Below are 144,179 nucleotides of genomic sequence, written 5' to 3'. Positions count from 1 at the left end.
CCACAGCAGTACTGGATGCTGTCCTCGAGTCCAAGCAAGACCCTATAAGACTAACGACATTGCACCTCTTCATGTGGTTGCTACAGGGTGTATACTGGGTGATAATCCTACTAGTCCATTCCTAAATTGTTTGGTATTGTTAAATACAAATTCATGTTCCTTCAAAAAATTACTAGTGTAATTTTTAGAAACAGAAGACTATTGTACTGTGCAGGAAGTTTTGAACCTGGATGATACCATTTATTGGCTAACTTAAAAGGAAAAGAGTAGGCTTTCGGCTAATAAGCTTTCTTCAGACTCTTGAGCCTACAGGAAGAGCCTGAAAAAGAGTCTGAAGAAGGCTTATAGGCTGAAAGCTTACTCCTTTTGGACCCATTAACAATTAAAGCACAAAACTGTAGCGCTCAACACTACAGTTTTGCGCAGGTGATTTTACCGTGATTAGCGCAGTAAAATCACTGTACACTTCTGCGATTCCCAATTATGATAAGCGCTTGTTTAACTTCTTGCCCATCGCTCCACGCCGATTGGTGTGAACACGGCGGCAGCTCCAGGACCATTCCACTGCAATTGGCCTGGAATGAGAATTGCAGGGAAGCGCGTGCGCCAATGCGCGTGCATCCCCGCTCTTAAGACTTAGCTTTGCTCCGCCTTCTGCCTCCCAGTGGCGATCGTCTAATAAGTCTGTACAGCGCTGCGATCTAAGGCCCCTGAGGGACACAGAAGCGATCCGCGGTGATGGGCTGAAGCATATCATAGCCGATTGCTGTGATAGGCACGGGGGGTGTCACGGAAGAGCCGTGAGACCAGAAAACGCAATCGGTTTCCTGAATCGATTGTCGTTGCATTGCCAGATCAAGATTTGATATCTAGGGGGTCTTCTTTTGGAAATCTAGCTTTCATAGCTGCTAGAGGAAGCCTTTTCATGAAGCCTGTTGTATGTGACTGTCCCAAGGTTTTGTTTAATTAGCAAGGAACAAAGGATTTCCTGTCACAGCTAAGTGTGAGCTTGCCATTTGGAAAGGATACCATTTGGTGAGCCCCCAGCAAAGTGAGCTTCCCTCACAGCAGGGGCTCAGACTTACCGGAGCCATATAGACAGCTTAGAAATACATGAGTTTATGATTTTTAGCCGGTTTAAAGAATACCGTTCATATGAGAGGTATGAAAGTTATCTCATTCTGCTGGTCTGGATCTGGTGAATATTTTAATATTAAATTGATGCCCCTGACATACCCAAAACCCAAGGTATTCCGCTACTTCGTAACAGGGCACGCGAAAGCACCCAAGTTTGATGTCATATGAACTGGCATATTCTGGGGAATATGAATCTGTAACTGTTATGTGTGTGCAGGAAGCGTAAGCCGAGATATGAACACTGTCATATTTGGTGGGCACCAGAAACCCACCCAGGAGGATAACCACCCCCTGTCCAGCCCCTGGGCTGAACCTAAGACTCCACCCAAAATTGTGGTTTATTCAAAAGTGTTTGCCAGGGCCTCCTCCTTCATTCCTCCAATTCCATCTCCATGGGAGCCTGCTGCTGCCTTGAGGACGGGCAGCAGCCATCTTGTCTGAACTTTGGCTCCTGAACTGAAACCAAGAACTGCATGTGTTTTCCCAGGAAGGACATATTTCCACGAACTTACGTATTTTCTCTCTTTTTATTCTCTCTCTTTTCATTTTTATACTGTCTCCAAAATTGTTGATTTTAAAGGGAACCTTAACTGGACGGGGGGTAAAGAGTTTCACTTACCTGGGGCTATTACCAGCCCCCTGCAGCACTCCTGTGCCCTCGGAGCCGCTCTGGAATCCTCCGGTCCCTCGCTGTCACTTAGTTTCGTTTTTGACGACTCGCCAGTCGGCCACCCGCCATGCGTATTATTGGACGCATTCCCGACTGCAATTAGCACTGTTGCGGATCACAACGCGTACAAAAATACGCGTTGCCACATTCCGCACGCGTAGATATGCGGTCCGCAACAGCGCTAATTGCAGTAGGGGATGCGTCCAATAATACGCATGGCGGCCGGCCGACTGGTGAGTCGTCAAAAACGAAACTAAGTGACAGCGGGGGACCGGAGGATTCCAGAGCGGCTCCGAGGGCACAGGACTGCTGCAGGAGGCTGGTAATGGCCCCAGGTAAATGAAACTCTTTACCCCCCGTTCAGTTAAGGTTCCCTTTAATGATTTTCTATATATATTATTTATATTGCATTAATAATAAATGACTAAAAAGTTGTTTTATTTGTTCAGCTGCACCTGCTATTCAGCCACACAGAAAGAATTCTAGCTTCTGAAGAGTTTCTACTATTGTTGATAGCTAGATAAACTAGAGTGTGTTTAACCGTTTTTATTTGCAGATATTAGTCTCAGTATAGTTAGGACTCCTACCCTTCTGTAGCATGGTGGCAGATCTACCCTGAAATAGTGTGTAATTTGTATTACCGTAACTCACAAGCTCCCTTCTAGTCCGTCTGCTGCCAAAATCCCAGCGGTTTCTGCGCACCGATTGCGACCACAGATTGCATGGTCTGTGTGCTGAAACCGATTGGGAGGCATTGTGCGGTCCGGCCACTAGGGGGCTTGTGACAGGGGGAAGGGGTATTAAAATGTTTAAAAAAATAGGGAAATTTTAATAGAAAATAAATAACATAAACACACCTGGTGGCGATCTGACCCCACCAACAGAAAACTCTGTTGGGGAGAAAAGGGGATGGAATCACTTGTGCGCGAAGTTTTGCGGCCCTGCAGCGAGGCCTTAAAGCTGCAGTGACCTATTTCTGTAAAAATGGCCTGGTCACTAGGGGGATTTAACACCGCTGTCCTAAAGTGGTTAAGCACTGTATCGTGATTGCTTGAGAATCGCAGCAAAATGCTGCAGGCAACACATTTCGCAATTGCCATTGAAGGGCATATCACTGCCATTCAGTTATAATTGCGCTGGCGCTTCTACGATTAGCAAGAATCGCCCGCTAATCGCTGTAGTGAGAACGGGGCCTCACTTTTTTAAGTTAAATAGCATCATCCTGATTAAAAAAATCCTGTTGTAATTTTAGGACTGTACTGATACCTGTGCAGAAAGGTATTTTGTTTTTTTTCATTTGTGTTTGTTTTTGGGGTTTTTCTTTCTTGCAGCATCTTTACAGGGATGTTAAAGGACACAAAATCATATATAACAAAACCAGTGGCGTCCCTACCATGGGGCGGCCAGGAGCGCTCCGCTCCGGGTGTCAGCTCCAGGGGGGTGTCATCAAGGCCTCCCCAGAAGCCTTGATGACACAGGAGGGGAAGCAGCGCTGAAGGAGGGGTGGCAGCGTCGGCGGGGAGGGGGGAAATACCCCCCCACATCTCCCTCACCTGGGTCCCCTCCTTCGGCGCTTCCCCTCCACGGGCGCCGGCAACGGGCACTGACAGGGCGGCTGATAGCCGCCCTCAGTTTACCCGAGCAGGGCTACGGGAAGATGGCCGCCGAAGCCCGCACTGGAGACAAAAATAGACGGCAAGATGGCCGCCGACGCCATCTTGCCGTCTATTTTTGTCTCCAGTGTGGGCTTCGGCGGCCATCTTCCCGTAGCCCTGCACTGATGACGCAGCAGGAGACGGCGCGGGACATTCAAGAGGAGCTGCGGAGGCTGCCTGGGACTCGGAAGAGAGGTTTCATCTGCAGGTAAGGTTTTTTTCTTTTACAGGTGCACCGGCCCGGCCACCCACCGCTGCTGCCCACCTACCCACCACTGCTGCCCACCACCTACCCACCACTGCTGCCCACCTACCCACCAGGCTACCCACCACTGCTGCCCACCTACCCACCGCTGCTGCCCACCTACCCACCACTGCTGCCCACCACCTACCCACCACTGCTGCCCACCTACCCACCAGGCTACCCACCACTGCTGCCCACCTACCCACCGCTGCTGCCCACCTACCCACCACTGCTGCCCACCACCTACCCACCACTGCTGCCCGCCTACCCACCAGGCTACCCACCACTACTGCCCACCTACCCACCACTGCTGCCCACCTACCCACCGCTGCTGCCCACCTACCCACCACTGCTGCCCACCTACCCACCACTGCTGCCCACCTACCCACCACTGCTACCCACCACTGCTGCCCACCTACCCACCACTGCTGCCCACCTACCCACCACTGCTGCCCACCTACCCACCGCTGCTGCCCACCTACCCACCAGGCTACCCAGCAGGCTACCCACCGCTGCTGCCCACCTGCCCACCGCTGCTGCCCACCTACCCACCACTGCTAGCAGGCTACCCACCGCTGCTGCCCACCTACCCACCGCTGCTGCCCACCTACCCACCACTGCTGCCCACCTACCCAGCAGGCTACCCACCACTGCTGCCCACCTACCCACCACTGCTGCCCACCTACCCACCAGGCTACCCAGCAGGCTGCCCACCTACCCACCACTGCTGCCTACCTACCCACCAGGCTACCCAGCAGGCTACCCACCACTGCTGCCCACCTACCCACCACTGCTGCCCACCTACCCACCGCTGCTGCCCACCTACCCACCGCTGCTGCCCACCTACCCACCGCTGCTGCCCACCTACCCACCAGGCTACCCACCACTGCTGCCCACCTACCCACCACTGCTGCCCACCTACCCAGCAGGCTGCCCACCTACCCACCAGGCTACCCACCACTGCTGCCCACCTACCCACCACTGCTGCCCACCTACCCACCACTGCTACCCAGCAGGCTGCCCACCTACCCACCAGGCTACCCAGCAGGCTGCCCACCTACCCACCACTGCTGCCCACCTACCCACCACTGCTACCCAGCAGGCTGCCCACCTACCCACCAGGCTACCCAGCAGGCTGGCCACCTACCCACCACTGCTGCCCCCCTACCCACCATGCTACCCACCTACCCACCACTGCTGCCCACCTACCCACCAGGCTACCCAGCAGGCTACCCACCACTGCTGCCCTCCTACCCACCACTGCTACCCAGCAGGCTGCCCACCTACCCACTAAGCAATCAGGCTGCTCACCCTTCACCACCTACCCACCAGGCTATCAGCTTGCCAACACTCAAATCTGCTACCGATATTGTGTATTTTGTGGTCAGATCTGCTACCGACATTGTGTATTTTGTGGTCAGTTTAACTACCGTCATTATGTATTTTGTGGTCAGTTTAACTACCGTCGTGTATTTTGTGGTCAGTTTAACTACCGTCATTGTGTATTTTGTGGTCAGTTTAACTACTGATATTGTGTATTTTGTGGTGAAATCTGGTGCTGACATTGTGTATGTTCTGGTCAAATCTACCGCAAGATTGAATGATTTTTTTCTGGTCAAATCTGCCGACATGATTGAATGTATTTTCTTGTGAAATCTGCTCACATAACGTGTAATGTCTGGTGAAATGTTCTCGCATTACGTGTATTTTATGTTGAAAGCTTCTGACATTTTGTGTATTTTCTGGAGAAAAGCTGCGCAATGATGTGAATTTTCTGGAGAAAGGTTGACTAAAACTTGGGTGCACTTTTAAATTAGCTCCGCCCCATCCGGTCATAGCCACGCCCATTTTTTCGCCGCAGCGCAGGTGGTGTACCGTGGGGGGGGGGGGGGGTGTCTTTCAATACCTAGCACCGGGTGTCAAATGCCCTAGGTACGCCACTGAACAAAACTATATAGCAATTATTCGTACTTGCCAAAAACATGCAGATAAGTTAATTGGCTTCTACCTAAGTTGGCCCTGGACTACGATGCACATACCGTATTATTATTGCAGGGATTAGGTTGTGGGCCCCTCCAAGGGAACAGTTAAGTGACATGACTATATACTCTATACAGTACTGTGGAAGATGTTGGTGCAATATATGTTAAAAAATACACCTGGTAACAGCAGTAATTTTAAGGTTACCTGGTTACAGTTGTATTTTATGTTTTGTCGAAGTTGATTTAGCATTATTTTAATCTTATGTTTATAATCTAGAGGGGTGACTTTTTTTTTTTTTAGATTTGTGCACTTCCTTCCCTCTTTATCTTCCATGTCTTAAGTTACTCACTCCCTTGTGAAACCTCAGTAATTCTGATTTCCACCCAGGACTGCACAATAAATCATTTTAAAATTGAAATTGCGATGTGGAGCACGACAATTACGTAATCGTGAAAGCGACAATTTTTAACGCGTATATTTTTCCGCAACCCGCTGCGTTCCAGGCATATAATTATAGCGCAACTCGCCTTCCGGGATCCCCCGCAGCCTCTTTGTACTTCCTCTGCCAGGTGTCAGTCGCGTTGGTAACATTGCCCCCTGTGATGACATAACCACATGTCATCACACAGGCCGTTGGTACCAACATGATGGACGGCTGGGAGAGGAAGATAGAAGCTGCCGGTGTCATCCCGGAAGGTAAGTTGTTACTATGATATGCCCACTCTCCCCCACCGCTACACCTCTGCTGCCTGGCTACCTATACTGGATACACCTACCTAGCTAACCTATACTGGGGGCAACTATACTGGCTGTGGCTACCTACACTGGAGGCACCTACCTGGCTAACCTATACTGGGGCATTGTAAATTTAGTGCCACCGCTTATTTTTAAGAAAATCGTGAGTAAAATCGAAATTGCAATTTCATTTTTTTCCTAAAATCATGCAGCCCCATTTCCACCAGTTGGAAAGCAGTGCGCACTTTTATAGTACAGTGACAGTCTGGCAATTTGTTTGACGGTTTTGCAGTCGATTGTTTGTCCTAATATTATTCAAAAGGACCTCAGTAATTTTTTTAGCTATGTACACTTGTTGGATCAAACTTGGCCAGGGCGACCGATAAAGACCACTTTGGGCAAGTATCTGACATGTGCATGGGAGCCCCCTAACGTCGCGAAAGATCCGGCATGTACATCTAATGCCCAAGTGACCACATGCAGTTTTTCCACTCGCCCCACCGAACGGGAGCCACTCTGTCATACTAATTTACAGTTTTACAGCATGTATTAACCACTGACTGAAATGGAGGTTTCAGCCGTCATTTTTGATAAGGACTAGAGTGGTGACAGGTCTAGACAATGAGCAGCTTGCTAGCATGCTAGCAGTAAACTTGTAATAGATGATAGACTGTTCTTTCTGCAGGCAAATTGTTCTTGTTCAAAGTTCTACTTTAATAGGTGGCTAAAAATTGCCAGGAAACTAGAACATTTTGATAGGCGCCGCTAGACTGAGAAACACTACAACTGTTTGTTGTTTTTTTGTTTTGTTGTTTTTTATGTCTGTCTTAATATTATGGATTCAAAAAGCACAGATTTGAATTATCTCTATACTATGTGATGTGGAACACTATGTATATGATTGCCGCGCACCACAATAAGGAGCTTGGCCAAAAATGTTGGCTGCAAGGAGAAAAATGGATCTGTACCCCAATCCACTCAAATTAAACAAAAAATAAAATTACTATGTAATGTGTCCTTAGACTGCTGAGTTCTGTATGTTGTTTGCCTTTCTTTAGAGACTTATAGCTGACAAGCATGTGAAGCTGATAGCCTTCTATGTCAGCCACCTGCCCCAGGAGCTGGCTATCTCTCAGTATGCAGCTTTTCTGGAGAATGTAACAGAGCCAGAGCAGCGTCATCAGTGCCTGGAGCTTGCCAAAGAAGCAGGTAAAGCACCTACGTTTCTATTTCAAAGTTTTTATTGAAGATTTTCATAATAAATTGTACAACACCAGCAAGGGATCAACGTTCACCCTGAACTGGACCGCATGACAATAAGGGCATAAAAAGCATGACATTTACACAAAGGCTAATGTTGTCATGAAGGACAGTTTCACCAACATTCGGAAACGCTGAGGGTAAAGCACCTACGTTTTACTTACTACCATGCATTGTAGAAATACAGGTAGTCCCCGACTTACGAGCGCCGACTTACAAACGACCCTCCGATACGAACGGCATGGATCCTGTGTTTCCATGGGACCCCATAATTATGGTGCTACCCTATAACAGTCATCTTTATTACACTACCCCTTATTATGATGTCACTCATTCTACTGCCTCTCTATTCTAATGATTTTTAATAATGTGCTCATTCTTATCCTGACCTCCAGTTTAATGCTTCTTTATACAGTACCCCTATTATAGTCTGCTCTATTATACCCCACCCCCACCGCATTCGGGGATAGAATACAATGTTGGAAGAGGATAAAGAGGAGCCAAAGGGGTATCTTGAAACTTTCTCAGCCCGCCGTTATCATGGGAGGGGAAAATGCTAGGGAACCCCTGCAAAGACCTCAAAGGAATCCTGGCTGAGAAAGCCTTCTCTAGTGTGAATGCCAGTGGTCCTCAAACTATGGCCCGCGGGCCGAATGTGGCCCCCACGGGGCATTTTCACTGGCTCCCAAACACTAAATGTATAACTTATAGATGTGGCCCGCATATAGAATAGCAGTGCTGGCACCACCCACCCACATACTATAGAAGCCAGTGAGCAGTCATTCGCTGGCTTCAATCCAATTCTGCATCCAACTGGACGGCAGGTTGTTACCTGGGTATGCTTCACTGTCTGGTGCACAAAGACGTTCTTCTGGCGCCGCATGACTGAATGGCTGCTGCTGGGAGTTCTCCTCCGGGCATGATTGGGGGGAATCAATACCTAGATTCAATGTAATGTTTTTCATTATTTTATGTATGTTCTGGCCCCCCAGCAGTCTGAAGTATGTTACCCTGGCCCTTGACCGAAAAAGTTTGGGGACCCCTGGTGTATGCACTAGTCTGTGTGTATGATCATCTGCCTATAGCTGCGTGTAGGCTGTATGCGGCTAATGATATATTGCTACCTATAGTCTCTATAGGAAAGCTTAATGCATACTGTGGTTCATAAACCATAAATACTGCATGGTTTATACACATTTCCACCTTCATATATGCATACAGTTTCCCAGCTGTTCTTATGGAAACCATTCTCACCACAATCTCTGAGCCATTTTTAGACCATTTTAACAACTATTCAGTAGAGTAAGGTTATGCCAGACTAAATATATATTTGAAATAGATTGTGGGCCATCCTGCTACATGCATAATGAATAAGATGAAGAAAGGATCCGCAAACCAGAATTGGCTTAGTGAAGAATGTCCGTTCTTTATTAGAAAAATCCACATGACAGAGAATGTGCAATAAAATCATAGGATCGACTGACGCGTGTCGGGCTTACTATCTGCCCTTAGTCATAGTCAAAGTGAACCTGTCGAGGAAGCAGCTTATAAATGGCTGAGAGGGATGACTCCACCCCTCACAAGCCAACAGCCAGGTCCTTGAAGGGAAACATTACAAACAGGTAATAAAAGCAGACTTGCAATGTATAAAATATTACAAAAAGGTATAAAAACGTTTCAAAAGTCAGCAGTCTCCAAACATTTTGAAACTGTGCATAATGGTAATCTAAGATCATTCAGTTTCCAGGGAGTTGAACGAGTCACCTGTCCCATCAGAGGAGGTGATTTACAAAGATTCTTGCTAAAACGAGAGGCATATTGGATTTACAGGTTAGGTACTCGTACACCTTCTGGTTTGAATAAACGTTGGGATCTGAACTTAGTATATGATTATTGATGGGTACAGCACCCCTCTGTCCCTGTATTTGCCCTCTCTTCTTTCTGCATTTTCTTGTAGAAATATTGTAGTTCCAGTGGTTATCTTTCTTTCTTACATTACTCTTATCTTTTTATACCTTTTTGTAATATTTTATACATTGCAAGTCTGCTTTTATTACCTGTTTGTAATGTTTCCCTTCAAGGACCTGGCTGTTGGCTTGTGATGGGTGGAGTCATCCCTCTCAGTCATTTATAAGCTGCTTCCTTGACAGGTTCACTTTGACTATGACTAAGGGCAGATTGTAAGCCCGACACGCGTCAGTCAATCCTGTGATTTTATTGCACATTCTCTTTCATGTGGATTTTTCTAATAAAGAACGGACATTCTTCACTAAGCCAATTCTGGTTTGCGGATCCTTTCTTCATGGTATTTGCTAAAGGACTGGCTCTCTAGATCCTGCACCGACTGGTATGTGTTATCATGGGGGTAGAGCGTTTGTGAACTTGTTCTCATAATGAATAAGATTGCTTGATCAGATTGAGGAAAGGGAGGCGTGGTGTGTGGTCAGTATAATGCGGGGCATATATTTAGTAGATGCAGTAAACAATCGATATCTGCCTCATGTCAATCACTTATCCCCTTGCCACACATCATATTTTAAATTCACCATCACTGGTCAGTCCCCTTATGACCCACACAAGTTTCTTAAACCTGTATAGGTTGCATTTTAATTTACTGGCTTCAGGACTCCCATACCAAATATTCATGCGAAAGTTAAGTACTGTATTCTGAATCTAGGTAGGTGCTTTATTACGTCACAACACGGCAGTTGTATTATCTGACTGGATCAAGTTACAGCCTTGTGTAAGGTTCTCTGCAGATGCTGAAATTGATTGAGGATCGGCCTGCGGAGTATGGGCAGCCAACAGATCTCTCTCTGATCAGATTAGATCAGAGAGAGATCTGTCTCTTGGTTGATCTGCCCATACATCGCTAGATGTATGGCTACCTTGAGTGTTTCCTTTTTTTCTTTGACAGTGCTGAAAAGATATTTTATAGTTAAGATGAAAAATAAGTAAATAGAAAAATGAATGAGTGGTTTTTGTGAATCAGCCCTCATGTTACCAGATATGTGTTATGCAATAAACCACTTATGGGCCACACAGCAGATACTGAAGGGCTGTGGTTTGAGCACTGTGAATCTGATGACTGGCCTTAGTTTTTTTCTGCAGGATTTTCTTTGTGATAAATGTATGTCTCTTTAAAGGTTTGGATGTTGCAACAATAACTAAGAGAGTGGTTGAAAACACACGAAAAAAGGATGGTGGAGAATTTGCCCATCATGACTTGGCACCAGCTATGGATTCTGCCACAAGTGAGGTATGCATCTGCTAATAAGTAACTGGATCTAGAACTTTCATTTTTATTTTTTTGCCTTTGGTGATTATAGTTGTATTATTATTTTTTTGCCTTTGGTGATTATAAGACCTTTTATGCATAGCTACAATTTCCCTTTTTACAACAAACTTTTTACTCTGAAGGATACCAAATTCTCCCACTTTCTAGCCATCTTGGACCAGTTTCACATAAGCCGCCGCTCTGGGGTGCCAGGCGCTAGTACAGGCTGTTGGGAGGTTACTGTGATTGTGTCCGCTGCCAAACTCTGATGTGACATTGCCCCCATATGTAAAACACTGACATGAGTTTACAAATGTTGCAGCTGGAATGTGTTCAGTGGCCAGCTATTTGGCTGTTACACTGATTCTGCAGTTCAGCCATCTGCGTGAAACCGCCCTTAGAAGTGTTACACATAGTAAGTGTAACACTATATGAGCTTATAGGAGTATCTGAAATCTATCCATAGATTCTGTTTGCACCAATGGTGAGTCAATGCAGGTGTGTCAAACTCAAATACAAAGTGGACTGAAATTAAAAACTGGGACAAAGTTGCAGGCCAACCTCAATCTCCAGTGGTCTCCATTATAAATGTTCTGCCAAGGACAACCACAGCGTCAGAGGTGCAAGAAGGGCATGGGGAGCAGCTTGTTAATGAATATTATCATTCAAAGCATCTATAGAAGTGATTATTACAAGCACAGGACCAGTAAAGAGCTAATACTGCAGTTGAGAGAGGGCCTTACGGGGCCCCTCTGGCCCAAGGGCCCCGATGCGGTGGCTACCTCTGCAACCCCTATTGCTACGCCACTGGCTAGGCTGATGGCAAACCCAGAACAGAATAAGTAGATATAATAAGAATTTAAGCAAACATTGAACGAATACAAAAAGGACAAACGAGTGTCAAGGCTGTATTGTGGCATAGCATCTAACCCCTTTATGTAATTGAAGCGAAGCTGTTTCTGTCATCACTGACCCTATCCTCCCATTTGACAGGAGGACCGTGCAAAGATTGATGTGATAGATTGGCTGGTGTTTGATCCTTCACAGAGAGCTGAGGCGCTGAAGCAGAGCAATGCCATCATGAGGAAATTTCTGGGTACTGAATATTATATGGTGTTTTCTGACTTTGATGTGGCAGCTAGACCTATTAGCATTGCATGATTGATTGCATGTTGGCTGGAAAATTTACCTTCAGACTGTATCTAGTAAACCGTACAAAGCTTGGTGATCGCAAACGTGTTACATTTATTTTTATAATTCATATAACATTGAGCTGTATTCCATTAGAGTTTATTCTGAAACACACACTTCTGCAATACGTGTAGCTAATATTCTTGTCTTGGTCTGAATTAACGTTACTATAGTGCTGTATTAAATCCTATTTCAACAACATAACTATGTTTATCTTCTAATTTGTATGTTTGTAGCATCAAAGAAACATGAAGCTGCCAAAGAAATATTTGCCAAAATCCCCTCAGACTCTATAGCCGAGGTCTACAGCCAATGGGAGGAGCAAGGGATGGACGGCATTCTGCCGGCAGAGGATGACAATGCCATACGGGAACACTTGTGTATAAGAGCTTACCTGGTGAGCTGTGATCATTGTAACTTCAGATGGTCAATAAGATTAAAATAATTCCAGCTTCTGTGATTTTTATGGCAGATTTACTGCCAGATTGATTATTTACAACATGTCCGATCTGATTTCCAATCGATTTTCCAAAGAAGTGAACAGAAAATCATTTGGAAAATCGATCGGAAATTTGATTGGACATAGTTGGCAATAATCGATCTGGCAGTAGATCTGCTTGGAAATCTCATCATGTGTACCCCGGCCTAAATCTTATGCAAATTGTACGCAGCTTGGACCTGCTCCAATCAGAATTAAGAATAAACAGGAAGTTCTCTTGACTGGCTCAGTTTGCAGTGCAACAATAAAGATGGCACCTCAGGATGTCAGTTATGTCACTAATCACATCTAATTTTTTGCATATTTTGATTACTCTACTTCAATGTTGTAAGTGCCTTTTTTTCTAGGCAGCTTTTACTTGCTAGTAGTTTTGCCATTTTCCAGTTTTCGTGCTGATGTATTTGCATACTCTGTATATTTACTATCAATATATTTTCAGAAATGTACGGTATTGATCTATTTATTAAAAAAAACAAAAATACTGGAATGTCTTATGCCTTAACCCTAGTAGTTGACTAACTGTTGTCTATTCTTAATTCACTTTCTGTTAAGCTAATAAACAAGTATGCATCTCCCTCATAGGAAGCGCATGAAGTGTTCAATGAGTGGTTCAAGCACATGAGTTCTCCCCCTCAGAAACCAACACTGGTTGAGACTGCTTCCTTCACAGAGAAAGTGGCTTATGAGCATAAAGAAAAGAAATATGAGGTGAGTGCTCTATTCTTTGATATTTTAATGTCATAAACCCAGATACTGTAGCTAGACTCTTGAAGGTCACACCCTTCCCTTCCACACATGCACAGCCTTTACCACCACCAAAAAGAACCTGCTGGTGGGGCTCCAGCAGTGATGTGGCCTGGTGATTTCTGAGGAGTCCTTTAAGGGCAGGGCACTGCATTATCACAGGAGCCGGGCAGCCTGTGCTGCCAAGGAGGCATTGGGAGAGTGTTGGCAACAGCTTGTTGCTTAATTTCCCTACAGTGATGAGCTATGGAGGAGGGCCATTGTCTTGGCAAGGCTCACCAGCTGTGGTTCGCTGCACACATAATTACTTACCAACGTGGAATTATCAGCTGAGCTTCATGAAATACAGCATCAAGCAATATTTGTTTTATTCCCAAAACATACTTGCTATGCATGTTCTCTTTGTTTACTAAATCCAAGGCAACTCTCCCCTTCTGAAGTGAAACTAAATGTCTAGGTGAGGGGAAGGTATTGGCGATAATCCCCCACGGAGTGATTTTTTTTTTTCTGCATCTTTGAAACTCCTTTTAAGCTTCAAGCCAGCGATTGGTCTAAAGGGGCTCATACACTTGTCGATTTCAGCGATCGATTCTATAGAATCAATCGATTCTATCAAATCGATCGATGTGCAGCTGATTTTGGTGGATTTGATCTATCTGACAGGATGGAAAATCGAAGTCAATCTACTGCTGGTAGCAGATCCATGGCCCATAGAGTTGCATTGCATCTAATGGTGCAATAATGCATTTAGATAGATTTCCAATAGATTTCATTCTAAAATCCAGGGCTGTGGAGTCGGAGTCGTGGAGTCGGGCAATTTTGGGTGCCTGGAGTCGGGAAAAAATGCACCGACTCCGACTCCTAATGAATTTGTAACTGTAATTAAAATAGAAAATATGATAAAATGTTCTATTTCTCAGATAATAGTCATTAAAAATAATGTATATATACAGTAATAGCTGTGCTTAGTCCACAAAAATGAAATAAACCAATCAAAATTAGTTACTTGTGCTGCTTCAATAAAGCAGTCCCCGTATTTTTAAGGTCAGATATACACATCTGATTGTGACTGTATATATGATGTGTACACAGGAATCTCTTATATATACTAAATAACATCTATGCTGTAAGACTAAAGCCTGATGTGTAGCTGTGTCACTAATAGAGATGGTCAACGAGATGGAAATAATTCTGCATTGATGCTGATTTATGCAAATGTATGCACTCCCTTTGCTGATGAAATCAAATAATTTGATATGTTATTAAAATTTGGTTTGTTGACTACAAATTAAAGGGTAACTGAGACGGATGAAAAGTAAAGTTTTATACATACCTGGGGCTTCCTCCAGCCCCCTTCAAGCTAATCAGTCCCTCGCTGTCCTCTACCACCCGGATCTTCTGCTATGAGTCCTGGTAATTCAGCCAGTCAGCGCTGTTCGGCCGCATGCCGCTCCCACAGCCAGGAACATTCTGCACCTGCGCAATAGTGCTGCACAGGTGTAGTATGCTCCTGGCGGCGGAGTGTGTGCATGCGCACTACGCCTGACTGACTCAAGTACCTGGACTCATAGCAGAAGATCCAGGTGGTGGAGGAGGACAACGAGGGACTGATTATCCTGAAGGCGGCTGGAGGAAGCCCCAGGTATGTATAAAACTTTAATTTCATCTGTCTCAGGTTTACTTTGTTACACAGTAGTACTATACTCTACATATGCACTCCCCACAGAGCTGCAGGGAATCCACTGAGAATGCTGTGCACATTGAACACAGAGGTGTTGTCTGTTTACAATCTCCTCATTCCCCTGCAGAGTACCTGCACATCATTCTTACATGTACCCACACTTACATTGCCTAGGGCCTGATAGATGTTCTTTGTTCTGGTCTGTACCTTTTACAAGTACTCTTACCAAGGATTAGTTTTAGTCTAAAGGGAATAAATATAGTAGTCTACATATCCTTCTCACTTCAGTTGTCTTGTAAAATTCCTAAGCGGTGGCAGTTAAGAGACGAATTTCATGTTACATACTTTTAATCAACAAAATTGTAATATGCAAATTAGAGGAGTCGGAGTCGGTGGAATCCTAAACTGAGGAGTCGGAGTCGGTGGATTTTTGGACCGACTCCACAGCCCTGCTAAAATCTATTGGAAATCTGTTCCTAGTGTGTGGCACACATCAGATAAATTCCTGTCAGATTCAACTTGACAGGCATCTGCCAGAAATCTATCTAATTGTCGAATCTGCTGCAAATCTATAAGTGTATGGCCACCTTTAGTCTTGAGGTCCACATATAATTAGTTATGAGTCAATAACTAGGATAAGGCACTTAATGATAGCACTGCTCCTGCCATTATCTGGCTCTGAAGCTCTTTGCCCATGGTAGTACTTGTGAATGCACAGTATGTGTTTCCCTTGGTCTCCTTTGGATCCTATTACTGGAATATTATGCTTAAATCTATCTTGCATGTGGTTCTTGAACAGGTGCATCACTGTGGCATGTAGCTGTAGCTGGTGTTTGGCAGTAATGTTAATTACAAGCTTTTCTGTGGTTATGTTTTAGGCGGATTATGGCACGTGGAAGGATCAGCTGGATACATTAACTGAAGAAGTAAAAGAGAAAATTTACAATGTGTTACTGTTTGTTGATGGAGGCTGGATGGTGGATGTTAGAGATGTAAGTAACCTTTCTTTTTTACCTAGGCTGCTTATTAATAAAAACATTATAAATGAGCTTGTACTACACTAGAGCATGGCCTGCTGCCAGTATATGTAGCTCTAGTGATGTCCCTCTGTGCAGCTTTCTAAGTGGGTCAGCGGTACAGATTTTTATTTCAAGATGCAGTCACGTTTTGATGATCATTTAGGGCAGCACGATGGTGTAGCAGTTGGCGCTCTCGCCTTGCACCACTGGTCCCCGGTTCATATCCCAGCCAAGGCAGTATCTGCATGGAGTTTGTATGTTCTCCCCGTGTCTGTGTGGGTTTCCTCCCACATCCCAAAAACATACAGATAAGTTAATTGGCTTCCCACAAAATTGGCCCCAGACTACGATACATACACTACATACATAGATCTATGACTATGGTAGGGATTAGATTGTGAGCTCCTCTGAGGAGTCTGAGAGAATTCTCCACCGGGAGACTTGGGCGCAGGATACAGTCGGTATATGGCTTATCATGCTGCTGCACAAGTTCCTGGTGGTGTTAAATACTATTCCCTCTCTAGGTCCACGTGGATAGTGGGGAATGATGTAATTCAGCTTCCAGCTATTGCTGGAGGCCGAATTACAGGGTTTTAAAAGTAACTTTAGCTCCGTCTTCTGAAGGCGCCGACGTTACTCACTGAGCGCCGCTATAGCCGTAATTCCTATTACAGTCTATAGTGGTGCCAGTTGCACCCAAGTCTCCAGTGCTGCATTTGCAGTATTTGCCTTTGAGGGAAAGTTAACCTTTTGCCGACCGCTTCACGCCGATGGGCGTGGCCGCGGCGGCAGCCCCAGGACCGCCTAACGCCAATTGGCGTAAAGTCCTGGGGCTCTGTTTTGAATGAGATTGCGCGCATCTCATTCTCGGAGGGCGGACCTCCGCCCCCTCTGCAGTCTCCGAGCGGCTATTGCCGCTCGGGAGACTGTTAGACGGCGTAATCGCTGTCTAATTACCCGTACAGCGCTGCGATCAGCAACAGCGCTGTACTGGGGACAGCTGTGAGACACGGCTGTCCCCTCCTGAGCCACGGAGGTGATCGGCTGTCATAGGCTGAAGCCTATGACAGCTGATCACAGGGATTGGCCGGCGGGGGGAAGGAGGGAGGGGGGTATACAACAGGGGGGAAAAAAACACAGTTTTTATTTTTTTTTTAAAAACACAAAAAAACAAACACACTGGGGGGAGGGGGGCAGGCAATCAGACCCCACCAACAGAGCGCTCTGTTGGTGGGGAGAAAAGGGGGGGGGGGGGCAATCACTTGTGTGCTGTGTTTTGCGGTCCTGCAGCTTGGCCTTAAAGCTGCAGTGGCCAATTTAATGAAAATGTGCCTGGTCTTTAGGGAGTTTAACACAGCAGTCCTCAAGAGGTTAAATGACATGTCTATGTACTCTGTACAGCGCTGCTGAAGATGTCGGCGCTTTATAAATACTAAATAATAATGACTTTATAAAATCCAAAGTGCTCATTAGTACATTCTGCTAGCAAAAAGCTCTGTTCCAACTAAAAATAATACAATTATATTATGCATGTACATAATACATTAATATAAGTTTAACTAGTAGTTGGATCTAAATACTGCAGAATAAGCTTGGATTACGAACATATGAAGCACTACCCTTCATGAAAGGGTAAAGAAATCTCTATGTCAAGCAGTTAGGCCTGGTGCACACCAAAAACCGCTAGCAGATCCGCAAAATGCTAGCAGATTTTGAAACGCTTTTTCTTATTTTTCTGCAGCGTTTCAGCTAGCGTTTTGCGGTTTTGTGTAGCGTTTTTGGTGTAGTAGATTTCATGTATTGTTACAGTAAAGCTGTTACTGAACAGCTACTGTAACAAAAAACGCCTGGCAAACCGCTCTGAAGTGCCGTTTTTCAGAGCGGTTTGCGTTTTTCCTATACTTAACATTGAGGCAGAAACGCATCCGCAATCCAAAATCTGCTGCAGCCCGGGAGTATGCGTTTCTGCAAAACGCCTCCCGCTCTGGTGTGCACCACCCCATTGAAATGCATTACCCTAGCAGATCCGCACCCGCAAGCAGATCGCAAACCGCAGCGGAAACGCTCCGGTGTGCACTAGGCCTTAGAAATGATTTCCTTACTAGCCAGACCATGGCAAGCTGAAACAGTCAGCGCGGGCTATGGCACTCTGAACTGTATAATACCTACAAACTCAGTCGGACCATTTTGGATGGAAGCAAAGAGGAGCTGCTAGACTAGTCCATACAAACCAATACTAGGACTTCAATTCATAAACAGGTGTTTTTGTTGTTGTTGTTTTTTTGAGCATTTTGTAAAATTTATCAAGGCTATTACTGCATGGCAAGAAGAAATTACAGAGCAGTGAGATAAATACCTTTAATAAATGTCAGCAAACGTCAATTCATGAAGGTTAGAGCATGCGGTAAAGCCCAGTAACCTGTTCAATGATTACCAGCAGCTTTGAAGTGTCGAAAACCAGCTTCAGGATACAATAAGACATGACTGACAGGAGCAGAGAGCCAATAGCATAAGCCTCTGTCTCCTGCCAGTCCCTCTGATAGAATGCAATAGCTTCTCAGGAGGAACAACCGTCTCTACCCTCCAGGCAGCAGAGCAGAGAACCCATACAACAGACGTTTCCCCTGCAGCCCTTCACATGTTTAACCCTTTAGGTTCAGGTTTGAAGATGCCATGGAGCAAGTGGGGAAATCACCTAAGCATGGCATGATTGTTTCTTGAAAGTTCACCTAAACTGTGGCAATAAAATAAAATGTTAGACTAATGGACAGATTTAGAGGGAGCAGAGGCAGTATAACAAACGTACATTCTAAAGGGATGTCTGGGATGTCTTTTACTATTGTAATGCTGTCACTGCACGAGACAGCATGTAACAAAACAGAGACTACTCCACACTCTTCTGCTGTTACCGAACAGATTTTTGTGAATTGAAGCCCAATTTTTGGTAAATTACGAACTTCTACTGCACCTGTGAAAATTTTGATGAATTAGCAAAAAAAAAAATAAAAAAAAAATGAAAAACCGGATGCGGTATTTTACCGACTTGTTTTTTTTAAAATTGAACAGCCTTTGATGTATTGAAGCCTTTGCCTCGCTCACATCATGAAGCGCAGATGGCCGTGTGATTGGAACGCAACGTGTACTGCTGCGCAGCGCCTATGATGTGAACGGCAGAAGGGCTGTCTATGCCGTTCTTGCATGTCGCACTTCTTACGCGCTTCCTCAGTTTTCATATGCAGAAAACGCACAGAAAAATGTACAAAGTGTGGATCCAGCTTTACTCCCCACTGTATGTTCTGGCGTTCAGCATGTCTCTCACATGTTCCTGTTCAATCCTTCAACCTAAAATGTGCTCTATAGTATAACTGTGGCTACAGATTGCCAGTAGTGTCATTGAGATATAGTCTGTGAGCACTTTTAGGGACAGATGTGAATGGCTGTACATACTCTGTAAAGCACTCTTTAGGTGCTGCTGGACATTGGCATTCCCTCTAGCCGGCGCTGGATGTCTGGCACTTCCTGGACCACTGCTGAAATTGATGGCTGCCTACCCAAATTACTCACCAACAGAACAGGCACTTTAAATGTATATTCCATGATAATTTGTCTACCTTTACCTGTTTTTGTGCATTTGATTTTTCTGTTCTAATAATGTTATTTCTCTTACAGGATGCAGAGGATGATTCAGAACGCAAAAGCCAGATGAATTTGCTGAGGAGCCTGTGCTTGCCAATGATGACCTTCCTGCTGCACACTGTGCTACACAACACAAAGCACTACCAGGAGTGTGTGCGCCTGGCTGATGTTATTGCAGCAGAGAATCACCAGCTGTATAAAGTAGGTGCCTCTTTCATAGAAATAGTTGTGTATGTGGAAAAGAACTATAGTTTCAGACACAGCAGATGTTAGCTGCTACTTCTGTGTTGGCTGTCGGTAGTTTTGGTGCATTCAGCATATATTCAAATTAGAAACCTTGTTCTGAATTCTGCTGATCCGAACCTGAATCTTGGTACATGCCACCTTGATGGGGGGTTTTAACTCTCCCATGTAACCGCCTCTGTGTGCTCTCTTCTATGTCGTGTTTCAGCAGTGCACATAGGCGGCAATAAGGGTGAGTCAACACCCCCTACAGTGGTGTGCATGCAGGAAGCTTCAGGTTTGAATCGGCAAAACAAGGTTCTAAACGTGGAATGCACCAACACTAGCTGTCGAGGATATACTCTTGTATGGTATCCTATCCTAGATCACTACCACAAAAAGAAAATTCCAGCCCTCGTGGAGCCACAAATGCTCTTCAACAGTCCTCAGCTTACCCCTCCAAATATCTGGTGACACACCTGCTATACAGTGTTTGAACTTCTAGCTTAGGGAATCTTAACCACTTGAGGACCCACCCTTTACCCCCCCTTAAGGACCAGCGCTGGTTGTTGTGATCTGTGCTGGGTGGGCTCTGCAGCCCCCAGCACAGATCAGGGTGCACGCAGAGCGATCAGATCGACCCCCTTTTCTCCCCCCTATGGGGATGATGTGCAGGGGGGGTCTGATCGCTCCTGCGTGCAGGCTAGTTGCGGGGGGGCACCTCAAAGCCCCCCTCCGCGGCGACATTCACCCCCCTCCCTCTCCTACCTCTCCCCCCGGTGATCCGGGCTGCACAGGACGCTATCCGTCCTGTGCAGCCAGTGACAGGACGCCGATCTGCCTTACGGCGCTGCTGCGCAGTAGCGCCGTACAATGTAAACAAAGCGGATTATTTCTGCTTGTGTTTACATTTAGCCTGCGAGCCGCCATCGGCGGCCCGCAGGCTATTCACGGAGCCCCCCGCCGTGAATTGACAGGAAGCAGCCCCTGATTAATCAGCCTGCAGCTGGCGACGCAGTACTGCGTCGCTGGTCCTGCAGCTGCCACTTTGCCGACGCACGGTATAAGCGTGCGGTCGGCAAGTGGTTAAAGGGAACCTGAGGTGAGAGGGCTATAGAGACCTGAAATATTTTTCAGTTGTGGCTGTCTAAGCCTGATGCGGCGTAGGATTTATGCCATCATTTTCGCTCCCTACGCAATCGAGAGGAGAGATTAAGCTGATCTCTCCCCTCAGTGATCAGGAGCCATCGCGATTGTCTCCTGATCACTACGATCGCCGGCGGCTCATAGTGATCACTATTAGAGCTGTGTGGGGGGGGGGGGGGGGAGAAGAGGATCCACTCGCCTTCCTGATGTTCCCTCGGCGATCGTGGCTCCTCTCCGGTCTGGCCGGCATCCCTGCTCGCTCTGACATTAAGTGTCGGGTCCCAGCCTGATGATGACCCAGAACTTTAACGGCAGTTCTAACGGGGACGCTGGCCAGAGGGGAGGGGTCTACAGCTGTTCATCACTGGAGCCTGGGAAGTGAGTAAAGGCTGCTGGCTACAGGGGGGACACCATGCCCAGCTAGCTAGACTGGGGATCTGGCTGCCTGACTTCCCCAAATGCGCCGCCCTGCATGTAAAATGGCCTGGTCCTTAAGGGGGGGGGGTTAGGCAGCCGGTCCCCAAAGGGTTAAAGAAAAATAAGTACGACAGTCACTCCCTGGGGTCTGTGAATTCTTATGGAAAGATACTGTAATTGGGGCCACTATAATTAGAGCATGTATGATGCGATGCAATGGGAATGAGAAAAAAAATATTCTTCCAATTCCCTTGAAAACAGCCTGCCCCTCCCGGTATATTTCCATCTCTTCTTCCACTGTTTGCTGATCCTTGTGTCCTGCCCAGAAGAAACTTGGTCTTAAGTAGCAGCTGCTCTGCAGAGCATGGGAAGATATTTAGAGGTACAGGGTGTTATGTAAGCAGGCCCAAGATATGTGTACACATTATCCATTTATTCCGAAAACCTACTCCTGTGTTCTAATGTCAAGAATTATACTTCAGATTGCTTTATACTCCCATGTGCTGAGAGCTATGATCAATTCTAGAAGTTCACTTAACCGCTTGCCGACCGCGTCACGCCAAAGGGCGTGTCTGCGGCGGCAGCCCCAGGACCAGCTAATGCCGATTGGCGCAAAGTCCTGGGGCAGCAGTTTGCAGGAGATCGCGCGCACATCTCCTGCTTGGTGGGCGGAGCGGAGCCTTCAGTCCCTGAGCGGCAATAGCCGCTCGGAAGACTGTTACAACAGCGCTGCGATCCGACCCCAGAAAAGGGGGGGGGGGATCACTTGTGTGCAGAGTTTTATGGCCCTGCAGCTTGGCCTTAAAGCTGCAGTGGCCAATTGAGCACAAATTAGCCTGGTCACTAGGGGGGTTGAACACCATGGTCCTCAAGAGGTTAATAGCTGCAGATGTATGTTCTCCAGGTAGAGTATTTATGCATTGGTACATACCCAGGATCTTTGCCTGCCTGTGCCCAAAACTATACATTTATAAATCTGAATCGATAAGAATTTGTAATATCACAACTGTATTTTTGTGAGGAACTACAGAGCAGAACCTCTTTTTGTGCTTCTCAGTGGTTAAATGAAACATGGGCAGAAATATGTAGAGAAGTAGGTTATAAATACATTTGACATTTCATTAAAGGGATTCTGTGGACCTTTTAAAAAAAAAAAAAAAACTGACTTACCTGGGGGCTTCTATCGGCCCCCTGCAGCTGTAATGTCCCGTGCCATCCTCCGATGCGCCGTTCCCTGCCGCCAACACCGGTTTAATTATTTGTCTAGCTAGACAAATAGAAGTGCGGCTGCGTGGCCGTGCTCGCTCCCGCACGCGTCAGCAGGAGCTTACTGCATGGGCGCAGTACGATGTTTTCCTGTACTGCGCCTGCGCAGTAAGCTCCCGCTGACGCGCGCGGGAGCATAGATGCCCCAGGTAAGTGTCAGTTTTTATTTTTTAAAAGGTTAACAGAACCCCTTTAAAGAGACACTGAAGCGAAAAAAAAAATTTATGAATTGGTTGTGAAGTACGAATAATTACTAGAACATTAGTAGCAAAGAAAATATTCTAATTTTTTTTATTTTCAGTTATATAGTTTTTTTTTTTGTTTTTTTTATAACACTGCATCATTCTCTAATATTTGCAGTTTACACACTACTCAGCATTCTAAATTATTTTACAGAGCAGGCCAGTGAACTTTTGATCTGTCTTCTGCAGAAAAGCAAACAATACAGTACCAGACACTTGAGAGAACAAAGCTTCAGAAGATAGAGCTCTCTGACTTTGCAAAAGAGCCATTAAGCTCCGCGACTTTCATAGATAAATGGAGTTTCTTAACTCTTCCTGTGCTGGAAACAATTAGACTGTCTCTGCTCCTTATGCTGGGCATATACTGCATCGAGGGGAGGATTATCAATCGAGCCTGATGGCTTGATTGATAATATCTGTCGTGTCCGATTACCGCGGGGATCGATTTCGCGCTTGATCCCCGCAGGCGGACAATAGCGGCGAATCATGCGAGTGATAAGCGCCGGCGGGGATGAGCGGGAATCGATCCGCGTGGACGTGGCGGGGGTCAATCCGGCGGCTAATCGGCCGCCGGATCGACCCGTGTATGCCCAGCATTATGTTTTATTTCCTAGCTGTACTACACATACAAATCATTATATCATAATTTTTTTTCTTTTGCTTCAGTGTCTCTTTAACCTTTTGCCGACTGCGTCACGCCGATGGGCGTGGCGGCAGCCCCAGGACCGCCTAACGCCAATTGGTGTAAAGTCCTGGGGCTCTGTTTTACAGGAGATCACGCACAGGCTGCGCGCGAATCTCCTGCTTGGGGGGCGGAGATCGGATCGCCGTCTATTTACATGGTGCTGCGATCAGCAGCAGCGCTGCACTGGGGACAGCCGTATGACACGGCTGTCCCCCTGGGGGACAAGAGAGCGATCGGCTCTCATAGGCAGAAGCCTATGACAGCCGGTCGCCATAATTGGCTGGCTGTGGGGAGGGAGGGAGGGTTGATATTTAAAGAAACAAGGTTTTTTTTTTTATAAAAAAAGAAACCACAACAATATTAAAAAAAAAAAATAAACATGTGGGGAGCGATCAGACCCCACCAACAGAGAGCTCTGTTGGTGGGGAGAAGGGGGGGGGGAAGAATTACTTGTGTGCTGTGTTGTGCGGCCCTGCAGCTTAACAGTAAAGCTGCAGTGGCCCATTTTCCTAAAAACTGCCTGGTCACTAGGGGGGTTTAGCACTGCAGTCCTCAAGAGGTTAACTACTTTATGACCGCTTCACGCCAATTGGCGTGAGCGCGGCGGCAGCCCTAGGACCGCCTAACGTAGATTGGCGTAAGGTCCTTAGGGCAGAGTTTGAGAGGGATCGTGCGCACATCCCCGCTCTGACGGCGGAGTTTTGGTCCTTCAGTCTCCCAGCGGTGATCGCTGCTAGGCGACTGTTAGACGGTGAAACTGCTCGGTTACTCGGTACAGCGCTGCGATCTAAGGCAGCGCTGTACAGGGGACAGCCATGTCACTCGGCTGTCCCCTCTGGTAACACAAAAGTGATCCGTTATGATAGGCTGAAGCCTATCACAGCCGACCATGCTGATTGGCTGGCGGGGCGAGGGAGGGCTGGGGAAATAATTAATAAAAAATAGGGGAATTTGAGAAAAAAAAAATGTATAAAAGAATAAACCATGCTGGGGGTGATCAGACACCACCAACAGAAAGCTCTGTTGGTGGGGAGTTGCTGAGTTGTGCGGCTCTGCAGCGACGCCTTAAAGCTGCAGTGGCCCATTTGTTGAAAAATGGCCTGGTCTTTAGGGTGGTCCTGAAGTGGTTAAGTATTCTTTAGGGTCATAAATTCTACTGTAGTTTAGTGCTTCCTCTTGTAAAACATACTAGGTAGTGTGTGCATTGCATTTGCAGCATGAACGCAAGTTTGTGACATGTTGTTGGAATCTTTTCTGTGTACTCAGGTGTTTTCAAAGTCTGAACTGAAGAAGCTGCTGCAGAAAGTGAGGGAATCTTCTCTGATGCTGCTGGATATGCAGCTCGATCCTTTAGGATATGAAATCCAGCCCTAATGTTGCTGTCCTGTGAGGTGGCAAGACTATTTTTTTTTTTTTTTTTATGAAGTTACTGCCAGATAATTTTTTTTATATTTAAATAATAAACCTTCTCAATAAAACATGCTTCGCTGTATTTACTAACTAAAATGTGACTTTCTTCCACTTTAGCAATAGCTTCCACTCTTCCTTAGAATGCACAGAACTCCGCATGAGTTTTACAGGTGTAAAAAACACAGTAAAATGCTTTCACAAATAAAGCATCTGGTGCTGAGCTTGCCATTATAGATGTGATCTCTGTGATCTCTTGCATCCCCTTTTTGTATTTGTAGCAAATGTATCCTGCTTTCCTAATTTATATGGAGAAAGGAGGCACATCTATAGCTATTACTTAAAGAGGAAAATTTTTTCATTTTTTTACAATAATTATGTATAATAATTTAGTCAGTGTTTGCCTATTGCAAAATATTTTAAATCCCTGATTTATATTCTGACATTTATCACATGTTGACATTTTTACTGCTGGCAGGTGATGGAGCTGCTGCTTGCTGTTTTGGCAGTTGGAAACAGCTATTTCCCACAATGCAGCAAGGTTCACAGACAGGAAACTGCCAAGAGTACGTACTCAGAATTTTTGTGGGAGGGGTTTCACCACAATATCAGTCATACAGCGCCCCCTGATGGTCTGTTTGTGAAAAGGAATAGATTTCTCATGTAAAAGGGGGTATCAGCTACTGATTGGGATAAAGTTCAATTCTTGGTTGGAGTTTCTCTGTAAGCTTCCTTCAGGTTTTAACAAATTTTTTTTTTTTTGGGTTTATGGACAGTTGCTGTGCGGCTCTCTAAGGTGCAGTTGTATGCTTATGGGTTTATTATTATTATTTATTGTATTTATAAAGCGCCAACATATTACGCAGCGCTGGACAATAAATATATACAACGATACAAGGATGACAGACATAACAAGGTTATAGAACAAAGTTATACATGGGCTGGTTAGGTAGGCCCAGTAATACAAGTACAGGTTGTCATAGGACAGGAGCACATGATCCTGTAGATTACACTAGGGAATGGAGGACACTGCCAGAGGCTTACAATCTAAAGGGTGGGGTGGAAACACTAGGTGGGGCTGTTAAATATTCAGTAGAGAGTTACTGTGTGGTAGGAGGTGGGTAGGCCATCATAAAGAGGAGGGTTTTGAGGGCTTGCTTGAATGTGTTGAAAGAGGGAGCAAGTCTAATGGGTGGTGGAAGGGCATTCCAGAGGGTAGGGGCAGCTCTTGAGAAATCCTGCAGGCGGGCATGGGAGTGTGAAATGCGTGGGATGGTGAGGCGAAGGTCGTTGGAGGATCGGAGGGGGCGACCTGGTGTATACCTGTGAACAAGCTCCGAGATGTAGGTAGGGCAGGTTTTGTGCACAGATTTATACGCTAGGCATAGAATCTTGAAATTTATCCTGAAACTGTGAATCCCTGCACTGGCTCCCTATCAAAGGGGAGATGTGGATGCGGAGCGGTGTGAAGAATGGTCTTGCAGCCGTGTTCATCACTGATTGAAGGGGGGCAGTGCGTTTCAAGGGGAGGCCAGAAAGGAGGGAGTTACAGTAATCAAGGCGGGAGATGATGAGGGCATGGATGAGCAGTTTGGTCGTGTCCGGGGTTAAGAAGGGGCGGATCTTGGAGATATTACGGAGGTGGAAATTGCAGGCTCTGGTGATGTTTTGGATGTGTGGGATGGAGAGGTCAGAGTCCAAGGTAACACCCAGACAGCGGGCCTGGGAGGTAGAGTGAATGGTTGTGGTGTTGATTGTGAGGTGGAAATCTGGGAGGGGTGCAGCAGCATGGGGTGGGAAGATCAGGAGCTCAGTTTTGTCTTGGTTAAGCTTCAGGAACCTAGCAGACATCCAGGAGGAAATTGCTGAGAGACACGAGGAGACCTTGTTTATGGTGGTGGATGAGAGATTGGGGGTATGGAGGTAAATCTGAGTGTCATCTGCATAAAGGTGGTATTTGAAGCCCAGGGAGGAGATAAGCTTGCCAATTGAGGAAGTGTATATGGAGAAAAGAAGGGGGCCTAGAACAGAGCCCTGGGGGACCCCAGCTGAGAGGGGGGCAGGGGTTGAGGAGGAGCCATTGAAGGAAGTGGTGAAGGAGCGATTGGATAGGTAGGAGATCCAGGCCAAGGCAAGACCATGGATGCCCATGGACTAGTGATTGGAGGAGGAGGGGGTGGTCAACAGTGTCAAATGCTGCGGAGAGGTCGAGGAGGAGCAGGATGGAATAACTGCCTTTGGCCCTGGCAAGGTCGTTGTCCACCTTGGCGAGGGCTGTTTCAGTTGAGTGTGCAGGTCGGAATCCAGACTGTAGGGGATCAAGTAGGGTATTGGTGTTGATGTATTGGGTAATGCGTTGGTGGACTAGGCGTTCGAGTTTAGAAGCATAGGGAAGGAGGGAGATTGGGCGGTAGTTTGAGGGTAGGGATTGGTCGAGTGAGGGTTTTTTCAGCAGGGGAAGTACAGTGGCCTGTTTGAATGCTTTGGGGAAGGTTTACCAGGCTGCTACACTTATGAGCTGGTTTACATGTGATCTATTGCCTTTTACCAGCAGGGTCTGGCCTGTGTTGATTCCTACCTGATGTTGCTCTTGTGCAGTCACAAACTTTCCAGGCAGGGATGGCTGTAGACTCAAGTGCTCTAATTGCTGATATATCCAGGAGCTAGAAAGTAGGGATGGTCAATACAACGCAAAGAGGAGAGTTGATGCAAACTTTGTATGCATATTGATCAATCTTATTTATCCTTGGTGGGTGTTTTGGGATGTTTTCAAGTTGCGTACATTTGAATAATTCTGTCACCTTGGATTTGAATTTCATTGACCATCTTACTGCACACATCAGTATAATGTGGTTTAGTCTATCTCTGGGTAAGCTGTGACACAGCATTTACTTTTGACCGACTCCTTCTGAAGCAAGTGTGTGGAATGTGAGTCACACAGGATAAAAGTGCTATACAAATATTAAGCAGATATGTAGTCTAAAGCTAAGTACACATGTAAGAATTGTTGCCCATGGAGTACTGGAAAACAATCCCTCAGGTGACTTGAGTCTAGTAATATGTTCTGTTATGGAGGGAGGCAGAGGGACAACGATGGATAGACCATGGAGCTGCTTCAAGCAGTTGGCAGGGGTTTAAAAAAATAAAAAAATAAAAAAAAAAAAAGCATTGTGCTCATATCTCAGGGTAATCTATCCTTTTGGCATCTTAATTAACCACTTGATGACCCACCCTTTACCCCCCCTTAAGGACCAGCGCTGTTTTGAGTGATCTGTGCTGGGTGGGCTGTGCAGCCTCCAGCACAGATCAGGGTGCAGGCAGAGAGATCAGATCGCCCCCCCCTTTTTCCCCCCTATGGGGATGATGTGCAGGGGGGGTCTGATCTCTCCTGCCTGCCTGGGTGTTGCTGGGGGGGCACCTCAAAGCCCCCCTCCGCGGCGAAATCCTCCCCCTCCCTCTCCTACCTGGCCCCCCCCCCCCCCCCCCGGCGATCGAGGCTGCACAGGACACTATCCGTCCTGTGCAGCCAGTGACGGGACGTCCCCTGTCACATGGCGGCGATCCCCGGCCGCTGATTGGCCGGGGATCGCCGATCTGCCTTACGGCGCTGTAAAATGTAAACAAAGCGGATTATTTCCGCTTGTGTTTACATTTAGCCTGCGAGCCGCCATCGGCGGCCCGCAGGCTATTCGCACGAGCGGCTGCTTCCTAATTAATCAGCCTGCAGCTGGCGACGCAGTACTGCGTCGCTGGTCCTGCAGCTGCCACTTTGCCGACGCACGGTATAAGCGTGCGGTCGGCCAGTGGGTAACCACTTGAGGACCTAGGGCTTTCTACCCCTTAAGGACCGGCCACTTTTTTTCCATTCAGACCACTGCAGCTTTCACGGTTTATTGCTCGCTCATACAACCTACCACGTAAATGAATTTTGGCTCCTTTTCTTGTCACTAATAAAGCTTTCTTTTGGTGCTATTTGATTGCTTCTGCGATTTTTACTTTTTATTATATTCATCAAAATAGACATGAATTTTGGCAAAAAAAGATTTTTTTTAACTTTCTGTGCTGACATTTTTCAAATAAAGTAAAATTTCTGTATACATGCAGCGCGAAAAATGTGGACAAACATGTTTTTGATGAAAAAAAACCCATTCAGTGTATATTTATTGGTTTGGGTAAAAGTTATAGCATTTACAAACTATGGTGCAAAAAGTGAATTTTCCCATTTTCAAGCATCTCTGACTTTTCTGACCCCCTGTCATGTTTCATGAGGGGCTAGAATTCCAGGATAGTATAAATACCCCCCAAATGACCCCATTTTGGAAAGAAGACATCCCAAAGTATTCACTGAGAGGCATAGTGAGTTCATTGAAGATATTATTTTTTGTCACAAGTAAGCGGAAAATGACACTTTGTGAGGAAAAAAAAAAAAAAAAAAGTTTCCATTTCTTCTAACTTGCGACAAAAAAAATGAAATCTGCCACGGACTCACCATGCCCCTCTCTGAATACCTTGAAGGGTCTACTTTCCAAATTGGGATCATTTGTGGGGTGTGTTTACTGTCCTGACATTTTGGGGGGTGCTAAATTGTAAGCACCCCTGTAAAGCCTAAAGGTGCTCATTGGACTTTGGACCCCTTAGCGCAGTTAGGCTGCAAAAAAGTGCCACACATGTGGTATTGCCGTACTCAGGAGAAGTAGTATAATGTGTTTTGGGGTGTATTTTTACACATACCCATGCTGGGTGGGAGAAATATCTCTGTAAATGACAATTTGTTAATTTTTGTTTACACACAATTGTCCAGTTAATTTTTGTTTACACACAATTGTCCATTTACAGAGATCTTTCTCCCACTCAGCATGGGTATGTGTAAAAATACACCACAAAACACATTATACTACTTCTCCTGAGTACGGTGATACCACATGTGTGGCACTTTTTTGCACCCTAACTGCGCTAAGGGCCCTTTTCCACCTGCAATCGCTAGCGTTCACGCTGAACGCTAGCGATTGCTGAATCGCAAAACCGGCGATTCCCCCGACGTTTGCGGCCGCGATTTTGCTATGCTATGCACTGCATAGCAAAATCGCGGCAATTATCGCTCCGCCGCGCGTTCGCGTTCCCCGCAAAAACGAATCGCGGTAGTGGAAATGACCTACCGCGATTCCCATGTTAAAAAGCAAACCGTAGCGATTGTAAAATCGCTAGCGGTTTGCGTTTTTGCGATTCAGCATCGCAAACGCCGCTAGTGGAAAAGGGCCCTAAAGGGTCCAAAGTCCAATGAGTACCTTCAGGATTTCACAGGTCATTTTGAGAAATTTCGTTTCAAGACTACTCCTCACGGTTTAGGGCCCCTAAAATGCCAGGGCAGTATAGGAACCCCACAAATGACCCTATTTTAGAAAGAAGACACCCCAAGGTATTCCATTAGGAGTATGGTGAGTTCATAGAAGATTTTATTTTTTGTCAAAAGTTAGCGGAAAGTGACACTTTGTGTGAAAAAAACCAATAAAAATCAATTTCCGCTAACTTTTGACAAAAAATAAAATCTTCTATGAACTCACCATACTCCTAACGGAATACCTTGGGGTGTCTTCTTTCTAAAATGGGGTCATTTGTGGGGTTCCTATACTGCTCGGGCATTTTAGGGGCCCTAAACCGTGAGGAGTAGTCTTGAAACGAAATTTCTCAAAATGACCTGTGAAATCCTAAAGGTACTCATTGGACTTTGGGCCCTTTAGCGCAGTTAGGGTGCAAAAAAGTGCCACACATGTGGTATTGCCATACTCGGGAGAAGTAGTACAATGTGTTTTGGTGTGTATTTTTACACATACCCATGCTGGGTGGGAGAAATACCTCTGTAAATGGACAATTGTGCGTAAAAAAATCAAAAGATTGTCATTTACAGAGGTATTTCTCCCACCCAGCATGGGTATGTGTAAAAATACACCCCAAAACACATTGTACTACTTCTCCCGAGTACGGCGATACCACATGTGTGGCACTTTTTTGCACCCTAACTGCACTAAGGGGCCCAAAGTCCAATGAGTACCTTTAGGATTTCACAGGTCATTTTTGTTTCAAGACTACTCCTCGCGGTTTAGGGCCCCTAAAATGCCAGGGCAGTATAGGAACCCCACTAATGACCCCATTTTAGAAAGAAGACACCCCAAGGTATTCCGTTAGGAGTATGGTGAGTTCATAGAAGTTTTTATTTTTTTGTCACAAGTTAGCGGAAATTGATTTTAATAGTTTTTTTTCACAAAGTGTCATTTTCCGCTAACTTGTGACAAAAAATAAAATCTTCTATGAACTCACCATACTCCTAATGGAATACCTTGGGGTGTCTTCTTTCTAAAATAGGGTCATTTGTGGGGTTCCTATACTGCCCTGGCATTTTAGGGGCCCTAAACCGTGAGGAGTAGTCTTGAAACCAAATGTCGCAAAATGACCTGTGAAATCCTAAAGGTACTCATTGGACTTTGGGCCCCTTAGCGTACTTAAGGTGTAAAAAAGTGCCACACGTGGTACCGCCGTACTCAAGAGAAGTAGTATAATGCGTTTTGGGGTGTATTTTTACACATACCCATGCTAAGTGGGAGAAATATCTCTGTAAATGACAATTGTTTGATTTTTTTTACACACAATTGTCCATTTACATAGAAATTTCTCCCACCCAGCATGGGTATGTGTAAAAATACACCCCAAAACACATACTACTCCTCCTGAGTACGGCGGTACCACATGTGTGACACTTTTTTGCAGCCTAGGTGCGCTAAGGGGCCCAACGTCCTATTCACAGGTCATTTTGAGGCATTTGTTTTCTAGACTACTCCTCGCGGTTTAGGGCCCCTAAAATGCCAGGGCAGTATAGGAACCCCACAAGTGACCCCATTTTAGAAAGAAGACACCCCAAGGTATTCTGTTAGGTGTATGACGAGTTCATAGAAGATTTTATTTTTTGTCAAAAGTTAGCGGAAAGTGACACTTTGTGGGAAAAAAACCAATAAAAATCAATTTCCGCTAACTTTTGACAAAAAATAAAATCTTCTATGAACTCGTCATACACCTAACAGAATACCTTGGGGTGTCTTTTTTTCTAAAATGGGGACACTTGTGGGGTTCCTATACCGCCCTGGCATTTTACGGGCCCAAAACCGTGGGTAGTCTGGAAACCAAATGTCTCAAAATGACTGTTCAGGGGTATAAGCATCTGCAAATTTTGATGACAGGTGGTCTATGAGGGGGCGAATTTTGTGGAACCGGTCATAAGCAGGGTGGCCTTTTAGATGACAGGTTGTATTGGGCCTGATCTGATGGATAGGAGTGCTAGGGGGGTGACAGGAGGTGATTGATGGGTGTCTCAGGGGGTGGTTAGAGGGGAAAATAGATGCAATCAATGCACTGGGGAGGTGATCGGAAGGGGGTCTGAGGGGGATCTGAGGGTTTGGCCGAGTGATCAGGAGCCCACACGGGGCAAATTAGGGCCTGATCTGATGGGTAGGTGTGCTAGGGGGTGACAGGAGGTGATTGATGGGTGTCTCAAGATGTGATTAGAGGGGGGAATAGATGCAAGCAATGCACTGGCGAGGTGATCAGGGCTGGGGTCTGAGGGCATTCTGAGGTGTGGGCGGGTGATTGGGTGCCCTAGGGGCAGATTAGGGTCTAATCTGATGGGTAACAGTGACAGGTGGTGATAGGGGGTGATTAGTGGGTGTTTAGAGGAGAGAACAGATGTAAACACTGCACTTGGGAGGTGATCGGACGTCGGATCTGCGAGCGATCTATTGGTGTGGGTGGGTGATCAGATTGCCCGCAAGAGGCAGGTTAGGGGCTGATTGATGGGTGGCAGTGACAGCGGGTGAATGATGGGTGGCAGTGACAGGGGGTGATTGATGGGTGATTGATAGGTAATTGACAGGTAATCAGTGGGTTATTACAGGGGAGAACAGATGTAAATATTGCACTGGTGAATTGATAAGGGGGGGGTCTGAGGGTAATCTGAGCGTGTAGGCGGGTGATTGGGTGCCCGCAAGGGGCAGATTAGGGTCTGATCTGATGGGTAACAGTGACAGGTGGTGATAGGGGGTGATTGATGGGTAATTAGTGGGTGTTTAGAGGAGAGTAAACGCTGCGCTTGGGTGGTGATCTGATGTCGGATCTGCGGGCGATCTATTGGTGTGGGTGGGTAATCAGTTTGCCCGCAAGGGGCAGGTTAGGGGCTGATTGTTGGGTGGCAGTGACAGGGGGTGATTGATGGGTGATAGGTGATTGGCAGGTGATTGACAGGTGATCAGTGGGTTATTACAGGGAAGAACAGATGTAATGAATGCACTTGTGAATTGATAAGGGGGGGTCTGAGGGCAATCTGAGCGTGTGGGCGGGCGATTGGGGCAGATTAGGGTCTGATCTGATAGGTAAAAGTGACAGGTGGTGATAGGGGGTGATTGATGGGTAATTAGTGGGTGTTTAGAGGAGAGAATAGATGTAAACAATGGATTTGGGAGGTGATCTGATGTCGGATCTGCGGGCGATTTATTGGTGTGGGGGGGTGATCTGATTGCCCGCAAGGGGCAGGTTAGGGGCTGATTGATGGGTGGCAGTGACAGGGGGTGATTGACAGGTGATCAGGGGGGATAGATGCATACAGTACATGGGGGGGGGGGGGTCTGGGGAGAATCTGGGGGGGGGGGGTGATCAGGAGGGGGCAGGGGGGGGGGGTATAAAAAAAAATAGCGTTGACAGATAGTGACAGGGAGTGATTGATGGGTGATTAGGGGGGTGATTGGGTGCAAACAGGGGTCTGGGCAGGGGGGGGTCTGATGGGTGCTGTGGGCGATCTGGGGCGGGGGGGGGGGGGGAGAAAATCAGTGTGCTTGGTGCAGACTAGGGTGGCTGCAGCCTGCCCTGGTGGTCCCCTTGGACACTGGGACCACCAGGGCAGGAGGCAGCCTGTATAATACACTTTGTAAACATTACAAAGTGTATTATACACTTTGTATGCGGCGATCGTCGGGTTAACATCCCGCTGGCGCTTCCGTATGGCCGGCGGGATGTTGCGGCGAGTGAGCGGCGACAGGCGGAGGCGGAGGATCGCGTCACGGATGACGCGATCGCTCCGCCCATGCCCAAACAAGGACCGCCGCATTTTGTCAATACGGCGGTCCTTGCGGCGTCTGCTTCCCGGCCGCCATTTGTCTACGGCGGTCGGGAAGTAGTTAATGATGCCTCAAGCAAGATGGATCACTGGCTGAAACTGTCACTAACCAACAGTTTCGGGCTGATGGTTATCACATATCTACACTTGATTAGTTAATTTCATTATTCCAAATCTCTTACCTCTCATACTACCTGGAAGTGGTAAAATTTAACAGGTAAAAGCCCCATCTACACGATATGATTATATTTACGATCCGATTAAATCCGACATGTCCTATCAGGATTCGATTTGCCATTGCAAATCAATGGTGAATCGAATCCCGATCGGATATATCGGATCGTAAATAGAATAGTAATCAAATCGTGTAGATGGGGCTTTACACTAAGGAGATAATGGAATGCATAGCAAGTTCTGAGACCAAGACCAGCATATTTCAGGTCCTAAGAAGGCTACTCCACTAGGCCTAAAAAGGACATTTGAAGTGAAAGATTAAAAGCTAACATTTTATTTCCTTTTAATGCAAATTGTCTGTCTTGCTGATTCTCTAATACTTAAAAGTGAACCTTAAAAGGAAAGTTAGATACTTCTAGCAGAGGGAAGCCTCTAGATAGCACCGGATTAAGGCTGATAGGAAGCCTCAGAACAGACTATCCAATCAAATCTGACTAGAGCTAGTTGGATTTGCTATTGCTGCCAGGCTTTTCTCCATGTAAGAGGAGAGAAAGGGAGATCAGCCGAACACTAAGAATACAGCGCAGGAGATTTGGGCACAGCTGGCGCCACCATAGCCCATAATAGGAATTACAGCTATAGCAGTGCACAGAGTGGAACTTCGGCGCCGTCAGAAGACTGAGCTGAAGTTACATTTAAAACAGTAATTCGGCCTCCAGCAACAGCTAAAGCCAAATTACATAATTCCCCACTATCCATGGCAGCCTGGAGGGGGAATAGTAATTAATTGTGAGTTCTGTTAATTCTGCACACAAACTCTAAATGATGAAAGAAACTCAATTTCCACCAAAAAAAATCAGTACAGGACTATACAAGCTAATTTGTGATTTCATTATTTAATTTCTTATTCACAGTACAGTCAGCTGTGATCTTCACTTTGAAGCAAATAGCTTGGGTTTTGTATTTCAGCTTGAATGTCAAGCATTCAGTGTTTCACCACATTATCCAAAGCAAACCATTCTGTGCAAGTTAAATGCTCACATTCAGCAGCACATTATCCTTCACACTGAAATTGCAATATATACTTTGCACACAAATGTGGTATGTCATGTAACGGTGGTACAAAAGTTATGTAAAAATCGTTTCCAGTTTATTTTGCAGCCTGCTGTATAGGTTTTAAGGGGCCTGGATACAGATACAGAATTTGATATAAATCTGTACTGTGTACTAGTTATCTAGTTATGTTTTTTAAACATAATTAAACTCCTGCATGGGGCATGATTCACAAATCTTTTTCACCTATGTCCTGCCTTGTTTTGACCTCATATGGTTCATTTTTAAGCCTCCAAAGAGCAACAATACAAGGTAAGAAAAGCAATATTGAAATGAAGTTAATCAGGAACAAACTATTACTTTGCTTGTAAATGTGCTGAAAGGTTTTTGTTTTTTTTTAGTTAGGTGATGAACAAGTAATTTGAGAAGTTTTGTGAAGAGCCCAAACTCTCCTCTTTCTGCAGGGGTAATGAGCCTTTAGATTAGGGGTGTTACAATTTGAGAAACATTGACTGAACTATTCAGAAAACACACACCCAGTCTTTAGGCCTGGGGATCACTGCTGTGCTTTGAAATGACCAAGCGCTTTGTGCAGCAATCCCCAGAAGTATTGCCATTACAATTCCCAGCATTGTACAGTGCTTGTGATTTGCTGTGGGAATAAATGTACTTGCTGAGTGTCCTGATGTCCAGCTTTGAGGTCACAGGTGCTTCTGTAGCGCCAATTAGAGGAGCACCAGTGACCTTGTGGTAGGGGCTACAGGCAATTTTTTTTTCGTAAGTGTTCTAATAAATCAATCCCCAAATCACTGCAAAATTTTGCGCTCCAGTACAAAATAAGAGCACTTCAAATGCTCCCAGAATACTACAGGACCCGGAATTGAAATTTTGCTTTAATCAAAATTACTTGATCCAAAAACTGCTCTTCTGAGCACTTTAAAAAGCGATTGGCTAATGTATTAGAATGTGATGTATTGCACCAGAGCAATGCGATTTCCCCACCCCCCGCAAACGCAGGTCCTGCAGCGTTGCTGATTTGAGGCGATTCAGCCTCAATGTTAAAGGGAACCTTAACTGAGAGGGATATGGATGTTTCCTTTTAAACAATACCAGTTGCCTGGTAGTCCTGCTGATCTCTTTGGCAGCAGTAGTGTATGAATCACAAACCTGAAACAAGCATGCAGCTAATCCAGTCTGACTTCAGTCAGAGCACCTGATCTGCATACTTGTTGAGGGGCTGTGGCTGAAAATATTAGAGACACAGGATCAGCAGGAGAGTCGGGCAACTGGTACTATTTTAAAAGGAAAAATCCATATCCTTAGTTTAGGTTCCCTTTAAGTATAAGAGTGGAAAATTGCTCTGAAAAGCACTAGAACAGAGTGATTTTCCAAGCGGCTGTCACAAAACCAGCACACCAGCAGTTGTACTGTACAAAAAGAAAACTCAAACGCTCCAAAAATCACTAGAATAGAATCGCCTTGAAAACTCACTTCAAAAAGGGCTGAGGCTAAACTCACAAGGTCATCCTCTACTGCGCCACTGTCAATCAAGTCCACGTTGTCTGGAAAACTACCTGCACAGTACACTCCAGACAACATGGGCTTCATTGACAGCGGCGCTTGCACAGGTGAGGACAACCTCCATGAGGTCTGCCTCTGCACCAGCAGCTTTCTGTTGGTGAGCTCTGATTGCTGTTGTGTTTATTTGCTTTTTTTTTTTTTTTTTTTTTTAAATAACATTCCCTATTTTTTTCCCCCGCTCCTTCTCCCACCAGCCAATGATGGCGATCTGCTGTCATAGGCATCAGCCTATGACAGCCAATCACTCTTAAGCCTCCCCAGGGGACAGCCAAGTGACACGGCTGTTCCCAGTACAGCGCTGCTATAGATTGTGGTGCTATACAATGCAAATAGACTAAGGTTTCACTGTCTAATGCTGGGCATACACGGTAGGATTATTCCTTATCAATCGAGCCGCTGATGGCTCAATTGATAATATCCGACAGGTCCGATGACCCGCCAGATCGATTCCCCGCTCATTCCTGCGGGCAGACAATAGCGTGGAATCGAGCAGAAGCTAAGGAGCGCCCGTGAGGACGCGGCGGGAGTCAATCCGGTGGTTAGTCGAGCCGCCGGGTCGACTCGTTTATGCCCAGCATTAGTCTCCTAGCGGCGATCATTACTGGGAGACTGATGACTGAGCTCAACTCCGTCATTCAAGCAGAGATGCAGGGCTGTGGAGTCGGAACAAAAATCCACTGACTCACTCTTCATTTTAGGATTCCTCCGACTCCTAATTTGCATATTGCAATCTTGTTAATTGAAAGTATGTAACATGAAATTCGTCTGTTAACTGCCAACGCTTAGGAATTATAAAAGACAACTGCAGTGAGAAGGATATGTAGACTGCCATATTTATTCCCTTTAGTCATAGACTAAAACTAGTCCTTAAAGTACTTGAAAAAAAGTACAGATCGGAACAAAGAACGTCTATCAGGCCCTAAGCAATGTAAGTGTGGGTACATGTAAGAGTGATGGGCAGGTACTCTGCAGGGGAATAAGGGTATTCTTCCTCTATTACACATTCTTCGTGCACAATCTGAACCAGGCTTACGGGTGATAAACACCTCTACATTCAATGTACACACCATTCTCAGTGGATTACCTGCAGCTCTGTGGGGAGTGCATATGTAGAGTATAGTACTACTGTGTAACAAAGTAAACCTGAGACTGATGAAATTAAAGTTTTATACATACTTGGGGCTTCCTCCAGCCCCCTTCAGGCTAATCAGACCCTCACTGTCCTCCTCCGCCACCTGGATCCTTCTGCTATGAGTCCAGGTACTTGAGCCAGTCTGGCATAGCGCACATGCACACACTCCGCCGCTGGGATTGTACTACACCTGCGCAGCACTATTGCGCAGGTGCAGAATGCTCCTGGCTGTAGGAGCGGCACGTCTCCGGACTGCGCTGACTGGCTGAATTACTGGCACTCCTAGCAGAACATCCAGGTGGTGGAGAAGGACAGCGAGGGAGGCAGGAGGAAGCCCCAGGTATTTATAAAACTTTTATTTCCATCTGCCTCGGGTAGCCTTTAATTCGTAGTCACCAAACTGTAACAACATAGCAAATTATTTGATTTCATCAGCAAAGAGTGCATACATTTGCATAAATCCGCATCCACGCAGAATTATTTCCATCTCATTGACCATCTCTATTAGTGACACGGCTACATATCAGGCCTTATTCTTACAGCATAGATGTTAGAATATATATATATTCTATTAGATTTCTGTGTGCACATCATATATACTGTACAGTCACAATCAGATATGTAGATCTGACTTTAAAAATACGGGGACTGCTTTATTGAAGCAGCACAAGTAACTAACTTTAATTGGTTTATTTCATTTTTGTGGACTAAGCAGAGCTATTTCTGTATATATAAATTTATGACGACTAATATCTGAGAAATAAGGTTAGAGAAACAGAGCCCAATATAGTGGAATCTGTCCAGCATAAAATTAGTAAAGATAATTAGTGAGAAGAGTATACTCAAATGCGGGTTACCACAAAGGCAACAATGTATAGGCAGGTGAGGAGATTAGACTTATCCTCACTCAGGATTAAGAAGTCGCTCTCTGTAGATCAGAAAAGGGGTAGATCACCCCTCCACCAGGGGTGGACACGGTACAGCAAACTGGGTACAGAGGCGCCAGCAGGGTAAAAGTGGATAAAACCTTTAAAATTTGCTTGGAGGAAACGGTGGACTTACCTCCATAAAGCAGACCCGAAAGACTGTCTGTATAATGGTAATCACATTTATTATATAGTACCCCTAAAGTGCAACGCGGGTGTGGCCTGCGAAACGCATTGCACTTTTGGGGTACTATATAATAAATGTGATTATTATATAGACAGTCTTTCGTTTCTGCTTTATGGAGGCAAGTCCACCGCTTCCTCCAAGCAAATTTTAAAGGTTTTAGCCACTTTTACCCTGCTGGCGCCTCTCTTCCCCGGTTGCCATTATCTGAGAAATAGAAAATTTGATCATATTTTCCTATTTTAATTACAGTTTAAGTTCATTAGGAGTCGGTGCATTTTTTCCCAACTCCGGACACCCAAAATTGCTCCAACTCCACAGCCCTGCAGAGATGCACTGGTGATCTCCTGCAAGACCCCACCCCAGGACTTGATGCCAATTGGCGATGTGGTCCTGGGGCTACCACCCTCCTGATGCCAATTGGCATTAGGATGGGGTTAAAGGGACTCAGAGCACCTCTCATGGGTGTGCCTTTAAGACTCCGACCAGTATTGCAAAGTACTTAAAGATGCATACCTTCCTGTAGCTTGTGCTCTACTCTTTCATTTGATGTCTGAATTGCCGTTCTACACCAAACAGTTTTCATTCAATTTTAAAATCCCGGCTGCCATCTTGGCTATGTTATAACTTCCGGGTCACCCCTGTCTTCTCAGTTAGAGAAATGCATCACTAAATGAAGCAGGAAGAGGAAGTGACACGCATGGCCATTGCAAGAGGCTCCTCCAGAGGGATCATAGCATGACTTTGTTGGAAGTCATCTGGCTTAAAGGCATGCCCATGAGAGGCGCTCTGAGTCCCTTTAAATATAAAACACTGTGGTAGAACTAAAGTCATTTTTCGAAGGAGGAGAGATACAATTGTTTATTTTCACCTCAGATGTCATTTATGGTCCTTTTACATAAGACACATTGTACATTACTAGTGTGATGTAAAGCATAAAGTACACTGACGTATGCTTCACTGCTACTGTAAACATTCATATTGGGTTCTGTGCAGCACAGCAATGGACAATGTACCATAGAAATATCACTGCATTGGGATGTGATCGCACCTGTTGCATTCCAATGCAACAATCTAGTGTCAAAGGACTTAAGCGTTGCAGAGGTAAAAAACCAGTAACTGAACTAAAAGAAAAAAACCAAAAAACACAAGACCTAAATATACAAACATTGATTGTTCTTTGCCAAAAATCAAGCATGTGTGCTGCTGTTCTTACCCTGCTGCATGCTTGTTCAGGGTCTATGGCTAAAAGTATTAAACGCAGAGGATCAGCAGGATAGCCAGGCAACTGGTATTGCTTAAAGAGAAATTAGCATGGCAGCCTCCATCTCCCTCTCTCTTCAGTTGTCCTTTAAGGCTAAGTTCACAGTGGGACGTTGCGACTAACGTTGCATTACAACGCAAAATTACAAAACAAAAAAAAAGCACACTTTTCATTGCCTGTATGCTTCACTGCATCTGTTAACATATGCGTTCAGAGGCAATGCACTGCAGCCGTGCATTACCATAATGCAACATTCACGTTGCATGGCCTTAAAATTGCAGTGCAGTAAATGGAGTTCTATGACTTTATAGCATGGGAGTAGAATGTCCCTCTGTGAACCTAGCCTAAGTTTATACAGGTGCATCATCTAAAAACACATCAGATTTAATGCTGTGTAAAATATGGAGATATTTAATTTGGCAAGATAAAAACAAAACCAGGTATATCACAGGGGTAAACTAGAACTTTACAAGTATACCCCAATTGTTGAGGTCATAGACAAGCATGAAATATTTACAACCTAATATTACAACTGTACAGCATATAATACACCCCACTCACACCCTTGTTCGGTTTTGCTATATATCTTTAGACTGATCGTCTTCTTCCAGTTTCTTGATCTCATTTTTCAAACAGTTTATAGTTTCCCGACTGGCTTTCAGTCTCTCTTTTAATTCGGATATTTCAAAGCTTGTTTTCTTCTTAGCAGCATCCATCTTCTCTTTTGTCTTTGCTTCCAATTCTGTAACTAATCGAGAGAAGAAAAAGTGGATATACATCCAGTTGTCATAGATCTACACTCCTATCTTTACCACAAGTACTCAAAGCTCAGCAAACACATTGCAGACTCAGCCTAACTAACCTAGAATAGCTACAGCTGAAAACTTTAGACAAATCCAGCCAAACTCTTAGGGCTGGAACCCACTAAAGCGATTTGAGCATTTGGGGAGCGATTTGAATCGCTAGCGCTTTCCCTAAACGCTCTGCTAATGTAAATGTAACAAATTCCACAGTAGCGATTAGCAAAATCGCAATCGCAGTACATGCAGCATTTTGAAAGCGTTTGCGCTTCAATGTAATGTACTGAAGCACTGGCAAATCGCTACACATAGCGATTGCAAACTGTAAATAAAATTATGATACATTGGAAGGACCAATCAGAATTAAAATCGCTAATCGCTACACAATCGCTGGCAAAAAGTTTACACTTTTTAAAATCGATCCCAAAAGCGCCAGAAAACGCTCATGAAATCGCTTACAAATCTCTTATTAAAAACGCTAGCGATTGTACTAGCGATTTGTAGTGGGTTCCAGGCCTGAGGCTAGGTTCAGTGGTCAGTCGCATAAGGTACGCGTTAAAATGACTGAACTGCAATGTAGACTGGACATAGACTTTAATGCAAAGCCTGCATGCAGTGAGTTAGAATAACGTAATCCGTTACAGCCCCATAGAATTATATGGGCAGTGAGTTGAGATGCATAACTATTCTGCAATGCAACTGAGCACTGAACTAGCACTGCAGCTAGTTTAACACTGGGGTAAAGCCTCGTTCACATTAGGCAATGCATATGGCTGTGCGTTTGGGATGCAAGTGCACCCGATCGCACGCCATCTGCATTATGCTCGCAGTGTTCTCCCCAGAATTTTTTTTTTCAGCCGGGTGGCATGAAAAGGTAGCCGGGTGGGGTGATATGAGAGAATGCAGGGTTGGTGCTTCTGTGAGCAACTATGCTTACAGCAGAGGAGGAGGTGAGCTGATGACAGCCGGGTGCTCACCAAAACTAGCCGAGTGGAGCACCCGGCTAAACGAGCCTGGGGAGAACACTGCTCTGTTGATCCCATTCAATAGAAAAAAAGGATCAGCAATGTGCTTTGCCAAAAATGTGTGCAGCAGTGTGATAGCACATCGCACTGCTGCGCAACATGCATAGTCAAAAGCACTGTGTATGCACTTCTGATGTTCTTGCCGATTGCACACCATACGTGCTGCCGAAATGCACATGGCAGCGCGTATAGTGTGAACGAGGCCTAATGCATAGCCTGTAAAACAGCCGCATTGTGTATATAATGTGACACACAATACATAAAAGTATGCTTCATCACAACTGTTCAGGTCCTTCCACGGACGGACACCTCTCTCTCCTGCTTCAAGTGCAGTAGGCAGCAGTTTTAGTATACACACGCAGCAGTGCATCCATGCAATTCATATTACAAATAATCCACTCACTAGTTGCCTGATGAATAGATAAACTCTGCTTAATTGCAAAATTGCAAATACAAACATATACTGATCTGTTTAACTACTTCACCTCCAAGAGTTTTTCTCCCAGAGCAATTTTAACCTGTTAGCGCTCCTCCCATTCATTTGCCTATAACTTTATTACTACTTATCACAATGAAACAATCTATATCTTGTTTTTTTCACCACCAATTACCGGTAGGCTTTCTTTCGGGGGGTAAATTTTGCTAAAAATTTTATTCTGAATGTGTTTTAACAGGAAAAAAAAAAAAAAAAAAATGGAGAATGTCATTATTTCCCAGTTTTCAGCCACTATGGTTTTAACCACTTCCCGACCGCCGTATTGACAAATGGCGGCCGGGAACTGGACCCCGCAAGGACCGCCGTATTGACAAAATGCGGCGGTCCTTGTATGGGCATGGGCGGAGCGATCGCGTCATCCGTGACGCGATCCTCCGCCTCCACCTGGCGCCGCTCACCCGCCGCAACATCCCGCCGGTGTTTTTTTACACATACCCATGCTGGGTGGGAGAAATACCTCTGTAAATGACAATCTTTTGATTTTTTTTACACACAATTGTCCATTTACAGAGTTATTTCTCCCACCCAGCATGGGTATGTGTAAAAATACACCCCAAAACACATTGTACTACTTCTCCCGAGTACGGCGATACCACATGTGTGGCACTTTTTTGCACCCTAACTGCGCTAAGGGGCCCAAAGTCCAATGAGTACCTTTAGGATTTCACAGGTCATTTTGAGAAATTTTGTTTCAATACTACTCCTCACGGTTTAGGGCCCCTAAAATGCCAGGACAGTATAGGAACCCCACAAATGACCCCATTTTAGAAAGAAGACACCCCAAGGTATTCCGTTAGGAGTATGGTGAGTTCATAGAAGTTATTATTTTTTTGTCACAAGTTAGCAGAAATTGATTTTAATTGTTTTTTTTTCACAAAGTGTCATTTTCCGCTAACTTGTGACAAAAAATAAAATCTTCTATGAACTCACCGTACAACTAACGGAATACCTTGGGGTGTCTTCTTTCTAAAATGGGGTCATTTGTGGGGTTCCTATACTGTCCTGGCATGTTAGGGGCCCTAAACCGTGAGGAGTAGTCTTGAAAACAAATGTCTGAAAATGACCTGTGAAATCCTAAAGGTACTCATTGGACTTTAGGCCCCTTAGCGCAGTTAGGGTGCAAAAAAGTGCCACACGTGGTATCGCCGTACTCAAGAGAAGTAGTATAATGTGTTTTGTGGTGTATTTTTACACATACCCATGCTGAGTGGGAGAAAGATCTCTGTAAATGGACAATTGTGTGTAAAAAATATTAAAAAATTGTCATTTACAGAGATATTTCTCCCACCCAGCATCGGTATGTGTAAAAATACACCCCAAAACACATTATACTACTTCTCCCGAGTACGGCAATACCACATGTGTGGCACTTTTTTGCAGCCTAACTGCGCTAAGGGGCCCAAAGTCCAATGAGCACCTTTAGGCTTTACAGGGGTGCTTACAAATTAGCACCCCCCAAAATGTGAGGACAGTAAACACCCCACAAATGACCTAATTTTGGAAAGTAGACACTTCAAGGTATTCAGAGAGGGGCATGGTGAGTCCATGGCAGATTTCATTTTTTTTTTATGCAAGTTAGAAGAAATGGAAACTTTTTTTGAGGGGGGTCACAAAGTGTCATTTTCCGCTTACTTGTGACAAAAAATAATATCTTCTATGAACTCACTATGCCTCTCAGTGAATACTTTGGGATGTCTTCTTTCCAAAATGGGGTCATTTGGGGGGTATTTATACTATCCTGGAATTCTAGCCCCTCATGAAACATGACAGGGGGTCTGAAAAGTCAGAGATGCTTGAAAATGGGAAAATTCACTTTTTGCACCATAGTTTGTAAACGCTATAACTTTTACCCAAACCAATATACGCTGAAATTTTTTTTTTTTTTTTATCAAAAACATGTTTGTCCACATTTTTCGCGCTGCATGTATACAGAAATTTTACTTTATTTGAAAAATGTCAGCACAGAAAGTTAAAAAAAATCATTTTTTTGCCAAAATTCATGTCTTTTTTGATGAATATAATAAAAAGTAAAAATCGCAGGAGCAATCAAATAGCACCAAAAGACAAAACTTACGGTAAGGTCTTTTCCAGGAGTCGGAAGGACAGCAACCCTGAGACTTGTCTCCCTCCATTTCCAACTGGACAGGATACTAGTTAAAAGAATTAACATAATTGATTAGGCAGGCACCCTACATAAGGCAGCATTCCCTTACCCTCATCAGTAATAAAAAAGACCACACAGAATGATGCTTCAAATAATTTTTATTAACAATACATCAGGGTGGGTAGTAAGGGTGCTGTCCTTCCGACTCCTGGAAAAGACCTTACCGTAAGTAAGTTTTGTCTTTCCAGGACGTCTCAGGACAGCAACCCTGAGATGATAAACAAGACATAATTAGGGGGGGATTACAGCCTGCAAAACTCTTCTACCAAAACATAAGTCAGAGTTAGAGGTTAAATCAAGTCTATAATGCTTAACAAAGGTATTGTGGCTTGACCAGGTTGCAGCTTCACAGATTTATTAATAGTAGCCCCTGCTCTCTCTGCCCAGGAAGTAGAAACCGCTCTGGTTGAATGACCTTTCGCTAGTCCTGATAACTGCTTGCCCTGGTGCAAGTAAGATAAAGCAATAGCTTGTCTGATCCATCTTGCAATAGGTTTCTTTAGATGGCTGCTTTCCGGCAAAGAGAACCAACAAAGCATTGGACTTCCTCCAATTCTTGGATCTCTGAAGATATTCATTCAATTAGACACCTTCTTAACACCTAGACAGTGCAACCTTTCTTCCTTTCAATTTGATGAATTACTGCAAAAAGATGGTAAAAAGATCTCTTGAGATCTATGGAATTTAGATACAATCTTAGGTCAGATAAACGTTTGTACATTTGATCAATAGTAATAGGTCTTCTTGTTCCTTGGTAATGCCCATAGCCCTATGCATAGCTTCAAATAACTCATTCATAAATTCTGTGGAAAAACAAATTTCTGAGACTTAACGCCTTTACCCTCAGATGCGTCTACTTCGCCCTGTGGTAACTCTTCCAATAATAGATATCCACTCTCCCTTTAGACATCAAATTTATCTGAATCAACCTTGACTCGCTACCTCTTGAGGAGGTCTGTTAGGAGCATTTAGAAGGACCAGCAATAAGTGCATCAGAAGTAGAGGGGGTAAATGTCGGTGTAACATCTGAATTAGAAAGTATGAAAGCAGATTCTTCAATTTCTTTAATAGCAAAGGACATCTCTGATCTCAACCATCCCATCAAATCTTTAATTATGTAGGGGATTCATCTTTCACTACCTTTTCAGTGCATAATTGACACAGGTGTTCTGTAGAATCAGGCATACGGTCACTGCACATTTCCTAGATTTAGACACCGCTTCAGAAGACGCTGCATGCTTATCAGGTTTGACAGCTTAGTCTTATCCAACTTGCCATTCTTGGAATCTGTTTTAACAGCTTCCTAACAGTTTCTCCTTTAAAGAGAAACCGTGACCAAGAATTAAACTTCATCCCAATCAGTAGCTGATACCCACTTTTACATGAGAAATCTATTCCTTTTCACAAATGGATCCTCATCAGGGGGCTCTGTATGTCTAATATTGTGGTGAAGCCCCTCCCACAGGAGACTGAGGACTATTTTCCTGGCAGTTTCCGGTCTGTGAACCTCGTTGCATTGTGGGAAATAGTGGTTTACAGCTGTTTCCAACTGCCAGAACAAGCAGCATGCATTTCCAGCTACATCACCTGCCAACAGTAAAAACGTCACCATCTGATAAATGTCAGAATGTAAATAAAAGAGAGGGAAGCTTTTAAAAAATGGGCAAAAGCTGACTACATTTATACATAATTATTGTAAAAAATGAAGAATTTTCACTGGGAGTTCCTCTTTAAGTGGAAGACAACACCCACCGCTATGATAGCTCTAGGCTAGGATCACAGTGGATAAGCTTATAATGCATGCATAGTAACGCAACATTATGAGTGTGAACTGCAATGGAGACCAGACATGGCCTTTTTACAAATCTGCATGCCGCTTTTTAGAATAATGCGATCAGGTACAACCCCGCACTGTGCCCAGACCCATAGATTTATATGGGCAGTGAATTTCCCTGCTGAATAAATCTGCCACACGACTGAGCACTGCCCTTTGTGCAGATTCAACAATTACTTATAATACTGGAAAAATCTACTGTCCACATTGCTTAAGATTCCAGAATCTTGAAACCCTCTGCTTTACATTCACCTTTGCCAGAATATAGATAGGGGATAAAACATACAGGGGAAATTACACTCTAAATACTAAGTGTATCTCACTGAAAAATTGTCAATCTCTACAGCCAGTAAAGGTTTAAGTGCAGGCTTGACAAATCAAACAAAATTCAAAACAAATGCAATGCAGATCTGAAACCAATGCAATGCAGATCAGAAACCAATGCAATGCAGATCAGAAACCAATGCAATGCAGATCAGAAACCAATGCAATGCAGATCAGAAACAAATGCAATACAGAACTGAAACAAATGCAATACAGATCTGAACCAAAGTAATGCAGATCAGAAACAAAAACAATGCAGATCAGAAACAAAAGCAATGCAGATCTGAAACAAAAGCAATGCAGATCTGAAAGAAAAGCAATGCAGATCTGAAACAAAAGCAATGCAGATCTGAAACAAATGCAATATAGATCAGAAACAAATGCAATGCAGATCAGAAACAAATGCAATATAGATCAGAAACAAATGCAATGCAGATCAGAAACAAAAGCAATGCAGATCTGAAACAAATGCAATATAGATCAGAAACAAATGCAATGCAGATCAGAAACAAAAGCAATGCAGATCTGAAACAAATGCAATATAGATCAAAAACAAATGCAATGCAGCTCTGAAACAAATGCAATGCAGCTCTGAAACAAATGCAATGCAGCTCTGAAACAAATGCAATGCAGCTCTGAAACAAATGCAATGCAGCTCTGAAACAAATGCAATGCATCTCTGAAACAAATGCAATGCAGCTCTGAAACAAATGCAATGCAGCTCTGAAACAAATGCAATGCAGCTCTGAAACAAATGCAATGCAGCTCTGAAACAAATGCAATGCAGCTCTGAAACAAATGCACAATAGATCTGAACAAGTTTGAAACAAGGAACTCCTTGAAACTACCCAGAGATTCACTTCCTGAAAATTTCCATAGATGGTCAATCCCCATCGCTGCAGTTCAGGGTTGACAAATCATCTTATTATAACCCTGGGGAAGCCTATTGCTGCAATGGCAACAATTCACCTTCACCTCCTGCTTTGCACCCACTGCTAGATTGCATGGACACAGAGGACAAGAGAAAGTATAAACTTATACCAAGGAAACATCACTCTAAAATCAACCATGTGAGTGTACATCCTTTCAACGATTGTCGGTCTCTACAGCTAGCATAGGTTTACTGCAGGCCTGACCAATCAAATGGGAAGCAAATGACTCCTGGCAACTATCATTGCCCTGCAAGTTTCCATTAGCTCACTAGATTATAGAGGAAACAAGAGAGAGGGTAAAACACACAGGGGGAAAATCACACTCTAATGTGAACTATATGAGTGAATATCCCTGCTGCTGGTACAAGCTTGGAAGCTCTTGTCTGTGATCCCATCTTTCCAGCATAGGGGAGAACGTCAGGAACAGTACCATTTCTTATGCTGTCTAGTTCTCCTATATTGGACTCCCCCACCAGCACCAGTCTCCCGACCATGGCTTGTGGCCCAGGGATTTCATGCATGAGCAGTGCTGCCAAGAGGACATCCATCCGGCCAAATAAACAGCATCTATTCCTCTTGGGTGTTTCCAGGATGGAAACCAAGTTAAAACTGAGGAACCAGGGGAGGGTGCTTGATAACCCTCAAATAATAGCCGGTATAAAGGCCTTATAACAGAAGACACATACCGGAGAGGGAGTGGAGCTTGACTCCTCAGAACTATGGGAGCAAGAGCCTGCGGACGCTTCCATGGTCAGCATACACAAGAGTGACCAGGATGCACAACCCTTGAATAGGTCACCTGAAGGTTTCCGCTCAAACATAATGAAAAGGTTTGCTTTACCTTAGAAATCCACCGCATTACCGAGCAGACTAGCTCAATCAGCGGCTAAATGCGGCGAGATGTCCGCTGGGATGCACGCCGAGCCATGGAAAGCATTCTACTTCCTCCTTGGTCACGTAATGCGGAAGTCACATGTCCCCCTGCGCGCGTCCTTCAGCGGAAGCCGCTCCGGCGTGTAACACAGACTGGGGGAGAAGCCGATGCAGACATCAAGCACCCGCGCTGGCTCGCCTGACCAGCGCTGACATAGGGGACACTTGTATGCCGCGGCTCCTGAAATCTATCATGGTTGGCCAGCTCTCCCCACACAACCAGCATCCTGCTGGACAGGAAAACAACTGATGAGGGTAAGGGAATGCTGCCTTATGTAGGGTGCCTGCCTAATCAATTATGTTAATTCTTTTAACTAGTATCCTGTCCAGTTGGAAATGGAGGGAGACAAGTCTCAGGGTTGCTGTCCTGAGACGTCCTGGAAAGAAAGCTTTATTAGTGACAAGAAAAGGAGCCAAAATTCATTTAGGTGGTAGGTTGTATGAGCGAGCAATAAACCGTGAAAGCTGCAGTGGTCTGAATGGAAAAAAAGTGGCCAGTCCTTAAGGGGTGTAAAGCCCTAGGTCCTCAAGTGGTTAAAATAATAAATGCTACCATAATTAAAACCCACACATTTCATTTGCCCAGATAATTTCAGGGTTTTTTTTTACAAAAAATATAATAATAATAATAGTAACAACTGGTGAGTGTGGGAGGTAAGTGGTTAAAGAGAACCAGAGATGAAGCACCCTCATGTATTTTATTACATTTATCAGAGGGAACATGACAGTAAACACCTACCCTGCTTTTAGTTTCATTGTTATCTGCTTAATTAGTCTTTTAGCAACTGTGATAAGAATCCACCGACTATTCAGTCGAGGTTTGACCTGGAATCATTATAGCTGAGTCACTCTTCTGTGGAGTCCTTTCAAGCCCAAGCCTTCCCCCTCCTGGCTTAGATCTTCTGCTTTGCATACTGAGAGCTGTGATGACTGGGAGGGGCTGCTCTGCTGAGAGAGAAGCTCTGTGGCTGTAATATGATCTCTGTGTGCACTAGATTCTCATAGGAATGAAACTGCAGTTATTATCAGTGACACTTCCTACAGGCAGATCATACCAATATGAAAGCAAATAGCTGAAAGGCTGCATTTAGCCTAGATAGCAGCCTAGTCTCATATAGCCTAGACAGCACATCCAGAACAACTCGTATAACCCGGAAGGAGAAGGGATATGAGCCGGCGGCCATATTTGATTTTTCCTGGCGCAATAATGGATAAAAACACTAAAAAAGGCACACCAGAGCGGCAAAATTATCAGGTAGAGCATTTATTCTTTACAAGCCATCAACTGATATGTTTATTTTGTGTGAAACGTTCATCTCTGGTACCCTTTAAGGTTTTAGATGTAGTTTTACTATTTGGCCACAAGGTGTCCTTTCGTATAACTTCCCTATGCGTAGTATTATTACGCAATCAGGAAGTTATGGGTGGAGGTCAAGCTACACTAAAAACTGATCTTAAAATAAATTATGTAAACAGTTAAAATCCAGTTGAAAACTATAGCACATGATCCTTGGCTGTGGATTTCTGTAGAAATAGCTCTGTGCATAGGCACCGAGATCTGGATTTCCCCAGTGAAGAGAGATCATGCCATCCAACTTTGCAAATAAATAAATGGTTATATTCCGCTCTTTAAAGAGAATCTGTACTCTAATATTCTTACAATAAAAAGCATACCATTCTATTCATTATTTTCTCCTGTGCCCCTCTGTGCTGTTTCTGCCACTCTCTGCTGCAATCCTGGCTTGTAATTAACAGTTTTAGGCAGTGTTTACAAACAAACTAACCAGCTTCTAATAGGCTCAGCTAAGCATAGTGTGCGAGTCATTCAGAGTGTGCAGGGGGCCTGCAGCGGGTGTGTATCGCTTCTACCAATCACAAGCAGCCCTGCACATTCCACACAATCAAGCCTTAGCCCGACAAACAGGACAGAGGAAAGATACATTGATTTATTACAGAGACAGTGCAGTTAGGAAAGACTGCAGTAAGCCAGAGCAGATTAGAACAGGCATAGGAACTTATAGGATAGAAGAACTAAGGCTGAAAAATGTGTTACAGAGTCTCTTTAATGTCACCTTGTGTTTCAAGATAGCTAGATGCGAGCAGGCAGCAATCATTCTATGAGACGCTCACCACTGACAGACTGGATTGTTTTTCATTAACCTGCCTGCACTGGGGTTTTGCAATTTACACCCAAGAGCTTCTTTATTGTGGCTCTGCCCTGTGAAGTTTTCTCCATCTGACCTCTGCTGTTATGCAACTGTAAGCAAAGCACATTCACTGAAGCAATATCAAGGATTGCAAGAGCAGGATACCATCTCCTTATTGCACAACTTTCTACACCACTAACTCAAGAGGTCATGGTTTTCAAATCCAGCCTTGCTTCACACACCATTTCCCATTTTATCCAAAAGCCACACAAAGTCCCAGGCAACTTTATCCTTGACCATTAAGAACAAGAATCTTGCTCAAATATCTAGATTTAAGGTAGCCATACACTGGTCGATTTGCCATCAGATTCGACCAACAGGTAGATCCCTCTCTAATCGAATCTGATCAGAGAGGGATCGTATGGCTGCCTTTACTGCAAACAGATTGTGAACAGATTTCAGCCTGAAACCGTTCACAATCTGTGGTGGTGCTACCGCCGCTCCCCCCGCCCGCATACATAACCTGTTCCGGCCGGCGCGACTCCAGTCCCCAGGTCTGTCTGTCGCTGTCTTCTCCGCTCTGGTCTGGTCTCCGGGTCCGACATGCTTCACTTCTTCCTGCCCGGCAGGAAGTTTAAACAGTAGAGCGCCCTCTACTGTTTAAACTTCCTGCCGGGCTAGAAGAAGTGAAGCATGCCGCACCCGGAGACCAGAGCAGAGCGGAGACGGAGCAGCGGTGACCGGGGTGAGTCGCGCCGGCGGAGAAGGTAATGTATTGCCACTCTATTGCGTCGGTTGTCGGGCACTCGAACGCCGCTAGCGACGCGCTCCCTACCCGCGGGCGATCGACTAATTTCCCGCACGGAGCGATCGATCTATTTTGGGACGAAATAGATAGAAATTTAGCGTGTAGCGTGACCGATGTGACAGCAGATTCGATCCCTGTGATCGAATCTGCTGTCGATCGGCGGGGAATCGGCCTAGTGTATGGCCAGCTTTACTGTAGAAATAAACAAGGCCTAGTAAATCAAGGTTTTAAAGGGATTATCAGGCACCCATTTTTTTAATGCACATGAATTTGCATTACTGTATTTTTTGGACGATCAGACGCTCCAGACCTTTTTAGAGGACAAAAACCAGGAAAAAAAATAAAATATCGCATCCATGGTGCAGGTGCTTTTCCTCCCAAGCTGTCTCTAATCTCCCCCTTACAGTAGCCCCGCCATTACAGTAATCCCTCCCTTACAGTAAAACCCCATCTACTTACACTGAGCAAACAAACAAGAGTCCAGCACTGTTGTACCTCAGGATTCCGTGCTAGCATGGGCTGTTGCAGGCTGAGACAGGGCCGCTTACAGCAAGCTGTATGTTGGCATGCTGAGAGGGGGATAGAGAGGTGCTACAAACTGAATGAAACTGGGAGACATGCACTGCACTTACCAGCATACAGCTTGTTGCGTTCAGCACTGATGCATGCTCTGATATTCCAAGTCTGTGACCAGGGCGTCGGGGAACAGCGGTGAACAGTCATGAACTCTGCACACTAAGGAAGTGAAAGCAGGCGGGGAGTGGCCAGTGAGTGGAGACAGAAAGAGGTAGCCAGGAGGTCTGTAATGTGCACGGTGAGCAGGAAGTGGAAGCGAGCGGCCAGTGAGCGGAGACAGAAGGAGGTAGCCGGGAGGTCTGCATAGTGTATGGTGAGCAGGAAGTGGAAACGGCGCGAGTGGCCAGTGAACGAAAACAGGAGGTAGTCAGAAGGTCTGCAATGTGCACAGTGAGCAGGGTAGAGGAAGCGGATGGCGAGCGGGCAGTGAGTGGAGACAGAAGGAGGTAGTCAGAAGGTCTGCAATGTGCACAGTGAGCAGGGTAGAGGAAGCGGATGGCGAGTGGGCAGTGAGTGGAGACAGAAGGAGGTAGTCAGAAGGTCTGCAATGTGCACAGTGAGCAGGGTAGAGGAAGCGGATGGCGAGTGGGCAGTGAGTGGAGACAGAAGGAGGTAGCCGGGAGGTCTGCAATGTGCACAGTGAGCAGGGTAGAGGAAGCGGATGGCGAGTGGGCAGTGAGTGGTGACAGAAGGAGGTAGCCGGGAGGTCTGCAATGTGCACAGTGAGCAGGGTAGAGGAAGCGGATGGCGAGCGGGCAGTGAGTGGAGACAGAAGGAGGTAGTCGGGAGGTCTGCAATGTGCACGGTGAGAAGGAAGTGGAAGCAGGCAGCGAGTGGCCAGTGAGTAGAGACAGAAGGAAGTAGCCGGAAGGTCTGCAATGTGCACAGTGAGCAGGGTAGAGGAAGCGGATGGCGAGTGGGCAGTGAGTGGTGACAGAAGGAGGTAGCCGGGAGGTCTGCAATGTGCACAGTGAGCAGGGTAGAGGAAGCGGATGGCGAGCGGGCAGTGAGTGAAGACAGAAGGAGGTAGTCGGGAGGTCTGCAATGTGCACAGTGAGCAGGGTAGAGGAAGCGGATGGCGAGCGGGCAGTGAATGGAGACAGAAGAAGGTAGCCAGGAGGTCTGCAATGTGCACGGTGAGAAGGAAGTGGAAGCAGGCAGCGAGTGGCCAGTGAGTGGAGACAGAAGGAGGTAGCCGGAAGGTCTGCAATGTGCACAGTGAGCAGGGTAGAGGAAGCGGATGGCGAGCGGGCAGTGAGTGGAGACAGAAGGAGGTAGTCGGGAGGTCTGCAATGTGCACAGTGAGCAGGGTAGAGGAAGCGGATGGCGAGTGGGCAGTGAGTGGAGACAGAAGGAGGTAGTCAGAAGGTCTGCAATGTGCACAGTGAGCAGGGTAGAGGAAGCGGATGGCGAGTGGGCAGTGAGTGGAGACAGAAGGAGGTAGCCGGGAGGTCTGCAATGTGCACAGTGAGCAGGGTAGAGGAAGCGGATGGCGAGTGGGCAGTGAGTGGAGACAGAAGGAGGTAGCCGGGAGGTCTGCAATGTGCACAGTGAGCAGGGTAGAAGAAGCGGATGGCGAGCGGGCAGTGAGTGGAGACAGAAGGAGGTAGTCAGAAGGTCTGCAATGTGCACAGTGAGCAGGGTAGAGGAAGCGGATGGCGAGTGGGCAGTGAGTGGAGACAGAAGGAGGTAGCCGGGAGGTCTGCAATGTGCACAGTGAGCAGGGTAGAGGAAGCGGATGGCGAGTGGGCAGTGAGTGGAGACAGAAGGAGGAAGCCGGGAGGTCTGCAATGTGCACAGTGAGCAGGGTAGAGGAAGCGGATGGCGAGCGGGCAGTGAGTGGAGACAGAAGGAGGTAGTCAGAAGGTCTGCAATGTGCACAGTGAGCAGGGTAGAGGAAGCGGATGGCGAGTGGGCAGTGAGTGGAGACAGAAGGAGGTAGCCGGGAGGTCTGCAATGTGCACAGTGAGCAGGGTAGAGGAAGCGGATGGCGAGTGGGCAGTGAGTGGAGACAGAAGGAGGAAGCCGGGAGGTCTGCAATGTGCACAGTGAGCAGGGTAGAGGAAGCGGATGGCGAGCGGGCAGTGAGTGGAGACAGAAGGAGGTAGCTGGGAGGTCTGCAATGTGCACAGTGAGCAGGGTAGAGGAAGCGGATGGCGAGCGGGCAGTGAGTGGAGACAGAAGGAGGAAGCCGGGAGGTCTGCAATGTGCACAGTGAGCAGGGTAGAGGAAGCGGATGGCGAGCGGGCAGTGAGTGGAGACAGAAGGAGGTAGTCGGGAGGTCTGCAATGTGCACAGTGAGCAGGGTAGAGGAAGCGGATGGCGAGTGGGCAGTGAGTGGAGACAGAAGGAGGTAGCCGGGAGGTCTGCAATGTGCACAGTGAGCAGGGTAGAGGAAGCGGATGGCGAGCGGGCAGTGAGTGGAGACAGAAGGAGGTAGCCGGGAGGTCTGCAATGTGCACAGTGAGCAGGGTAGAGGAAGCGGATGGCGAGCGGGCAGTGAGTGGAGACAGAAGGAGGTAGTCGGGAGGTCTGCAATGTGCACAGTGAGCAGGGTAGAGGAAGCGGATGGCGAGCGGGCAGTGAGTGGAGACAGAAGGAGGTAGTCAGAAGGTCTGCAATGTGCACAGTGAGCAGGGTAGAGGAAGCGGATGGCGAGTGGGCAGTGAGTGGAGACAGAAGGAGGTAGTCGGGAGGTCTGCAATGTGCACAGTGAGCAGGGTAGAGGAAGCGGATGGCGAGCGGGCAGTGAGTGGAGACAGAAGGAGGTAGTCAGAAGGTCTGCAATGTGCACAGTGAGCAGGGTAGAGGAAGCGGATGGCGAGTGGGCAGTGAGTGGAGACAGAAGGAGGTAGCCGGGAGGTCTGCAATGTGCACAGTGAGCAGGGCAGAGGAAGCGGATGGCGAGTGGGCAGTGAGTGGAGACAGAAGGAGGTAGTCGGGAGGTCTGCAATGTGCACAGTGAGCAGGGTAGAGGAAGCGGATGGCGAGCGGGCAGTGAGTGGAGACAGAAGGAGGTAGTCAGAAGGTCTGCAATGTGCACAGTGAGCAGGGTAGAGGAAGCGGATGGCGAGTGGGCAGTGAGTGGAGACAGAAGGAGGTAGCCGGGAGGTCTGCAATGTGCACAGTGAGCAGGGTAGAGGAAGCGGATGGCGAGTGGGCAGTGAGTGGTGACAGAAGGAGGTAGCCGGGAGGTCTGCAATGTGCACAGTGAGCAGGGTAGAGGAAGCGGATGGCGAGCGGGCAGTGAGTGGAGACAGAAGGAGGTAGTCGGGAGGTCTGCAATGTGCACGGTGAGAAGGAAGTGGAAGCAGGCAGCGAGTGGCCAGTGAGTGGAGACAGAAGGAAGTAGCCGGAAGGTCTGCAATGTGCACAGTGAGCAGGGTAGAGGAAGCGGATGGCGAGTGGGCAGTGAGTGGTGACAGAAGGAGGTAGCCGGGAGGTCTGCAATGTGCACAGTGAGCAGGGTAGAGGAAGCGGATGGCGAGCGGGCAGTGAGTGAAGACAGAAGGAGGTAGTCGGGAGGTCTGCAATGTGCACAGTGAGCAGGGTAGAGGAAGCGGATGGCGAGCGGGCAGTGAATGGAGACAGAAGAAGGTAGCCAGGAGGTCTGCAATGTGCACGGTGAGAAGGAAGTGGAAGCAGGCAGCGAGTGGCCAGTGAGTGGAGACAGAAGGAGGTAGCCGGAAGGTCTGCAATGTGCACAGTGAGCAGGGTAGAGGAAGCGGATGGCGAGCGGGCAGTGAGTGGAGACAGAAGGAGGTAGTCGGGAGGTCTGCAATGTGCACAGTGAGCAGGGTAGAGGAAGCGGATGGCGAGTGGGCAGTGAGTGGAGACAGAAGGAGGTAGTCAGAAGGTCTGCAATGTGCACAGTGAGCAGGGTAGAGGAAGCGGATGGCGAGTGGGCAGTGAGTGGAGACAGAAGGAGGTAGCCGGGAGGTCTGCAATGTGCACAGTGAGCAGGGTAGAGGAAGCGGATGGCGAGTGGGCAGTGAGTGGAGACAGAATGAGGTAGCCGGGAGGTCTGCAATGTGCACAGTGAGCAGGGTAGAAGAAGCGGATGGCGAGCGGGCAGTGAGTGGAGACAGAAGGAGGTAGTCAGAAGGTCTGCAATGTGCACAGTGAGCAGGGTAGAGGAAGCGGATGGCGAGTGGGCAGTGAGTGGAGACAGGAGGTAGCCGGGAGGTCTGCAATGTGCACAGTGAGCAGGGTAGAGGAAGCGGATGGAGAGTGGGCAGTGAGTGGAGACAGAAGGAGGTAGCCGGGAGGTCTGCAATGTGCACAGTGAGCAGGGTAGAAGAAGCGGATGGCGAGCGGGCAGTGAGTGGAGACAGAAGGAGGTAGTCAGAAGGTCTGCAATGTGCACAGTGAGCAGGGTAGAGGAAGCGGATGGCGAGTGGGCAGTGAGTGGAGACAGAAGGAGGTAGCCGGGAGGTCTGCAATGTGCACAGTGAGCAGGGTAGAGGAAGCGGATGGCGAGTGGGCAGTGAGTGGAGACAGAAGGAGGAAGCCGGGAGGTCTGCAATGTGCACAGTGAGCAGGGTAGAGGAAGCGGATGGCGAGCGGGCAGTGAGTGGAGACAGAAGGAGGTAGCTGGGAGGTCTGCAATGTGCACAGTGAGCAGGGTAGAGGAAGCGGATGGCGAGCGGGCAGTGAGTGGAGACAGAAGGAGGAAGCCGGGAGGTCTGCAATGTGCACAGTGAGCAGGGTAGAGGAAGCGGATGGCGAGCGGGCAGTGAGTGGAGACAGAAGGAGGTAGTCGGGAGGTCTGCAATGTGCACAGTGAGCAGGGTAGAGGAAGCGGATGGCGAGTGGGCAGTGAGTGGAGACAGAAGGAGGTAGCCGGGAGGTCTGCAATGTGCACAGTGAGCAGGGTAGAGGAAGCGGATGGCGAGCGGGCAGTGAGTGGAGACAGAAGGAGGTAGTCGGGAGGTCTGCAATGTGCACAGTGAGCAGGGTAGAGGAAGCGGATGGCGAGCGGGCAGTGAGTGGAGACAGAAGGAGGTAGTCAGAAGGTCTGCAATGTGCACAGTGAGCAGGGTAGAGGAAGCGGATGGCGAGTGGGCAGTGAGTGGAGACAGAAGGAGGTAGTCGGGAGGTCTGCAATGTGCACAGTGAGCAGGGTAGAGGAAGCGGATGGCGAGCGGGCAGTGAGTGGAGACGCCGGGAGGTCTGCAATGTGCACAGTGAGCAGGGTAGAGGAAGCGGATGGCGAGTGGGCAGTGAGTGGAGACAGAAGGAGGTAGCCGGGAGGTCTGCAATGTGCACAGTGAGCAGGGTAGAGGAAGCGGATCGCGAGTGGGCAGTGAGTGGAGACAGAAGGAGGTAGTCGGGAGGTCTGCAATGTGCACAGTGAGCAGGGTAGAGGAAGCGGATGGCGAGTGGGCAGTGAGTGGAGACAGAAGGAGGTAGCCGGAAGGTCTGCAATGTGCACAGTGAGCAGGGTAGAGGAAGCGGATGGCGAGTGGGCAGTGAGTGGAGACAGAAGGAGGTAGTCGGGAGGTCTGCAATGTGCACAGTGAGCAGGGTAGAGAAGGCGGATGGCGAGTGGGCAGTGAGTGGAGACAGAAGGAGGTAGTCAGAAGGTCTGCAATGTGCACAGTGAGCAGGGTAGAGGAAGCGGATGGCGAGTGGGCAGTGAGTGGAGACAGAAGGAGGTAGCCGGGAGGTCTGCAATGTGCACAGTGAGCAGGGTCGAGGAAGCGGATGGCGAGTGGGCAGTGAGTGGAGACAGAAGGAGGTAGCCGGGAGGTCTGCAATGTGCACAGTGAGCAGGGTCGAGGAAGCGGATGGCGAGTGGGCAATGAGTGGAGACAGAAGGAGGTAGCCGGGAGGTCTGCAATGTGCACAGTGAGCAGGGTAGAGGAAGCGGATGGCGAGCGGGCAGTGAGTGGAGACAGAAGGAGGTAGCCAGGAGGTCTGCAATGTGCACGGTGAGAAGGAAGTGGAAGCAGGCAGCGAGTGGCCAGTGAGTGGAGACAGGAGGTAGCCGGGAGCTCTGCAATGTGCACGGTGAGCAGGGCAGTCGAAGCGGATGGCAAGCAGGCAGTGAGCGGAGACAGGAGGTCTGCATGGTGAGAGGTGGAAGCTGGCGATGAGCAGACAGTGAGCTGAGACAGCTGGGAGATCAGCATTCAGACCATCCCCTCCTGCACAAACACACTTTTGGCGGAGAAAAAGTGCTTTTTATGGTAAAAAAACAAAACACAAATACGGTAATTAGAAATGCACGTTTTCACCTTCTCCTGCCCCATCAGCCACACATGGAGTCAGAGGAGTTGGGATGGAACAACAGCCTGTTCCTTCCTGTGAGCACAGATCCCTGAATGACCCCCCCCCCCCCCCAGCAAAATCAACTCTTTGTGGCCAGCACTGCAGCTCCAACAGTCTCTCAGAAGCTGGACAGGGATAGCTACTCTCTAGCTGGGAATAACCGCTCTGCTGCTCAGTGCTTGTCGGAGAGGTCTCTGGTCACACGATTGACTTTTCCCAAACAACATTTTTCTGGAACAGCTGCAGCAAAGAAAAATTCTGCAGGTATTGGCATAGTTTCCCCTTTAGTTTTACTAATACTAAAACATCTTGGAGGGTGAAAAATTGTATCATCTTTTCTCTGTTTATATACCAGTATTTGATGCATTATTCCTAACGTGATGTGATTGACATGTACATTTTAAACCAATGGCAGATTATTGATCCAAGTTAACATCTCTTCTCATTTTAGGATCAAGAGAGATTATCTTTCAGTGATCCTAACCTCCTTTTTCATGCAAAAATGTAGATTCATTTCAATATTAAAAAGATAGTAGATAGCAATGATTTTACTTAATGTAATCTGCTGTAAATTAAAATTGTAATCACTAATTTGAAAGCAAGTCTAAAGCCAATTTACAAAAACTTAAAGTACCTAAAGGAAAGGTAAGACTCTGGGTCCTGAGCCTTCCCGTTCCTCTCACGATCCCCGTGTTCCAGCACTGGCTCCCCTGTTAAAATCTCCCGCCGTGGAAGGCTTCGGGAGCCCGAACGCTTCCAAAGACAGGCGGCTCTGTACTAAGTCTTCAGCAGCACTCAGGCCCCTGAAGACTTCTGAAGCCTTGGGCAGTGGCAGAGAGCATGCTAACGGGGGCGCAAGTGCAGGAACGACGGGACCAAGAAAGGAACGGGAAGGCTCTATGGCACCCAGAGCCTTCCCTCTCCTTAGGTGTGTTTTCTTTTTGTCTTTTTATATATAAATTGCTTCAGACTCCCTTTACGCCACATCAGGAGCACTAAACTACTACTAAACTGCTCTTCCAAATAGAAAAAAGCATCTTTTTATCATTTTCACAGTATGAGGCTGCATCTAGACAACTGCCTACTCACAGCAGGCAAAACAGATCACTGCCTTACTAAACCAGGTTCAAAATCCATGCCCATCACAGCAAATAAACGTTCTGCCTTCCCCTACATTGCACCCATCCCTTTAAAATGTTCCATAATTGTAGAAGTGTGCAATGGTCACACAAGCAGGTTTTGCTCTCAAACGATGATTGTCTGTAGAGTGAAGACTCAATTACTGACAGTTTTTACAAGACTTACATTCTGTTTCATGTTTATATGCTCCAAGAGTTAACTGTCTGGATGTGGTCAGGAGCTGTTGCATCATTGCTGTTGGGTCTTGGAAGATCTAGAAATACAAAAGCAAGCAAGTTACTGTTGGGCCACTTCCTAATAATTTTGGGGAATGGTATAAAAAGCAAAACAAAAAAAAAACTGCTTAACAGATATTAATGTAACTGGATCAGAATCTGTATTTCACATGCAGACAGAATGCTCCCTTCCCCATCTCAATGAAAGGAATGGTTCTCACCATCTCATCGTAGAACTCAGAAACCACAGTCTTCTTTCCTAGCATGGCGTTCGTGTCAGACTGAAAGAGCTTCAATAAATGGTACAAAGTGACCTGAACCAATAAGGAAACAATACAGAAAGCACAAAGTCAAACAGGCCACCCACATTTGGACTATTAAATAATCTTAAAGGGAAACTTTAGTGACATGATGAGATAGACTTGTGTATGTACAGCGCCAAGCACACAAATATGCAATGTTGCTTTCCTTCTTTCTCTGCTTCAAAGGGTTGATATTTAGCTATGTAACTGACAGTTTTCTCCAGTCAGGAACCAGCTAGACTATAGTGTCCCTCACTGATAAAGGAGTTACAGCCATAAAACACTTTCTTGGCAGATAATTGATCATTCTCAATCCCCTGCTCTCAGATGACCAATAGTTAATTTATTTCAGCTTTCCTGAGACAGGAAAGACAGAGTTGAGACAAAACAAATCTACTTGAAAAAAGGGAACCCGGGGTGAGAGGGATATGGAGGCTGCCATATTTATTTCCCTGTAAACCATGCCAGTTGCCTGGCAGCCCTGGTAATCTTCTGGCATAAGTAGGGCGACTCAAAACCCTAGAACAAGCATATGGCTAATCTAGTAAAAGCTGAGTCAGAGTGCCCGATCTGCTGCATGCTTGTTCAGGCTCCATGGCTAAAAGTATTAGACACTTGAATCAGCAGGATAGCCAGGCAACTGGTATTGTTTAAAAGGAAATAAATATGGCAGTCTCCATATCCCTCTCACCTCCCTCCCTTTAAGTTTTTAAATACAACAAAACTGTGGGATATCTAAAAGTCATTTTTAGGAGTAGGAGGATAGATACAGTTGTTAAATGGTAAGTGCTGAAGTGATATTAGCATAGCTCCCAACTGTCCCTTTTTCGGAGGGACAGTCCCTTTTTGGGAGCCATGTCCCTCTTACCCTCATTTGTCCCTCTTTCTATGTAAATATATGTATTTCTATACTAAAAATGTGTTTGACTCTAAACTTCATTCCCAACCTTTAAATTGATATATTACTAATTTTAAAATGTGACTATGAAGGAAAATGAACCAGGATAGAAAGGACCAATGTGGTTTGAATTTTAACAACATATTTTTCTTATGAAATCTTTATGGTATGCGTGACTAGAGGTGTGGTGAGGGTGTGGCCAGGGGTGTGGCAGGGGCGTGGCTTAAGTGTCCCTTTTTCTCATCTCAAAAAGTCGGAATGTATGATATTAGTGTTTACTCAAGAACATATCTACAATTAACTTTCAAGCAATTTAAAACCGAATAACCAACAACTCCATTCAAGGTCATCACAATTTTCTAATTTTTTTATGTATTGGATCTAGAACATATCATGCCTGTAAATAATGGAAACATTCTCATTTTCATCTCCCCCTTCCATATAAGAAAAGTATTTGTAAAATGTGGTGGCTGACTCCCAGTGATGGCAGCAATCGTATTTTTTCATAGGACCGAGTACTGATCTGTCATTTGTGTCAGTGCAGTCACTCATCCCTCCTACAGAACTGTGCCGCAAGGCATCAGACATTCCTGTGGCTCTTGTGAGTGAGAAAGCAGCGATCAGCATTGAAAGCAGCGATCTGCACTACCACAAGTTGTAAGCATCAGTGCTGTACTGTAACTTTAGTGCAACTGTTTATTTTTACATCAAAGTGAAAAAAGCAGCACAGCCATTTACATCTGGTAGTTATAACGCAGTATGGCTCTTACACGGAATTTCACAAAGCATTCCTCCACTACACAGGAATTGGCTTTAAAGAGATCAGGATCGCTTATCTCCACACAAGACAAATAACATTTATATCGCGTTTTTCTCCTGGCGGACTCAAAGATTTGAGCTGCAGCCACTAGGATGTGCTCAGTATCAGTGTTAGGGAGTCTAGCCCAAGCACCCCTTACTGAAAGCTGCTGGTTTACTAAACAGAAAAAAGCGACATTTGAACACTGGTCTCCTGTGAACAGTATCCAGCCACTGCAACCAGGTAAGAGCTGTTCTGACTCCAGTTATATAAAACACTCAAAGTACTGTCCCCAATCAGATACTATGAATGCATCTATTCTTAAAGTTCTTCCCCATTTTTTAATTAATTACATTTATATGTGGCTAGTGAATTCACAGACATTCATTATAAATACTGTACTTAAAGGTCATATGCTTAAAGAGACTCCGTAACAAAAATTGCATCCTGTTTTTTATCATCCTACAAGTTCCAAAAGCTATTCTAATGTGTTCTGGCTTACTGCAGCACTTTGTACTATCACAGTCTCTGTAATAAATCAATGTATTTTTCCCTTGTCAGACTTGTCAGCCTGTGTCTGGAAGGCTGCCAAGTTCTTCAGTGTTGTGGTTCTGCTATGCACTCCCCCCTCAGGGGGGAAAGAGAAACACAAATGATCTCTTGAGATTCAAAAGGAAGGCTGTATACAGCCTGCTTGTGTATGGATGTATTTTCTATGTGTGGACATACTGTACATCAACCTACTTCCTGTTTTGGTGGCCATTTTGTTTGTTTATAAACAAACTTTTTAAAACTGTTTTTAACCACTTTTAATGCGGCGGGGAGCGGCGAAATTGTGACAGAGGGGAATAGGAGATGTCCCCTAACGCACTGGTATGTTTACTTTTGTGCGATTTTAACAATACAGATTCTCTTTAAGTAAAATAGCTAGTAAGCGCTTAACTAGTCACTAATCTGCCCTCTCCCCAACACTAAACACCCCCCCCCCATTTCTAACAGCAACATATCTGATGCCCGTCAGCTGTCCATGCAGAATCAGCAGTTGACACACTAAGGGCCCGTTTCCACTAGAGCGAATTCGCATGCAGACAACGCATGCGGATTCGCATAGGCAATACAAGTGGATGGGACTGTTTCCACGTGTCAGTTTTCATTTGCGTTTTTCTGTGCAGGATTTTTCTGCACGGTAGACCCTGCAGAATTCGCCTGCGTGTGGAATGCAGGCGATTCGCAGGTAATGTATTTAATAGGGAAATCGCATGCGTTTTTTGCATGCGTTTTTCCCGCGATTTCGCATTGAAAGTAATGTAAATTGACACAGGCAGTGACATGGTTAAAAATCGCATATACCCTGCCTATGCGAAATCACGGCAAAAAACGCATGCGGAATCGCATCCGCATGCGATTTTGTCAGCGGTGATATGCGGCGATTCCGCACCGCACTAGTGGAAACGGGCCCTAATACAAAGCAACAATTCTGTTGGCATTGCACCATTCAGAAAAGGCACACAGGTAAAGAGAAAAAAAAAAAAAGGAAAGAAATAGGGGGTACACACACACACACACACACACACACACACACACACACACACACACACACACACACACACACACACACACACACACACACACACACACACACACACACACACACACACACACACACACACACACACACACACACACACACACACACACACACGTATTTTTGGGGGATGTTACAACTCCTTTTAAAAGGCTGGCATTCTAATTAAACAATTAAGAGACAAAAGATAAACACAGATTTACTTACAGGCCTTTCATTTGGATCAATAAAAAATATTTTTATGATTATTTCAAATTCACCCCAGCCAGTCTCTGTAATTTCATAAGGGGGTTTGGTAACAACTAAGGGAAAAAAAATACAAAGACAGGTAAGCATAAACATGTTCATACAGAAAACTATAGAAAGAAAAGCAAATAAGGAAAACATAAATACCCCTTAGAGGATTGCCATAACTTTCATGCAACTTGAACTGAATTTTCTTCACATAGGCAGACATGTCCTGAAAACAGGAGAGAAAAAAAAAAAAACATTAAAATGTCTATCCTAGAAAAAAAAATAAAAATGTTTTAATAAAAAGGAAATCTGGACTAAGGCCTAGTGCACACCAAAAACCGCTAGCAGATCCGCAAAATGCTAGCAGATTTTGAAACGCTTTTTCTTCTTTTTCTGTAGCGTTTCAGCTAGCGTTTTGCGGTTTTGTGTAGCGGTTTTGGTATAGTAGATTTCATGTATTGTTACAGTAAAGCTGTTACTGAACAGCTACTGTAACAAAAAAACGCCTGGCAAACCGCTCTGAAGTGCCGTTTTTCAGAGCGGTTTGCGGTTTTCCTATACTTAACATTGAGGCAGAAACGCATCCGCAATCCAAAATCTGCAGCAGCCCGGGAGTATGCGTTTCTGCAAAACGCCTCCCGCTCTGGTGTGCACCAGCCCATTGAAATACATTACCCTAGCGGATCCGCACCCGCAAGCAGATCGCAAACCGCAGCGGAAACGCTCCGGTGTGCACTAGGCCATAGAGTTCGTTTTCAGTAACAAGTCAAAGTCGTATATTTTCCTTGCTTAGGCCTGGTGCACACCAAAACCAGCTAGCAGATCCGCAAAATGCTAGCAGATTTTGAAACGCTTTTTCTTATTTTTCTGTAGCGTTTCAGCTAGCATTTTGCAGTTTTGTGAAGCGTTTTTGGTGTAGTAGATTTCATATATTGTTACAGTAAAGCTTTTACTGAACAGCTTCTGTAACAAAAACGCCTGCAAAACCGCTTTGAACTGCCATTTTTCAGAGCGGTTTGCAGTTTTCCTATACTTTACATTGGAGGCAGAAACGGCACCGCAATCCAAAAAATGCCTCACCCCGGGAGTATGCGTTTCTGCAAAACGCCTCCCGCTCTGGTGTGAACCACCCCATTGAGATACATTAACCAAGCGTATCCGCAGCCGCAAGCGGCTGCAAAAACGCCGAAAAACCCGCTCGGTGTGCACCAGCCCTTAATGGTATTTTAATACGTAAAAAAAAAAAAAAAGGAGAGCACACGTGAGAGAGTGCAATAGCAGTCTGTAGGCTATAGCCACAAAAGAAGGTTCACACTAGAGCGTTTTGCCGCTTTTTTTTATTCTTTTAATTTTTTTTTAAAGCACTAGTGTAATGAAACCCCATTCTTACTTGGGCAATTTGCGCTAATCGCCGCAAATCACCCAAAAACGCGAAACGCAAACAAGCCGCCTGCACCATTTTCAGGCGATTTTCTGGCGTTCGCGTTTCAGTGCTATAGAAGCGCTAAACGCGATCGTAGCAAGAGCGCCTCAGTGTTCTGTGATTTTTCCACGTGAAATCGCAGGGGGGGGGGGGGGGGGGGGAGGAAATCACTCCTGCAAAACACCGGCAAAAATCACCAGCATTTTGTAAGTGTGAATGGGGCCTAAGGGCTTGTTTCCATCTGTGTGGTTTAGGCCCCTTTCAGACAGACAGCTGAACTGCTTGTTTTCCGAGCAGTTTAGCCTCCTGTCTGCCGTCCCGCCAGTGTAATTCAGGTGCAATTTAAATGCAGCCGGATTGCAGTGGTTGTAACACCCCGCGTGTATAGCGTTGACACTCAGTGGTGTTACTGGGTGGCAGAGAACTGCGACATGTCAAGTCTGAGCATGGCTTGGGGAGGGGGCGGGTTCCCTCGCCTGTACTGGGTGCTACCAATAGCCAGGCCAGTGCAGGAGAGCAGCTGACTGACTGCCAGTGACTTCACTGCCTGTCAGCTGCCCATGTGAAAAGGCCCTTAGCCATGCTTTTGCAAAGAATGCAGATTGCAGGGACATCAGAAATTGCATCGACTGCACTGTGATGTTTCCATCACAGTGCACCGCAGTGCCGTGCGTCGCAGTAGCCACCTGCATTGCCCTCAGAAGTGCTAGAGGGAAATGAGGCATTAGCTTTACATGTGCAGACAGTGCAAGTATAGTTTAGTGGGATTTATGCAATTTATTGAGTGAACACAAGTTATTCATTCAACAAATATGAAGCATGTGTAACAGCCAACATAAGCGATGCATGGATATAGCACATTATGCACTTTGCATTACCAGCTGTTTTACTGCAATACAAGTAGAGCAGAAGGCAATACATGACGATCTGCTAATCATGCATAATGCTAGGTACACACAATGTAATTTTATGACAGATTTACTGTCAGATCGTTTATTTCCAACATGTCCGATCTGATTTCTGATTTTTTTCCATAGATCGGACATGTTGGAAATAAACGATCTGACAGTAAATCTGTCAGAAAATTGCATCGTGTGTACCTAGTATAACACTTGTAAGCAAAATTCTGTTTAATGCAGTTTATTGCATACACCCGAAAAGTGCCAAAACATGACAGCATAGAACCATGGCAGCCTGATGTTTAATAGGGAGAAGGGGTGTGTGCAGGTGCCTGAGCGTGAGCAGCAAGGAGACATGTACCAGTAAGTCCTCTGTATCAGGTATTTTAGATTTTGTTTATGCATAAAAAAAACAAACAAAAAAAACAAACAAAAAAAACAAACAACAACTTTTTGAGAAAGTAAATGCCTGACAAATCTACATTAATCCTACATTCCCCTAAGAACATAATACATGTATTACCTCATTGCGGTAGGGTTTTACATAAACAGTCCACTGGTGAGTATGCCCATCTTCTTCTCTTTTCTTTCCAAAATATCGTGCCACATTTCCATAGACTATGGGCTTTACAATAGTTACTCCCTTAAAAGAAATAAAACCCCAGTATATTAGATTAAGGGTAAAATTATTGACAATAACTACTGAAACACACAATGAGGTTAAAAAGAACACCACAAAATACAAAATGACCTTAAAAAGTCCTGTGATGACGTCATCAAGTACATGTGACCGTACGAGGATGGCTGGAGTGCTAACATGAGAACACCGCTCATCACTGGAACAGGGAGAAGAGAGTTCATACTCACCCATCCTGCTGCTGATCTCTTCATATGGGGGTGGAGGGGACTCACTAGACTTTCAAGGAAGTATATAAAGTGGCTGGATGGTGTACTGGTTAAGGTACACATACTGTCTAGGGTCAGTTCCTATTCTGTAAGGAGTTCAAAGCAAGGCTCCCAACACTGCAGGGTGGCCTCTTGAGCGCGTCCCAGTGGCTGCAATCCCAGTGACTATACAAATGTTCAGATACTTATAATTACAATAGAAAATGGGAGGGGTGTTCTTTCCCGCAGCTGGGCTACGTCCTTAGGAGTTTGGGCACGCCCAGATACCTATTGAAGCACAAATGGAAAGTAATAAAAAGTTCCCGCCCGCCCTTTAGCCCCAGTGTATAAAAAAAGTAAAAGATCGAAACACCAGGAAAGTGGAGTGAAGCACCTCCTAGTGACCCACTAAAATAGCTTAGACACAAGGAAAGTGCCACAGATAGGGTGGGGTAGCAGACAGTATCCCAGCTGCGGGAAAGAAACACCATTACCGGTAGGTCTAAAGGGTGCTTTCTCTAACCCATAGCTGGGATACGTCCTTAGGAGAGCTACACATGTAATACACACCTAGCTACTAGCTTGTAGCACTTTCCTGCCAAACGACAAATCCTGCTGAGAAAGAACATCCACTCTGTAATGCTTAAAGTTGGAAAAACTCGCCCAGGTAGCCGCCTGACAAATCTGCTGAACTGTAGCGCCTGCTCTCTCTGCCCAAGATGTCGAAATGGATCTGGTAGAGTGTGCCTTAATGCCAGATGGTGGAGTGGAGTCTGAAATCTTGTAGGTTGAAGAAATAACTTCACAAATGCATCTAGCAATAGTTTGTTTAGAAGCCTGTTGCCCCTTATTTTTCCCCATAAACAAAACAAATAAATGTGAAGATTTTCTAAACTCTCTAGTCTTAGACAAGTAACTCAAGAGAGCTCTTCTCACATCCAGGAAATGGAACTCTGATTCCTTAGCACAAGAAGGTTTATCACAAAAAGGAGGAAGAACAATACTCTGAGATCTGTGAAAATCCGACAAAACTTTTGGTAAGTAGTTAGGATCTAGCTGAAGCACTATCTTATCCGGAAAAATAGTCAAAAAAGGATCCTTAATGGAAAGAGCTTGATGATCTCCCAGTCTTCTAGCTGACCTAATTGCCACCAAAAAGTATACCTTGAGCATCAAAAATTTTAATTCAATGTCATCAATAGGTTCGAACGGAGCTTTAGTCAAAACATTAAGAACTACGGATAAGTCCCATTGAGGGACTACTTTCTTTTTTAGAGGAGTAAACTTATGTATAGCCCAAAAAAAATCCTTGATCAACCTTTCTTGTGCCAAGGGTTTAGCTGAACACTGAACTTTGAGGGTACCCAGGGATAAATTCATCTCGAGGCCCTTCTGAAAAAAATCCAATATAGTTCCGATCTCTGACTGTGCACTATTGTGAGATGGACACAAAGACTGAAAAACCTTCCATACCTTTCTATAAATTTTATGAGTCACCGGTTTCCTACATTTAGCAGAGTGTCTATAACTTTATCTGAAACCCCTTTACTTTTAAGGATTAACCTTTCAGGATCCATGTCGATAGTTTAAACATCTCCGGTTTGGGATGCAAAAGAGGCCCTTGACATAGAAGGTCTGGTCTCAATGGAAGTGCTAGTAGAGGCTGTACTGACGACCTCAAAAGAGTGGCAAACCACACTCTCTTGGGCCATACAAAATAACTTGAAAGTGGCAATTGTTCAGTGAGACATGCGTATCTGTTACCAAATTCATAAATTGAATCATTAATCATCTTTCTTACAACAATAGTACTGTAAAAGTAGCACATTTATTAAGCATTAAAGTACAAAATTTACGAGTGCTATTAAAAACAACATGGGATGGCCACCCCGTCACAACCACCCAATGCAGCTCACCATACACCCACACACATATTCAACGGCCGTAATGAATCACACTGAGGTTTAGGGCTTAAAAAAGACCCCCAAAAAAATTTTTTTTTTTGAGGTACTGACGACCTCAAAAGAGTGGCAAACCACACTCTCTTGGGCCATGTTGGAGCAATGAGAATCAGACTTGCGGTTTCCCTCTGAATCTTTTCCAGAACCCGAGGAATCAGCTTTAGAGGAAGAAAAGCATATCCTAGATTGAACGTCCATGGGGCAGACAGAGCGTCCAACCCCAGAGACTGCGAGCAACTGTGAAGTGAGAAAAACGGAGGAATCTTCGAGTTTTTTGGAGACGCAAAAAGATCGATCTCCGGAATTCCCAGTTTTTCCGTTATCCAAAGAAAAACTTCCTGGTTTAATCCCCATTCGGACTGATCGAGCATGTGGCGGCTCAAATAATCCGCTTCCAAATTTAGAACGCCCTTCACATGAATGTCCTCGATCGAGAGCAGATTTGTCTCTTCCCAAAGAAAAATATATTTCGTCAGAAGAGACAGATTCACCGACCTGGTCCCTCCTTGTTTGTTTAGATATGCAATCGTAGACGCGTCAGAAAAAAAATTAGAACATGCTTGTTCTGCATAAGATGAGGGAAGGCCTAAAGTGTCTCCCTCACTGCTTGCAGTTCCCTGAAGTTGGACGAGCTCCTGGCAATCCTTTTGGGACACTTCCCCTGAGCGTGATAACCTAACACCGTGGCCCCCCAACCCCAGGCGCTGGCTTCCGTGTAGATTCTCAACGGAGCCTCCTGTCCCCACACCTTGCCCTGAGTTAAATTTACAGGATTTAACCACCAATGGAGGGAAAAAAAAAAAAAAAAAAAAAAAACACTGTTTCACCTGAACTGGAATCTGGACAATCTGGTCTAGAGACTCCTGATTATTGTCCCATATTCTTAACAACCATCTTTGAAGTTCTTGACTGTGAAACTGAGCCCAGGTTACTGCTGGAAGGGAAGCTGTAAACAAACCCAAGACCTTCATGATCCCCCTGATAGACACCTCCTGAAGTAGTAGTAGGGAACGCACCTCTGTTTACAATTTCTCCACTTTGTGAAAAGGAAAAACAATTCTCCCTCTGATTGAATCGATCATGTATCCCAGAAACACATTGGATGGGATTTAAATTCGATTTCTGAAAGTTTATCATCCAGCCCAAAGTTTGGATAACCCGATCCCTGTGTAAACAAAGAATCTCCTCTGATTTTGCAAAAATCAGGAGATTGTCCAGATAGGGAACTATTGAGATTTCCTGTTGCCTTAATTGTTTCATTACATCTGCTAGAACCTTTGTAAACATTCGAGGAGCTGAAGCTATCCCAAAAGGCAGAGCCTGAAACTGGTAATGAAGCGTCGATTCCCTACTTGAACTGCGAACCTGAGAAATTTTTGATGAGTATTGGCAATCGGAATGTGCAGGTAGGCGTCCTGAGGATCTATTGACACAAAAAAAATCCTCCCCTAGGAGAAGAGACCTCACTGAAAAAATGTTTTCCATTCTGAACTTTTTGTAAACTAAATAGGGATTTAGAGATTTAAGATTCAGAATGAACCTGAACTCCCCACTGGTTTTTGTCACCAGAAAAACATGGGAATAATACCCCAGAAACTTCTCCACTTGAGGAACTGGGATAATCACATTTTTTAGCATTAATTTTGATATCTCTAACTGAAGACCTTTTGCCTTGCTCTGATCTCGAGGAAGACTGTTTATGTAAACCCTGGGAGGAGGCGGAACGAAAAATTGACGATGATATCCCTCTTTCATAATTCTTAAAATAAAAAGGATCTGGACTTAAAACTACTCCATTGGAAATGAAAATGAAGAAGCCTCCCTCCCACGGGTAGTGAGTCATTTGTTTTCTTTAGGGGCACTGGGTTTTGCAAGCGCAAACCCTCCTCACCCTTTACCTGCTGGAAATGACCATTTCCTTTGCTGAGGCAGAGACCTAGCTTGGTCCTGTTCTGGTCTTTTATATACTTTGTTTCTTAACTCTGGAATTCTTACGCTTGATAGGGAATGGTTTACCCCTTTCCGCAGATCTGGATAAAAAATTTTCTAACTCCCCACCGAACAGTAAATCCCCGTCAAAAGGTACGGAACATAACTTATTCTTAGACGTTAAATCCCCGTCCCATGCTTTAAGCCAGACGGCTCTCCTGGCAGAATTAACAAGAGCAGTAGTGCGGGCCGAGATCCTAATAATTTCTACTGCAGCATCTGCCAAGAAGGCCACCGACCTCAGAACCACAGGCAAAGATTTAATATAATTACTCAGACTAGATCCATTTGAAGCATGAGATACTAAATTATCCATCCACACCTTTAAATTGCGAGATACAAAGTAGCCGCTACTGCAGGTAAAAAGGCAAATGAAGCAGACTCCCAGGCTTTTTTCAACAAGAAATTATTTTGTCCATGGGATCTTTTAACACACCCGTATCTTCAAAAGATAAAATCAGAATTTTTCGAATATTTAGATAAAGAAGCATCTAATCTCTGGCATTTGGTAAACTTATCCATAACTGACGGAGCAAATGGATATTTCCTTTCAGCCGATTTGGGAATAAATAGCCAACGTTACGGTTCCTTCCACTGCGAAGAAATAATATCCTTGAGGCTAAGTTCACAGTGGCACATTAAAGTCGCACGTTAAAACAGCATTTAACGCAGAATAACTCACTGCAATGAAAAATCAATACCCCGTTCACAGTGCACACGTTGTGTTGGTTTCTAACGCTGCACGTTAAGTAAAAGTACTGCATGCAGTGCGTTATACACGTTATTAGCTGCGTTGGACTGTTTGCACATGCTCAGTAATGACTTGGAAGCATACTTTCATTGCCTGTATTTTTTACTGTATCCGCCAGTAACGCTGTGTTGCGACTTTTTGGGCGCGTTGCGTTGTAAGTTTGCAGTGCGACTTTAACATCGCATCAAAACGCAACGTCCCACTGTGAATCTAGCCTCAGGGATTGATGAAAAGAAAATACCCGTCCAGATTGCTGCGCCAGACCTGAATATACCTGATCCTGAGCAGAAAGCCCTTTCTGAATTTCAGGAATTTGTTCAGTAGAATAAACTGCTTTAACCACTTGAGGACCGTGGGCTTTACCCCCTCTTAAGGACCAGGCACTTTTTTTCCATTCAGACCACTGCAGCTTTCACGGTTTATTGCTCGCTCATACAACCTACCACCTAAATGAATTTTGGCTCCTTTTCTTGTCACTAATAAAAGCTTTCTTTTGGTGCCATTTGATTGCTGCTGCGATTTTTACTTTTTATTATATTCTTCAAAAAAGACATGAATTTTGTCAAAAAAATGATTTTTTTAACTTTCTGTGCTGACATTTTTCAAATAAAGTAAAACTTCTGTATACATACAGCACGAAAAATGTGGACAAACATGTTTTTAATTAAAAAAAAACCCATTCAGCCTATATTGATTGGTTTGGGTAAAAGTTATACCATTTACAAACTATGGTGCAAAAAGTGATTTTTCCCATTTTGAAGCATCTATGACTTTTCTGACCACCGGTCATGTTTCATGAGGGGCTAGAATTCCAGGATAGTATAAATACCCCCCAAATGACCCCATTTTGGAAAGAAGACATCCCAAAGTATTCACTGAGAGGCATGGTGAGTTCATAGAAGATTTTATTTTTTGTCACAAGTTAGCGGAAAATGACACTTTGTGACAAAAAAAGAAAAAAAAAAAGTTTCCATTTCTGCTAACTTGCGACAAAAAAAGAAAAAAAAATGAAATCTGCCACGGACTCACTATGCTCCTCTCTGAATACCTTGAAGTGTCTACTTTCCAAAATGGGGTAATTTGTGGGGTGTGTTTACTGTCCTGGCATTTTGGGGGGTGACTAATTTTAAGCACCCCTGTAAAGCCTAAAGGTGCTCATTGGACTTTGGGCCCCTTAGCACAGTTAGGCTGCAAAAAAGTGCCACACATGTGGTATTGCCGTACTCAGGAGAAGTAGTATAATGTGTTTTGGGGTGTATTTTTACACATACCCATGCTGGGTGGGAGAAATCTCTCTGTAAATGATTTTTTTTTTTTTTTTTTTTTTTTTTTTTTTACACACACAATTGTCCATTTACAGAGATATTTCTCCCACTCAGCATGGGTATGTGTAAAAATACACCCCAAAACACATACTACTCCTCCTGAGTACGGCGATACCACATGTGTGGTACTTTTTTGCACCCTAACTGCGCTAAGGGGCCCAAAGTCCAATGAGTACCTTTAGGATTTCACAGGTCATTTTTGTTTCAAGACTACTCCTCACGGTTTAGGGCCCCTAAAATGCCAGGGCAGTATAGGAACCCCACAAGTGACCCCATTTTAGAAAGAAGACACCCCAAGGTATTCCGTTAGGTGTATGGTGAGTTCATAGAAGATTTTATTTTTTGTCACAAGTTAGTGAAAAATGACACTTTGTGAAAAAACAACAATAAAAATCAATTTCCGCTAACTTTTGACAAAAAATAAAATCTTCTATGAACTCGTCATACACCTAACAGAATACCTTGGGGTGTCTTTTCTAAAATGGGGTCACTTGTGGGGTTCCTATACCGCCCTGGCATTTTACGGGCCCAAAACCGTGAGTAGTCTGGAAACCAAATGTCTCAAAATGACTGTTCAGGGGTATAAGCATCTGCAAATTTTGATGACAGGTGGTCTATGAGGGGGCGAATTTTGTGGAACCGGTCATAAGCAGGGTGGCCTTTTAGATGACAGGTTGTATTGGGCCTGATCTGATGGATAGGAGTGCTGGGGGGGGTGACAGGAGGTGATTGATGGGTGTCTCGGGGTGGTTAGAGGGGAAAATAGATGCAATCAATGCACTGGGGAGGTGATCGGAAGGGGGTCTGAGGGGGATCTGAGGGTTTGGCCGAGTGATCAGGAGCCCACACGGGGCAAATTAGGGCCTGATTTGATGGGTAGGTGTGCTAGGGGGTGACAGGAGGTGATTAATCGGTGTCTCAAGGTGTGATTAGAGGGGGGAATAGATGCAAGCAATGCACTGGCGAGGTGATCAGGGCTGGGTTCTGAGGGTGTGGGCGGGTGATTGAGTGCCCTAGGGGCAGATAGGGGTCTAATCTGATGGATAGCTGTGGCAGGGGGTGATTGATGGGTAATTAGTGGGTGTTTGGAGGAGAGAACAGATGTAAACAATGCACTTGGGAGGTGATCTGATGTCGGATCTGCGGGCGATCTATTGGTGTGGGTGGGTGATCAGATTGCCCGCAAGTGGCAGGTTAGGGGCTGATTGATACAGTACACAGGGGGGGGGGGGGGTCTGGGGAGAATCTGAGGGGGGGTGATCAGGAGAGAGCAGGGGGCAGTTTAGGGCATAAAAAAAAAAATAGCGTTTATAGATCGTGACAGGGAGTGATTGATGGGTGATTAGGGGGGTGATTGGGTGCAAACAGTGGTCTGGGGGGGTGGGCAGGGGGGGTCTGAGGGGTGCTGTGGGCGATCAGGGGGCAGGGGGGGGGGGGAAATCAGTGTGCTTGGGTGCAGACTAGGGTGGCTGCAGCCTGCCCTGGTGGTCCCTCGGACACTGGGACCACCAGGGCAGGAGGCAGCCTGTATAATACACTTTGTATACATTACAAAGTGTATTATACACTTTGTATGCAGCGATCCGGGTGCTAGTAACCCGCCGACGCTTCCGAACGGCCGGCGGGTTACAGCGCGAGGTGGGCGGAGCCAGTCCCCGGCGGAGGATCGCGTCACGAATGACGCGATCGCTCCGCCCATGCCCGTACAAGGACCGCCGCCAATTGTATATGCGGCGGTCCTTGCGGGATCCACTTCCCGACCGCCATTTGTACATGCGGCAGTCGGGAAGTGGTTAAGTAACTCCTTCGTCTCATCTGTACCAAACAAAAATCTTGCAGTTTTTTTTTTTTAAGGTCCTCCTCAGATTCCTCCTCTGATTCGACCTCCTCTGATTCGACCTCCTCTCCCGCTTCAATGTCAGACATATTTTCCCTGCTCTCCAAATCTTCCTCCTCCACTATAACATTAAGAGGATCCTCAGGTAGAACTACACTCGATGGACCAGGGGTGGCAAAATCCGGAGGATTAGAAGTAGAAGCAGGATCCAAAGGAACCGAAGAGGGTTCAGAAGTGGCGGCCGAATCAAAAGGAATGGAAGAGGATTGTGAAGTGGCCATAGGAACCACAGACTCCCTAAATCTTTCTAATGCAACCGCCATATCTTTCTTTACAGATCACATAACATTTTTGAAAATAGAAGACTCAGAAGCTATCATATCATCAATACAACTCTGACAAAGATTTTAGTATAAGTAGAAGCCAATTTAGCCAAACACTGACAACATTTTTTAGATCTAGGTCTAGCAGAAGCACCAGACCCACTAGATTTAGACTCCACTCTTGCCTATGAAAATACAAAAAAGAGGGACGAAAAAAAACAAATACACCCCTGATTAAACTCAAATGCCAAAATTACAGGGTCACAGAAGGGGAGAGCTTATCTCCCACTCACCACACCATCAGCTTGAGATTGTCCTGCTGGCGACGTGGAGGCTGATGCCTGCTAGTGATGGGTCGTTCGCGAACGAGCCGGCTCTAAGAGCCAGCTCTTTGCTGCGAACGACAAGAGCCGGTTCTCAGTTTTAAAAGAGCCGATGCCTCAGCCGCCCTTACACAGTTCTGATTTGCTGAGTAATAAAGGGCGCTGAGGCATGCTGGGAGATGTAGTCCTACTCTTTCAGCTTGTAGGAGTGTAGGGGCGGATGTATGGGGGGGGAGCACAGCAGTAGCAGGAGGGATTGCCCCAGTCAGATAAGCAGTCATGGAGACGGGGGCGGGGCTTTTACTCCGATTCTGAGTGGTGTCTAGTGACATTTAATGAAGAGCCGATTCAGGCCCTAAGAGTCGGCTCTTTAATGGGAGCCGATTCAGAGGAGCCGATTCTCTGAGAAGAGCCGGAATTCCCATCACTAATGCCTGTGCTGTGGCTACATCAATAGCCCCTTCTACTGCTGCAGGGACCGCTGAGGAGGCCATGGCTGCTGCTGAAGTAGTTGCCTTTCCCTCCTCCATAATGGCGCCGCATGGCTTGTCGGCGTTTATTTAAATAATGAGGCAGAGTCCCAGCCACATTCCAGGTCCGGCCGCTCAACTTCCACCCCGCCTCCTCCGTACCGGAAGTACGTCTGCGCTCCACTGGCCGGATATCCTTCAAAACTCGGCAGTGGCGTCTCACGCAGGAGGAAAGCGGCAGCTAGACAGCCCGATACTTTGCTCTACTCGGGCGTCCAGCGTACACCAAGCAGGCACCTGAGCAGAAATTCCCGGTCACTCACTCCCGTCTTTGAAGAGTACCCCAAAAAATGACCCCACCCTCTGGTGAGGAAAAGTAAAACAAAAAATGGGAGCAGAACTTTCCAAGTGTTTCTGGGCCGAAACACAAATTGAACTGGGGCTAAAGGGAGGGCGGGAGCTTTTTATTACTTTCCATTTGTGTTTCAATAGGTATCTGGGCATGCCCAAACTCCTAAGGAGGTATCCCAGCTAAGGGTTAGAGAAATGATCATATAAAAAACGTACCATAGTGTGCTCATCGCCAAGGTGTGCATCAAACTTATAGTGCTATATAAATAAACAAGTGCCTGATTTAATAAGAAGTAGGGTATTAATGATTAAAGGACCACTATCGCGAAAATCGTAAAATACATACAAATAAGAAATACATTTCTTCCAGAGTAAAAATGAGCCATAAATCTCCTATACAGACCTAACATCTTTATCTGAAACCATCTTAATTGCTCGCTTTGGTTGGCAGATAAAAGCACAGATGAACTGAAAATTAACTCAGGAGATAATGGTCTGTGCAGTGCTAATAATAGACAACATTTATATTGTGCTGTTCTCCTTGAGGACTCAAAGCGATTGAGCTGCAGCCACTAGGGTGCGCTCAGAAGGCAGCATCAGTGTAAGGGCCCATTCACACTTGAGCGTTTTGCTGGCGGCTATCGCTTTTTAAAGTGCTAGTGCAATAATATCCTATGGGCCCGTTCTCACTTGGGCGATTTGCGTTAATCGCCACGCAAATTTGTATCCTGCACCATTTTCAGGCGATTTTCCAGCGGCCGCGTGTAGTGCTATAGAAGCGCTAAACATGGGGGGGGGGGGGGAAATACTATAGAAAATAAGTAAGATAAACAAAGTCAGTTTTATTTTCAGTTTAATGGTTGAATTTTTAAGACTGCATTCTAAATGACAGCCATGATAGTCTGATGTAAAATCTGTTTAATTAGTTGCAAAACAAAATAGTGTTGGTGTTCAAATCAGAGTTTCAATTTGGAAACAGGAATTACGCCGCACCCCACACTTCACTACCTCAGCTAGTAGAGAGGGTCACAGGGTTGAGGTCCACACTGCACTTCACGCGACTTCCATCCTTCCAAGCCGAAAGAAGCAAACATCAGAGACTTGTGTAGCATGGCGTGAATAGCATGCGAGTGACCTTCCCATGACCTTCTCATGTACTAGATACTAGCTAAGGTACTGAAGTATGGAACACAAAAATCTGGGTTTCCGAATTAGGAAACTCAGATTCAAATGCCGACATTGAAAACAAACAGAAGTAACGAAATGTTGAACTTTTCAGCTCTTAAATGTTAGCAGTTTTCTTAGCTAAAGTGTTTTGCCCTCTATTTACTTTTTAGGATGCAGGGCTGTATTCGACAAGCTTTTTGACAGGCTCATTTGAATACAGTACATAACATATATACTCGAGTGTAAACCGTTTTTGAGGCCACAAAAAGTGCCCCAAATGTAGGGTTCTCTATTTTTTATGGGGGGGGGGAGGGGGTAAAAGTTGGGGGTGTTGACCTACCCTTACCTGGGTCAACTTATACTTGAGTATATACGGTAGTTGTTTAATACGTGCAGTACAGGAAAATAAGGGGACCTCAGATTAATGTTTTAAGGTGGCCATACACTCATTTTTCTAATTGAATTCCTTGCAGATTCAATTCATCTGCTGGGAATCGATTTCCCAAATTATCAGATCAGTTTTTGACCAAATTTAAAAAGAAAAAAAAATTGAAAGTATCGATCGGACAGAATGGAACATTTAAAACTATTGAGGACAGAGCAAGAGCATTGGCAGATCGATGGCCTATGACTTTGCACTGCATCGAACAGTGCAACTCTACAGTTCCATCGATTTTAAAGAGCAGTGTATGGTAAGTGTACTGCTGGAGCAGGCATGGGCAAACTCGGCCCTCCAGCTGTTACGGAACTACAAGTCCCACAATGCATTTGCCTTTATGAGTCATGACTGTGGCTGTCAGACTCCTGCAATGCATTGTGGGACTTGTAGTTCCTTAACAGCTGGAGGGCCAAGTTTGCCCATGCCTGTGCTGGAGTGTAAGGTAAGAAAAAGATTTCAAACTTCTCTTTTTTGAGCAATTTCTTGCTTGCTACGGATTTAAGTTTTTGCTTGCTACGGATTTAAGTTTTTAAGTTATATTTTATTGATAAGGGACCCTATGCCATTTCACAACTGATAAGTTGTCAGTAACATGAAGCATATGGGGGGTGGGGGGGGGGGTAATTTGTGCTGTATGAGAAACGAGATAATCTCCACAACCAGCAGAAATCTGAGGGAAAAAAATAAAAGGCGCACATCGATGACATCATCAAGCTGGACCCCCACAGCATAGCAGAAAAACTAGAGAAAATAATAACGGAGTGGGGTCTCATTTTTCTGTGGGTTGGCCAGAAGCACAAAAGAACTGGGGGTTCTTGCTGGGGGTGGGACTATTTTATCTTTTGTCCAGTTTGTGTCTTTTTAGGGGGAGTGGAGCCAATCATATCAGGTCAGCTGTCCAGAAAGAGGATTGGAGAAAGAAATAACACTACGGGGAGCACTAAAAAGTGGGACACACAAGACTGGGGCACTTAACTGGGATATTCCATGGAAGACAAAGAGCCTCAATACTCTACAAAGGCGTTATAAAACCGCATAAAAGCTGTGCCATGGTGGGGGTAACTAATCAGGTGAGGCAACCAAGGAAAGCTGTCCCAGACATAATTTAGGGCCCGTTTCCACTAGACGCGCTGCTATGCAGAATCCGCTCTGCATCACAAGGAAACTGCAACCAATTCACGACAATGGAGTGGTTTCCATTGACGCGAATTTACTTACGCGATCCAGTACGATGCAACGCGGGAGAAATTATGGATAGCATGCTGCAGTTTTCCGCAGTACGCATCCGAGTCCTCATAGCCGCCGACGGGAAGCCGCATCCAGTTGTATGGATGGCAGCCGGACGTACCTGCGGGGGCATGCGACGCCTTGCATCCTTTACGCTAGTGGAAACTTAAGCTCTTTCTTTGCTGCATGTTGCCATACCCACTACTGGGTATTAAAAAACTTCAGTGTTTGGCATTCAGCATTCAGGGGCAGTTGTGGGCAATTTCCCTGATGGTAGGAGCACTGGAACCCTTTGGTGTCACATGCGGGGTTGGGGGTCCAGGGTGGTGGCGGTAGAGCTTGGGGCACCCACCTGTCATGCACCAGTGTGTTTAATGCTAGGTACACACCATACAATTTTCTGGCAAATTTACCTGCCAGAGCGATTATTTCCAACATGTTCGATCTGAATTTCGATATCGATTTTCTTTTTTTTTTTTTTTTAAATTGGTTTTTGATCTATTTTCATAGAACTGAACACAACAAAAAAAAAATTCGGAAAATCGATCAAAATTCAGAACGGACACGTTGGAAGTAATCCATCTGGCAGGTAAATCTGCCAGAAAAATTGTATGGTGTGTACCTAGCATAAGACCAGTTTGTGTTTTTAACCCTATTTTTAGCAGCTACTAATGTACAGGTCAGTGATAGGGAGTGGAGTGTCGAGAGGGTAAGCTGCAGGCAGTGCCCCCTGCTGGTCACGTCATTTACAATTATGTGCGACCAAACTATCTCACATGTCCATGGCTGAATCTTTGCAGCTTCTGCTAGATTTGTTACTGCAGACTCAGGTGTAAGTATGTGCGCACAGGCTGTCTGCAGACCAATTCTAAATGGCAGAGTGCTGTCTGGGAGTGAGCATTTGCTTCTCTTATATTTGGCATTAAGGCATAGTTGTGGGCGATTCTCCTGGTGGTGGGAGCACTGGGGCCTACCTTCTATGTGTCGCATGTGGGGTTTGTTGTCAGAGATGATGGCAAAGCCCGGGGCCCACACCTGTTATGTGCAACAAAAATAATGCAGATCCCCTGGCTGTCCCGATCCTCTACCTCTGAGGGCTGGTGCACACCAAGAGCGCTTCTAAGTGCTTTTTAAGATGCCATCGTTTGAAAAGTGCTTTGCTAATGTATTCGAATGGGATGGATCACACCAAAGCGATGTGATTTTCTCCCAAACGCGGGTCCAAAAATCACACCAAAAATCGCTCCTAACATTGCTAGGCATGCTTAGAAAATCACTAGGCACATGCCTAGAAAAATCACTTCCAAAAGCGCTGAGCATTTGCGATTACGCTAGCGCTTTTTGGTGTGCACTGGCCCTAAAACTTTTAGCCATAGACCCAGAACAAGGATGCAGATTAGATGCTCTGACTTAAAGAGAACCCGAGGTGGCATAATGTAATCCTAATAGGACCCAGTGGCATGTCATGTGCACAATGACATGCCTCTGGGTCACTGTATCGCCGCTGCCAGCCCCCACGCTCTACTGTCCCCCCCTTAAAAGATCACCTGCTTTATGTGAGGCTGTCAATCAACCTCAATGACAGGCTCCGCCCGCCACTCTCCGTCTCTGTTAGCTTCCTCCAATAAGAAAGCCAAGCTGCGACCCAGGAAGTACTCCTGGGTCGCGGCTTGGCTTCCTATTGGAGGAAGCTGACAACAGCAGTGGGAGTCTGTGATGGAGGAGGTGGTGAGGAGGAGGCGGATTGACAGCCTCACATAAATAAAGCAGGCTAGCGACAAGCAGATCGGCGCTAGCCTGGCGTTCTTTTAAGGGGGGGGGGGGGCTGGCAGCGGCGATACAATGACCCAGAGGCATGTCATTGTGCACACGACATGCCTGTGGGTCCTATTGGTTTTAGGATTACAATATGCCACCTCGGGTTCTCTTGAAGTCTGGCTGCAGTAGTAATATGCTTGTTTTAGGTGTGGGATTTAGGGCCCATTTCCACTAATGCAAATTCGCATAGTAATACAAGTGAATGGGAATGTTTCCACTTGTCAGGATTCCTTTGCGTTTTTCTGTGCAGAAAAAATTTGCATGGCAGAGCCATCAGAAGGCGCATACCGCTATGCGAATCGCATACAATGTATTTAATAGGAAATTCGCATGAGGTTTGGACATGCGAATTTTCATGCGAATTCGCATAGAAACAATGGAAAAGGACACCAGCACTGCCATGGTTAAATTCGCATACATCGTCATCCATGCGAATTCGCATGAAAATTCGCATGGACCCGCATGCGAATTTCGCATCCGCATGCAAATTTTTACCGCGCCGATTCACACCGCACAAGTGGAAATGCAGCCTTAGACACTACTAATGCTCATGTATTTTAAGCTAGTTTCATACTGGAAGGTTACATTGCATCGTGTTATTACATGCACATAACGCAAAGCAATGCAAGTAGAAGGAACATTAGTAGTGGCCTGTGATGGAATGCAGACAAAGATGGAAATTATATTTTACATTTAAATTGAGGCTCCGTTTAAGAGCCATCGGTGCAAAATGGCCGTCAGTCTAATTGGCTACCAGGACCATTATGTGGACCCACGTTCATATGTTTGTCAATTCACGTCGATTTTTTGCCGATAGGTTTATGCACACGCTCAATAAACGCTAGTACAGCAGTGCCGACCTCCATCCTTTGTTTCCTGCGTCGACATGGTCTGAGCACACGGCGACGTTAAAGGGCCATCCATCCGGGTATGCGCAGCCGTCACGGATGTTCCTATCCTCTCCTAAACACTACAGCACCAACACTTGATTCTATCTTACCCGTCTGACGTCTTCTTAGGTATGTCCCTCGGCGCCTCCCACGATGCGTTCCACGTGGCAGTCACGTGACTACAAACACTTCCTCCTTCCGGGTTGAAGGAGGAAGTGTTTGTAATCCCCTTACTCACGTGGAACACATTGTGGGAGGCACCGAGGGACATACCTAAGACGACGTCAGACGGGTAAGATTGACACCCGCGTCCCCGCACAGCATTACTGGGTGAAATCCAAATACAACTATCCGGATCACCCTTAGCCGAATTTAAGCCCATGCCTGCTGGCTGGTCTGGTCTCCTGCACTGCACTGACCAATCACGCTCGCGGAGTACTTCCTGTGAGAGCGTGATTGGTCAGTGCAGTGCAGGAGACCAGACCAGCCAGCGGCACGCAGAGCTATGGATCTCATGCCGGTAAGCTATTCCTGTTATAATTTAAGTATTATATGTAGGCCTCAGTTATTTGAACTGAGTTAGTTGAAAGGCTTGATTTGCAAAGTCTCCTTTAACCACCCTGGCGTTCTATTAAGATCGCCAGGGCAGCTGCATGAGGGTTTTTTTTAAATAAAAAAAAAACTATTTCATGCAGCCAACTGAAAGTTGGCTGCATGAAAGCCCACTAGATGGCGCTCCGGAGGCGTTCTTCTGATCGCCTCCGGCGGCCAAAAGTAACACGGAAGGCCGCAATGAGTGGCCTTCCGTGTTTTGTTTACTTCGTCGCCATGGCGACGAGCGGAGTGACGTCATGGACGTCAGCCGACGTCCTGACGTCTGCCGCCTCCGATCCAGCCCTTAGCGCTGGCCGGAACTATTTGTTCCGGCTGCGCAGGGCTCAGGCGGCTGGGGGGACCCTCTTTCGCCGCTGCTCGCGGCGGATCGCCGCAGAGCGGCGGCGATCGGGCAGCACACGCGGCTGGCAAAGTGCCGGCTGCGTGTGCTGCTTTTTATTTGGTAAGAATCGGCCCAGCAGGGCCTGAGCGGCACCCTCTGGCGGTAATGGACGAGCTGAGCTCGTCCATACCGCTAAGGTGGTTAAGCAGAGTTTCTCGTAGAATAGATGATGCGGTCAGTTACCAGGAAGAGGTTCCTGAGGGAAGGTCATAGGCCTAAACTGTCCAGACTGGTAGTTGACAGAAAGGTAAACATAGCCAATATTTACCAAACATGGCATTCTTTGTATGTAGGGTAAAAAGCACTCGGAATATTAATTAACCACTTGCCGACCGCACGCTTATACCGTGCGTCGGCAAAGTGGCAGCTGCAGGACCAGCGACGCAGTACTGCGTCGCCAGCTGCAGGCTGATTAATCAGGAAGCTCGCGCGAGCGGCTGCTTCCTGTCAATTCACGGCGGGGGTCTCCGTGAATAGCCTGCGGCTCGGCGGCCCGCAGGCTAAATGTAAACACAAGCGGAAATAATCCGCTTTGTTTACATTGTACGGCGCTGCTGCGCAGCAGCGCCGTAAGGCAGATCGGGGATCGCCGCCATGTGACAGGGGACGTCCTGTCACTGGCTGCACAGGACGGATAGCGTCCTGTGCAGCCCCGATCACCGGGGATGAGCAGGTAGGAGAGGGAGGGGGGAATTTCGCCGCGGAGGGGGGCTTTGAGGTGCCCCCCCCCGCAACTAGCCTGCCCACCAGAGCAATCAGACCCCCCCTGCACACCATCCCCATAGGATGAAACCTGATCTGTGCTGGGGGCTGCAGAGCCCACCCAGCACAGATCACAAATAATAACGCTGGTCCTTAAGGGGGGGTAAAGGGTGGGTCCTCAAGTGGTTAAGTAGGTGTGTATCATGACATCACAAGGGGTCTGAGCAAATTGTAGGTTTGGGAGGATGGCTCAGATGATGTCACATTTAACTCTTTGGTGACCGGTATTAAAAGGGGTCACAGGCTGAGGAGAGACACTTCTCTCTGCTGGCTTTCACCAACCCTTGACTTCTATCCAATGATGTTGTGTCATATTCTATAACTGTATGCTGTATATAGGTAGTATAGATGTAACGTAGTATAGACAGAAGATAAAGACTGGTTACCATTCACCAGGAATGGGACCAAGAGCCTGTAACGCCAAGAACACGTACTACAGAAGAATCTGCTTTGCTAAGATCTAACGAACTGTACTGTATATTTGTTGACTGAATAAACTCCTAAACTCTGAAGACGCCTGAGGGGTCCTATCTCCAATGCTGTTGCTGTGATGAGAGTCGTGTTTGCAGCTCTTACTAATGAGTTGCTGGTGCCGGAATAAAGGCATGTTGTGTTGTTGCCAATAGCAACCAAGGTATCGTTTCTTACAATTCCCCGCTGCTGCCGCTGGCTGGCTGCAATTTTGGAGGGGGCCCCTAGTTGAGGGAGGGGGGAGGCTTCCCCCCCCCCTCGCAGCTACTCTGTGGTGCACAATTTCCCCCCTTCCTGCGCTGTGCCCCCCTCCTTCTCAGCTCTGGGGCCCCCACCAACTGGGGATATCTGCCACCAATCTGATTGCATTTTGTGGGGAAATCTGCCGCCGACCTGATTGCATTTTGTTGGGAAATCTGCTGCCATTTGATTACTTGATGAATTATAATGAGGCATGTAACTATTTGATTATTTTATCTAAAAATTTATCTGGTCAGACTGAATGTCTGTGAATAACACCGCTACTTATTTTGTATTTTTTTTTATATTTTAAAGTCTGCCCATGACTCATCATGACCACGACCATGTTCCAGTGCGTGGTGACACTCATTTACTTTTGCTGCGGCGCGCATGTGGACATATCCCTATTGGAGACTGTCCTCAGAAGTGCTCACAACCTATTCCCTACCATAAAATCATGCAAAATTTCTAGAGTACATGTGTATGTGAGCCCAAAATGGGGGGAAGGGAAGGAGGAGAGGAGATCGGGGGGGGGGGGGGGGGGCTGGAGAGGGGGCGGGCCCCAGGCTGAAGCTTCCTTGGTGGGCCCTTAGTGTCCCAGTCCAACCCTGCATGCATGCATGTCTGTATAGATCCTTTCCAGGGTGCTTTGTAAATCAAAGAAAAACTGAAAATCCCCATGAAGAGATGGGCTAGTCATAAACCTGCCAGTTCCGTCAGATTTCTTTTAGCTACTGTAAGTGACAGCAACATATGAGAAAGGCAATTTATAGCTCATTACTCTGGAAGAACTATACTTCTTATTTGTATGTGTTTTTGCGATAGCGGTCCTTTAACCACAGAGCTGACACTGTACTGTATCAGCCAGTTTAAACACAAAATGACCTGCACACACCTGTGCATTGGCTAGCAACTCAAGGGATCGTACGATGTGAAGCTTCTTCACTGCTGGCCATTGCCTTGCCTGAGATTTTCTGGCTGATTTACTGTCAGATTGATTATTTCCAACATGTCTGATTTGCTTTCCGATCGATTTTCGAGCATTTTCTGATCGATTTCCATTCAGTTTAATAGGAAATTGATCAGAAAGCAATTCGGACATGTTGGAAATAATCTGACAGTAAGGCCCCGTTCACACTTGCGGTTGTCTGCCAAACGGACCGGATGACCTGACCGGATCCGGACCGGATCCATACGGTTCTGATCCGGATCCGGTCAGGTTGCATCAGGTGTTCATCAGGATGCGATCCGGATCCGTTTGGCAAAAGTTACGTAAAAAACAAAAAAAATGTTGGGGTCTGGGAGGTCAGCAGAAGGGGGACCTGTGGAATCAGGCCCTCCGCTGTTTAGCACTCACCTCCACCTCCAACATGCTGCCAACATCTCCAGCTCGTGCTGCTCCACTCCAAAATGCTTGCCCATGTGTCCCCGATCCAATATCGCCGCAACAATCCTCAAAGGAAGTGGGGTAGAACATCCAGATTTTTAGCCAGTGTGTTGTGCGCTATCCGGTTCTCATTGATTTGTATTGGCCGGATAGTGCAGTCCGGCTCCGCCCCGGATACGGAAAAATAGCGCATGTTGGAACGGACGCCGGAGTCCGGATCCGGTCCGGCTCCGGTCCGGACGAAACGGACGCATGTGAACGGTGGCATAGACTTACATTGCTATGCCGTGCGTCCGTTTTGTCCGTTCCGCATGCGGTGCGGCTCCGGCACGGCGATTCCGGATAGCCACCGCTAATGTGAACCGGGCCTTAATTGGCCAGAAAATCTCATAGTGTGTACCCAGCATTACAGTGAATGGGATTGCACAACACAATGAAATGTATACAGTGGGGTGTCACCAGGATGCATGGCTGCACAAGGCTTCAGTGTGGAGATCAGACAGTGCAGTGAAGGCACTTTCTGATGTCACTGCAGATATCACTTTGCATTGCTGAAAAAGGTGAACTTCACACTAGTAACACAACCATGCACTGGGCTTTATACAGCTGAGACCCATCCAGAACTACTTCATGACGACAATTTTTAATGTAATGGAACATATGAACTTTATTCTATTTTTTTCGTTACAATGTAAAATTTATTAGGATTTGGTACTTTTTTTTGTCAAATCAGTTATTAGGTTGGTGGGCTATGGCATAATTTCCAACTTGTCTGTAGGTAGTATCACCATTTTTCCTGGTGGCAGTCATTTCTCAGTAAAGCAATCATGGGCAAGCCTTAAAAGCTGAAATCAGATTTCCCCCCAAATCCTTAAAAACATTCTATATTGAGGAAATTACTTTTAATAAGGTAAATGCTAATTGTTACTGAGTGGGCTGTGTCACTGTGGAAAGTGCAACCAATCACAACTGCTCTGGAGCCATTGCTGAGGACCACGAGGCCCAGCTGTTCAAGGGGCGTGGCTTCTAATCTCCAACTAACACCGATAATATAGTGATGGAAAAATAAATAAAGTCCAGTTAGAGCAGGGAATCCCTGTCAGTGGGGAGGAAGCCCGTTACTGCACACCGGTCTCCCAGCTGGCCAGCATGCTCTGTGTGAGTGAGAAAGAGAGGGAGGGCGGCGCGCAGCTCACACAGGCGCCCAGCAGCAGCCCTGCCACACCGGCGGCGCACAAAGGCTCATAATAAAGGCGAATGAGGCTCCCGGCGCGGCCACAGAGTAGCTCCAGCCACAGCCGCGCCTCACACACAGCGCTGCAGCACCCCGGGGAGCCGCCAGGGCCGCACAGACGCCGGGGGACCCCCAACCCCTCACCTTCACTCTCCCTCCAGAATCCGGGCCGAATTCAGCCATCCTCTTGAACATATTGCAGCGGGAGGCGGCCGGGGAGGAGCAGGAGCGGCTCACACCCGAGCCAGCGCCGCTTTGCGCTCCAAACCGCCACACAAAGCCGACGAGATAGCGCAGAGTGTGGGCGACACTGCGGCAATTTCACCGCAGCGAGGGGATAGCGGGGTCCAAAAACAAACCTTGTGCCGCACTCATTACCCTCCTATTCTGTGTGAAAATGGTATAGCCCATCCATTGCTACGCCCTTTTCTGAACAAAAAAGCCGAGCGCGAGTGTAGAAGACGAGGAGGGGGCGGAGCCGTCATACAAATCTGCAATGTACTGAACAAGAAACTTGCCATCTCTTTTATTCTTGCCTTGCCTGCTGCAGCGCTGCTCATCGTTATGGGGACGATATGGCAAAGAAAGGATCTGAAGAATAAAGCTATTGCCACAAACTACTACTTCTTAAAAAGTGTTGATCAGCAGCACATTGGGCTCTATTCACAAAACCATGTGCGGTAACTTGTTGGTTGAAAAATTACCTCCAGTGATAATTCACTAAAAATAGTGAGTATTCACTAAAAATGTACCAAGTGTGATAAATGTTTGATAAAAGTGCAGTAAAACAGGTAATAAAACTGTCAGCAATATGTGGCCCCAAGCGGACTGTAGGAAGTGGCCCTATGCGCCGTGGCAAAAAATGGGTGTGGCTATCTCGCATAAGTGGGCGTGGTCATGACATGTGGGTGGAGCTGGAGGGTGGATTGGGGCGGGGCTGTTTGCAGGGAAAATGGATGTGGGGGTGATTGAGGCACGCGCAGCGCCGAAAGATGGATTTGGCCATGACATTGTATGGGCGGAGCTTAACCGTAGCACAGCAAATATAGCCAACTATGACCATTAAATAATAAATGCAGCAACAGTTACCCCAGACACCAGAAAATAAAAACGCAATTTGGGCCACATTTCATCAGAAATCAAACGCAATTTGGGCCACATTTCATCAGAAATCAAACGCAATTTGGGCCACATTTCATCAGAAATCAAACGCAATTTGGGCCACATTTCATCAGAAATCAAACGCAATTTGGGCCACATTTCATCAGAAATCAAACGCAATTTGGGCCACATTTTCGGCAGAAATCAAACGCAATTTGGGCCACATTTTCGGCAGAAATCAAACGCAATTTGGGCCACATTTTCGGCAGAAATCAAACGCAATTTGGGCCACATTTTCGGCAGAAATCAAACGCAATTTGGGCCACATTTTCGGCAGAAATCAAACGCAATTTGGGCCACATTTTCGGCAGAAATCAAACGCAATTTGGGCCACATTTTCGGCAGAAATCAAACGCAATTTGGGCCACATTTCAGCAGATATCAAACGCAATTTGGGCCACATTTTCAGCAGATATCAAACGCAATTAGGGCACAGTTCAGCAGAAATCAAACGCAATTAGGGAACAGTTCAGCAGATATCAAACGCAATTAGGGAACAGTTCAGCAGATATCAAACGCAATTAGGGCACATTTTCAGCAGATATCAAACGCAATTAGGGCACAGTTCAGCAGATATCAAACGCAATTAGGGCACATTTTCAGCAGATATCAAACGCAATTAGGGCACATTTTCAGCAGGTAAACGCAAATTAGAGCTGCAAAAAGAAAAGAATTTACTCACCTGACACTGGCAGAAGTCTTCTCTCCCCGTCTCCTCTCCTGACCGGCTCCTTAGGCGCGCAGTTCCCACGGAGCTCCCTCCCTCTAGAGATGGGCCGAACAGTTCGCCGGCGAACGGTTCCACGCGAACTTCGGTGGTTCGCGTTCGCGTCCCGCTGGCGAACCTTTGCGGAAGTTCGGTTCGCCCCATAATGCACCTTGAGGGTCAACTTTGACCCTCTACATCACAGTCAGCAGGCCCAGTGTAGCCAATTAGGCTACACTAGCCCCTGGAGCCCCACCCCCCCTTATATAAGGCAGGCAGCGGCGGCCATTACGGTCACTCGTGTGCTGCCTGCGTTAGTGAGAGTAGGGCGAGCTGCTGCAGACTGTCTCAGGGAAAGATTAGTTAGGCTTAACTTGTTCCTGGCTGGCTGCATACCTGTTCTGTGTACCCACCACTGCATACCTGTACTGTGAACCTGCCACTGCATACCTGTTCTGTGAACCCATCACTGCATACCTGTTCAGTGAACCCACCACTGCATACCTGTTCAGTGAACCCACCACTGCATACCTGTTCAGTGAACCCACCACTGCATACCTGTTCAGTGAACCCACCACTGCATACCTGTTCAGTGAACCCACCACTGCATACCTGTTGTGTTCAGTGAACCCGCCACTGCATACCTGTTGTGTTCAGTGAACCCGCCACTGCATACCTGTTGTGTTCAGTGAACCCGCCACTGCATACCTGTTTAGTGAACCTGCCACTGCATACCTGTTGTGTTCAGTGAACCTGCCACTGCACACCTGTTCTGTGAACCCGCCACTGCATACCTGTTCTGTTCAGTGAACCCGCCACTGTATACCTGTTCAGTGAACCCGCCACTGCATACCTGTTGTGTTCAGTGAACCCGCCACTGCATACCTGTTGTGTTCAGTGAACCCGCCACTGCATACCTGTTGTGTTCAGTGAACCCGCCACTGCATACCTGTTGTGTTCAGTGAACCCGCCACTGCATACCTGTTGTGTTCAGTGAACCCGCCACTGCATACCTGTTGTGTTCAGTGAACCCGCCACTGCATACCTGTTGTGTTCAGTGAACCCGCCACTGCATACCTGTTGTGTTCAGTGAACCCGCCACTGCATACCTGTTGTGTTCAGTGAACCCGCCACTGTATACCTGTTCAGTGAACCCGCCACTGCATACCTGTTGTGTTCAGTGAACCCGCCACTGCATACCTGTTGTGTTCAGTGAACCCGCCACTGTATACCTGTTGTGTTCAGTGAACCCGCCTCTGCATACCTGTTGTGTTCAGTGAACCCGCCACTGCATACCTGTTGTGTTCAGTGAACCCGCCACTGCATACCTGTTGTGTTCAGTGAACCCGCCACTGCATACCTGTTGTGTTCAGTGAACCCGCCACTGTATACCTGTTCAGTGAACCCGCCACTGCATACCTGTTGTGTTCAGTGAACCCGCCACTGCATACCTGTTGTGTTCAGTGAACCCGCCACTGTATACCTGTTGTGTTCAGTGAACCCGCCACTGTATACCTGTTGTGTTCAGTGAACCCGCCACTGCATACCTGTTGTGTTCAGTGAACCCGCCACTGCATACCTGTTGTGTTCAGTGAACCCGCCACTGCATACCTGTTGTGTTCAGTGAACCCGCCACTGTATACCTGTACTGTTCAGTGAACCCGCCACTGCATACCTGTTGTGTTCAGTGAACCCAACCCGTATCACAATGAAGCAATGACCGGCGCCTAGATGAGTGTCTCGGGGGGCACACAAAAGATAATAAGGTCGTTGCTTCATTGTGGTCAGACCAAATTTGATCAGCTGGACAGTCACTGTTCTGTCATTCAGCTACATCAGCCAGGCGACCATATGGGCTGTAAAGCCACCAAAACCTGCACTCTCGCCATGGTGCGCACCAGTCCAGCATGGCCATCACTACACAAACAGCTGTTTGCGGTGCGTTACACGGTGAGTTTGGTGTGTCAGTGTGAAGCAGTACCTTAATTACACTACCTGATTGATGTATACACATGCAAGATGTTTTAAAGCACTTTAGGCCTGTCATTTAGCATTCAATGTGATTTCTGCCCTTAAAACGCTGCTTTGCGTCAAATCCAGATTTTTCCCCGGGACTTTTGGCATGTATCCCACTCCGCCATGCCCCCCTCCAGGTGTTAGACCCCTTGAAACATCTTTTCCATCAGTTTTGTGGCCAGCATAATTTTTTTTTTTTCAAAGTTTGCATCCCCATTGAAGTCTATTGCGGTTCGCGAACTTTAACGCGAACCGAACGTTACGCGAAAGTTCGCGAACCTAAAATCGGAGGTTCGGCCCATCTCTACCTCCCTCCTCCAATCTCCCGTGCTGATTGAATGCAGGGCTACGGGAAGATGGCCACCCGAAGCCCTGTACTGGAGGCATAAATAGTCTCCAGAGAAGGGCTTCGGCGGCGGCCATCTTCCCGTAGCTCTGCCAGCCCCGCGGGGCTGCGGGAAAACAGTGACGTCACGGAGCCGCCGAGGCCCCTAAGACCTTGAGGCCCCAAGCGGCCGCGTGGTCTGCTTGGTGCCTTGCGGCGCCTCTGCCTGTCACATTTAAAGTGCGACTTCAGCTCTTGCACAGGACAGAAGGAAAACATATATAAATGCACCCCGTATGTATATACGAGAGCTTAGCCTGTCTAATGCCCCCTCATCTGTGAATAATCACAACTGTAATTTGAGCTCTCAGCTGTGCCAGCTGGCTGACTCAGCGGAGCAGCTGTGTAAACACAGAATGTTAACCCTATGTCTGCTTCCATGAATGCAGGAAGTACATACACTGGAGATTTTGTGTTAGATTTGTATCAGCTGTAACAAAGAAATGTTTTTTCTTTAAAGGTAATTATGCTGTTGCTTATCTTTTAGAGCAGAGAGGAATTTCCTCCTCGGCATCTATTAAATCATCTAAAAGACTGTACAAGGTCTGAAAGTGCGCCTTGAGATTAGACACACTCGTCTTCTCTGACTTCTATGTAAAACTGACATAAACTCGAGCAAACAAAGCTCAAAAGGCTCCATCCTGAAGGCCAAAAGCAGAGAAGTGGAAATCATCACCTACCATTTGTAGGTGATAAAAAAATCCTTAACACCAACTTTTCAATTGAGAATCTCAAATTGGAGATACATTTTGAGGTAATTACCACACTTTTACCGCATGAGGTAATTTAGGGAGAAAAAAAAATTGTGAATTTGGAAATGGAGATATTTTGGTCAGTGTTTATCACTACCTAATTCAACTCATGCGGTAACCTATTGAGAAGAGTCCATTGGGTGCTATAAAAATTACCAATAGTAGTCTCCATTGTAGCCTATGCTATTATCCACTTTAAAAATGGTCAATTTTTTTTGTCATTTATCGGTTAAGGTGGCCATACTTCTAGCAATTTTGCAGCCAGATCAACCATCCAACTCAATAATATTGAATGGGATGAAAATCTGTTCTGTAACAAGCATGCTCAATCGACGATTCCATGGATTTTGGTTGAATGCATCAGTCAAGCTGGAATTTGAGAGGACGCGGTCGACCAGGTGCGCGGCTGTAATGGCATGAGCTATCGGGACAAACGCAACCAAATACCTGGCCCCGTTAAATGTAAATGTGCCAGCTACCAGCACCCATAAGTTAAAATCTCACCTGTTCCAGATACTGCAATTGTCCAGCTCTTCCTGCTTCCCTATTCACGCCCTATGTGGCTGCAGCATATAGCACTAGTGCGGGTGTGAAGTCACACATGTGCTACATGCTGTACATGGCAACCACGTTGGACGCAAATGGGGAAGCAGGAGGAGCTGGACACTCACGGCAGCTGGAGCAAGAGAGATTTTAATGCATGGAGATCAGGGAGGGGGCACATTAATATTTGATGGGACAATGCCAGAGGCGGTGTAACAAGGCAGATTCCGGGAATTGGGCAGCCAACAGATCACACTCTGATCAGAGAGAGATTGGTCTCTTGGTTGATCTGTCCATACATTGCTAGATGTATGCGCACCTTTAGGCTACATTTACAATGACACGTTGTTGTTTGTAGCCTGTAAAAACCAGGGCTGTGAAGTCGGCACAAAAATTCACCGACTGACTCCTCGACTCAGACTCCTAATTTGCATATTACAATGTTGTTGATAGTATGTAACATGAAATTCGTCTCTTAACTGCCAACGCTTAGAAATTTTAAAAGACAACTGAAGTGAGGAGGATATGTACACTGCCATATTTATTCCCTTTAGTCAAACTAAAACTAGTCCTTGGTAAGAGTACTTGAAAAAGGTTCAGACCGGAACAACCAACATCTATCAGGCCCAAGGCAATGTAACTGTGGGTACATGTAAGAGTGATGTGCAGGTACTCTGCAGGGGAATGAGGCGATTCTTCCTCTATTACACATTCTTCATGCACAATCTGAACCAGGTTTATGGGTGATAGACAACACCTCTGTGTTCAATGTGCACAACATTCTCAGTGGATTCCCTGCAGCTCTGTGGGGAGTGCATATGTAGAGTATAGTACTACTGTGTAACAAAGTAAACCTGAGACAGATGAAATTAAAGTTTTATACATACCTGGGGCTTCCTCCAGCCCCCTTCAGGCTAATCAGTCCCTTGCTGTCCTCCTCCACCACCTGGATCTTCTGCTATGAGTCCAGGTACTTGAGCCAGTCTGGCGTAGTGCGCATGCACACACTCCGCCGCCGGGAGCATACTACACCTGCGCAGCACTATTGCGCAGGTGCAGAATGCTCCTGGCTGTAAGAGCGGCACGCAGCCGGACTGCGCTGATTGGCTCAATTACCGGGATTCATAGCAGAAGATCGAGGTGGTGGAGGAGGACAGCGAGGGACTGACTGACACTCCCAAGAAAACAGTGTGTGCGCCATTCAAGTCGCAAACGCAAATTCCATTGCAAAATAGTAGAAATGTCATTTTCTTTTTAAAACCACTTTTTTTTCTTACTCTCTGGCTGCTAGCAAACCCTGGCTCTAATTACATAGCTTCTCTCACCTAAGTGTGACGAGCAGGTTTCCTGGCCTCTTGGACTCCCAACCAGGCAGAGAGAGGCCCAGTGCACACCAAAACCGCTAGCAGATCCGCAATACGCTAGCGGTTTTGGGAGCTGATTTCAGAGCGATTCTAGGTATGTTTAGAGAGGTTTTCTAAACATACCTAGCGGTTTTGCGTGCGTTTTTGTGTAGCAGATTACACATATTGTTACAGTAAAAGCTGTTACTGAACAGCTACTGTAACAAAAATGCCTGGCAAACCGCTCTGAACTAGCGTTTTTCAGAGCGGTTTGCGTTTTTCCTATACTTTACATTGACGAAACGCTTCCGAAAACCGCAAACGCGCAACAGGAGGCGCGTTTGCGGCTTGGCAAAAACCGCAAACCGCCGGTGTGCACCATCCCATTGCAATACATTAGACAAGCGTTTTTAGAGGCGGATGCGGCCGGCGGATCGCTCCAAAAACCGCTCGGTGTGCACTGGGCCAGAGAGAGAGAGAGAGAAATCTCACACCTACCCTGCTCTTCTCCAGACTGATCGGCCCCGACCCAGCAGGTGCACGACACAAAGCAGCCTTTTGGCCTGAGTTGAAAGAGACACAGGAGTGATCCTTATCACGCCAGCTGGGGACGCCCAAAAGTTCACCAAACCTTACAAGCTATATTTAATAATAGGCACAGTTTTGTAATATTTCTGGTGTTCCCAAGATAGCAACTCCCTCAAATTCACAGAGTTTATTAGACTCCACGTGACACTGGTTCTGAGAGGTTTCCGTACCAAAATCGGACCCCCAGAACTGAAGTAAGACTGTTTTAAAATAACCCTCTAATACCCCAGGGGTCTGACCCTTCAAGTTTGATATTGTTATCGATAAATTATAATCGACCTAAAAATGTTATTAGATTTAGCATAACTTGTATGCTTTTGAAGATTAGCACACCTATCATGATTCAGGTATATTCCTGTGACCATGAGAAGGGGCGGGCACGTCTCATGTTCCAAAGAGGTGTGTGATCCATGCCCCTAACTCCTCCTTGCTGAAGTGAGGGGTATAACTTAACTGGGCCCAGTTTGTCCAAGGTCCATCATCTGAAATCTTTTGCCTAACAACATCCTGGCAGCCAGCTGGACACTGGCGCAAAACCTGCATCTTAGATTAGATCTCACGAAGGCCTCCGGCCGCATGGCAACCGCCATTTTGGACTTCCTCCAAAGATCTGCGATTGCCGCATGGACTACCAATAACTGTATTTGAACTGTATATTAAGACATTCTGTTTTTCATCTCTATTCTCTTTCTATCAAACCAATCTGTTCTGCTGGACAGGTATACCTATCTGTGGGCTAAATTAAGCTGTGTGTATGTAGTTTTAGAATAAAACTAACGATTTTATCGTTCAGTCTTGTGTCTGTTCTGGTCATCTGATTGTTGCTATAACGAATCTGCCCTCTGAAGAGTCAGTCATACTACCGCATTGTTTTATTATTTGCTTATAAATTGTTGATTTGCTAGCTAGGTTGTAAATAACCATTTCTTCCTTCTAGGATTAGCTAGTACCCGATTTCCTGTGCGAAATCGATAACTTTAGTTTCTCGATTGGACATACAATTCGAGATTGCATCATATATGGACCCAGTAACCTTTCTTTAAACGTCACATTGCTCACAGTCTTTAAGCCTTCGGAAAGTGACACTTCCCCGAACGGTGACTGGAGCATGTCTAACGTGATTGGGCTGGCTACCGTATTATGATAGCGTTGGGGTCTCTTTGCCCTAGTTGGAGACTGTCTGCTCCATCCATCCCAAACCAGACAGTGGTGGCAGTGAATTTACCCGATTTCCAGCGCAAAAACGATATTTTTAGTTTACCGATTGTATATACAATCGGGATTGTACATGTATGGGCACCTCCAACCAATCTTAACCGTTTACTACGCACTCAGTGAATTTGCCTCCAGCTGTCTCTAGTGCATGAGACCTGCATGGTAACAGTGGCCTAGTAATGTGGGATTGGTGAGGGATTGTCCCATTACATATTGTCGGCTGCTGCGCGATCAATCTTCATTGTCAGTCTGTTCATCGTACTTCCTGCGTATGCTAACGGGAGCAGATTAGACGGGATTGGCACACTGTCACATTAACCTTCTTCATTGACGATCCAGCAACCGGTCTTCGTTGTCCGTCTGCACCCGTACTTCCTGCATACGCTAACGGGAGTAGATTGGATGGGATCGCGGGGCTGGATTGTCACAGGGACTGATTGGCCTGAAGGGGGCTGGAGAAAACCCCAGGTATGTTTAAAACTTTTCTTTTCATCCGTCTCAGGTACCCTTTAACTTGTAGTCAAACCAAATTTTAACAACATATCAAATTATTTGATTTCATGAGCAAAGAGAGTGCATACGTTTGCATAAATCCGCATCAACGCAGAATTATTTCCATCTCAATAACCATCTCTTAGTGACACGGCTACACATCAGGCTTTATTCTTACAGCATAGATGTTATTTCGTATATATAAGAGATTCCTGTGTACACATCATATATACAGTCACAATCAGATGTGTATATCTGACTTTAAAAATACGGGGACTGCTTTATTAACCTCCTTAGCGGTAACCCCGTGTGTGACACGGGGTAAGCCGCTGGAGGGTGCCGCTCAGGCCCTGCTGGGCCGATTTAAATAATTATTTTTTTTGCTGTAACGCAGCTAGCACTTTGCTAGCTGCGCCAGAACCCCGATCGCTGCCGCCGCGCGCCCGATCGCCGCTATCCGGTGCGGCGCGCGCCCCCCCCCAGACCCCTGCGCTGCCTGGCCAATCAGTGCCAGGCACCGCCAAGGGGTGGATCGGGTCTCCCAATGACGTCCCGACGTCGGTGACGTCATCCCGCCCCGTCGCCATGGCGACGGGGGAAGCCCTCCAGGAAATCCCGTTCTTTGAACGGGATTTCGGCGGGGCTGGGGGGATGCCGCTGAGCAGCGGCTATCATGTAGCGAGCCCTGGGCTCGCTACATGATTTAAAAAAAAAAAAAAAATTTAAAAAAAACTGCTGCGCTGCCCCCTGGCGGTATTTTTCATACCGCCAAGGGGGTTAAGCAGCACAAGTAACTAACTTTGATTGGTTTTTTTTCATTTTTGTGGACTAAGCAGAGCTATTACTGTATGTATAAATTATTTATGATGACTTATCTGAGAAATAGAACATTTTATCATTTTCTATTTTAATTATAGTTTAAATTTATTAGGAGTCGGTGCATTTTTCCCCGACTCCAGGCACCCAAAATTGCTCCGACTCCACAGCCCTGGTAAAAACAGGATTGTGATGGAGGTAAAACGTTATGCATGCGGTGCAATGGATACAGTGAGGCATACAGTAAACTTATGCTTCACTGCAACATACAGTACCACTCTGCATGCATTGCGCAATGCCGACAGATGGAACCACGCTGCTGAATGGCTGAATGCATCAAAGAGATTATAGTATCCAAGTAACTGCATTGTGCCACTTTGAACATAGTCTAACCCAATTCCTTTTAACTGGACACAAGAATGTTGGTATAAACTAAAGGGGACACTGAAAAGCTGGGAAACGCTATGAGGGCTGGAACCCTCTAGGAATCGCTGCAGCACTTTTAGGCTGCTTACACACCAAGACGTTACAGGCGCACGTTAGTGCGCCTGTAACGCTCCCCCAACGCACAGCAATGTAACACAAGTGGGCTGTTCACACAGCCCACGTTGCGTTACATGTAACGCTGCACGTTCTGTGCAAAGTGCAGCATGCTACGGCGTTGGAGCGGCTATAGCCGCGTTAGACTGTTTGCACATGCGCAGTGGGGGGCGGAGAGGAGGCGGGGAGAGCCAGCTACAGTAGCCGCGCACATGGCTACTTAATATTCACTGCACTGGCGGGCACTGATTGGCCGGCAGGACCACGTGATGCGGAGTGTCTCGCTCCGCATCACGTGGTCCCGCTGGCCAATCAGCGCCACTCGGAGACATTATAGGACTCGAGCCCCCTAACGCGGCTCACTCTACCGTCGGCTCTTGCAGCACTATACGTTGTGTTAGGTGCACGTTATGCGACCTTAACGTGCCACCTAATGCAACGTCTTGGTGTGCAAGAAGCCTTAAACCATGGCTGCACTGTATGCAGCGATTCCTAGGGCGATTGCATTTCACTCCGTTTTGAAGCGCTGTACAGCACTTCCAATTAGCGTGTCAGATTTATTTTTTTAAATAAACTTTATTGTACAGTACGTACTATGTATCACAATGTCAGTCTTCCATCCATAGCCCCACCCCTAATGAAAGAGGTCATGGGTGCTTCTCTAGGACCAGTCAGAGAAGCGCCTGTGCATGAGCAACCGCACATTGGGCAAAATGGTGCATGCGCCCCCCCCCCCAAGCACTTAGGAGGGCCAGACCCCCACCTCCCTCACCTGGGTCCCCTCCTTCTGGCGCCCCCCCCCCCCTCCAAATTAGCAGCGGCAAACAGAAGTGGGTGGAGAGGAATTGCTCACCTTTTTCCCTGCATTCCAGGGGATGATACGCAGTGCCATCATCACGTGACACTGGTCACCACCTTCTCCAATGCTCTGTGCTTTCTGATTAGCAGTAGCACAGTGAGCAGCGGAGAAATCGGAGACCAGTGTCACGTGACGCTGCGCGCCATCGCCTGGAATGCAGGAAGAAGGTGGGCAGATCCTCTACGCCCGCTGATGCTAGATTCTGTTTGCTGCTGCTAATTTGGAGGGGGGGGGGGGCGCTAGAAGGAGGGGACCCAGGTGAGGGAGTCTGGCCTCCCTCCCTGTCCCTCCTTCCAAGCCTCCCTCATACTGGGGGCAACTATGCTATACTGAGGGCGACTATACTACCCACACTGGGGTAAACTATACTAATACGGGGCAACTATACTACCTACACTGAGGGCAACTATACTAATACTTGGGCAACTACACTATTTGCCTTTCTGATGTCCCTTTCTGCTGTCTGTCTCTCTCTGCCTTTCTGCTGTCTCTCTCTCGCTCTCTCGGCTGTCTCTTTCTGCTGTCTCTCTCTGTCCCTTTCTGTGCCCTCTCTCTGCATTTCTGCTGTCTCTCTCATTCTGCCTCTCTCTCTCTCTCTCTCTCTCTCTCTGTCTTTCTGATCACTCTCTCCGCCTTTCTGCTGTCTCTCTCTCTCTCTCTCTCTCTCTCTGCTGTCCTCTCTCTCTCTGCCTTTCTGCATCTATGCTGTCTCTCTCTCTCTCCTGCCTTTCTGCTCTCTGTGCGCTCTCTCTCTGCTTCTATACTGTCTCTCTCTGTGCCTTTCTGCTGTCTCTCTCCCTTTCTGTGCCCTCTCTCTCTCTCTGCATTTCTGCTGTCTCTCTCTCTCTGCCTTTCGACTCGCGCGCTCTCTCTGCCTTTCTGCTCGCACTCTCTCTCTCTCTGCTGTCTCTCTCTGTCTTTCTACTGCCCTCCCTAACACATGGACACCCTCCTCCTACCCACTGGCACCCCCCCTCCTACCCACTGGCACCCCATTCCTGCCCATTGTCACCCTCTCTAATCCACTGGCACCCTCCTGCAAAATATGGGGTGTGGCTTAATGCCACACAGGGGGCATGGCTTAAGTTTCCCTGTCACTACCTAAACTGGGGGGGCACCTGTGTCGGAGGCACTCGCAATCTAATCCCTACCATAGCCCTAGCCTAATGACCCACCATTGCTATGTTCATGTAAGTTTGGCTCCACCTTTGACCACACCCACATCGTGGTTCATGACCACGCCCATTTGTTGGCACAGTGCACCATTTTTTACCCCCAAATCCCCCCCCCGGAAAATTTTCTGCGGACGCCCATGCGCCTGTGACCTCTTTTGCTAGAGGACTGGGCTACGGAGGGAAGCCAGACATCAGGACACCCGGTAAGTATATAAAATGCAAATTGCTCAGCCCATCAATCGCTGCAAAATCTCTTTTCAAAGCAATTTAGCAGCGCTTCTAAACTTAGCATTAAGCGCAAATGCTCTCAAAATGCTGCATGTCCTGCAATCGCATTAGTGGGTTCAGTCTCATTTAGGGCTTGTTTCCACTATTGCGTTGCAAAATCGCTGCAGCAAAATTTGCATGCGGGTGTGAATTTCGCATGTGCGCGCATGCGAATTTTCATGCGAATTCGCATGAAAATTTGCATGGATGACGATGTATGCGAATTTAACCATGGCAATGCCCGTGTGCTTTTCCATTGATTTCATGCGAATTCGCATGAAAATTCACATATCAAAACAGCATGCGAATTTCCTATTAAATACATTAGCGGCGATTCGCATGTATTCCACTCGCAGGCGAATTTTGCGGCTCTTTTGTGCATTTTTTCACCGCTGAAAAAACGCACCTCAACAATGCTACAGTGGAAACAGGCCCATCCACTTGCATTACATGTGCGAATCCGCATGCGGATTCGTGATAGTGGAAACGAGTCCTTAAATACATTGGCAAAGCGTTTTTTTGGAATTGTTGGCGATCAAAAAAAAAAAAAAAAAAACACCCTATGGGTCCCAGCCCTCATTCACTTTGGAACTTTTAACTAGCTTGTCTATAAATTGCTAGTGCTTGAAAAAGCTCTATGATAATGCAAAATCAATGGTAGCGTTTACACTAACAATCACCAGCAATTAGCTATTATAATGAAATAAATATGGTGCATGCATGCATTATTTTTTTTAGCTTTTTGGAGCGATTGCAGAATCACAAAATGCAATAGCTCCAAAATCGCTTTCCTGTACAGTGAACAACATCAAAGGGGGGGGGGGGGGGGAAATGCTACTGATTTTGCTAGAGTTTTGCAATTCCCAGTGTGAGGCCTGGTGCACACCAAAAACCGCTAGTAGATCCGCAAAATGCTAGCAGATTTTTAAACGCTTTTTTTTATTTTTATGAGGCGTTTTGCTAGCGTTTTGCGGATTGCTGCTGCGGATTTCAGTATAGTAGATTTCATATATTGTTACAGTAAAGTTGTTACTGAACAGCTTCTGTAACAAAAACGCCTGCAAAACCGCTCTGAACAGGCGTTTTTCAGAGCGGTTTGCGTTTTTCCTATACTTAACATTGAGGCAGAAACGCACCCGCAATCCAAAAAATGCCTCACCCAGGCATTTTTCGTTTCTGCAAAACGCCTGCCGCTCTGGTGTGCACCACCCCATTGAGATACATTGACCAAGCAGATCCGCAGCCGCAAGCGGATCTGAAAACGCCCAAAAAGCCGCTCGGTGTGCACCAGCCCTGAATGGGGCCTAAGGGCTGGTTTATACTGCAAGACCTTTTTCTAAGTGATAGTGATTTTGCTCTTGCTAATGTAATGCTATGCTAGGCTATGAGTGTTTTCTTGCTTGAGCGATGGGATTTTATAAAAATCACCCATAGCATTGCATTAGCAAGAGCTTTTCAAATCACTGGCACTAGGGGCTTCTTTACACTTTCGGGAGTTTTTAGCGCTGGCGATAAAAGTTAAAAAAAAAATAAAACCTTAAAAGTGCTAGTGCAATATTCAGCAATCAGCTGCTTTCACATGGGAGGCTGAAGGTGGTGAATTCACCGCCTTCCAATGGCTTCCATGTGCCAACCGGGAGCTCGCTAGCGCTTGGCGGCTGAGAGCTGGCCCTCATATAGAGGCAAGTATGAGCACAGTCACAGTCATGCTCAGACACGATTCACTTCTAGTGGAAAAACGGCCATCAGCCAGGTTTCAGACTCCGGAATCTCATCATAGATTAGGAGGATCTCATGATGAAATGCTAAGGATTCCAGTTTATATGCAAAATTACTACCAGTTGTATGGTAAGCTTGGTCGCTTCAGACTTGGTAGGAACTCAATTGGACTGGCCCAATTAAAAGTTTCATGGAATTTGCATGCAAGCCACAATTATCATCATCATCATCTTATTGACCATCTTATGCTATGTTAAGGCCTCTTTTTCCACAAACTGTTGAGCTGTGTGCTCAGCAAGCAGTTACCAGGCAGCAGCAAGCAGTTACCAGGCAGCAGCAAGCAGTTACCAGGCAGCAGCAAGCAGCTACCAGGCAGCAGCAAGCAGCTACCAGGCAGCAGCAAGCAGTTGTGAGAGTTTGAGAGGAATTTCACTGCCTGTAAACAGTTCGTGGAAAAGAGGCCTAACACTGTGGAGGGGGGTGTCAGAGACACTGCAGTTAATATGTTCACACTGGCACGTTAGTGGTGCGACAGACTCGTTGCCGAAACACAATGCATGTAGTGCATTACCACATGGCATGCTCATTAACAGTTACTGTGAAGAATACTTTCTATACACTACATGTGTCTCATTGCACGTTTAATCTCCCTAGCGGTAACCCTGAATCAGGCTCGGGCGGAAATCCACAGCTCTGAGCAGTAATCCCGAGTTGGATCCATCGGAAGTGTGGAATGTGCAGGGCTGCTGCAGATCTATCAAGCAGTATGATTTTTAGGGTCTGAAAGCTTGTGAAAAAATTGCACCGCTTTTTGAAAAAGAATCTGGAAATAATCATACCGCCAGGGAGGTTTAACGCATGATGGGACTTTTCCTCTCTGTTGCATTGTAAACCCGCTTTTGCAGGTATTGCAATGCTCCAAAAAATTGGTGCTGCCAAGTGCATGCCCGACCGACAAAGCGACCAATGTCGGGACAGAAATTGGCTGCACGGTCGATCGCGCATATTGGAAGAGGTCAGGCCGAATTTGGTTAGTCGGGTGTGGCGGTGCAGCGGCCGATTTGCGAATGAGCAACGAGACGACGAAACCCCCACCGCAATGTATACATGTATGTAGTGTGCGCATTTATACATTTCCTGTCCAGTGTCAGCCTCCACACGGTTTTCGTCCATCTCGGACGAAAAATCGGATGGGAATCAGCCTGTAGTGTATGGGCAGATTCGACCAAGAGACAAATTTATAGCTAAACAGATTCAATTAGAGATAAATTTGTCCCTTTGTCAATTGCCGGAGGAGCCATAACGTAAACCGGGGACCAGGTAGCGCGATGCCGTCCCTCTGATGAGGCCCTTGGGAAGCTAGGGCGAAACGGCTGTTAGGGCTGTCGCCCTGGAGAACCCCCGAGCATCGGCGCTTCCATCTAGATTTGCATCTGCCACCACAGGGTAACGCAAGTATAACCTGCACTGCTTGAATCTATGCTCCCTGCATGCCATGTGCTTTGCATACTGCTTTTCTTACTACATAAGCTCAATCTACACGGAGTGATCCGGCGGCTCGATTAGCCGCCGGATCGCCTCTGCCGCGTACCCGCCGCATCGGATTCGATCCCCCCTCGTCCCCGCTTATCTTCCGCTCGATTCCCTGCCATTGTCCGCTCATGGGGGACGAGCAGGGAATCGGCGGCGGCGAGATCGGACCTGTCGGATTTTATCAATCGAGCCACATCAGCGGCCAGCTTAAGATATCAGAATTAAGTACCCTGGACTGGTGCTCTTCCATGTACACATATCTACCCCTAAAAAGAAAAATTGCAAAGTTTGCAGCAGTGGAACATGGTGGAGTAAATCGCTCACCTCTCCTGTGGCCACAGTCTGCTGGCTTTTTTAGGTCTCCCCTCCAGTGCTGCCGTTTCCCTCCAGCATGTACAAAGTAATGTCACATGCTGGCGAGAGATTCGAAAACAGATTCTTTGGGGAGCCATGGAGACTGAAGACGCCAGACAAGGAAGGGGCATAGCAATAGCAGCTGCTATGGGGCCCTGGAGCAAAGGGGGCCAAAGTGATACTTGAAGATTTAACAACTCATGTATTCCACCCTCTCTTTAGCTTAGTGCCCAATTTAACCACTTCACCACTGAGGGGTTTTACCTCTTGAACACCAGAGCAATTGTCACCTTTCAGCACTCCTTCCATTTATTCGTCTATAACTTTATCATTACTTATCGCAATGAAATGAACTACCGTATATCTTGTTTTTTTCGCCACCAATTAGGCTTTCTTTAGGTGGGACATTATGCCAAGAATTATTTTATTCTAAATGTGTTTTAATGGGAAAAATAGGAAAAAATGTGGGAAAATTTTTTTCAGTTTTCGGCCATTATAGTTTTTAAATAATGCATGCTACTGTAATTAAAACCCATGAAATGTATTTGCCCATTTGTCCCGGTTATAAAACCGTTTAAATTATGTCCCTATCACAATGTTTGGCGCCAATATTTTATTTGGAAATAAAGGTGCATTTTTTTCAGTTTTGCATCCATCCCTAATTACAAGCCCGTAGTTTATAAAGTAACAGTTATACCCTCTTGACAAATATTTAAAAAGTTCAGTCCCTAAGGTAACTATTTATGTTTTGTTTTTTAATTGTGTTTTTTTTTTTTTTTTAAATCACAAAAAAAAAAAAAAAAAATTGGGGAGTGTGGGAGGTAATGAGTTAATTTATTGTGTAAAACGAATGTATTGGTATATGTAAAATGCTTTAGGGTGTAGTTTTACTATTTGGCCACAGTGAGTGTTTTCATGCGACCTGTAAGCGTCCGGAAGGATGCTTACAGGAAGCACTATGGCCTAGTGCACACCAGAGCGGTTCGGCTGCGTTTTGCGATCCGCTTGCGGCTGCGGATACGCTTGGGTAATGTATTTCAATGGGCTGGGGCACACCTGAGCGGGAGGCGTTTTGCAGAAACACATACTCCCGGGCTGCTGCAAATTTTGGATTGCGGAGGCGTTTCTGCCTCAATGTTAAGTATAGGAAAAACGCAAACCGCTCTGAAAAACGGCACTTCAGAGCGGTTTGCCAGGCGGTTTTTGTTACAGTAGCTGTTCAGTAACAGCTTTACTGTAACAATACATGAAATCTACTACACCAAAAACGCTTCACAAAACCGCAAATTGCTAGCTGAAAACGCTACAGAAAAAGAAAAAAGCGTTTCAAAAATCTGCTAGCATTTTGCGGATCTGCTTGCGGTTTTTGGTGTGCCCTAGGCCTAAGAGGCTGGGAAAATCACAATGATCGCACTGTTTCTCATAGAAGCAGCAGATCATTGCGGGGGCTTAGATCAACGAACGGGAATGGATTTTCCCATTCATTGATATCCGGGCAAGCGGGGTGCACGAGCGGCGGGAACGTGTGCACGAGCGGGGACAGTGGCGGGAGGTACGGAATTTCTCCGTCCCTTGGTTTTTTTTAAGGGGGGGGGGGGAAAGGGACGGAGAAATCCGTACCGCGGGAGGTAAAGTGGTTAAAGTAGTGTAGATTGCCTAAGAATGTAAATAGCCCAGTTAACTCATCCATAGAGTAGCAGCAGGTGACATTGCTCAAGAGTGCCTACATCTGATGGCCCCACTAAAGTTTTGCTATGGGGCCCCATAATCTCTAGCTACGCCACTGGGAAGGGTATTATGATCTGGCTGTACAGGAGAGTTCCCCATGACAGCCAGCTGCATAATCTGCACGTGGAGGCTGTTATCAGCCATAGACTGGTGTGCTGAAGAGCATGGATCCCTCCAGGAGCACAGGCCTGGTCAGAGTTGTGATTCCTAGGATCCCTACACAAAGAATAAATAAATAGCTCAGAAACAAAATCAGCAATCCGCACACTTTTTTTTTCCCCACCAGTAAGGGCTTGTTTCCACTGTTGCGACGCGATTTCGGCCGCATTCCGACGCTTGTAAAAACGCATGCGGATGCGTTTCCACATGCGTTTTTACCCGCGATTTCGAAATTAACCATGACACTGCCAGGGCTAAATAAAATTGAAAAAGGTGCGAAATCGCACGCGAAATCGCGGGTAAAAACGCATGTAACAAACGCATGCGTTTTTACTATTAAATACATTAGCGGCGATTCGCACGGATTCCCGACGCAGGCGAAATCGTTGGCTCTTTTGTGCGTTTTTTTCACGCTGAAAAAACCGCACCTCAACAACGCTACAGTGGAAACAGGCCCATCCACTTGTATTACATGTGCGGATCTGCATGCGTTGGACGCATGCAGATTCGCGATAGTGGAAACGAGCCCTAAAGGGGAGAAGCCACAAACAGGCTGGAAGATCGTAGTAAATGTATTTCCGCTAAACCAGGCTATCCTTTAGGCTTCTTGCACACCAAGACGTTGCGTTAGGTGCCACGTTAAGGTCGCATAACGTGCACCTAACACAACGTATGGTGCTGCAAGAGCCGACGGTAGAGTGAGCCGCGTTAGGCGGCTCGAGTCCTATAATGTCTCCCAGAGTGGTGCTGATTGGCCAGCGGGACCACGTGATGCGGAGCGAGACACTCCGCATCACGTGGTCCCGCCGGCCAATCAGCGGCTGCCAGTGCAGTGAATATTAAGTAGCCATGTGCGCGGCTACTGTAGCTGGCTCTCCCCGCCTCCTCTCCGCCCCCCACTGCGCATGTGCAAACAGTCTAACGCGGCTATAGCCGCTCCAACGCCGTAGCATGCTGCACTTTGCACAGAACGTGCAGCGTTACATGTAACGCAACGTGGGCTGTGTGAACAGCCCACTTGTGTTACATTGCTGTGCGTTGGGGGAGCGTTACAGGCGCACTAACATGCGCCTGTAACGTCTTGGTGTGTAAGCAGCCTTAGGCTACAATCACAGTGCTACATTACAGTATGGCATAACAGACGCTTATGCAACCCTCACAATGCAGCATTGCAGTGCATCGCAGTGCGTGCAGTACCACAAAACACGCATGTTAACAGTGAAACGTACTTTTCATTGACTATGCAACACAATGGGCTTTATTCACAGAACTTCTCATAAATGACTTATTTATCACCTAATTGACAAAAATGACCTTTCAGCACATTTACAAGCAAAATCACTCAAAGTAAATTGTTCCTGATTAAGTTCATTTCTATATTACTTTTCTTAATTATATGTTTGCTCTTTGGGAGCTTAAAAAAAAAAAGTAACAAAGATTAGATGAAAACAGTTGAAAAAGCTTTGTGAATCATGCCCATTGTGTGGTACCGCTTTGCCTTTGTTACAGGGAACTGTAAGCGGAGCCCAAAGCATTGTCTTTTCTTGAGTCTGCCTTGGAAAAGTCAATTTTTGCATCATCGCCATTAAAGAGAGTCTGAAGCGAGAATAAATCTCGCTTCAGACCTCATAGATAGCAGGGGCATGTGTGCCCCTGCTAAAACACCGCTATCCCGCGGCTTAACGAGGGTCCCTTCACCCCCAAATCCCCCTCCGTGCAGCGGGGGAGCGCTTCCGCATTGGGGCAGGGCTAACCGCTGCAGCCCTGCCCCACGCGCGTCTGTCAGCACATACCTCTGCCTCTCCCCCGCCCCTCTCAGTCTTCCTTCACTGAGAGGGGCGGGGGAGAGGCGGCGATGCGCCTCTGATAGACGCGCTGTGAGGCAGGGCTGCAGCCGTTAGCCCTGCCTCCAGCAGCAGCAAAATCTACGACCAATTTGGTCGTTGATTTTGCGGGGGGGTTGAGGGTGAAGGGACCCCCGTTTAGCCGCGGGATAGCGGCGTTTTAGCAGGGGCACACGTGCCCCTGCTAACTATAAGCTCTGAAGCGAGAATTGTTCTCGCTTCAGTGTCTCTTTAAGAATTATTGCTAGGAAAGTGCAGTGTTATAGCAGAACTAGAGTAAAATTATCTCACTGAAATAAAGGACTGTGCTTACCTCCACCATATCAGAGGCACTAAAGCCAGATCCACCACTGTCTTGACCAAATACTACTTTGCCCAGTGACAGCTTCCAGTTTCTAGCACGGTGATCCATGTCAAAGATGGCTGCTATTACCTTTACTTCAACCTGCTGGTTCTCCCACTGTGCAGCCACTTTGAGCTAAAAAAAAAAAAAAAACTTCACTAAGGCCTCTTTTCCACAAACTGTTTATATGTGTGCTCAGCAAGCAGTTACCAGGCAGCAGTGATCAGTCAGCAACAAGCAGTTGTGGGAGTTTGAGAGACATTGCACTGCCTATCAACAGTCTGTGGAAAAGAGGCCTAAAAGCTATGATCTCTACTCTCGTGCAATTTTTAATACAGATATGTGTGCACGTGAGCAAATTTAAGCAAACAGCATTTGATTGGTCCATTTTAACCACTTGAGGACCCACCCTTTACCCCCCCTTAAGGACCAGCGCTGTTTTAGCTGATCTGTGCTGGGTGGGCTCTGCAGCCCCCAGCACAGATCAGCGTGCAGGCAGAGCGACCAGATCGCCCCCCTTTTTTCCCCACTAGGGGGATGATGTGCTGGGGGGGTCTGATCGCTCCTGCCTGCCGGGTGTTGCGGGGGGGGGGGCACCTCAAAGCCCCCTCCACGGCGAAATCCTCCCCCTCCCTCTCCTACCTGGCCGCCCTGGTGAACCGGGCTGCACAGGACGCTATCCGTCCTGTGCAGCCAGTGACAGGCTGTCTCCTGTCACATGGCGGCGATCCCCGGCCGCTGATTGGCCGGGGATTGCCGATCTGCCTTACGGCGCTGCTGCGCAGCAGCGCCGTACAATGTAAACAAAGCGGATTATTTCCGCTTGTGTTTACATTTAGCCTGCGAGCCGCCATCGGCGGCCCGCAGGCTATTCACGGAGCCCCCCGCCGTGAATTGACAGGAAGCAGCCGCTCGCACGAGCAGCTGCTTCCTGATTAATCAGCCTGCAGCTGGCGACGCAATACTGCGTCGCTGGTCCTGCAGCTGCCACTTTGCCGACGCACGGTATAAGCGTGCGGTCGGCAAGTGGTTAAGGCCTCTTTTCCACGAACTGTTGAGCTGTGTGCTCAGCAAGCAGTTGCCAGGGAGCAGTGAGCAGTTACCAGGCAGCAGTGAGCAGTTGTGAGAGTTTGAGAGGCATTTCACTGCCTAGAAACAGTTCGTGGAAAAGAGGCCTAAAGCTGCATACATTTCCATTACATTACCATAAAACTGCACTAATTTGGAATCAGTTGCATCTCATTGACCAACCCTAAAAATGAGAGAGACACTTGTGTGTTTGGCATCCATGTAATAAGCAGAGGTGAGCAGATATTTCATTTCAACTTTCCCATAAATTGTTGGTATACAGAAACCAGAATTAGCAAGGGCACAACCAGATCTTTACACAAGGCTGCCTGGTAACTGCTTGCGACGCACACAGCTCAACGGTCTGTGGAAAGGAGGCCTTAGATAATTTTTGGGCCTCTTTTCCATGGACTGTTGAGCTCTGTGTTTAGCAATCAGTTACCAGGTAGCAGTGAGCAGTTACCAGGAAGCAGTGAGCAAGCTCAATGCTTATGTGAGAACACTCACATAAGCTAACATTGCACAAGCGCTTTTAAGGTGTTTTTTTTTTTTTTTTTTAAATTGCCAGCGCTTAAAAATAAGCAAAATCGCTTATAAAGTGAACAAGACCTTAGGGCTCGTTCACACTAAAGGCGTTTTTGGAGTTTTTTTAAAGTGGACCCAAACTAAAAATACAAGATTTCAGAAATAAAATCTATTTTCTAAATTATAATAATAAATAGCAGCCTTTTTTTCAGCTGCATGATGACAAATATAAAATATTTTACATTTATTGGAGAAACCCCTCCCTTCCTTTCATATTGCCGGCTAACTGGTGGAGTAGATGGTGTCCAGCAAAGGAGGAATTGCTAATGGCTGCCACCTGTATAACCCTAGTTATGCAAAGAGGAGGGTGAAAAGCATGCACTGAAATGCTCATAGGCTTGAAGGAGTGTTTATTTATATTTGTATGTGTCAGAGTGGTGCAACTAAATATTTTTAATTAAAAAAATGTTTGGTTTGGGTCCGCTTTAAGCGCTGGCCATTTTTCCAAATCGCCCTGAAAGCGCTTGTGCAATGATTCTCTATGAGAGAGTTCACATCTGAGTGGTTTGTTTCCTATCCGCTCAGAGAAGCGCTGCATGGACCATTTTTGAGGCGATTTGCCTCAGTGGAAGGTATAGGAAAAACGCAAAACGCTCACAAAATCGAGTTGTGCAGCGATTGCGTAAGCATTTTTAAGAATAAATACACTGTATTTATTCTTTTCCGGATCAAATAGTTCACTTCCTGACTGACATCCGGAAGTGAAAAAAACGGGATTGCTCTGCAAAAGCAGTTACAAAACCGCTCAACTCACCATCACCAGGAAGGGGAAAAAAGTGTCAAAAACCGCCTAGCGCAAATGCAACTGCAATTGGAACACTATGGGCTCTATTCTCAAAGACTTCCCGCATGCGGTAAAGTGCATGCGGGAAGTTACCGACCAAAACACCGCCACATTGAAATTCTCAAAATGTTCCGCATGTTTTTTCCGCATGCGGAAAAAGTGTGGTAAAAGTGCGGGATTCATGCGGAAAAATTTCCGCTAAAGTCGGTATTTTCCGCAAAATTTTTTTTTTTTATCACCTACAAGTAGTAGGTGATATATTCCGCATCCCATTGACTTTAATGAAGTCTGGAGGCTAAAGGCTCATATACACATCAGACTATAGTCTTTGGAAAATGAAAGATCACAGACCAATCTTACCACCCTTCATGTAGTATGAGAGCCATACTCTACACAGTCTTTTCTATGGAGCTGAACTCCCCATCAGAAAAAAATCTTTGCAAGATGCTGCACACACAGATGCTGTACAGACACAAAAGATCAGTATCTGCAAAAGATCTGTTCCTGCCAAAAATCCATTCCTGCAAATTGCAATGATAGTCTATGAGATCTGCAGATCATCATACACACATGATTTAACTGACATTTATCTGCAGATCAGATCCACCAGGATGGATTTTCAGATCTGCAGATGATTGCTTGATCTGCAGATGAATGTCAGTTAAATCATGTGTGTATGATGATCTGCAGATCACATAGACTATCATTGCAACTTGCAGGAATGGATTTTTGGCAGTAACAGATCTTTTGCAGATACTGATCTTTTGTGTCTGTACAGCATTTGTGTGTGCAGCATCTTGCAAAGATTTTTTTCTGATGTGGAGTTCAGCTCCATAGAAAAGACTGTGTAGAGTATGGCTCTCATACTACATGAAGGGTGGTAAGATTGGTCTGTGATCTTTCATTTTCCAAAGACGATAGTCTGATGTGTGTATGAGCCTTTAAGGGCTGTGCTTGCTGGACTTTAACTTTTTTTTTAAAACACTTTTTCATGCGACCTTTTTACCGCATGATTCCCGCATGAATAATGGCTGTTTCTGCATCTTTTTTTCCGCATGCGGCAAACATGCGGAAAATGTTAGAGAATGCTGAAAAATGCGGAGTTTACCGCTGGCGGAAATATAGCGGTAAAATTTTGCGGAAATGTTTGCTCTTTGAGAATAGAGCCCAATGGGCTCTATTCTCAAAGACTTCCCGCATGCGGTAAAGCACATGCGGGAAGTTTGCGACCAAAATACCATCAAGTTGAAATTCTCAAAATGTTCCGCATGGTTTTTACGCATGCGGAAAAAGTGCGGTAAAAGTGCGGGATTTATGCGGAAGAATTTCCGCAAAAGTCGGTATTTTCCGCAATAAAAAAATCAATTCTCAAAAATGTTCAGGCGCATCATTTCGTCGTTATTTACCGATTTTTGTATCACCTACAAATAGTAGGTGATATATTCCGCATCCCATTGACTTTAATGAAGTCTGGAGGCTTAAGGGCTGTGCTTGCTGGACTTTAACTTTTTTTTTTTAAAACACTTTTTCATGCGACCTTTTTACCGCATGATTCCCGCATGAATAATAGCTGTTTCCGCTTCTTTTTTCCCGCATGCGGAAAATATTAGTGAATGTGGAAAAAATGCGGAGTTTACCGCTGGTGGGAATATAGCGGTAAAATTTTGCGGAGAATTTGGCTCTTTGTGAATAGAGCCCATTGGGCTCTATTCTCAATGAGTTACCGCATGAGTTAAATTAGGTAGTGATAAACACGTTAGCCGGGCGCATCCGGCAGGTGGCGCTAATTACTATTTCCCCCTCCAGGCCGACATGGATAGTATGGAAAGATGTAACTCTGGTGGGGTTTTGTCGCCACCTGCCGGATGCGCCCGGCTAACGGATAAGTACCGTCTGTGTTAATCAATGGGTTGGGTCATACTAGTGCAGTTCCCACATGCGGGGAAAAAAACGTGCTGCTGAACCCTATTGCCAACAGTCTTTTTGTGAATGTAGCCTGAGGCCTGGAACTCACCAGGGCAATTTTGGCAGCTTTTTGGGGTCGCTGACAATTCCCCAAAACACTTTGCCAAGTGAATGGGTGGGAACCCATTAGTGTGATTACGATTGGGGTAATTGCAATCACAGGACATGTAGCATTTTGAGCTCATTGCAAAGTATATAAGCAATGAGAAAATCGTTTTTCAAAGTGATTTTGCAGCGCTTTGGGGGGCAGAGCGATTACACTTTTAATAAACGTTATTATACTTACCAGGTCTCTGTATTTCCTTCTTCCATCTCACCCCCTAAAGGATGAGGTCACAGGGAAGCACCTATGACCTCTTCCTTTAGGGGTAGGGCTACAGTCGGAAGTTGGACACCTGGTAAGTATAAAAGTTTTCTACAAAAAAATATGTGAATCGCTAATCGGAAGTGATGTACAGTTTACTGTATCTGACAGATGCAGAGCCTCTGAAGACAGGAAGGAGAATGGCTCCCGGCGTCTGGATCCCGGGTGAGATGAGTTAAACCGCCCGCTGCACATAAGGCTCTGCACAATCCTCCCGCCGGCTACCCAGGGGTTCAGGATTACCGCTCCTGGCTTTTTTTTTTTTCACCCTGAGCATGACTCAGGGATACCGCCAGGGAGGTTAAGAAATAATTTTCCATGTTACCCTATGAGTCAGTTCACACCTATGCATTATAACATAGTTGTAAAATGACTCCTAGGGAAACATGGAAAATTCCTCCTTATCAGTTGTGCATTGAGTTATAGCTGAGAGCAACTGATTCAGTGTAAACCCTGCCTTGGAATGGCTCTAGTCACCTGGTAAGGGGACAGTTTTTCTTAACTACTTTAGGACCAAAGTGATTGAAATCTATGCCCTGTTTTGGTGGTTACCAGGCTGGAGAGGCGCAGATTTCAATCACCATCGCAGCACGCATCCACCTCTTGACGCTCCCGCCGATCTTGCAGCTGAATCCCCGCCGTGTCCCGTCGCAGAGCTCACTTGCTCTGTCTGTCTCTGACGGCAGAGCCCTGTGAGCCGGTCAGGAGCTGATTTCATTTCATTTCAATGCAAGCAACTCCCATAGGCTTACATTGATAGACACGGTCAGGAGCCAGTGAAAGCGGCTCCTGATTGGCTCATATGACTCTGCCGTCATAGAGACGGCAGAGTGGATGTCCTGAAGATCCCGGCGTGCGGCGGTGACAGCAGGTATATGCGGCGATTTGTCGGGATTCCGTCGTATTGTACCAGCAGTCTCTGGTCCTTAAGGGGGCAGATACCGCTGGTACTTAAGTGGTTAAAGTCTATTATGAACAGGTCCCTTTGGCTACCAAAATAATGGCAAAGGCTTCAATTCACCAAGACATGTTCAGTAAAAATTGGTAATTTACGTTGTGGTATTTGACTTTCTTTCCATATTCACTAAGACTAGGTTCACATTCATCAGTTGCATAATGCACGCATTAAAATGAGTGTGAACTGCAGTGGAGATTGGACATAGACTTCAGTGCAAAGCCTGCATGCAGCAAGTTAGAATAATGCGATCGGTTACAGTACTGTGAACAGATCCTTAGAATTGTATGGGCAGTGAGTTGACATGCAGAATTATTCTGCACTGCAAGTGAGCACTGTGAACTAGCCCCTTGATTTAGGCCTTGCTCATAGTGGCGCAGTGCGGTGTAATGGCTGCTTTATAATGCTGCTTAGTACACTGCAATGCACCACCTATGAGACGTTCATAGTGCAACTCAAGAGGAGGCAGAGGGGGGTAAAGACAAGACACAGGACATTTATATCACTCTTTTCTCCTGGTAGACTCAAAGAGCCAGAGCTGTAGCCACTAGGACGCGCTCTATAGGCAGTAGCAGTGTTAGATATGGAGACATGCTCAAGATCTCCTTACTGAATAGGTGCTGGTTTACTGAGCAGGAAGAGCCAAGATTCAGGCCTTGTTCACATCTAAAATCGCAAACACAAGCGTTATGCGACTTTGTGCGTGATTTTTATTTGGCGCCTGTGCGCTGCTTTTTTTTATTTTTCTAAAGCGCTTTTGCAGAACAATTTTGTTTTTCAATTCACTCCCTGACACAAGTCAGGAAGTGAACTCTTTGACCCCTTCCATTAGACCAAAATTGACCCAAAAATGGTACAGGCACCGCTTTGTGGAGCGCTAAGCGGACAAGACACGCTATGACCCTTCTCATAGAGAATCATCGCACAAGCGTTTTGTGGGCAATTTTGAAAACCAACAAACTTGACAAAAGGCTGAAAATGCCCTAGATGTGAATGAGCCCTCAAACTCTTCTCATGTGTCAAAAAAGTGCGGTAACAGTTGGGGACATCAAACTTGGAGAAGGACTTAGGAGTACTCATCGACCAACAAGTTAAATAATCGTACTCAATGCCAAGCCGCTGCAGCTAAAGCTAACAAAATGTTGGGATGCATTAAAAGGGAAATAATAACTCTAGTAAGGCCACATCTGGAATATGGAATTCAGTTCTGGGCACCACATTACAAAAAAAGATATTGCAGTTTTAGAGCAGGTGCAGAGACGAGCAACAAAATTGATACGTGGGATGGAAGGTCTCGCTTACCAAGAAAGGTTAGATAAACTGGGTTTATTTAGTCTAGAGAAAAGACGCCTTAGAGGAGATTTAATTAACATGTATAAATACATCAGATGGCAATATAATAGCTTGGCGGATGAGCTTTTTGTCCCTAGGCCTTCTCAAAGGACTAGAGGACATGATCTGCGCATGGAGGAAAAACGTTTTAGCCATTTATTTAGGAAAAGGTTCTTTACAGTAAGAGTGATTAAGATGTGGAATGCATTGCCACAGGAAGTAGTTATGGCAAACTCTATACCTGCATTCAAAGGGGGCTTAGATGCTTTCCTTGCGTTGAATGACATCAATGACTACAATTACTAGGTAATACCTAATGATGTTGATCCAGGGATTTTATCTGATTGCCATCTGGAGTCGGGAAGGAATTTTTCCCTTTTGGAGCTAATTGGACCATGCCTTGTAAGGGTTTTTTCGCCTTCCTCTGGATCAACAGGGATATGTGAGGGAGCAGGCTGGAGTTGTACTTTGTACTGGTTGAACTCGATGGACGTATGTCTTTTTTCAACCAAAATAACTATGTAACTATGTAACAACCGTAAACAGGCATTAAACTTGCGGTAAATATGTGGAAAAAATTAGCATTAAAAAATTGTCCCCCCCCAAAATTTTCTAAGACCAGCAAACACAGCACTTAAAGGAATACTATAGATTGAAACGACTTTTTTTTTTTAATACTCTATATTAGTGTACCCATTACCACTAGTGCTAGGGGCACTTTATTTATTCACCCAGGTCTCTCTCTCGCTATCCCTGCTTAAAAATTCATTTCTCACACAGCTCATAGTAGTTTGGGTCACCCTGAGCTGCTTAGTTACTCTGTCACACAGCTCACAAATATATTTCACTGTGTCACTCAGCATGCAGCAGACATGAGGAGAAATAGGCTGATCTAAGGTGGTAACAGGTAACTAAATGAGCTGTAATATTGCTGGAATATAACAAGCTATAACACTAGTATGTGTTTACACTGAGGCTAGATTCAAAAGTTTAAAGTGGCAACGCAGCGTTACCATGGCATACAGCAATTACAGTAAAAAATACAGGCAATGAAAAGTATGCTTCCAAGTCATTACTGAGCATGTGCAAACAGTCCAACGCAGCTAATAACGTGTATAACGCACTGCATGCAGTACTTTTACTTAACGTGCAGCGTTAGACACCAACGCAACGTGTGCACTGTGAACAGGGCATTGATTTTTCATTGCAGTGAGTTATTCTGCGTTAAATGCTGTTTTAACGCGTGACTTTAACGTCCCACTGCGAACTTAGCCTCAGACTGGCTGCCTGCTTGAGGTGATTCACTCCAGGCTGCATCCACTTTACAAGCTGCTGAGAGGGGCAGACCACTGTCTACAATTAGCATTATTAGTATCTTTATCAGTAAAGAGAAGCAAAGATAATAAACACACATTGCTAGAATCTTTAACCCCTCACCACCATATCAACAAGATTCTTTCAGCAAGGTGATAATTAAACAATAAACTGTGGAGTTAATAGCAACTCCCCTTTCGCAGAGACATGGTCTAGCCCTCTGGGAGCTCAGTATTAGATACATTTTGTATCCAACACTGACGCCAAAACTGATGGAGGATTTTACAGCTGAGAGGAACAGCTGTGTGAGGAATCAAATTGCTCCTAGTACTTGCCCTAATGTGTGCTACAACATACAGCATTTAAAAATAAATGCATACATCGATAGTATTCCTTTAAGCCTTCAGACTCAAACTCCTCCCTACATACCTCTATATTTAGGAATTGCCCAATATGGGTTCCTTGTAAATTTTTCACTCAACTTACCTTAATACTTACCAGTAAAAAACCCAAAATAAGTTTAAGAAAACTTCAATGCTCATGGACGGAGGGAGGACTAGCCTTTCTTGACCTCTTTAAATACTATCTAGCCAGCCAGTTGGTAACTGCCAACTGGTGGCTTTCTCAAGACCCTTCCAATGCTTCAGTGCTACTAGATGCTGCAACACTTGGATCCTTTGAGGCCCTTAGGCAAATCCTATATAGATATACCTGCATGCGGAAAATATGGGAAATTTTTTGTGAATGTGTCAAGTCCTGGGGCTGCAGCATGGATGAATGACAATTGGCTGAAACTGAATGCAGACAAAACTGAAGTCCTTCTGATCGGACGGCAGCGCATGACAACAAAACAACTTAACTTGCAGTCTTCACCACTGGGAATAGGAGGCATGGATCTACGCAGCTCTGCTCATGTGCGTAGCCTGGGAGTTCTAATTGATGGGGATTTAAACTTCAGAACTCAAATCTCTGCTGTGGTAAAATCATCCTATTTTCACCTGAACAACATTGCAAAAATCAAGCACCTCATCCCCCAGAAGATCTGCCAACCTTAGTCCATGCCTTCATCACATCCCGACTGGACTACTGTAATGCTCTCTACCCTGGCCTTCCAAAAAAGGTCTTGTACCGCCTACAGCTGATACAGAATACTGCTGCCAGACTGCTAACCAACCAACCCCATCACTGCCACATAATGCCAGTCCTGCACTCCCTTCACTGGCTACCTATAGAATGGAGGGTCCTATTCAAGATCGGCCTACTGACATTTAAATCCCTGAATTATCTGGGCCCTGGATACATGAAAGATATGTTGCAGCTGCGTAGCAATCCCCGAATTCTCAGATCCACAGGTTCTAATATTCTAGTCATACCCAGAGTCCACTTGAAAACTTTTGGTCCCAGAGCCTTCTGTCATGCTGCCCCTACGTTTTAGAACTCCCTACCTCAACAGATCAAGACAGCTCCATCCCTGGACGTGTTTAAATCCAGACTGAAAACCCACCTGTTCAGTTTGGCATTTGCAGAAATATAACTTTTGTTGTGTGAATACTTCATCCTACTACCAATTACTGAATCTGAGAGAGCCTAAGCGCTTTGAGTCCTATGGGAGAAAAGCGCTATAGAAATGTTATTGTATTGTATAAAGACGGCGGTTTCGCCATCTAACAGGGGACTGAAGGCAGGGCGGAGCTCCGCCCCCCAAGCAGGAGATGCGCGCGATCTCCCAGGACTTGACACATTCACTAAAATTTTCCCCATGTTTTCCGCATGCAGGTATATTGCGGGGAAAAAGTGCGGTAACAACCATAAACGGGCATTAAACTTGCGGTAAACATGTAGAAAAAATTAGCATTAAAAAATTGTCCCCCCAAAATTTTCTAAGTCCAGCAAACACAGCACTTAAGCCTCCAGGCTCAAACTCCTCCCTACATACCTCTATATTTAGGAATTGCCCAGTATGCGTTCCTTGTAAATTTTTCACTCAACTTACCTTAATACTTACCAGTAAAAAACCCAAAATAAGTTTAAGAAAACTTCAACGCTCATGGACGGAGGGAGGACTAGCCTTTCCTGAGCTCTTTAAATACTATCTAGCCAGCCAGTTAATGTCCACCAACTGGTGGCTTTCTCAAGACCCTTCCAATGCGTCAGTGCTACTAGATGCTGCAACACTTGGATGCTTTGAGGCCCTTAAGCTCAACACACACCATACAATCTTGGTTGTACAGATTTACCAAATCTATGTAGTATAAGGGCCAACAGATTGAAAATACCTTGAATGATTGATTGGATAAGCTCTTATACTACATGAAAGTGGTAAGATTGAACAACCACGATTGTATGGTGTGTGTTGAGCCTAAGGCAAATCCTATATAGAGGGGTCACAGCTCCCTACCCTCTGCCTGATATTATGAAGGTGATTATTAAAGCTTGGGATTTAACCTGACTTGGACCACATAATGTGGCACTGCCCCAAATTATCCCCCATTTGGAAAACCATCTGTGAATATATTACTAAGATCAATAAGATTTACACACCTAATGATCCTCTATACTGTATTATAGGAGATACAACTAAACTAGCTAATACACATGCCCAAAGAACATTATTAGGTCTACTATTATACTAAACTGGAAAAAGAAGATGCAGCTTCAGTACAATATTTTGATCAATTCCTCTTTACACTTATATAAAGCTGCCTATATATCAAGAGGGTGTACCCAGAAATTTGAGAAAATCTGAAAGCCATGGACCAGTAACAAAGACACAAATTGAGTTTACAGGGTTACAGAGCCGGGACAAGGTCCTCCAGCACCCAAGGCTGAGACACCTAAGTGCGCCCCTCCATCCCTCCCACCTCAGCCGTCATACACTGATTGCTATTACACTAAGAGGCGCCCCAGAACCCCCAACACCTTAATCTCTAGTTATCTGGCTTATAGTCACTGCCTTGTATCCCCTTTTCTAATTCTCTCTGCTTTAAACCCAACAAGGGAATGACAGCTGAGTGAGTTGTGCGCCCCCTCCTACACTGCGCCCTGAGGCTGGAGCCTCTCTAGCCTCGGCCTGGCCCTGCAGGGTAAACCTTTATTACATGAATATATTCTGTTGTACTGTTAACTATCTTTATTTAATTATTGAATTGAAGTATTTATTTAGCGCCAACATATTACACAGCACTGTACAGAGTATATTGTCTTGTTACTAACTGTCCCTCAGAGGGGCTCACAATCTAGTCCCTACCATCAGCATCAAAACCACACTGAGCGCCTCACAGAGGCGCTCAGTGTGGTTTTGATGCTGATTAGCTGTATGCTCCTTTTTGATTGGCCTGATGAAGCAGGATTGAGCCCGTGAAACGCGTTGCCTATTTTTACTGTGGAGTATAAATAAATTGTTGTTTGACTGTTGATGCCACAGTCCTTCCTTTGTTTGCTTTGTCCGCATGGATGGGATAGGTCCACCACTGCCCCATCGGTTTTAAGCTCGTTTAAGTGACTTTTATTCTATTGGCGCCTCTGGAAAGCTTCTACATATTGCTAAGTCCACCCTTGGTGGAGGGTTGTACCCATCTTTTTCCCATCTACAGAGAGCGACTTTTAATCCTGAGTGGGGTCAGGTTAATCTCCCCACCTGCCTTCACAGTGGTTGCCTAATGGTAACCCTGGTTTGTGAGTATTAAATTGTTATATTACTCATTATTAATTTTCATCTATACAATATCACACTATTGGGCTCTTGGTGTCCCCCCTCCTTTTATGCAGCATTTTAAGTGCGTTAGCGCTCAATGCAAAGTATATAAGTGCTGCATAAATCGCTTATCAAAGCAATTATGCAGCGCTTTAGGGGGCCGAGCGATCACGTTTAAAATAAAACTTTAAATACTTACCCGGTGTCGTGATTTCCTTCTTCTGTCCGTAGCTCCACCCCAAAGGGAGAGGTCACAGGCGCTTCTCTGATTGGTCCTAGAGAAGCACCTATGACCTCTTCCTTTAGGTCATAGGTGCTACGGACAGAAGAAGGACGCCAGGTAAGTATAATAAAGTTTTATTTAAAAGAAAAAAAAAAAAAAAAAGAATCCCAAATCGGAAGCGCTGTACATTTTACGGTACAACGTTTCCAAGCGCCAGGGAATTGCCATTGCAATCATCCTAGGAATCACTGCACACAGCGCTGCGGCGATTTTAAAGCACTGCAGTGGTTCCTAGTGGGTTCCAGGCCTTAGACAAGAACCCCACTAGGAGCGATTTCTAATCGCTAGTGATTTGAAAAAGCTCTTGCTAATGGAATGCTATGGGAGATTTTTATAAAATCGCTCAAGTGGGATCACACCCATAGCATTCCATTAGCAAGAGTTTTAAGAGTTTTCAAATCGCATTTCCTCTCACATGGTAAGAACAGCTGTGATACATGTAATCATTTTCCAATCGACCGTTCGGGTGCAGCTTCCTATGGATACAAAATACAACAGGGCACTATCAAAGCAAAAGAGGAAGCGCTAGAAATGATTAATCTACAGGCGATTTGGGAAGCCAAGTTTGCAATCACGGGTCCACTCAGTCAGGTCTTTTCCTTTGCAATATGTTCTCCAGGCAACCCTGCAAGATAAATAAAGGATGTCAACACTTCCAGTAGGCGTTTCAGTGTAAAAATCTTGCAAAATCTAGCCTTGATCCTGAGCTATGAAATGTACCCCTTGCTTCCTATCCCAGTAACAACCAGAACATTTCTAACACAGAGCAGAAAGCATACGCAGAATCACACTTAGGCTGGATCCACGCTATGGCCTTGTTCACATTGCGTTCCGATCGCATTTGCGTTGTGCATTTTTTGATGCTTTTTTTTTGCAATTCTTGGCTATTTCTGTGCATTAGGCATTTTTGTAAGCACTCTTTGGGGCGTTTTGCGATTTCTGAGTGTCCTAGGCCTTATGTTTAAAGGGAAAAGGACCAAAAAATCCCAGAGCCACTTCACATTAATGCTGAGCATACACGGCTTGTTTTATATTATCAATCGAGCCGCTGATGGCTCGATTGATAATATTCAACCTGTCCGATACCCCGCCGGATCGATTCTGCGCTCGATACCGGCGGGGAGAACAATGGGAGAAAACGAACCGCTGATTAGCAGCGCCCGCGGGGACGAGCGGGAATCGAACTAGCGGTGACGCGCCGGCATTGAGACGCTGGCTCGATACCGGCGCATTCTCGAACCGTGTATGCCCAGCATTAGATTGACAGGGAAAAAACGCCCACCAAATCGCTGGCAAAAGTGCTTTTTCTAGGACTTTGCGCTTTTCCTATACCTCACATTATTGCAAAATCGCCCCGAAAATGGTCCATGCAGCGCTTTTCAGATCGGAAAGTGAATGGTATGCCTCAATCTGACCTAGCGCATAGGAAAGCATGGTGTAAGCGCTTTCAGGGCAATTTAGAAAAATAGCCAGCGCTTAAAAAAAATTAAAAAGCGCCTCTAGTGTGAATGAGCCCTATAACTGCTTTTCTGAGCGCTTGCTGAGCACTTGTGATTGCTGACCGCTTTCTGAGCGCTTTTTAAATCACGGTAAAAATCACAGCGATCAAAATGCTTATGCGGCCATTTTTACTTGATTTTTATCACTATTTTAATGAAAATGAATGGGAGGGATTTTTAAAAAACCGCTCAGAAAGGGCTCAGCAATCGCAAGTGCTCAGCAAGCGCTCAGAAAAGTGCTTATAGTGTGGATCCAGGCTAAAGGCTCATACACACATCAGACTATAGTCTTTGGAAAATGAAATATCACAGACCAATCTTACCACCCTTCCATGTAGTATGAGAGCCATACCTTCACAGTCTTTTCTATGGAGCTGAACTCCACATCAGAAAAAAATTCTTTGCAAGATGCTGCACACACAGATGCTGTACAGACACAAAAGATCAGTATCTGCAAAAGATCTGTTCCTGCCAAAGATCCGTTCCTGCAAATTGCAATGATAGTCTATGAGATCTGCAGATCATCATACACACATGATTTAACTGACATTTATCTGCAGATCAGATCCACCAGGATGGATTTTCAGATCTGCAGATGATTGCTTCATCTGCAGATGAATGTCAGTTAAATCATGTGTGTATCATTGCAATTTGCAGGAATGGATTTTTGGCAGGAACAGATCTTTTGCAGATACTGATCTTTTGTGTCTGTACAGCATCTGTGTGTGCAGCATCTTGCAAAGAATTTTTTCTGATGTGGAGTTCAGCTCCATAGAAAAGACTGTGTAGAGTATGGCTCTCATACTACATGAAGGGTGATAAGATTGGTCTGTGATCTTTCATTTTCAAAAGACTATGGTCTGATGTGTGTATGTGGCCTTAGGCCCCTTTCAGACAGGAGTGTGAACTGCATGTTTGCCAAGCAGTTCAGTCTCCCATCTGCCGCACACCAGTGCAATTCAGGTGCAAATAAAATGTAGCCGGGTTGCAGCTGTAGTACCACCACACGTGTCAAGTGCTGACAGGTGGTGGTGTTACAGGACAGCAGAGAAACTTGACATGTAGAGTCTGAGCATGGCAGCGGCTATGCTTAGAACTGACACCTAGGGGGGTCCACCTGTACAGCGTCAGTACCGAGCGCTAACAAGCGCCTGGCCAGTGCAGGAGAGCATCTAAAAGGTAGTGACCCCCTGTCAGTTGCCTGTGTGACAGGGGCCTTCATGAAAATCTATGGGCTTCTCTCTGGGATTAAAAAACATTTCCCGAGTGGGCTATTGACATTAATGGCCAGTGTAGCCGTGCACATTTTGCCATCTGCGTTACAATGCACACGATTCCAGCAAGTGTGTTCCACGCCTCAGGCTGTCTTTACATTGTGTTCTATAGAGATTGAGGGCCCCTTTCCACTAAGAAAAGCAGTCACTAGTACAATAGTGCTGCAATCACGTTTCTTTCTATTTTTTATTACCGCGATCCACCGGGTGTACGACTCCATTGCGGTGTGTTTTCAATTTCCAAGAGAAGATAAAAATGGCAGGAAAAGAATTTGAATTGCGGGAAAACCACCTAACGGCTAGCGTTGAGCCGAAATTTTCGTAATTTCGCATTACCATAATTACGCATGCGAAATTTGCAATTACGATGCGAAATTACGGTAGCGTAATTGCCATTAAAATCGTAATTGAAAATACCGTAAGCGTAATTTTCACCGCGTAATTTCACGTTTCGTTCATGCCGTAATTTCGCATTAAACCATACCGTAATTTCGCGGTAAACCGTAACGCTCCGTATAATATAAAAAAGCCGCCGACTTTAAGGGTTAAAAGCAAAGCCCCCGTAAATGCTAAGAGCCTCAAATTTGGAGAATATATTAAGGAGATCAGAAGGAATAAGAAGAAGAAAATTTTTTGCAAAAAGACCTTATAGTTTTTGAGAAAATCGATGTTAAAGTTTCAAAGGAAAAATGTATACATTTAAAAACCCGCCGACTTTAACGGTTAATAGCAAAGCCTGCTTAAAGTTTAGGAACACCAAATTCCCAGGGTATATTAAGGGGATCAGTGGGAATAAGAGGAACATTTTTTTTTCAAAAAGACCTTATAGTTTTTGAGAAAATCGATTTTTAAGTTTCAAGGGCAAAAATGTCTTTTAAATGCGGAAAATGTCAGGTTTTTTTGCACAGGTAACAATAGTGTATTATTTTCATAGATTCCCCCAAGTGGGAAGAGTTTTACTTACTTCGTTCTGAGTGTGGGAAATATTATAAAAAAACGACGTAGGGTCCCCCCTCCCAGACCTCTTTAACCCCTTGTCCCCCATGCAGGCTGGGATAGCCAGAATGCGGAGCACCGGCCGCATGGGGCTCCGCACCCTGACTATACCAGCCCGCATGGTCCATGGATTGGGGGGTCTCGGAAGGGGAGGGGCAGCCAAGCTTTCCCCTCCCCCTCCGAGCCCTTGTCCAATCCAAGGACAAGGGGCTCTTCTCCACCTCCGATGGGCGGTGGAGGTGGAGGCCGCGATTTCCTGGGAGGGGGGGGGGGTTCATGGTGGAATCTGGGAGTCTGCCCACCCCCCCCCCCCCTCCCAGGAGAAATGAGTATAGAGGTACTTGTACCCCTTACCCATTTCCTTTAAGAGTTAAAAGTAAATAAACACAAAAACACTTAGAAAAAGTATTTTAATTGAACAGAAACATAACCACGAAAAAGTCCTTTAATATTCTTAATTAACCATTAATACTTACCTGTCCCTTTTAAATAAATGATCTCTCGCAATATCCTCGGAAATGTTCTATCAGTTACAATGTAACAAAGTTATTTACAATGTAACAACTTTGTTACATTGTAACTATGCCGCACCCGACGTCACTCGCCGCTCAGCCCCCGCATACGCGTCCTGCACGGACCCGACAGAGCTCTGAGCTATATAGCTCAGAGCTCTCTAAGCATCTTTGAATTCGGGCTCCAAGGAGCCCCATTGGTCCTTAGCAGACCAATGGGGTTCCTTCTGATTTGAAGGAACCCCATTGGTCTGCTAAGGACCAATGGGGCTCCTTGGAGCCCAAATTCAAAGATGCTTAGAGCTCTGAGCTATATAGCTCAGAGCTCTGTCGGGTCCGTGTAGGACGCTAAGTCCCCGCCAGCTCCCGCTGCCCTCCCCGCCTCTCCCACATGTCACCCACATGTCACCCACATGTGGGTGAGATGTGGGTGACAGATGTGGGCGGGGTGGACAGCGGGAGCCGGCGGCGACTTAGCGTCCTGCACGGACGCGTAAGTGTATGCGGCGGCTGAGCGGCGAGTGACGTCGGGTGCGGCGTAGTTACAATGTAACAAAGTTGTTACATTGTAAATAACTTTGTTACATTGTAACTGATAGAACATTTCCGAGGATATTGCGAGGGATCATTTATTTAAAGGGACAGGTAAGTATTAATGGTTAATTAAGAATATTAAAGGACTTTTTTCGTGGTTATGTTTTTTTGTTCAATTAAAATACTTTTTCTAAGTGTTTGTGTGTTTATTTACTTTTAACTCTTAAAGGAAATGGGTAAGGGGTACAAGTACCTCTATACTCATTTCTCCTGGGAGGGGGTGGGCATCTGGGGGACCCCTTTTTAAAGGGGACTCCCAGATTCCACCATGAACCCCCCCCCCCCCAGGAAATCGCGGCCTCCACCTCCACCGCCCATCGGAGGTGGAGAAGAGCCCCTTGTCCTTGGATTGGACAAGGGCTCGGAGGGGGAGGGGAAAGCTTGGCTGCCCCTCTCCTTCCGAGACCCCCCTATCCATGGACCATGTGGGCTGGTATAGTCAGGGTGCGGAGCCCCACGCGGCCGGTGCTCCGCATTCTGGCTATCCCAGCCCGCATGGGGGACAAGGGGTTAAAGAGGTCTGGGAGGGGGGACCCCACGTCGTTTTTTTTTTTATATTTCCCACACTCAGAACGAAGTAAGTAAAACTCTTCCCACTTGGGGGAAACTATGAAAATAATACACTATTGTTACCTGTGCAAAAAAAACTGACATTTTCCGCATTTAAAAGACATTTTTGCCCTTGAAACTTAAAAATCGATTTTCTCAAAAACTATAAGGTCTTTTTGAAAAAAAAAATGTCCTCTTATTCCCACTGATCCCCTTAATATACCCTGGGAATTTGGTGTTCCTAAACTTTAAGCAGGCTTTGCTATTAACCGTTAAAGTCGGCGGGTTTTTAAATGTATACATTTTTCCTTTGAAACTTTAATATCGATTTTCTCAAAAACTATAAGGTCTTTTTGCAAAAAATTTTTTCCTCTTATTCCTTCTGATCTCCTTAATATATTCTCCAAATTTGAGGCTCTTAGCATTTAAGAGGGCTTTGCTATTAACCCGTAAAGTCGGCGGCTACCTAACATTGATCCATGCGTCAACTTTTCCGCTTGGGAGCATGGCCATACGCATTACTTTCGTAATACCAACTGTAATGCGAAAATTACGCTTACGCGAAATTTCGCGAAATCCTTCTTCATCACGATTATGTACTTACGGCCATAATCGTAATTACACTAATTACGCGAAATTTCGCGAAATCGTAATTACGTCATTACGCTCATCTCTACTAACGGCATGATTGCGATTTTCCAGCACTTCTGTACTTTGTACAGTATATTGAATTTATACAGCAACACAACTGATGAATACACCCTAACAAGTAATTCTTGGGATTAGTAATACTCTAGCTTTTGGCGCACACTACGCTGCACAGTGTAGCAGTGTGAGTGCCATCTCTCTGGACATCAGACTAATCAGGGCTGCCTGCATCCAATCACAGAGCGGGCAGACGGACACAAACACATACATACAGCAAATGGCTTGGAAATGTTAATACATACCAAGCACTCATACCAGCAGGATCTTGTACAACACGTTTTGCACACTTCACAGATTTAGAGATGTCATTACTCAGCAATTCTGTTAAGGAACAACAAATAATAGTCACATGCTAATATGTGTCCCTCTTTCTTGTGACAAAAAGTTTGGAGGTATGTTGTAGGATTCATATGCAACGTCCCTTGCCAATCCATAAAAGTATTCTAATACCATTGTAGCACTCCCATTATAGCATGATTCCCCTATTAGACTGCTATAATTATAGTAATCCTCATTAAGTACAGTACACAGTACTCAGGTCTGAATTGTTACCCAAAGGATAGAGTCTCGATCCCAGCGGCGGATGAGAGTACTCGTCAGGGCTTAAGGCCAAGTGCAGTGTGAATGCATTTGCAAACAAGCGGAAAACACATTACAATCACAATGCATTTGCATTGATATTGCACTGCACTGGAATAAACACTAATGTACACAAATACTAAAAAGAAAAGGATATGCAGAATCTGGACAAATCACTCTATGGACATTACATTGGAGATATATTCGTGTGTGTATACAGAGCCAGATTAAGGCCAAACGGGGCCTTAGGCAAAGTAGCATACTTGCCCCTCCCCCCATAGCCCAGTATAGTTGCCCCCAGTATAGGTAGCAAGCTATAGGTGCCCCCCAGTATAGGTAGCAAGCTATAGATGCCCCCAGTAAAGGTAGCCAGGTCCATAGATGTCCCCAGTTTAGGTAACCAGGTCTATAGGTGCCTGAAAGGGGGAGCAGCGGGCACAGATCAGCAGGGAGGGGGGGCAACCTCCAAACCCCCCCCTCACCTGGGGCCCCGCTTCCACGATACCCCCTCCATAATGTAACACAGTGGCAGCAAGAGGGGGAGCAAGCTGGTCTAGTCTGTTATCCAACGGCACTCTCGCAGAAAGTACAGTGAGAGCGGCATTGGACAACCGAGACCAGACCAGCGGCTCACAGAGCTCCGGCGCTTAGAACCAGGAAGAGGTGAGTTGTTCCTCCACTCGCTGCCCCTGCACTGCATTCTGGAGGGGGAAGCATGGAAGGGCCAAGGTGAGGTAGGGGGGAGGTTGCCCCCCACTGATCTGTGCCCACTGCTGCCCCCCCCCCCCCCTTTCCTGTGCTGTGCCTCCTCCTGTTCCCGGCCCGTCCTGCAGTGCTCATGGAGCTCCTCAGACTCCAAACGAGGCTCCGAGCACCTGCTTTAGTTGCCTGGTGGTTTATCTGGCCGTGTGTGTGTGTGTGTGTGTGTGTGTGTGTGTGTGTGTGTGTGTGTGTGTGTGTGTGTGTATATATAGATACCAGTCGCGACATCCTCTAATAACGAGTTTGTCCACCTTTAGCTCTCATCACAGCGGATATTCTTCTTGGCATGGACTCAACAAGATGGTGAAACCGTTCCTGGGGAATGTTGGCCTATGCTGACATAAAGTTGGGTTATATTGGATGGTGGCGTCTCCAAGCTTTGAAGTGATGTTTGGACTTTGTCCCACAAATGCTCAATAGGATTGAGGTCAGGGGACTGAGCTGGCCATGGAAGCAGGTTAACCCTGACTGATGTTCCTTAAACCAATTTGAGACCGATCATGCATGGTGGCTAGCGCCCACAACAGGAGTCTTCTCCTATTTTTTTGTTATACCAAAGGCATTCTTGATGGTCTCCTGCTGCTAAAGCCTATCCTTTGCAAAGTCCGTCTTGTTGTGCACTGGGATATACTTTGTGATGCACCTGCATTTATTCAGCTGTAATTTGTCATGTTGTTGCCCTTCTGATGCTGCGGACTATGGGTGCTACTCACCTTTCACCTCTCTCGTTCACCAGCCTTTTTATCGACCAGAATAATCCTTATCGCTTGAAGTTTTTTCTCAACTGCCACCCTCTAAACACCCAAGATACTGTTGGGCGAGAAAAATCCTAAATGAGTCATTGTGAGAAAGAACCTAGCATCAGCTCTTCTTGCACCAATGATCATCCCTCGTTCAAAGTTATTCACATATTTTTGTCTTACCCATTGTGACATTAACATCTGTGAGAACTATGTCGTCCAAAGCTAAGCAACACACACACACACACACACACACACACACACACACACACACACACACACACACACACACTCCATCACTCTACGTCACTGTTGGACTGGTTTACTTTAAAATAAGGGGTGTCTCTAATCCACTCTGGAATTCTGTGTCCTCACTGAGACAGGTGCTTGGGTTAGTTCCACACCCAGATTCACGGTTTCCCTGAGAGGTGTGATCAGGTGGGAAATAAAGGACTGATTAATTAAGCCTGGAATCAGCCTAATCCAGGAGAGCACTGTGCTGGTCTGTAGGGTGATGTAGTTTTATTAAGTGATATAATGATGCCTCATCCAATTACCAGTGATATTGTATATACATGATAATATTAATAGCAGTAATAGCAGTATTTGTATAGCGCCTTTCTCCTGTCGGACTCAAAGCGCTTGTGAGGCAGGCACTAGAGCGCACTCAGTAGGCAGTAGCAGTGTTAACCACTTCCCGACCGCCCACTACACAGGGGCGGCGGGGAAGTGGAGCCCTGCAGGACGGCCTCACCCACAGAGGCGGCGGTCCATTTAAGGGCATGGGCGGAGCGATCGCGTCATCCGTGACGCGATCCTCCGCCGGCGCCTGTCACCGCTCGCTCGCCGCAACATCCCGCCGGCTATACGGAAGCGCCGGCGGGATGTTAACCCCGCGATCGCCGCATACAAAGTGTATAATACACTTTGTAATGTTTACAAAGTGTATTATACAGGCTGCCTCCTGCCCTGGTGGTCCCAGTGTCCGAGGGACCACCAGGGCAGGCTGCAGCCACCCTAGTCTGCACCCAAACACACTGATTTCTCCCCCCCCTGCCCCAGATCGCCCACAGCACCCATCAGACCCCCCCCTGCCCACCCCCCAGACCCCTGTTTGCACCCAATCACCCCCCTAATCACCCATCAATCACTCCCTGTCACTATCTGTCAACGCTATTTTTTTTTTTATCCCCCCCCCTGCTCCCTGCCCCCTCCTGATCACCCCCCACCCCTCAGATTCTCCCCAGACCCCCCCCAGACCACCCCCCCTGTTTACTGTATGCATCTATCCCCCTGATCACCTGTCAATCACCTGTCAATCACCCGTCAATCACCCATCAATCACCCGTCAATCACCCCCTGTCACTGCCACCCATCAATCAGCCCCTAACCTGCCCCTTGCGGGCAATCTGATCACCCCCCCACACCAATAGATCGCCCACAGATCCGACATCAGATCACCTCCCAAATCCATTGTTTACATCTATTCTCTCCTCTAAACACCCACTAATTACCCATCAATCACCCATCAATCACCCCCTATCACCACTTGTCACTTTTACCTATCAGATCAGACCCTAATCTGCCCCTTGCGGGCACCCAATCACCCGCCCACACGCTCAGATTGCCCTCTGACCCCCCCTTATCAATTCACCAGTGCATTCATTACATCTGTTCTTCCCTGTAATAACCCACTGATCACCTGTCAATCACCTGCCAATCACCTATCACCCATCAATCACCCCCTGTCACCCCCTGTCACTGCCACCCATCAATCAGCCCCTAACCTGCCCCTTGCGGGCAATCTGATCACCCACCCACACCATTAGATCGCCCGCAAACCCGCCGTCAGATTACCTCCCAAATGTATCGTTTACATCTGTTATCTTCTCTAAACACCCACTAATTACCCATCAATCACCCCCTGTCACTGTTACCTATCAGATCAGACCCTAATCTGCCCCTTGCGGGCACCCAATCACCCGCCCACACGCTCAGATTGCCCTCAGACCCCCCCCCCCCCCTTATCAATTCGCCAGTGCATTAATTACATCTGTCCTTCCCTGTAATAACCCACTGATCACCTGTCAATCACCTGCCAATCACCTATCACCCATCAATCACCCCCTGTCACTGCCACCCAACAATCAGCCCCTAACCTGCCCCTTGCGGGCAATCTGATCACCCACCCACACCAATAGATCGCCCGCAGATCCGACATCAGATCACCACCCAAGCGCAGTGTTTCCATCTATTCTCTCCTCTAAACACCCACTAATTACCCATCAATCACCCATCAATCACTCCCTATCACCACCTGTCACTGTTACCTATCAGATCAGACCCTAATCTGCCCCTTGCGGGCACCCAATCGACCGCCTACACGCTCAGATTGCCCTCAGACCCCCCCTTATCAATTCGCCAGTGCAATATTTACATCTGTTCTCCCCTGTAATAACCCACTGATTACCTGTCAATCACCTATCAATCACCCATCAATCACCCCCTGTCACTGCCACCCATCAATCACCCCCTGTCACTGCCACCCATCAATCACCCGCTGTCACTGCCACCCATCAATCAGCCCCTAACCTGCCCCTTGCGGGCAAACTGATCACCCACCCACACCAATAGATCGCCCGCAGATCCGACATCAGATCACCACCCAAGCGCAGTGTTTCCATCTATTCTCTACCCTAAACACCCACTAATTACCCATCAATCACCCCCTGTCACTGCTACCTATCAGATTAGACCCCTATCTGCCCCTAGGGCACTCAATCACCCGCCCACACCCTCAGAATGCCCTCAGACCCCAGCCCTGATCACCTCGCCAGTGCATTGCTTGCATCCATTCCCCCCTCTAATCACACCTTGAGACACCCATCAATCACCTCCTGTCACCCCCTAGCACACCTACCCATCAGATCAGGCCCCAATTTGCCCCGTGTGGGCTCCTGATCACTCGGCCAAACCCTCAGACCCCCTTCCGATCACCTCCCCAGTGCATGGATTGCATCTATTTTCCCCTCTAACCACCCCCTGAGACACCCATCAATCACCTCCTGTCACCCCCCTAGCACTCCTATCCATCAGATCAGGCCCAATACAACCTGTCATCTAAAAGGCCACCCTGCTTATGACCGGTTCCACAAAATTCGCCCCCTCATAGACCACCTGTCATCAAAATTTGCAGATGCTTATACCCCTGAACAGTCATTTTGAGACATTTGGTTTCCAGACTACTCACGGTTTTGGGCCTGTAAAATGCCAGGGCGGTATAGGAACCCCACAAGTGACCCCATTTTAGAAAAAAAAGACACCCCAAGGTATTATGTTAGGTGTATGACGAGTTCATAGAAGATTTAATTTTTTGTCAAAAGTTAGCGGAAATTAATTTTAATTGTTTTTTTTTCACAAAGTGTCATTTTTCACTCACTTGTGACAAAAAATAAAATCTTCTATGAACTCGCCATACTACTAACGGAATACCTTGGGGTGTCTTCTTTCTAAAATGGGGTCACTTGTGGGGTTCCTATACTGCCCTGGCATTTTAGGGGCCCTAAACCGCGAGGAGTAGTCTAGAAAACAAATGCTTCAAAATGACCTGTGAATAGGACGTTGGGCCCCTTAGCGCACCTAGGCTGCAAAAAAGTGTCACACATGTGGTACCGCCGTACTCAGGAAAAGTAGTATAATGTGTTTTGGGATGTATTTTTACACATACCCATGCTGGGTGGGAGAAATTTCTATGTAAATGGACAATTGTGTGTAAAAAAATCAAACAATTGTCATTTACAGAGATATTTCTCCCACTTAGCATGGGTATGTGTAAAAATACACCCCAAAACGCATTATACTACTTCTCCTGAGTACAGCGGTACCACATGTGTGGCACTTTTTTACACCCTAAGTACGCTAAGGGGCCCAAAGTCCAATGAGTACCTTTAGGATTTCACAGGTCATTTTGCGACATTTGGTTTCAAGACTACTCCTCACGGTTTAGGGCCCCTAAAATGCCAGGGCAGTATAGGAACCCCACAAATGACCCCATTCTAGAAAGAAGACACCCAAAGGTATTCCGTACGGAGTATGGTGAGTTCATAGAAGATTTTATTTTTTGTCACAAGTTAGCGAAAAATGACACTTTGTGAAAAAAAACTATTAAAATCAATTTCCGCTAACTTGTGACAAAAAAATAAAAACTTCTATGAACTCACCATACTCCTAACGGAATACCTTGGGGTGTCTTCTTTCTAAAATGGGGTCATTAGTGGGGTTCCTATACTGCCCTGGCATTTTAGGGGCCCTAAACCGTGAGGAGTAGTCTTGAAACAAAAATGACCTGTGAAATCCTAAAGGTACTCATTGGACTTTGGGCCCCTTAGTGCAGTTAGGGTGCAAAAAAGTGCCACACATGTGGTATCGCCGTACTCGGGAGAAGTAGTACAATGTGTTTTGGGGTGTATTTTTACACATACCCATGCTGGGTGGGAGAAATACCTCTGTAAATGACAATCTTTTGATTTTTTTACACACAATTGTCCATTTACAGAGGTATTTCTCCCACCCAGCATGGGTATGTGTAAAAATACACCCCAAAACACATTGTACTACTTCTCCCGAGTATGGCGATACCACATGTGTGGCACTTTTTTGCACCCTAACTGCGCTAAAGGGCCCAAAGTCCAATGAGTACCTTTAGGATTTCACAGGTCATTTTGAGAAATTTCGTTTCAAGACTACTCCTCACGGTTTAGGGCCCCTAAAATGCCAGGGCAGTATAGGAACCCCACAAATGACCCCATTTTAGAAAGAAGACACCCCAAGGTATTCCGTTAGGAGTATGGTGAGTTCATAGAAGATTTTATTTTTTGTCAAAAGTTAGCGGAAATTGATTTTAATTGTGTTTTTTCACAAAGTGTCATTTTCCGCTAACTTGTGACAAAAAATAAAATCTTCTATGAACTCGCCATACTACTAACGGAATACCTTGGGGTGTCTTCTTTCTAAAATGGGGTCATTTGTGGGGTTCCTATACTGCCCTGGCATTTTAGGGGCCCTAAACCATGAGGAGTAGTCTTGAAACGAAATTTCTCAAAATGACCTGTGAAATCCTAAAGGTACTCATTGGACTTTGGGCCCTTTAGCGCAGTTAGGGTGCAAAAAAGTGCCACACATGTGGTATCGCCGTACTCAGGAGAAGTAGTATAATGTGTTTTGTGGTGTATTTTTACACATACCCATGCTGAGTGGGAGAAATATCTCTGTAAATGGACAATTGTGTGTAAAAAAAATTAACAAATTGTCATTTACAGAGATATTTCTCCCACCCAGCATGGGTATGTGTAAAAATACACCCCAAAACACATTATACTACTTCTCCTGAGTACGGCAATACCACATGTGTGGCACTTTTTTGCAGCCTAACTGCGCTAAGGGGTCCAAAGTCCAATGAGCACCTTTAGGCTTTACAGGGGTGCTTACAATTTAGCACCCCCCAAAATGTCAGGACAGTAAACACACCCCACAAATGATCCCATTTTGGAAAGTAGACCCTTCAAGGTATTCAGAGAGGGGCATGGTGAGTCCGTGGCAGATTTCATTTTTTTTTGTCGCAAGTTAGAAGAAATGGAAACTTTTTTTTTTTTTTTTTTTTCTCACAAAGTGTCATTTTCCGCTTACTTGTGACAAAAAATAATATCTTCTATGAACTCACTATGCCTCTCAGTGAATACTTTGGGATGTCTTCTTTCCAAAATGGGGTCATTTGGGGGGTATTTATACTATCCTGGAATTCTAGCCCCTCATGAAACATGACAGGGGGTCAGAAAAGTCAGAGATGCTTGAAAATGGGAAAATTCACTTTTGGCACCATAGTTTGTAAACGCTATAACTTTTACCCAAACCAATAAATATACACTGAATGGGTTTTTTTTTATCAAAAACATGTTTGTCCACATTTTTCGCGCTGCATGTATACAGAAATTTTACTTTATTTGAAAAATGTCAGCACAGAAAGTTAAAAAAATCATTTTTTTGCCAAAATTCATGTCTTTTTTGATGAATATAATAAAAAGTAAAAATCGCAGGAGCAATCAAATAGCATCAAAAGAAAGCTTTATTAGTGACAAGAAAAGGAGCCAAAATTCATTTAGGTGGTAGGTTGTATGAGCGAGCAATAAACCGTGAAAGCTGCAGTGGTCTGAATGGAAAAAAAGTGGCCGGTCCTTAAGGGGTAGAAAGCCCTAGGTCCTCAAGTGGTTAAGGAGACTTGCCCAAGAAACTCCTTACTGAAATAGGTGCTGGCTTACTGAACAGGCAGAGCCGAGATTTGAACCCAGGTCTCCTGCGTCAGAGGCAGAGCCCTTAACCATTACACTATCCAGCCACTATAGCATAGTGCCCATTAACAATATGTGAATAGTTAACATTCCTTTACTTCAGCCATTTCATATTACTGACCATTTCCTTATATGGGACATTCTTTGAAGTATGTGTAATATACCTTGTGATGACCATAGCCTTAAAAGGAAAGGTGTCCAAAGACCACTTAGGATTGGCTTTAATTGTGTCTTTGTCTGTATGGGTATAAAAGTCGACCAACACCCCTATATCACTGCTGGCTTCATGATGGCACTGCTTTGTCGACAGAAAACTGTGCCCAGGTCCCCGTACCCGAGATGCCTATCAGGACATATGGGGCCCCTCCGGACTATTTGTGAACTTATCTGATCAAGCTGAAAGACCTCTGGATGTTTGACCATCATTCTGTAACGATTTATTCATTACATGGTATCTTTTACAATCTAAGTGGTGTCTTTGAGTTATTTTTATGTGCTATCAAACTCCAAACCTATAAATAAAGTGCCTTGGTGACAAATAGGCACTTTGTGTACCTATTTGTCTGCTGGTATTTAAGTTGTTTGTTAGGGACAAGTCTAATCATTGAACTTTGTGGGGAGGCATTCTTAATAAATTAAGTTTAGTTAGCTTTTGTTATTTTTTTTTAATGTTTTTCTATAAATGTTGTAAATATTCTGTATATAGCCTATATCGTACAAAATAGTGTTGGTTAATCACAAATAATTTCTCCAGACTTGCTTTGCACTCTGCCATATATCTTATGCCATATTGCATGAAGCTTACCTTTACAGTCTATTCCACAAGCGTTGTGAGCTCTTGGGGTCTTGTTGTCATTGCACCACCAGCGGCTATTTATTTGCAGAATGCCATAATCCGTGCTGTTGTCTCCGCTGTTGAAGTTTATGCTGTTTGTGTTAAATCGGCTCTCATAGTAGGCTGTGCAAACCCCTGCAAAGATCATGTTTGTAATATTTAGAAAGTTTATTTCAGAGTAGCATGCTCCACAATTTTCCTATTAACCAAAATAACCTATTATTCACTTCTGTCATGGAAAAAGATCTCTTTTGTTAGTACTTTACATATACTGTACCATTATTATCCTTGCGCTATATGTTCCACAGTAGAGAGGAGTAGATTGGCTACATAAATGTTTCTTTTGTTACACATCTTTACAAATGCCCTGTAGCTTTCCAATGTAAGTATTTGTTGTAAAATCAGCCGAGGTCACCCCCTGCTACTAATGGTACACGTCTATTTCCATCGTATTTAATTGTTACATAAAAAAGCTGAGGGAAATATTTTAGGGTAAAAGGGCAATTACTGTATCTTACAAAGTACAGCATCCTCTGTGTTTGCCACAAAAAAAGGTAAGTTTACAGGACTAACAATTTTTTTTATGTTAGATGTCCATTATATTAACATTCTTTTAAACGTAGGTTTGTGACCGTCCTGTGGTGAGCGACTGAGTAGGTCATTGTGTTGACTTGCAAGAAAGTTACATTTAATCCTTCTTATTACAAGACTAAGAGCTTGATTCACAAAAGCGTGCTAACTGTTAGCATGCCAGTGAAAAGCCGCTTATCATGTGCAAACTGCCTATTCGCATGCTAATGCACCCGTAAGAGTTTGCTTAAGTTTAGTGCGCATAAAGTTTTGGGCGTACACTTTTATGCGCACTACTTTGTGTGCAAAATCAGCTGCTTCGCGTGCTAAGTAGTGTGATAGGCATACTTTGCACGCAAAGCAGCTGATTTTGCACGCGAAGTAGTGCGTGTAAAACTTTATGTGCTAAAATAGCACGCGAACAGTAACAGCTTTGCCATGCAAACTACTTAGCACCCTAGATTTCACGTGCAAAGCTTTTAGGCGTGCTATCTGTATTAGCACCCTTTAGTGAATCAAGCCCTAAGTTTACACCAGACTAAACACCCACCTTTCTCAAGTATCTAGAGCACTGTCTTTCTTTCATTTAGATTGGACCTGCCCTAAAATATGTACCTTTTTGGAACAGATTGTCTATGTATTTTTTTTTTATGTATTTTAAAATATGGACTACTCTTTCCCTAGACCCTTAGTGTATCACTTGGCTACTCTCCATGATGTAACAACCATATGAAAACCTTACTAAATTATTCAGAGGCTGCCACTCGAAGGTACGTATCACCACGTATGCAGGGCCGGCCCTAGACTTTTCGCCGCCTGAGGCAAAATTTTTAAAAAATTGTCACCGCCGCCCCTCCCCCCCCCCTCGGGGGGGGGGGGGGCGCCGAGCTGGAGGGGTAGCTGGCAGGACGGGGGTATTGGGCCAGCGGCGGGGAGGGGGGTCGGACCCCCCCCTCCCTCGCCTGGGTCCCCCGTCTTCCGCTCCCCTCCAGCCTAAATAGAAGCAGCCGTAGGTGTAAGAGGCACGGGCGGGGAGGACACTCACCTCTTCCCAGCGTGCGCTCCACTGACGTCACTTCCTGCAGCGTCCTGCAGGAAGTGATGTCAGTGGAGCGCACGCTGGAGCGAGGAGGAGGTGAGTGTCTCCCCGCCCGTGCCTCTTACACATACGGCTGCTTCTATTTAGGCTGGAGGGGAGCGGAGGACGGGGGACCCAGGCGAGGGAGGGGGGGGGTCCGACCCCCCTCCCCGCCAGCTACCTCTCCAGCTCGGCGGGCCGGCTCCCCGCACCCACGGACGGGCGGGTGCCGCCCCTGGAAATTTGCCGCCTGAGGCAAAAGTTTCACCCCGCCTCATGAGCGGGCCGGCCCTGCACGTATGATGGGAGTGCCCAAGGCTAAGCATTTGTGGAAAACAGACTGCCAATGGATATACACATTTTGGATTTCCCCATAAATAAAACCCAGCCCAAACTCTGCCCTGCCAAAAAAACAGGGTGTGACTAAGAAACAAGAACAATGATTAATCTTTATTGCATTAAAGAACAAGTGACACCCATGCTAACCTAGAAATAAAAAAAACACATATGTAAGTAGATAAATACTAGTTTTACTTACATAACAAACGTATTGCACTGTCCACGTTATGATTCCTGTTAATTTTATAAAGGAAAAGCAGAGAATCCTATTCTAGACAGTTTCCATCTTGGTTACCTTTGAATGAAGCTAATCCTGACATTTCCCCCCTCACTCTTTTTTTTTCCTCCTCTTGCTAATTGTGTATTCGTTACCCTCCCTTATCCCAGATTCTTCAGACACTCCCACTGAGGTCTATACTAGGAAGTGCAATGTCATTAGGAGGGAGAAATTTTTGCCAGCCAATGGCAATGGCAGTTAAAGGGCCAGTGCTCCTAATGTATGTGATAACTCCTAACCATAACAGCAGAAAAAGTTTTGAAAGTTTTGAATGCTGGATTAGCATATTTATCACTTAATACACTCAGACCAGCTGCTGTTGAAATTTGATTTTCATGGTGACAATTCCGCTTTAGGCCCGGTTCACATTAGCAAAAGCCAAAAGGATCCGGTGAGCGGATTCGGTCTCCGCTTCACCGGATCCAGATGGCTCAGTCCGTGCCCGGTTCACATTAGTAAAAAACTGATCTGATCAATTATTGATCAGATCTGTTTTCACTCGGCAATACATACCTACTCTTCATAGGCAGCCGGCGGTAGAGGCTTCCTCTTCTTCCACTGTGACTACACAGCACGTCATGTGACTAATCACATGACACGGAAGAATACGGAAGCCTCTACTGCCAGCTGCCTGTGAAGATTAGGTATGTATTAAGCCTCCCTAGCCCGGCAGCTGCACCCTCCCCTCACCCTCCCGTCGCTAGATTTGCGTCGGCCCATGCCCCCATCCCCTGTGGAACGGTCCGTTTCTTCACTAGTGTGAAGAAACATTCCGTTTCCCATTGCCCCCAATGTTGCTGCATTTTTGTCCGGATCTGTTTCGCTAAGCAGAATGGTCCGGAAAATTAGTGCCTGCAGCAATTTTTAGGACCGGGGACCGGAACGTATCAGTACCAATTGACACATTTGAATGGATCCATAGGTTAACATTGGATCCATTCACATCCGTTCCGTTTGTACAGTATACGTTCCAGTTACTTTCCAGAAAAAAATGCTAATGTGAACCGGGCCTTAAAGCAGATGACAGCAGCCTCCTGGAGACAGGACAGGTCAAGAATAGGCTGGGATAGTTTCTTTTGTTTTTGAAAAGCTGATAGCTGTTCTTACCAATAAGGTTGACACATTTCAGAAGGTTTGGTTGTCACTGTTAGAAAATTATTAATGGTATTTGGAAAGCTCAAGTCTAACCTCTGTGTGAGAGATCAGCTATGTGGATGCACATTAAAAGTACCAGTAAAGTAACATAAGCATCTCCCACCTCCTGACTTCCTCTCCCTTCTTTCCCATTCTCAGTCCTTTCCCGCTTCACTCTCTATTTTCCTCTCTAGTAGTACACAGCATGAACAGTATTACTGCTCTCAAGCACATTGCTGTAAAATCTGATAATTTTATGGTATCGTGTGTGGCCACCTTTAGATATTGATGTTTAAACAAATCATTGCACACTCTTGTTTGACTAGCTAAGGTTCAGACAGCTGAAGTATTTGAGCTTAATACATTTACATGGGTCAATCAACCTTTTCTTGCCAGAACTGACATAAAAAATGCATTTCTGAACGTACCTGGGGCTTCCTCCAGCCCTCCATAATCTGTGAGGTCCCCCAGCGTCCTCTGGGTGGCTCGGTTACATGTGCGACTCTGCCAGGAGTCATGAGCAGCTACACATGAGTGGCCCATTCGTGTGCCTATCCCAATTGTGCTCCAATTGCCGGGAGTGTTTTTGAAAGCATGCGCAGAATGCTCCTCGCGACTGGAGCAAAATCAAGACAGGTGCAGTTGTGTACGACTCCCGGACGGTTTGGGCAGGTAATGGAGCTGCCAGCGGGACAATGAAGGCGACCCAGAGGATGCCGAGGGACCTTACAGACTAAGGGAGGCTGGAGGAAACATACCCATGAATTGGCTGCCGGGAGATTTGGGCGCAGGGTAAAGCCGATAAATGGCTAACCCTGTTCCTGCCAGGGCCGGTTTAAGCAACAATGGGGCCCCAGGGCAAAATAAACCTGGGGGGCCCCCCAACAGTTACCTCAGGACAAAAATCGGCATTAAGGGACCTTTTTTTGCAGCTGGTATAGTCAGGGTGTGAAGCCCCAATCGGTCGGAGCTACACATTCTGGCTATCCCAGCCTGCATGGGGGACAAGGGGTTAAAAAGTGTCAGGAGGGAGCACCCTACATAATGAAAAAAAAAAATTCCCACACTCTAAACATACAAAAAAATTGGGAAAATAGGAAAAAATGCCAGGGATCTTCATAAAGCCATATTGCGGCTGTATAGCAATCCCTGGCCAAAGCGCTGTGGCTGCGTATGGACCCCCTGGAAACCCCGTCAGGAAATGTATTGCTTTTTCTTTTGATACATGTAAATTTACTCTACCGTTAGGTGTGCCACTAAAAGTGACATTTACCACATTTAAAAATGATACTTTTTTCCTTCGAAAGTTTAAAATCGATTTTTCCTCTTATTCCCAGTGATCTCCTTAACATATCCTGCAAATTTAGGGTTTCTAGCATTTAAGGTGTATTTGCTATTAACTGTTAAAGTCGGCAGGTTTTTAAATGTGTATTTTTTTTTCTTTGGAACCTTAAAATCGATTTTCTCAAAAACTATAAGGTCTTTTTGACCTTATAGTCTCTCTGGGGCCCTGGGGCAATTGCCTCCTTTGCCTCTATGGTAGCGCCGGCCCTGGTTCCTGCACAAGTCCCAGCTGCACTAATTACTATTTTGATATAATTTGCGCTTCCAGCTATTGCTGCTGGCCAAATTACAGTGTTTTTGTAGTAATGTGTGCTCAGTCTTTTGACTGTGCCCAAATTACTCACTGAGCGTCATTAAAGCCATAATTCCTATTACAGCCTATGGTGACGCCGGCTGTACCCAAATCTCCTGCCCTGTTTTTTACAGCTCTCGTGGAGGAAGCCACAGGTAAGTTCAGATATGCATTTTTATGTCCGTTCAGTTTCCTTTAAGAGAAATGAGTTTAATGCATGTTATTATTAGTTGCTACATTCTAACTGCTTAGATGACCATGTAAACAACATAGTTTTTTTGTATGTACTAATCTATGGAAGCATTAATTCTTATCAAAAAGAAAACCGTGCTCAATTTTAAACTAAACTTAAAATCTTAGATCATGGATAAATAGAAATGTACTTACAATTTCCCAGATTGTATCCCTTGTATCCATCAAGACCCAACATTTTCATTGCTTTCGCAAGTTCACATTTCTCATACACTTTTCCATCAACCAGTGAAATGATTAGAAGTCCTCCTATAATATGCACTGCAGAATTCATGGCTGATAACACTGTATGCAGTGCAATGCAGGAATAAAATGCTGTGATACACAAATATGAAACCTATGATCTGTCCACCTCCAGCCTAAGTGAGCACACTCCTTGCTGCAGTGAACTAGTAAGAATGGAAGCAGTGTCACATTGCTAGGGCAGATATTCTACTTCCTCAAACCTGAAACTACCTCATCTTTATCATGTGACTTCTCAGAATACACTTGGAAATCCAGAATTGTGTAATTCTATAAAATGAGAGTAAATGTAATTTAAGTGTGTTTTGTTTGTTTGTTTTTTCTTTTTAAACCCATTAAGGGCTGGTTAACATTTGTGAGAGCTTTGTGATTGTAAAAGCTCTTGCTAATGTTATCCTATGGCGTCAATTCACCAGAGGTAACCAAACTATTTATCACATGGTCAGTAATTTACCTCATGTGATAACTCAAAATAGCAATTCTCCAGAAATATAGGCAGGTCGAAATTTGTGCGATAAATGTGCGATAAATAGTCGGTAGTTATTCGTTATTTTTTTCTCCATCACAATTCACCAGGGAAAAAAGGGGGTGTGACCATTCGTTATTTTAGATCTATTCATCACCTAAATGTACCTGGCGATATGTGGTTTTTCGCACAGCCGCTGCAGCTCACTCTGCAGCTAGTTTTCTAGCAGCACACAGTAACAGCTTATACTGTACATATTTCAGACACTAGTGAGCAGCCCATTTACAATATTAAGAATATTAAGCAATATTAAGCATTTACAATATTAAGTGGATGGGTGAAACAAAGGAGGAATTTGGATACATTTTTCATCAGGAAGGAGTGTGAAAATGTATCCTAATACCTCCTCCGTTTCACCCCTCCACTTAATGTTGTAAATGCTTAAAGAGAACCTGTACTGAGTAAAAATATTTAAAGTAAACAGATGAGGCAACTTCAAATGAACATTACATAGTTACCTTGCCATCAGTTCCTCTCAGAAGCTCACCATTTTCTTCTGACAATAATCCCTTCCAGTTCTGACAATATTTTGTCAGAATTGAAATATATCAGTTGCTGTCAGTAAAATATCAGTTGCTGTCAGTTATAGCTGAAAAGACAACTGCTATGCAAAGTAATGTCCATGTTTCCCTATGGCTCAAGTGGGCGATGTTACAGTTTAACTGTGTGCTGACCAGGAAGCTGTTATGCGAAATGACCATTTTCAAAATGGAGGACGGAACATTCCCTTGATCACAGTGAACAAACAGGACGCGGGACAGGAGAAAGACACTGAGGAGTAGACTACATGGAAGGTAAGTATGACTTGTGTATGCTTATTTTGACTTTTAATTTTCAGTTCAGGTTTTCTTTAATATTGCTTAATATGCAGAACGGAGGGAGGGATTTGTAATGGAAGGAGAGGGTCAAAAAACAGGGAGGGAAACATCTGCGGTCACATCCTGGTAATAACCTCCTCCTCCTACCCACAATCCTTTACTTCCAGCATCCAGAGTGGGAAAGTATCGCATGCAAATCATTAACACCGCATAACTACCGACCGTTTATCGGTTACCGGTTTTTGCATCCATATCGCTCCATTATCACCTGCTACCGAACACTCCTCTCTCTATCCTCTCACAGTGGTGAATTGCAAAACAAATGTTAAAATACCGCATGAGGTAAAATACCGACCTTTTATCATTTACTAACTCTCCTCTTGTGAATTGAGGCCTAGTGTGTGTTCTCACTGGGCTAATGTGATTTTTGTTAAAATCCCCCATAGCATTGCATTAGTAAGAGCCTTTAATATTACTAGCGTTTAAAAAGCTCTTGCAGTGTGAATTAGTCCTAAGAGCTCATTTATAGTGAATTAGTTGCAGTGAGCTTAAAGGCCCACTTGTCACGATCTCACCTGGGGCATCTTCTGTTTTTTGCAGATTATTTACTGAATTTCCTGCACACCTGCTGCTGCAAAGTGTTGCATGAATTTGCAATAAGTGTCCTCTGCAATCAACCTGCAGTGTTCAATCAGAGTAGCACAGGATTAATTTCCATTCAGCTGTGTTGAAATTTGCTTGTCTACTCTCATTGGTTGATTTCCACAAAAAAGCCCCTTCCTGCTTAAAATGAACCCAAATTAAAATAATAATAAATAGTAGCCTTTTTTCAGCTGCATGATGGCAATATGATAGAAAGGGAACCCCTCCCTTACTTTCATATTGCCGAGACAGAATCCGGCAAACTGGTGGAGTAGAAGGTGTCCGGCAAAGGAGGAATTGCTAATGGCTGCCACCTGTATAACCCTGTCCCTAGTTATGAAAAGTGAAGGGTGAAAAGCATGCACTGAAATTATCATCGGCTTGAAGGAGTGTTTATTTATCTTTGTATGTGTCAGAGTGGTGCAACTAAATATTTTGAATTAAAAAAAAAAATGTTTGGTTTGAGTCCGCTTTAATCACTTTGACTGTCATAGTGATCAGATTACGCCACAGCTGCATTACTGGGTCATGTGCGATTACTAATTATGCAGAGATCCTGCAGACTACACAGAATGTAAGGTTTGTTGTGGGAGCACCAAAGCATTTCACGGTAGTCCACCACCCCTGTACAATCCAGCAAAGACCCAATGAATCCAGCTTTACCACAACCAGGGAAGGAATTTCCTGTTTATTTTGCAGAGAGCATAGTAAAGACAAATATGCACAAAGTTATGGGCGGGTGCCCTTTATGAAGTGCATTTCTCCTGTGAGAATCAGTTGTGTTTGCAATAAGGCCTATTCTGCTGAAGAAGCAATCTCAGATAAGACTTGTTCTACAGAATTATCTTTTTAACTTTAGCTATTGTTTATAAGGAATTCGCTGCTCAAGTCACCAAGTAATTAGATGCCCCAAGTGGAATTTTACCTCCACGCAGTAAGCCAAAACTGGATGATTTCGTTGCAGTTTAAGGGTGACTTGAGATACTGAGACGTAATCAAGCCATAAATGGATATGTTAATTTGCAATAAGTTTAACCAACGTGTCTAATAGGTCAAACCAATCAGGGTTATTCAATGTAATGTCTCCACCTATAAGAGGTGTGTGTATTCTGTAAATAAATAGTTTATGTATGGGATGGAAATTAATGCTTT

General features: G+C 45.7%; 3 protein-coding genes across 5 annotated transcripts in view; 1 reads left to right on the top strand and 2 right to left on the bottom strand.

Moving 5' to 3' along the window:
* Window positions 1-25,187, top strand: part of NUP107 (nucleoporin 107) — a 165,039-nt gene extending 139,852 nt beyond the window's left edge. For all 3 annotated transcript variants that reach the window (XM_068276712.1, XM_068276710.1, XM_068276711.1), the window contains 8 exons: window positions 7,483-7,633; window positions 10,831-10,943; window positions 11,955-12,057; window positions 12,389-12,549; window positions 13,234-13,359; window positions 15,955-16,068; window positions 19,765-19,932; window positions 24,976-25,187. In XM_068276712.1, the coding sequence (XP_068132813.1) occupies window positions 7,483-7,633; window positions 10,831-10,943; window positions 11,955-12,057; window positions 12,389-12,549; window positions 13,234-13,359; window positions 15,955-16,068; window positions 19,765-19,932; window positions 24,976-25,083 (1,044 nt within the window). In that variant the 3' untranslated portion in view covers window positions 25,084-25,187. The remainder of the gene's footprint in view (window positions 1-7,482; window positions 7,634-10,830; window positions 10,944-11,954; window positions 12,058-12,388; window positions 12,550-13,233; window positions 13,360-15,954; window positions 16,069-19,764; window positions 19,933-24,975) is intronic.
* A 15,792-nt stretch (window positions 25,188-40,979) lies between these two features.
* YEATS4 (YEATS domain containing 4) lies at window positions 40,980-87,581 on the bottom strand. Its single transcript, XM_068272753.1, has 7 exons — window positions 87,383-87,581; window positions 66,915-67,034; window positions 64,229-64,295; window positions 64,043-64,137; window positions 60,473-60,565; window positions 60,202-60,289; window positions 40,980-41,332 (listed from the first exon to the last, which is right to left on the bottom strand). Exons 1-7 carry the CDS (start codon window positions 87,431-87,433, stop codon window positions 41,163-41,165), a joined length of 684 nt encoding a protein of 227 aa, XP_068128854.1. The 5' UTR covers window positions 87,434-87,581; the 3' UTR covers window positions 40,980-41,162.
* Window positions 87,582-119,256: 31,675 nt separating this feature from the next.
* On the bottom strand, window positions 119,257-141,186 carry LYZ (lysozyme). The gene is made up of 4 exons (XM_068272752.1): window positions 140,934-141,186; window positions 135,483-135,647; window positions 126,495-126,573; window positions 119,257-120,745 (listed from the first exon to the last, which is right to left on the bottom strand). The coding sequence occupies exons 1-4, from the start codon at window positions 141,070-141,072 to the stop codon at window positions 120,661-120,663; spliced, it is 468 nt and encodes a 155-aa protein (XP_068128853.1). The 5' UTR covers window positions 141,073-141,186; the 3' UTR covers window positions 119,257-120,660.
* Window positions 141,187-144,179: the final 2,993 nt, after the last annotated feature.

Source organism: Hyperolius riggenbachi, chromosome 3, assembly GCF_040937935.1.
Source record: "Hyperolius riggenbachi isolate aHypRig1 chromosome 3, aHypRig1.pri, whole genome shotgun sequence".
NCBI lineage: Eukaryota > Metazoa > Chordata > Amphibia > Anura > Hyperoliidae > Hyperolius > Hyperolius riggenbachi.
This window is presented reverse-complemented; position numbering and strand designations above follow the sequence as displayed.

What these genes read in the sequence shown, in the direction of transcription:
- LYZ (XM_068272752.1), bottom strand. Translation starts at nt 141,072, where the DNA reads ATGAATTCTGCAGTGCATATTATAGGAGGACTTCTAATCATTTCACTG. An exon ending in TTGTGGAATAGACTGTAAAG is followed by an intron (nt 126,574 to 135,482) that starts GTAAGCTTCATG and finishes GTTCCTTAACAG; the next exon opens with AATTGCTGAGTAATGACATC. An exon ending in CCTGCTGGTATGAGTGCTTG is followed by an intron (nt 120,746 to 126,494) that starts GTATGTATTAAC and finishes TTTATCTTGCAG; the next exon opens with GGTTGCCTGGAGAACATATT.
- YEATS4 (XM_068272753.1), bottom strand. Translation starts at nt 87,433, where the DNA reads ATGTTCAAGAGGATGGCTGAATTCGGCCCGGATTCTGGAGGGAGAGTG. An exon ending in TTGATCCAAATGAAAGGCCT is followed by an intron (nt 60,566 to 64,042) that starts GTAAGTAAATCT and finishes TTATTGGTTCAG; the next exon opens with GTCACTTTGTACCATTTATT. An exon ending in CTGAGTTCTACGATGAGATG is followed by an intron (nt 60,290 to 60,472) that starts GTGAGAACCATT and finishes TTGTATTTCTAG; the next exon opens with ATCTTCCAAGACCCAACAGC.